At 52.0% G+C, this 143,884-nt stretch overlaps 3 protein-coding genes across 5 annotated transcripts; all 3 read right to left on the bottom strand.

Annotated features, from left to right (window-relative positions):
- Window positions 1–18,299: 18,299 nt before the first annotated feature.
- LOC119098811 (uncharacterized) lies at window positions 18,300–28,444 on the bottom strand. The gene is made up of 3 exons (XM_037221858.1): window positions 28,284–28,444; window positions 19,383–19,539; window positions 18,300–18,987 (listed from the first exon to the last, which is right to left on the bottom strand). Exons 1-3 carry the CDS (start codon window positions 28,436–28,438, stop codon window positions 18,337–18,339), a joined length of 963 nt encoding a protein of 320 aa, XP_037077753.1. The 5' UTR covers window positions 28,439–28,444; the 3' UTR covers window positions 18,300–18,336.
- Window positions 28,445–35,027: 6,583 nt separating this feature from the next.
- LOC119099332 (protein FAM107B) lies at window positions 35,028–54,219 on the bottom strand. 3 transcript variants are annotated; one of them, XM_037222463.1, is made up of 4 exons: window positions 51,539–51,814; window positions 37,685–37,871; window positions 36,040–36,196; window positions 35,028–35,351 (listed from the first exon to the last, which is right to left on the bottom strand). In XM_037222463.1, exons 1-4 carry the CDS (start codon window positions 51,711–51,713, stop codon window positions 35,259–35,261), a joined length of 612 nt encoding a protein of 203 aa, XP_037078358.1. In that variant the 5' UTR covers window positions 51,714–51,814; the 3' UTR covers window positions 35,028–35,258. The 3 variants fall into 3 exon arrangements, with proteins under 3 accessions (XP_037078358.1, XP_037078359.1, XP_037078360.1); XM_037222464.1 differs by lacking the exon at window positions 51,539–51,814 and adding an exon at window positions 54,123–54,219 and having other exon boundaries at window positions 35,029–35,351; XM_037222465.1 differs by lacking the exon at window positions 51,539–51,814 and adding an exon at window positions 40,525–40,684 and having other exon boundaries at window positions 35,029–35,351.
- A 23,007-nt stretch (window positions 54,220–77,226) lies between these two features.
- On the bottom strand, window positions 77,227–136,920 carry LOC119098798 (dedicator of cytokinesis protein 3). Its single transcript, XM_037221840.1, has 35 exons — window positions 136,763–136,920; window positions 126,568–126,748; window positions 117,064–117,160; window positions 115,763–115,911; window positions 103,500–103,584; window positions 100,931–100,966; window positions 100,366–100,517; window positions 98,990–99,074; window positions 97,153–97,453; window positions 95,818–95,950; window positions 94,464–94,578; window positions 93,915–94,080; window positions 92,133–92,263; window positions 90,840–90,981; window positions 90,056–90,246; window positions 89,558–89,658; window positions 88,671–88,917; window positions 88,091–88,277; window positions 87,696–87,820; window positions 86,966–87,241; window positions 86,483–86,605; window positions 86,154–86,313; window positions 85,680–85,828; window positions 85,259–85,344; window positions 84,707–84,869; window positions 83,859–84,296; window positions 83,371–83,512; window positions 82,828–82,994; window positions 82,064–82,282; window positions 81,480–81,611; window positions 81,029–81,249; window positions 80,445–80,693; window positions 79,921–80,057; window positions 79,434–79,528; window positions 77,227–78,991 (listed from the first exon to the last, which is right to left on the bottom strand). Exons 1-35 carry the CDS (start codon window positions 136,806–136,808, stop codon window positions 78,653–78,655), a joined length of 5,766 nt encoding a protein of 1,921 aa, XP_037077735.1. The 5' UTR covers window positions 136,809–136,920; the 3' UTR covers window positions 77,227–78,652.
- Between the last annotated feature and the right edge of the window lie 6,964 nt (window positions 136,921–143,884).

The following is a 143,884-nucleotide window of genomic DNA, read 5'->3' as shown; positions in this document are numbered from 1 at the left end:
TTGCATTCAAAACATTTCATTTGCACTGTTCTAGCGGTTCCACCTCGTCCTTGGTTCAGCGGAATTCTCTTCCCCCTCGTTGAATAGCCTGCCATACGTTAGTGCTAGCAAATAATTGGCATGAATGGCTTTGTGTTGGTTTTGTGAACAGTTCTTGGTTTTTGGAACCCCTCGTTAAGCGGCTCTTCTTGCGTGTTTCCTGATCCCATCATCCAATGCAAGGCGATCCAGTCGATTGGAGAATTTTCCCCATGATCTTCGCGTCAAGCATGGCTGCGGAGGGTATGACGCGCGGTACAGCCAGCTTGACACGGGTCGCGGTGACTCACTCCGACCGGTTACCCGCAGCCAGTTTGGCCAGTTGCCACCTGACCTTTCTTCGGCAGTCCCGCAAGACACCGCACCAGCCCCGGCGCCCTGCACCCAGTGCCTTCGTATCGGGACTTCAGCACGATCGCACCAGATCTCAGGACCAAGAGCATCACGCCCGTAACACTGATCTCGCTGCGGTGCAGTCTCTGCTCCCATGTTGACGTGGTCCGGAATCCTTGTGGATCCCAGTGGTGTGCTTATATTGTATCCAATTAGCTTTAGCTCCGTTCAGGTAGGGCACAGCGCGTCATGAAGTCCTTAACGTTGGGTCGAGACGCTCCGTCCACTGGCGTTCACAACAGAGCTCTGCTGGGATGCGCTACAGCCGCCGCTCCTTAGTTCTTGCTGATCTGCTGCACCTCCATCTCCTCTTCCATTGCCGTGTCACTTCTCCCGCACCGTTGTGGCTAGGAATGTACAACAGAAATAGACATCTCGGAAGGACATATAATAACAAATGCTGCATTTACCTCGTCCAGAAACGTTTGTTATGTCGCCTTATTTGTCTGATACCACCCGTCGTAAACTTTAAGTTACTTGAAGGCGCTTGAGTAGATGGTCTGCGGCGTAGCCGCGCCAAAGCCTTGTATAGCTTTGCAAAGTTCAGCAGTCAATGTTTTGGTGTAAAGAATAAATATATAGGTATCGTAAGGTCGCTAGCCTATAGTTCGTCAAACTCAGGCTATGGCTGTCAGTGAAGTGCAATTCCTATGAAATCTTTGAATATGATTCGACAACGGAGTGTCACACGAAGTCACCCAACTTTGAAATGGTGTCCTGGACAGTTGGCAACCTATATGACGGTCAGGCTGAGATCAAATTCATACCGCTGTAGTACTGGAAAACTTGATGTATATTGCAGTGTTTACGCTCATCTCGAATTCCTGAGCACCAACGTTAACGTCAACAGATTTAATAAGACGTCAACAGATTCCGTGAAGAGGGCGCTCTACGCTTGAGGATATTGGGAAAGCGTTAAATATGACGAAGCAGACTCACTTCTAACTATTGGTATGCTTATAAGTGCAAAATACTGTACTAGAGAACACAATCTCACTATCAACGAGCGCCCGGGTGGCCGTTTGAATACCCTTCGCTTTGGTGTGGCCAGTTTGACACCCCTGAGATCTCAAAAACTAAGATAGCTCGAGACACCAAATCTGTAGGGTGGGTTGGTCTATACGTGAGCTCACTTGTGTTAAAATCTGAGGTAACCTTATAACCTTTGGGTAAAATAAGGTCAAACAAGGTCAAACTTGAGTTTGGGTCCTCATGCAACCGCTGTGAAGCTAGATACCTGTTCTAAGCGACAGATAATTGGTGTTTAGCTAAGGCCAGTAACCTTGTTTAACCTTTATAAATTCGGTGACCAAATTTCTTCGAGATTGCTGCAATTTTCATTTGAATAAGTGTCATCATTGCGCTGAGTGGTATGTGACCAAAACAAAACGCTGAGCCAGGTCATTTTAGATCAGTGAAATGCTCTGATATTTAACAAGTCTGTTGCATATGTTTGTTGCGGTTCCTGCCATGAATAGATTCGAACACAGCACCAGACACTAGTGCATAAACAAATATGTCGAGAAAAAAAGCAGGCTAGTTTTGGCCTCGGTCTTACCCTCGTATCTGAGCCTAAGTCAATGGAATTGATTGTTATTCTAAATTCAATCGGTGCATTGCTTGCGAAACTTTCTCAGATATGTAAGGCCTCGTATAGCACGCCCTTATTGCATCACATTGGCCGCTTCCCTAGAAATGGCCCCGCTGACAGCGATGACCTGACTTTGACCTGTTACAGGTCAGCAGTCTTATCAAGCATATCCAATCTTGTTGTGCGCCGAAAGATCCGCTGTTCAATTTTCTCCAGCTGTGCAAAGTTTGGCGTGGCTACGCCTCACCGTTTGAAAATTATTCTGGACAAACTTTCGGCGGTATAGTTTGACCCCCCCCCCCCCCGAGCACGTGTTAAGTAAATATACTGCTCAATACGTCAGTATCTGATTGCGTCATGGAACATTTGTATGACGTCAGAGTGACTGCCAAACTAGGCGTGCGAAATCGCCACTGCAGAGGACGGGCTGACTCCCTCGTAATACTTAACCTTGTCGAGAGATGTCGTGCTCATCGATGCGTTGTTTGCAGAACCCAAAAGAGCGTTGTGCGCGCGCATTTTGCCCTATTTCGTCATTTTCTTGCATATTTGTTCGTGATCTGTTTTACATTGCTTCCTTGAACTCACATGCTTGGTTATGGCGATATTCTGAAGTTATTCTTTTCATAGTCTTTTCCATTATAACTCACACCCCTGGTATGATGGTGCATTCCTGTAAACTGCTGCCCAAACCACCGCCCAAAAATCGCGCTGACGTACACCAGACACAACAAAATTGGATGCTAATTATTTCCTTGACCTTGAGCACTACATCGCCAATCAGGTGGCAGTATTCGAGAGATGTTTTTGTAGCGTCTGTATGCTTGAGTGGCCTTCAAATACTCTGCAAGAAAAGGTGTGCACAAGTTTGCGGGCGCCAAGCTCAGAAGCTAGAGAGCTTAAATCCTCGCCCTGATTTGTTTTTGTTTTTAAAGCACTGACTGATAGGGGGGGGGGGATCATGCCCCCTGGCGTTCATAAAAAATGAAAAAAGAGCTTTGCAAAATACACCAGAGGGTTTGCCAATAAAATTGGTACCAGTCATTATGTTGTTTTAATAATTGACCAATTATGGCCGGTTCCAGCGCAACTGTAGCATAAAATAACATCTTTCAGCTTTACATCATACATATGAAAGCATGCCTTGTGCCGGCAGAATCATGAGCAGGGGTGTTTCTTGTTCACTGATGAGTGCAATGGTGCATATGTCTATGTGTTGTGACCATATAGTTATAATATATGGCTTCGTTAATGTAAACATGTCGGCCCACCGAAGCTCGTTCCGCGGCATCGTCGGCTGCCGCCCACCGTCCGTTCCCGCCGTAGATCGTCGTGTAGCGTTCCTCAAAATCGCCTCTGATCCGGAACCAGAAAATCAAGGGTGCGTTTCTTTTGCGTCGAAATACGTGTAATGAATGCCCCATAGGCTACTAGAAAATTGAGCGCGATTACACAACATGCCGGAGAGATTTTCTAAAAAAAACTTAGGGGGTTGCATCAGCAAGTTTTCGAACGGAACAACCATCGACCCAACCAGGACGACGATTTGTCTAAAAAAAAAAAATGGCAGGGTTGTGAGCTGCACTGGCGGATCTTCAAAATGGCTATCTCAGCTCAATGCCCATACTAATGTAGAACGCATCATTGTGTTTGACTTCATTAAGGTCGGGGGAGGGCACTGATCTACGGCGATCTCGATCAACCATTTTCTTTAAGACCAGGGCGCCCAGTGTTAGTGCTTGGCGCAGAATTTAAGTTCAGCTATACAAACGTGGCCTTCTCTCTAATCTTGACATAAACAAGACCTTTGGTATTTTTGCTTCCTAAATATAAAATATGGGCACTGACCTGATATGAACACCACTGACCATTTCCTGGTGAGGGGTGACTAGGTAAACACAGGTTGATTGTAAGGGTACTGCAGATACCGGTCTGGAGTCTGACCCCGTCTAACCTTATTTGATTCGAGGTTTACGACATAGTGACCTCAGCATTTAACATCAATGAGTCCACACACACTCCGACACACTTTCTGAATTCGTGTATGTAGCTCTGTTAGTTTTTGAGATCTTGGAAGGCAACTTGATACTCCATCCGAGCGCGTTGCATTCAACTGGCCGCGCGGACGCGCGTTTGTAAATTTTGTCATGCTCTTCTGTGCGCTGTTTTTCAGCAATAATGCAAGTCACTAGAATTTATTTCCCCACTGAACAACAGATCTGTCATTTTGTGCGACCCCCGTTCTGGAGATTCAACGGTATTTAGCCTTTTCAACCTGAATTTCATGATTTTGTAGCTATCGACGCATTGTTGACAGAACAGACCTTATCTAAAAAACTAATGGTTCCCGGAAACGATATTAGCTGTTAGTATGGCACATGACGACTGACTTTTTTACTGATGAAGTAGACACCAACAGCGCAGGGCAGTTCTGAATAATGCACGTGCCGTCTCCGTGGTCTACGGAAAAGATGCTGGACTCATAATCCAGCGGCACTGGATACAAATCCCAGAACGGGCGCATTGTTTGGCCGGACTGAAATGGAAAGGTCCGCTGGCAACTGACCAATAAGGATCAACCCTGGCCCGAGGCTGTTTCACTGCGGTGTTGTGCGGCACGAAAAACCCTCCTCATTCCTACCGGGCCACAGGGCAGAGGCAAAGTTCCCGACTGAACTGGGCGGCACGCTTCGGGCGGTGGGTTCCGGCTACACGCAACAGGCTACGCAATTGCAATACAAAATGCGAGAGCACTTACTTTGAGCATTGAGCCAGAGTGGAGCGTGGTGTGACCGAGCGGGTGGGTCAGTGGGGGGACGGCGGTGTGACCGAGCGAATGGGCCAGTGGGCGGTGGACGATGTGACCGAGCGGGCGGGTTGGTCGGCGGTGAACGATGAGACCCAAATGGTGGTCTCAGATTCGGCGGACACGTGCAGCCAGGCCGGGTCTCTCTGCCCCGCCAGCCGGACCCCACCTGTATTCGTCCCTTTACGGTCACGTGAGAGCAGGCTGCGTTCATCACCGAAACGCTGATGCGATTCATGTTGAGCGTCAGGCCAAGCCGTTGTATGCCGAAAATTATCGTTCTTGCCTGGTAGCTTGCAAGTGGACCTCATGGCACCAGGTGCCACCGAACACCATAACACCTTGAAGGATTTAAAGAATTGCGTGGTACAATCCTCGGCTCATGAACCTATCATGAGGCTCGTCACATACCATGCTGGGTCTCCAAACAGCCAGAAGATGCTTACTCATCGGCAACATCTTAAAATGTGAGCTCGAACGTATCTGCAGAACTTTTGATGTACCAGTCTCGCAAAATGATCGATGACTACCATGAAACTATCATCCAAATTGTTTAGTACGATTCTGAAATTTTTGACGGGTTGTGGAAGGATTTCATAATCTTTGCACTACAATCAAAGGTCTAGAATATGATGTCGGAAAAAAGATAACGGGCCAAATCAGTAATCTGAAGAATTTAAGCGGGCAATATTGCAGACCAGATCCTAGGGGAGATGTAAACGAAGTCGTGTCAGTGGCTTTTTCCAGCCTCATATTGTATGGCAAATCTGTAGAAAAGTCACCACGTGGTCTGAATTTGACGGGGCTGCACCAGCCAGGATCAACAGCCGGGATCACCAGCCGGAATCAACAGCCGGGATCACCAGCCGGGATCAACAGACTGGCGTGGCCTGATCGATTGCTAGGCTGCTCAGTGGTCCTTCCCATTAGCTCTAGTCGTCACGGAAGTCATCGACGGCGCACGCGGAGATGCGTCCGGAAAAATGATCTTCCGTTGGGTGGCGCGGTCGGGTTCCTCGCGGGCACGACATGCTCTGTGTCACAGGAGGATCAGCAACAGCTTCCGGAGAACGCGAGATGAGAGCCTGAACGTAAGCGGAGGTCTGGAAGGTGCCCAACACGATTTTCACCTTAACATGCGCCGGCCGGCGGTCGGAGACGACGACGCCCGGGCGGGGGAAGTTGACTGCCTCATGGGATCTCCAATTTTCGGGTGTCGTACAAGAAAAACAAAGATGCTGTCGTAGAGGTCTCGTCAAATCAAGAAGAATACACACCAAATTGTTTGCCTCATGTCAAATGTGATGCTACCTAGAGATCACGAAAAGAAAAAGGTTGTTCTGACAAATGCATTTAAAAGATATATTAATACCTCAATACAGATATTAAGGGCACAGAAGAAAGCATTGAGGCTGTGGAAATTCAATCCGAATATTTTTTTTCCTACAAAGATCAGGACAGAGGTCATTATTCAACATTGGTCTACCAATAGCCTGCAAGAACAAGACTTTTTGTTTTCTTTCAAATTGTAGTTCTGGTAAATTTTATTTTATTTGGTGAAGCTATGGAACAAAACTATTCTAGACACAAACATAGCGGTTGAGTCTGACCTAGGGGTCAGCTGAGGTCACCTTAGGTCAAATTTATAACCCACCTGAATTAAAAACTGAAGCTCTAACTGGTTATAGGTGACCAGTGCATTACTTTTCTTTGGCCAGAAGCAGTGTGTTGTACAAATATACATAAACAAACACAACAGCAGCACTCTATACAACAATACGAACAAATTAGCGCGATTTATGAAAAATAGCAAAAATTGACCTCACCTCAGGTCACTGCCTCCCCCGTTGAAACCCAAACCCGAAGCATACAAACTGCAGGCTCAATCCAGGTCTACTGTTGTAACACGTTTAAAGCAGTGGAAAATAGCGAATAAGAAAGTTATCCGTGGTCAAAGCTTTTTATAGAAGTTGTCCTTTGTCCTGACCTAGGTCACTGAACTCTGTAGATACAAACCTCGAAATCACACAAAAGATGCCAAATTCATCGTTGAACAGGTACTGGAAACTTGGTTTTGCTGTAAGCGGAGTTAGAGCTGTGCTCGAAAAACCGTAAGGGGAAGTCAACTTCTCTTCCGCCCGCGCGCGGGATGAATTAGCTTGTCTTGGCCCTTTTCCAGAAGGATTTCTTGGTAACCCTGTGTGCCGCCAACGCTGGCCACTTTTCGCTGAGTGGCGCTGCGATGGGATGTCAGGCGAGACGAAACTGACAAGTAGGACAGCGTTGGAACAGTTGACATTCCGCACCGAGTCCCATGGTGTAGCCTAAGTGCGAGACGGTAGGGAGCGCTGCCTCTTGGCAGATGAAAACTTGATTTTTAGTCAGTTGTGGCCGCTACTCGCAGGGAACTACTATCAAACACACTACTCTCTGCCACCTTGGCAATACTAACCAAATGAGGTTCATCGCCGGTTGTTTGTTGTATCAAGATGTGCGTAATTTTGGTTAATGGCCATTCGTTTTCAGTTCCATCCCACCTTGGATCGCATCGTAACGCTATCCGGCAGCAAACTGCCAGTGTGGGGCGGTATTACTCCTGGCATGGGAAGGTCGGAGACCGCACTCCTCCCGTAGGATCTCGAGAACTACCAAGCATATTTAGAAGAAAAAATTGCATTTGATCTCTCTAGATCAGTTCTACGCTCATCTTAAGAGAAAGCTGTTTATTAAATCATGAGCAGTAGGCAAGCAAAGGACCGAAAACAGGACAATGCCGTTTTTTACCCGGCACAGCTGGCAAATTTTATGAACCGATTTCAGCACAACCATGGTGAACTGATAGAGACAGTAATCTTCAAATCGATTAATGATGGTGACCCGTCCAAAATGAAAATTGCGTGGGCACCTCCGACATGTGTAAAACGGGGCGATAACATAATTTGTCATGATATGTTTTAGCTGGACGCATGCGGAGTAAATGAGACGGTGATTTGCCTTGCTATCAATTAGTGCTCAACCCGTCGTGCTCGTAATGCCATCGCCGTCCAACTGGCGGCCGCGGCCAGGTGTTTAACAAAATGATAGCATAGGTGAAACTAAGGTAACTATTGGGGTGGTGACATAACTGGGCTGGGGGGGGGGGGGGGAGCTTTTGCTATTGCCAGTCACAACGCTGCTATGTGCCGGAACTTAACTATACCACCTATTCATCATGCGTGAACATGTGGTGTAGGCGTATTCATTTTTCTAAAGGACGCATGGTAATGATGCCTGATTGGAACGTGGTAAACACCGCGGACGTCAGCTGACAGTTCGCTGTTGGTGACCTTGGTCTCGTACTGTATTCCCGCTCACCTTGGCATTCCTGGACTAGTCCCTTACATCCAGTTCTTTGGATGTTGTTTTCTGCACAAAAGGGAGCAATGGACAACAGCATGACGTTTTAGGCTTTCATGTTCACGTATGTAAGATAGTGGCATTAGCCTTATTCCTCGGAGAAAAACCAGGAGAATGGAAATATACTTGGGTTGATATTTCGGCAATATGCCTTTAACGAAACAATAGCAGAAGCGAATTCAAAATTGCCTGCCGATGGTCCTACTTGATAATTCAGTTTTTTAACAGCAAGCCACAGTTTTTACAGGACATCAACATTCAGGGCATCAAACAAAGAGCAACTGCCAGCCATTGCTTCGATTCAGTGCCTATCTTAGAATTAGAATGAGCGAACATACGTGTACATGCAAACGGACTCAAGCTGATAGGCATCACGCATCACGCTTCATTCAAACAAGCAAGCGAGTTGAAGTAAACAAGCATCACACATCGCGCATCAATTATACATGTAAGCGATTTCAATTGAACAGGTATCGCATAACATGTGTTAGGCATCACTTACACATGTAAACGATTTTAAGCTAGCACACATCACACATCACGTTCGCATGATCGGCCATGATGAGCCCTGTATGTTAAGATATGGTCGCTAACTTTTTATAAGAACAGAGTCACTTATTTTCCTGTCTGGGTGGTCCCGTGCTCGGTAGATGACTCAGTTCTAAAAAGAACATAGGGTCCATACTTACCTCGATTTCAGCCTGGGCGTGTTTTGCCTAAAAAATTGTCATCAAAAGTGGTATTGTCTGTTTTGTTTATAGCGTCTCGCAGGTGTTCATTATGTCTCAAACGAATAGGGCGCATGGACTCCCCGACAAAGGCTATGTTCCTCCTATGTTTCTCACACACTTTACACTTAATTTTATAAACCACGTTTTTGCGTGCAAACCCTTGAAACCCAAAACTACATAAATTGAATTTGTTGCCACCCGGACACTTAGACTTTGAGTTGGAAGATTTGACCAGATCCTTTTTAAGCTTCTCGTCGTTTTTCCAAGCTATTTGCACGCGCAGTTTTGATTTTTTAACAATGTGTTTGATGTTTTAAAGTAGATGCTCATCGGGAGCATTAAGAATCCAACTTCCGATAGGACGTGTTCTGCCTCCTATCACCCATCTCACACGCGCTCTAGACTTTTTTTTTTACTTCTTCCAACATTTTACCTAAAAGTTGCGGAGAATATCCGTTGCCCAACAGTAAAGCCCATATTTTGTTTATGCTCTTTCTTTCCTTTTAACTACTTGATGAACTGTTTAAAGCCCTATGGAACATGTTACGAATTATATTTTGTTTAATGGGAGTTGGATGCGCAGATTCGCAGCCCAGAATGATACCGGAGTTGGTGGACTTGACAAAGAGCTCCTCTTCTAACGTTGTGCGGTTATTCCTCCTTTTCACCGTAACTAGTGTTCAAATATGGAACCCCTTTTGGCCCCCTGCATGCTCCATGATAAGAGCTAGATTTGGATGTTGGTTGTTCATGAGCTCTAAAACTCCTCAAGGGCATGCTGTCCGTGCGTCCATAGCCCAGCACATTCATGGCTTATGATAATTTTGAACCGAATAGTAGCCATCAGATTGTGTTAGCTGAAACTCCGAAGAACCCGGAAAAGTTAGGTAAAACTCAACTACGCATGGAATTATGAATTGCCTGCGGGAAGAAAAGCATAGTCCCACGGTTTACTGAAGACGCGCTGAAGCTTGTAATACATATGTTCCCCAAAAATACTAAGATATTAACTCGTTCTGCTGACTTGACTAAGATTTTATTGAATGACGCAAACATAGAAACTCTTCGAAAGAAGCACTTTTTAGAACGACAATGCTCACGTTTATTTGGATTAATCTCATCTTTCCTGGAGAACGGAAGGTACGCTTACATATGTGCGACGTGTGAACGAATTTTTGAAATTACTGTTCGCGAGAATAAACCAAGACTGGTTGACAAAGTTGCCCAACTTCGAGCTAAGCGCCAGGTGAATCACTGCTATGGAGAACTGGCTGACAGTCAAGCAAGTCAAAGGAGAGTAAATGATCTGTCGTCCGTAGAATTTAATACCGCAGCACTTAATCTTCTAGCCAAAGGTCCGAACATTGCGCAAAGGCACCCACCATCCAAAGACATCTTACTTCAAGTAGAAAAAGTAGTTGAACGTTTTGCATACGGAAAACGGTGGGAGGACTACATCTTGAAATTGCGTAATGGCAGCAACACAACTAGCATTGCAACTGCACCGGGCCAAGATCGACCAGCTGAAATAGACGACGCATCCCATCGGAACCGGCGAGCACACGTTGTGGTCTCGGTGGGGAAGACGCAGAGGGTCGTAACGAAGATCAGCCTCATCGACACCGCATCCCAAATCTGTCGTTCAGATTTCCAGACATCGGTAAGAACTTTGCGGAACTTTCCAGTACTGAAGTAGAAGTGAGCCTACACAAATTGAAGGAGGACGTACAGCGCACGTTCAAAAAACATAAAGTAGGCAAACTTGATGTCACCGCGGATCAGGGGAGCTTTATCAGGGACCAAGGATCAGGACCAGGACCAGGACCAGGACTGGGACCAGGGATCAGGGGCAAGAATGATGATATGTTTAACAGAGCAATATGTCTAGGTGTCTTGTAATCTTAGACAGGCTAACTTATGTTAACAAAGCTAAGGCTATATTTAACGACAGCGACAGCTATGAAAAACTGAATAGAAAGCCAGTTCCTCATGTAAAGGCTAAAACAAAAAGAACACTAAAGAGCACAGTTAGCGGAAAACTTTCGGATAAAAGCATCAAATATTTTACACTTAGACACAGTAGAACGCCTGCATTCTATGGGCTGCCTAAAGATCACAAACTCGCTGTGCTCTTTAGACCTGTCCTGTCTGCGTGCAGTGGTACTATAGAACAAATTTCGTGCCTTTTAGAGAACATGCTCAACCAACTCTTGAGGTTCGTTCTCACTCATCTGTGGGGCACCAGAGACTTTGTAAAAAAAGGCTTCTAATCATTCATAGGCAGGAAAGTTACCACAAGGCAGAATTTTATTTCGTTTAGATGTTGTCACTTTATATGGCAACATACCAGTCAACGAGGCTATCGCTGCCGTGAAAGCTAAGGTAGACAAACATTTACATGAAATTGATGCTTTCGGTCTATCAAAAGAGGATATCTGAGGCCTTTTAGAACAGTGTCTACACGATAATGTTTTCTCGTTCGGAAATGACTCCTACCGACAAAAATTGGGAATAGCAATCACGAGCCCATGCGCTCCTCCTCTGGCGATAATATTTTCAGACCAATTTGAAGCGATGGTCCTGGCTGCCAGCCCATTAAAACCAACTTTCTTAGCTAGAAACATCGATGATTATGCTGGGGTATGGACGCACGGACAGCTTGCAAAACTCGTTTACACGTCGCACATATGTAAGCGTACCTTCTGTACTCCAGGAAAGATGAGATTGATCTAAATAATCGTGAGCGTTGTCGTTCTGAAAATACATTCTTTCGAAAGATTTCTATACTTGCCTAGTTCATTAAACCCTTAGCAAAGTTAGCAAAACGAGTTAATACCTTAGCATTCTTGGAGACAAAAAGCGGCTTCTCTTACGACGATGGCATTGCAATTTCAATTGTTACGAAATGCTGTGGGGACACAGTGGAGCCGATGAACGCACACGTTCCGGGGGAGGACAGTCCCGTGTTGAAGACAACTTGAAAGAACACTATTTAAATTGTTATGAGATTCTAAGAGAGACAAAATAAAGACATTGATCTCGTGCGGTGCCACAACATGTAAATGAGAATGAAGCAGTTGAAACAATGCATTTAATGCATTTAGCAATATGCTGAAGTGCCACGGTCTCTGGGGTTTTATCCCCGACAGAGCTGTCTACGAGTTTGCTTCGCACCGTACCCTGGCAAAACTTGACCTTCCATTGTTAGGTCGACGTTCTGGCCAGCTGCTGACCAGTGCTGGCGATGCCCACCACAGAGTCGATCATGTCAGTTAGGCGAATATCTTTATCGTAGGGCTTGTCCGCGACGCCCAGGAAGCACTGGCTTACATTCCAGCATGTTTTACGGAGGCAGCAGATCCCGTATTACCTTGAACACACTGCTGCAGCAGCGGCTCGCTGAAACGTATCTGAACAGTTATCTGGCCGAGAAAGGCCGACCGTGTTCGTTCATGAGGATATTAGCGTCTGTCTGAGAAGTCTAGGGGACGTTACGTGGTAGTCATTATTCATCGGTGCAGGATCCGGCTGTAAAGGTTAACTCGTAGATAATGTTTTCGCAAGTTTTCGTTAGCGCAGATAGAGGGCGTTCCCGGAGAGACGGTAACAGCTAACCAAGTTGAATTCTATACTTTTAGGAAAACGTGTTCTATGACTGATGAAAGGCATAGCCCCCGTGCTTCCCCTTCCCTTCTGGCTGGGTCACCGCACATAATCATTATGCACACCTCGTGGTGTGTAACTTTTGAATAAAGTGAAAGCAAATATATATATGGGTTCTCTTGTGCGACTTGCATGGCTTTGTAACTGGGAAACGTGAGTCAGGGCCCTATACTTACGACAAATCAGTGACTACCAGTATTTGAAAGTGCAATGTTCTCGAAGGAACCAACGTAAACCAGGAACCACGAACCAGTTCCATAGTCTACTGAGGAATCAGTAAAAACCGGGATTCGGTTTAAAAAATCGTAGGCAGCCAGGATGCAGGGTTTCTTTTACCGGAAGAACCAGCGGTATCCTGGATCCAGGGTTTTGTGATATCATGAGACCCAGAGGGATAGTTCATTGTTTGAAAGTTTTAGTTGCTAGCGCCATCTATATTTGTTTGGCGCGGCATCTGTCATACGGCCTAACAACTACTGCCCAAACCCGCCAGCTGGTCTCCCTGGTCTTACCCAAGCCAAGACGCGGCGTTCCCTAAACGATACGAATGCGGAAAAGGCGTGTTTTTTATAAAAAGTCCCTGCAACTTGAGCCAGAGGCTCGGCTGGCATAGAAGATGAACTATGATAATTGGCAGTACGTTACCGGAGCTATGCATACCTGCGGCCACACAGCGCTGTAAAGGGGCGCCTGTGTGCTCACCTGTCGCTACACAGCGCTGTACAGAGGTGCCTGTGTGCTCACCTGCCGCTACACAGCGCTGTGCAGGGGTGCCTGTGTGCTCACCTGCCGCCACACAGCGCTAAACAGGGGTGCCTGAGCGATTGCTTTTCTCTTTCTTTTATAGGCGGGGTTGACACGCATCGTCACACCCCATTTATTACTCTTCAAAGCCACCTGACCTCTCCACTTCTTTCTCTCCGTATTTCTGCACCAATGCTCCCATGCACCGACCGTTCGGCCGCTGGTGCACCCATCCACCGGCCGTCGCCACCCATGCTATAGGCGCCCATGCCGGCGCACCCGTGCGCCGGTCTTCGGCACGCACAGCGTCTTCTGTTACGATCACGATATCAACTAAGAAGCAATGATGCCGGAAATTTTCGAAGGCCTGAGGTACCTACAAGTGCCTACATTTGAGTTGTCTTGAAGTTGATCTTGAGCTGAAAGCCATGGAATATTTGCCAACTGTATAATGCATCCAACTCAGGCAGAAGCTCTGCCTTCTGCCTGAGTTGGATACACTGTACTGAGGGATGACTAAGATTAAAACCATGTGGCAAATCATAGAATCACTGAAGAACAGCACATTCAAAGTAAAACCATTAAGATACACAGATTGTCTTTGTAAAGTCAAGCCTAAAATCACTGCATGGGCTCGCGTTGTCATGACATCAAGTTAGTGTTCGTGGTGAATGCTTGACCATAAAAATATAATGGCATGATTTCAGGGGCCAATACAGAGATGACGGCTCTCGGATCCACTTAACCCTGAGACCATCCCAGGGTCATAGAGCACTAATGGTTTCATTGAATCGCCCCTTTTCGTTTCATTTCTGTCAAGATTAGCAGCAGTTCAGAATGTCAGTGACTGCACTTATGAAGCCTAAATGGATGAGATCCAGTGTGATTCAAGTAGCATTGTCATTGGTGCCCACGTAGGACGCCGAGCGGATATATTACATAGATAAACACAAACAAATCAGTCATTCCGTTGTAGCGATGCCGACAGTAGCATGGTCACGTTACATATTCCTGGCCTGTTAAAACCACAAACTGACACGCCTAAGCGTGCATGCTCTATCTAGATGCTATCAGAACCTTCCCAGGACTGCTATATACGGTTGCACATTCGCCGTAGCTACGCAGGTGTCATCTTCCCCGACACAGAATGGTCCGATGAGAACAAACGCAGACATCGTCACCCATGCGGTGCACAGCAGAAGGTGCAAGTCTTTGCATTTTTGGGGGGCGACCGATATCATTCTGTGGTGCCGCAGGTTGGACGGCGCCGTAATTGACATATGCTGCCCGCTTTCAACATAACTGATTCTGGAATTAAGTTGTTCACAGAGGACACCATAAAATATTTGTTTAACAAACATGAGATAAGATGTTCTCTTATAAAGAGCATTGATAGAAAGGGCAACGACATTAATGACTTTAGGGGAGCCTGTGATACCCATTACTTAACACGCGCCCAGATGGCCGGTTGAATATCCTCCGCTCGGGTGGTGGCTCACTTTGGCCCCCTTTACCCTCCTTTGGCCAAGAAAGGTTGATCTTGGTCATCTTAGGTCATTGACCTATTCTGATCTCTTTAGGAAGTTCATATAAGATGGCTGATGGGGTCACTATTTTAGAGACTATGGCTTCGTCTAACATTCCGTCGTTGCATCAGATTGAACGACTGTCCAGAAACTGCCTTCGTTGACATCCACGGGCTGGCTTTAACCTGGCATAGGTCAGCGATCTTGTAATATAATCTAAATTTGCATTCCAAAAAAATATACATTCATTGTTTTACAGTCATGCAAAGCTTGGTGTGGCTACACCGAGCTGTTTTTAAAATTTTGTAAAACCTTCGGGGTCGAATTGCCCGCACCCCCATCCCCCCGCCCCCCCCCCCCCCTATTCCCACCGCGCCCGAGCGTGTGTTTCATTGCCCGCACCCCCATCCCCCACCACGCCCGAGCGTGTGCTAACCTTGCTCCGATTCGTTGGCACTCGTTATCCGACTAAGCCGTCATCTTCGAGCTTTAATGACAGTTAAGCTTAGTTGCCGTCGTTGTGAACTGTGAATTGTGAATATTTTTGACGCAAGCATGTGGTGCACATTACTTACCCATGATCGTTACGTAAGTTGTTGAGTACATTTGCAAGAGCATTGTGCACACAGACAGACAGTATTCACAGCCTTATCATTCGGAGAAAAACTAGGAGAATGGAGATACTGATGCGTTGATATTTCAGCAACATGTATTTATCGAAACGAATAGCAGAAGTCACTTCTGCTTGATGTTTTCTTAATGTGTGGATCTAACGACACGGTGATTGTCTGCTTGGAGCATTGCCCCCTTAAGACGTGCTCGGGTAGGGTCAAATTGACCGCCCCCCCCCCTGCAGGTTTTTCTAAAACTATCTCCAAGCAGCGCTGCGGAGCCGCACTAAACTTTCTCTAGCTATAGACGATTTAATAGTGGATCTTTTGGTGTAACCAAATGTGATGTACCTTGTGAGGCTGCTGGTCTATGGCAGGTTAAAGTCAGGCCGTGGCTGTCGGAGAAGGCGATTTCTAGGGAATCATTCAATTTGTTGTGACAACGCTTTGCCGGACCTAGCCATGCCTCTCTGAAAATTTTGCTTAAGCAATAAAACAACTGAATTTATGAAATTAAAAATGAATTGACCTGGAGTCAGGTATAAATGTTAGACCAAGGCTAAAGCTAATCTGTTTTTTTACTAGAGGGCTTGTTGTTTTCAGCAGTTCCTGGCGCTCATTTCGAATTAATTAACGTCAGGGACCGCCACACACATGCACCATGTACTTCTCAAAGGTCAGAGCAGGTCACTGACCTACAATGCTTAGGTCAACATTTTTTTTTAGGAACAGAGATTACGCTTAGCGTAATCCCGGACGCTTATCCAAATGCCAAAATAGAAAGAGCACCTTAAGTTTTTGATCACCTTAACCTGTTTAACGTAAGAAGGCCACTGACCTCGAATGAAAACCAGAGAACGTTTGCTTAGAGCATTTATCATCTAGGTTCAAGGCGGCTGCATGAGGAGGTCTGGGGCTCTTTGGACACCAATCAGGAGTTTGACATTGTTTGGCTTTATTTGACCAAAAGCTCATGATCTAAGAATGCCAACTTGTGACACACGTAAATCTACATATAGGCTAGTCCACCCCGTGAATTGGATGTATCTGGCGTTCTTGATTTTTGGGATGTCAGGGGGGTCAAGTTAACCCCTACCCAAGCAAACGATAATTAGTCGGCCACCCGAGAGCGTGTTAAGACGAAACGGTGAATAAGCTCCGATTTGGTTTGTTGGAAAAATTTGACTGCTGCTTGTTTTTTAACACAGAGTCCCTTCATCTCGATTGTCAACCCCATTTTAATCCAGCAAAACCTCGGCACTAATGGACATTTCGGATATATGTATCGTGGCACGTGCAATGTACGCGAATTAATATTGAGGAAAATGGACAGCATATCTTCAAACTACACCTGTAAAGCAGAAAGGTGTTCTATTTTAAGGGAACAACCAGAACTCTCCGGACAGTAACAGTTAGAATATGTCCACACCGCACAATTACGTCCACACCGCACAATACGTCCACACCGCACAATACGTCCACACCGCACAATACGTCCACACCGCACGCTAAACTGGCCATGACGCTTGACTGTTTCGGTTTGGCACGAGCCTGACAAAATAAATTGGGAACAAAAGCCGGAGATTTCTCACAAAACAGGGCGATTTTCTGGGCGGCTTTGCGACAAGTACTACAGCATCCGCATTTTTCAGTGAATGTTTACAGTTTAATGACTGTGTGATCGTTTTACACACCGGCGGTGCGGTGCTTTAATTTCCCCGGTAGCTGTGGCTCCCAAATCGTGTATTGATGGCATGGGTTACATTCGCAACGCAGCGCGAATAGTTTCTAGCGATTGTTAACAAATGTCTTATTCTAACGTTATACTTTGGATACACATTACACAGATGTGGCGTTACAATTTATCTTATGAGGACAAGAACTATATCTGGCAGGTAACCATCCGTAGGTCCCTCATTACTGCCAATTTATGGGGATGTAGTGGGTCTAGGGTCATATCATTGAAAAGGACTGCGTCTGTTTTCTCAAAAACCTCTGTAGAAATAGATGTTGGCCTTTTCAACACGAGCACAAACGCTGAGACACAGAAAACAGCAAGGATGGGACCCATATCAGGTCAAAGGCCCAAATACCAATCTAAATATGAGTTGCCGCCCACCGGTCCAAAATTTATGGGGTCAAGCGCCTCTCTCGTCCCCTGTTCCTACGCCCAAAGTGCTGCGCTCTCGTGTTTTCATTCGCCCTGTCATTTCCCACGCCCAACACAATGAAAGGCTGATCAGAACTTAGCAAGCGTTTCATTGTGGTATTCACCAAACATGAAGGCTTCAAGAACGCCCTTGCAATGTTGAGTCGGCGAAATACAAAAACATTGGGACAAAAGTATCACCAATATTTTCCTTGAGATTTCAGTCAACAGGCACAGCTACAATCACATTCACCTTATCGTGCATCGTTACTCTCCAATGACAACACAATACAAATTGTCTTGCGGATGTCTGATGACAGCCGGATGGAGACCCGCTAGGTGCCAACGGTCGTGTTGACCACTTCCCACGAAAAGTATGATCATACTGGGCACTCATACAGGGCACTCAGTGCCATGCACGCCGTCAACGGACGGTAAGCACTGAAAGGTTCATGGTTAAAATACTCAACGGTGGTCTGCACCCCTGACCTGATTGCATTGTGCGACGGAAAGATTGAACTCCATATGCTCATTGAGCTAAGAACCATCTGCCTGAAGATAATTGTGGACTTACAAAACTTGTATCTTTGCCCCCGCACTACACGGTACTGCTGTACGATGGTTCCGATGCGTACAACCCCCCCCCCCCCCCCCCAGCAAAATTTTTTTCTCCATCACTGCACTATCTCAACTCCGAAGACCCCTGAGTGTCAGCGCTGATGTCGCCAATGTCGGCTGGGCCCGCTCTCCAGCGTTCAGAAAAACCACCTCCATGACCGAGGTCAGCGGCTCGGCCAGTCCCGGCACCGTCATGTTCACCGCCCCGTGCGAGTCCAGCTGCTCGAACGCGAACGGACGGAATCCGAGCTCCTGCAGCCGCAGTAGCTGCCCATAACGCCGTCGGAAGAGAGCAAACGCGCGCGCCTCGTCAGAGAGCGCCTCGGAGAAGCTCAGGCGCAGCGCCAGCTGCTGCACGCGCCGCAGCGCCTCTGGCCGGCACAGCACCAGCTCCTCAGCGCCGGGCGCCGTGACCGAGAGGAAGGCGATCGGCTCGTGCAAGTGGCCGAGCGAGGTGCGCAGCTCGTCCAGCGTGACGTGCTCCGTCAACGCCGCCTGGTGGATGGTGCCCGGTCCGTCCGCCGCCTCGGCCTCGGTCGCAGCTGCGTCGAAGCTGTGCACGCTGCAGCCATAGCGCTCGAGAGCCGCCTCCAGGGAGCTGTCGCCGCCAGCGCGCAGCGAGTACACCAGGCAGTCGAGCCCGGTCAGCGCGAACTCTGGGTCCAGGCAGGCCATCTCGCCGCCCTCCAAGTTGAGCACCATGCCGTGCAGCTTTAGTGACTGGAAAACGGATCAACGCACGACCGTCAAATGTAGAATGCATGTCGCTGGAAATACCACATGCCGTTCACAGCACCTATACGTACACGTGTAAGAGGGCGAAGGATTCAAAAACTTATCCGTCCTGTTATAGCTTAAGTCATTGCTCAGACATATTTCAGGCACCAGCTGGTCTTCATTCGAACGAGAGCTATATCGACATCCCCACCACTGAACCTCCCCAACACCAGCCCTCGTCGGACGGCGACATTTTTGTTCTTGAGTGGGCACAAAATGTTCTCGACACCACCGCGCCCTTAAACCCCCAACTACCACCGCCAGACGGCCAGCTCGGCCCTACCACCCTTAGTGAGCCCTGCTACCCCTGGGTCCAACTCCAGCGGGTCAGTCCTCACCGGCGTGCCGCCGAACCTGAGCAGCCTGCGGCAGGCGGCGCCGCTCGGCCGGCTGAGGTAGCGGAACAGTCGAGCTGCCATCTGGCGGTCGTCCTCAGGCATCTCGGGCAAGGTGGTGACTGCGCGCGGCCTGGTCGGATGCCGCCTGCTCCAGCGACTGCACGCGAGATGGGGCGTCAGAAGCCTGTCTTATCTGATCTTTGTGTGTGTGTGCGAAGAGGAGGGATGTAAGCCAGGGGTCTACACCCATGTAGTTATTCCAGAAAACAGCAGCCGATGGGACCGGTCAACCCCATCTTTGCACCTTGAGCCTGCATGTGTCAAATGACCACGACGATACACAAGTCACGCGTAAGCCTAAGAAATCGTACAAATCTTCCATCAGCTTCAGAGCTCTTTAGCACCAAGGGTGAATCCAAGAGGACAGAGGGACCATGGTCCATTCCCAAGGTCCTGAAACCGTGATTTGCCCCCCCCCCCCCAAAAGCAATCAAACGTGTCTTGTTGAGTATGATTAATTGCGCATTTTTTCTGTTTTGATACTATTGAGGCAGTTAAATGTGGTATATTTTCGCTTTATTTGTGGTACATTCGCAAAGAAAAAGTCATGTAATCCACCCAGCCTACCGGTCCATCCCCGCACACAGCCATTCCGTACGCAGCAAGCGACCAAGCCCAAGCCACCATCCCGGGGTAGTGTCTTACGGATATATATATATATATATATATATATATATATATATATATATATATATATATATTGGTATGAGGGCTACTATGCATTCCAAAGGACATTCTACAAGTTTGCTACGGTTTGCCCCCGACCCCCCCCAAAAAAAACCTTTGGCTCCCCAGAAAACAAAGTCTAGACCGCCTCTTTCCAGCAAACTTAGTAAATGGTCGCTTGGCTTTGCTCTAGCTTGTAGCCAGCAACACAGGGTGTAGTGTGTTCTTACAGTTTATAATCTTGCTTCAACGAAGGTCAATATTTAAATCAGCTCGTCGGATATGCGTTTTCTGCTGGTCGGGTTCAAATGCGACGCGGAATCATTGCTTGGATATATATATATATATATATATATATATATATATATATATATATATATACCAGTTACACGGACTTGTGCAAAACAAGCAGGCGCCATCAGCTATTTTGGCTCGTCACCTGAGCTGACCTGAGATGACCTCTGATGATGACACGGACTCGTGTAGCGTGATTGACTTTGGCTGGTAAGCAAGCAAATCAGTCAGTGAAGACATGAAAACAATCCAAATGGAAAATAAGCGGAAACTGGTGTCAATTACATCAGGCAAAAGTCGTGGTGAAGACTTCCAACGATAATCATCAGTATTTTAATATAGGAACAATGTGTGTGTGTCCGCCATTTCTTTGGGATCACCTAGATGCCAAGCGGTCAGGAATTTTTCAATGAAACTTTAACACGACCGAGGCCCGCTGGCGGGGCTTGACAGTCGCGTAAAAATTCTACATTTCGAAAAATGAGCGCGTGCTGAGCGATAGAAAAGAGCAAAAATGCTGTAAGCTTAACACGGGTGGCGCCAATTTCGTAACAGTCCGACACGCTTTGTTTCCCAGAGCATCTCTATAACCAAGGATCACAGCGACATGAAATTTGCCCAGTGCGACAGAGCATTGAATGGGCGTTTGCACTGTCATGATTTTTTTGCGCCACGTGACACGTGACACGTGCATACGTGGCAAAAATATGAAATCGACCGTTTTTGACGTTTTTTTACGTTTACCGTGATATCTCGGTACGCAAAGCAGGTAAAGCCCTAAATTTTGTTTCCCAACATTTACAGTTGAAGCGGCTTCACTTTTAGTTGTATCGCGAGTCTGTGCAATGTACCTTTGCGCTGTAAATTGCAATGCGATTTGCAACCGGCCGAGGTTTTAAAGCGGGCGCCGAATACAAGCCGCTACCGTCAGAACTATGCTTGACTTAGCATTGAAAACTACATCAGCGTGTTGGCCGATTCATCCTGTCTCTTATGCATCCTTTTGTTGATCACATTTTGAAAAAGTGTCGCTCGCAAATGAGCCTAGACTAAGGAGTTGCATGACAACTTTTTGGCCGCGACGACGGCAGGTGGTTTTCCCAGCTCCCGGCGCACGCCGTGGGCGTTAAAGGTCGAAATGGCCGTTCGCGCAGCAGGCTTTCAACTTTGTTCATGTGCCAGGCTTCCTATAAAATGAGAATTATCGCGTGCATTCAGGCTTTCCGGCTCAAGGCCCTAGAACAGAAGGTATAGCCGTCCGGCCAAATTCCGCTGCTTTGACTGATGACGTCACAAGTGCACTGGGGATGTGATGGTCAACGGTGGATTCATGCCTACCGTAGTTTGCTTGTTTTTTTTTTAACGGTTCTAAGACTAAAAGACCTTCAATATTTTTGTTTGGATTACAACAAGACTATTTCTTCTCCGAACGGGCCAAAATTTCCGCTTCAAGGGTTTGAATCATTAATTGGCTGGCGCCCCAGCCCAGCGCCTCGGGCTGGAACTGACCTCTTTGTGACATCAACAAGTTTATTCCATAGCCTAGCGTGATAATTTGGTTTATTCATGCGACCTGTCGTTCAACATATTTCCACATCCACTTTGCTCGCGTAATGCAGCTTAAACAACTAATTTGCTTAGTCAGTTGATATTCAAGACGTAGAATGGATGCCAAGATGAGGTTACACGAGGTCAACGGAACATGCAGTAAGTTTGTCATGTCATCAATGTTTCCGGATTGCTTATCCCACAGGAATCCAATATAATCACGTTTGATCTTGCATCAGGCCATCTAAGTGCCCGAAGAGATAAAAACCTGTCGTTTGTCACAACCTTCTCGGACTTTTCACAGGTATTCAATAGATATGGGCAGGTTAGGGGAATTGATTTCGAACTTGCTATGTAAGTATCTTACACTCTGCTGATGTCTTGTTTAAATTGCAGATTCCATCATTTTCAAGGGGGCAAGACTTTCAACTTGCCGGAAGTCGAGGAGAGCAAACTTTTGGTAACAACTAGACAGTGTCCAGTGCGTAAGTCACCTTTCTTAATGCATGATTGGAACGCTCTAACATGATTTCATCAATATCGAGAGCAGCCACACAATGTCATTATTCTTAACATCAACATCAGTTGGGCATTAGTAAAAGACCTAGTCAGAGTATCCCTTTTGTAACCAGCATGCACAGTTCTCACTATTGGTGGCTTGTGACTCAGGTGCTTATCCAACATCTCTGCACTGCAACGCAGTCTTCTGACAGTTTTTCTCACTGTAGGACTGCAGACGCCCCTCTTTCCATGCCTCCCTCTCAGACACAGGAGTAGGACCGTTCAAAAAGTGGGGGCTAAGCTCGAGGCGTACTTCAGGATTTTTTTCTTCTGGAAAGCAAGCCTGATGACCGAGGGGGGTAGGTAGAGATGTAGGGGTGAGGGGGTGATGATGTAGAGATGTGTCATCGCTCTTTACTCAAATGTATTGCCTGCTATTCTTGACATGCACCTAAAGCTGTTTCCCACTGGTACACACTCTTGCCTATTCGACCCATATATGTTATTCGGCAACTAAGGCTATCCAGTCTCCCAATTCGTCCATTTCGGCGTTATCTTCCCTGGGGAGGCGACATTCCACGAGCGGGTAGACATTTTGGGTCCCTGAAAAGGCGTCGCCCTCCACAGGGCGTCGGTCCAACAGCTAATACTGAGCTATGGTCAACGGCTGGACGAAAATGATGACGCTTCTAAAAGAAGTATCTTGGAACACTTCATGACAGGAAATCTTACACTTAGAAAGCAGTCTGGGCGCATTTTTCACGTGTGCGATTTTTAGACTGATGATAGGAACGGATTAGCCCCCTTAAAACATCGCGAAGCGGGCTGGAATCTGATGGTTGAACTGGAAGAGTGAAGGTAGAATCTGTATTTTTCGTGTTTCTTTTAGTATTTATCTGTCGATAAGTGAGATAAACACGGCACCCGTCGTCTGGTGGCACTCGCAGTGGCCGAAGCCGTTCGGTTTTACGAAAGCTGCAACCTAGGCCATCGCCGTCCTTGCTCTCGAGGTTGCGGGCGGGCGCGCTCAAACCTTTTGACGTGGTTCGTTTCGCTAATCCATTCTGAAAAATGGACGTTCTTAGGCAAACATGGGATGGCCTTGTCTGTTTTCTAAACTCATTTCGACCCACACTATTCAGCAATAATGAAAATCCTGCTCTACTCAACAATAATGAGGCCCCTTATTTCTTTGCGGGCAAGGGACTCCTTGAGTAGAACACCAGGGGCACATTACCGTTTCCGGTCAAGGGCTGAAAGGCCATTCCGTTCCATCGCGAAGTGTTTTCTAGCTGTCATTCTGGCGACACGGGGCGGGATCTCCTGGTCGATCCGGAGGCCATTAGAAGGATATGTCGTATCACGTTGTTCCCCTCTCTGACACGGGAGGCCTCTGACCGACGCAGTTAGCCCCGGATCAGCACAGGAGCCTTCGTTAACGCAACAACATCCGTGATCGCCGCAGATGGTCCAATAATTGTCATATAGACTCCAGTTTCATGCTTTTTCTGTATTCCTCAGAGATATTGAGGACTGCCTGAACGTAGATTGCAGTTGAAATGGGGACTCAAATTTGTATTAACATGGCTAATCCATGTTCGTCTTAAAATGTTCAAGATTCCGCCAGAATTAATTTCAGATAAAAAAACACGTAATATGGTTATGAACATGCGTCCTCACAAGTCATGGCAACAGCAGCCTCGGCACCCGGCGTTGCAGTCTCCATAGGCCGCGCGGCGTTGGCCTTGCGGCTGTGATACTTAGTGATGGTCAATGAGCAAATGAAAAAGAGATATTGCGTCTTGAGGAAGATGGCTGGTGAACTAGGCAAATCCACATGTGTGTTTAATGTGGCGCAAAAGTAAGCTAAAGTAAGCTAGTAAGTAAGTAAGTAAAGTAAGTAAGTAACTAAGAAGTAAGTAAAGTAAGCTAAACACAACCTTAGTCTGAAAAGTGGGGGGCCAGTCAACACGGCTGACCCCCCCCCCACGTTGAAAAGTGGGAAGGCCATGGCCCCCTGCCCCTTCCCCTGTTCCTACACCCATGCTCCTAGGCACCTGCCTCTGACAGTTTCATCGCAGTCCCTGGCAGATCTAAGCAAAAAAAAAAGTTGTGGGCTATAGCTCTCATTAGCTTTCAAGGGAAGAACTAGCCTTTATGATATCTTTGATGTAATTGGGCTCATACAGCAGGTTGTTACGCTTGGACTTCATGGCATGTAATGGAACAGCTGCAAAAATTTCATATCTGATCAGTTTCATGGAAATTATTTCTCTTTCATCACATAATGCTGCTTAGGTGCGCATACATACATGAAGAAGATGTGATGATAACATATTGATGGGATCGAGTCCGCAACAGCCATGATATGTAATTAGATGTGGTTGCAACCCAACCTTATCCATAAGTATTACCAGCATTGTAAGATTCGCTAGCTGTCATTAATGTCGTGCTAATATTTCATGCCTCCAAATGCTTTCAAACAGGAAAAATAATGCTTCCCAAAAATAGAGGCTACTTATCTGAGCAGTGTCAGGATGCATTAAAGTAATGCATAAGCTTTACAAGATAATAACAATAATATGGTGCATTTTGTACCACCAGGTTCATACATATCTTTGCAAAAACAGGCATAAAAACACAACACACACACAAGTGTAGTGCAAGACAGCAGGCAAGGCACTCAAAAGTCGCTGAACCTAGCGGCCCAATGCCACCTTATACTAGAATCATGAAAAGAGAAAATCCTGCGCATTTAACATTACCAACAGGTTCACATTGCTACCGTACACACGAACAGCATTGTGCGCAACACACTTCTTGAGCTTTCGCGCACAATACACACAAAAGTGAAATTCAAAACACATAATTAAGTCAAACAAGCACAGCCCAATGCCCCACAAAATATTAATCAGGTGAGCTGAGCAAAAGCAAACGGCAGACAGCGACGCGAGTCAAGGTTGGTGAGATTATGTTGTCTCTTCCGCGCCACGCAGTTGGCACTTATCCAACATGAACCTATGACGATACACAGGAATGGCAAGGGACTGGTCCGGCTGTGAGCCGGCGGACGGGTCCTCCGTGGGAGCAATCTCGACTGTCCCACGATGGTCGGCGGCGCGCTGTATGGGACAATCGCCATGTCCGCCACGCGCGTACAGGCGTGGATTTGGTTTCGCAACATGCACAAATGACGCGGTAACACTTTCAGTCGCATCGCGAGGTTGTGCAACGCACCGTCGCGCTGCAACTTGCAGGATATATTGTAAGATGATGTTTTAAAAATCGGCGCCGAATATACAAACCACTCCCGTCAACACTATTCATGATCTGGTGTTGAGAACTACGACAGCGTGCTGGCCGATTCATTTTCTCTCTATCCCATCCAATTGTTGATCACATTTTGACATATGTCGCTCACAAATGAGCCTAGGTTAATGCTGCGACGGAATGACTTCGTCCAGCTTCTTGACCGACGCTGAAGGTTGCTTGAAGGTTAAACGGCCGTCTAATTACATGACCGACTGCCATAGTTCGTTGCCTCCGACCGATTATGCCATCTCGCACCAATATCTCGACAACGGTGGGTCGAAGCGACAAGGGAATGGTGGTGTGCCATGCGAAATGGTACGGTCACACGTATACGTGACACTGGCTCACAGATGGATTTTGCTCTCTTCCACTGGTTTGCACGTTTTGTGCCACACTCGGCATCCATGACACGAACACTCGGGAATGACGCGCTTTGATGGTGAATGGAAGGACTGAGATGATAACGTGTGGTGACACGTGCCACATGTGTTGGACCCCACGTGTTAAACTATGGATTTACACGTTTTTGCTCTTTGAGGGGCCTACACATTTGTGTGATATCTCAGAAACCAGGGAAGTACATATGTACGTCGTCGCACAGTACGTGTTTAAGTGCGTACAGTACGTGCAGTACTTAAGTACGCCGAGACTGGCATGCTCCGATAGGCGATTTAACGGATAATCACTCAAACGTGTACGATGTGATATTGCACGTGTTATGTGACAAATGCAAATAATCTGTGAAGATACATTGCGCCGATTTCGTCCATTTTTGCGTTTTACGCGAGATTTCCGCTCTTATGGCTCGTAGTAACACGAGTTTGGCATGCTGCGATGGGCCGTTGAACGGGAAATCCCACGGTGCCACAAGTGCGGGTTGGCGCGTTACACATGTCGGGCACACGCGAGCCAGGAAGACGGCTTTTGCTCTTTTCCGCGGGTTTACACGCTTCGTGCCACATCTCGGCACCCAGGGCATGGAGCCACTGGAGAGCGGCATGCATTGATGAGAAATCGAACAGACGATAACGTTGCATGCACTGTGATGTCGCATGCGCTACGTGTAACGTGTGCACGAGCCAGCAAGATAGACTTGGCCGTTACCGGCCGTTTTTCACATTTTGCGCCACATCTCGGCAACCAGGGCTTCTAAAACCGTGATGATGGATGGCTTTTACTTGGGATGATGAATTTTGCTCTTTTCCACAGTTCTACACGTTTTGTGCCACCTCTCTGCACCCAGGGCACGGACGCATTCAGAAGTAGCATGCATTGATGGGGAATCGAACGAGCAATCACGTGGTGTGGATTAAAGCGTCACGTGTGTGCGAACCAGGACAATTGATTTGGCCGCTACCGACCATTTTTCACTGTTCGATACAATGCAATGCTGTTCAGCACAACGGCAGTACGTGCTGCCATCATTCAAAAGGCTGACAGTTGGTAGAAGGGGCAAAATCACCGGCCATGTCCCGCAATCACTCTCCGGTCCCATAGAAAAGGTTTGCCCGTGTTGCAGAGAGCGCAGGCGAAATGCGTTCTCCCCTGCCGGCAGCCGCCAGGGGCCGCCGCCGCCGCGCGCGTCATGTGGCCAAGTCTTTTTCACGTTTTGACCCATATATCGGTAACCACGGCGCCTAGAACCGTGATTTAAACTGCTAAAGATAGATAATTAAATTTTCTACGTTCTAGTACTCAGCGTAGCAAAGCAAACATGCAAGCACTTGTGTCATAACTAAAATTATTTCCCGCTAAAACGTGTCACCTTTATCCCCTATCAGGTCATACAGATTTTGTGGGCGTACCTAGCGCATTTTTCTGTCTTGTCAGAAAAGTTACCCAGTGTTTTTTGGTTAAAAATTATTTATATTTCTTTGAGATTTGTTGTACCGTACATGGGCAAAATGAAAAACTGGATTTGACGGGGTCAGAAATATTATAAAAACAGTAAAGCCGACAGAACGACAATATTGTGCTAGCGTAACCGAAACGACTACCAGTCACAGCCTTCTGTAAAGCATGATTAGTCCAAGGGATACTAGTTTCCCTCCCCCATGAGGCCAAGGGAAAAAATTCATACAATTTGATGAATCGCCTACGTTTGACTCTGTGAGATCCACCGAACATTCGGAAAACAGTTATTTTTTAACATAAACGTGGCCAAACACGCTCCGTTAGTTATATGCTCATGGACTCAAAAGGACTGTGGCCAAAGCATAAACAGACAGGATACGATAATGAATATTGGATCGGTGTACATGTGGTGCCATGCACAGACCGCGAACACTGCATGTCGTCATCGGCATTGTAGTACTGGGATCCTGATGCTTCGGGATTATCATTGCTGCCGCTAAAATTTTAAAATTCTAACATTTTTCAAAACATGCGACATGTCATGCGTGCATGACGTATAATGGAACTACAGGAAGCAGGGCAGACCGTCAAATGTTAGCAGCAGACTCGACTCGGCCCAGCCAGCCAGCAGACACGGCGAGCCGCGTCACCCGGCTGCCTCCGTACCTCCACAGTTCGCCGTCGAAGCTACCGAGCTGCGACATCAACACCAGCACCACGGTGATGGCCGACAGGCTGAGCAGCATCGCCGCCAGGTACAGCAGGCAGTGTTTTTGCGTGCTCCTCTTCGACACCTTGCCCGTGGCGGCCGGCTCCGCCATGGTGGACGCGCTGGTGACGGTGGCCGCCGCTCCTGGCGCCGGCCGGGCTGTGCGCGAGGAGCGCCGGTACTGGCGCCAGGCGGGGCCCGGCCGGCGCACCGGCTGGCCGAGGTCACCGACCCGGCCGAGCGCTACGTGAAGGTCGGACACGCCGATGACCGGAAGAGAACAGGGAAGAGCGCAGGAGGGCGAGAGTGGTGGCAGAGCAGAAGGAAAGTGACAAAAATCATTTTAATATGTGGTAAAGTGTACCGTCGTTGTTGATTAGAGTTTTAGGGCGCGCCGACTACTGTCGTCATTTTGCGCCCTGGTAAAGTGTACCGTTATTTCAGTAACACATAGTCAAAATTTTCGAGAGGACATCTGAAATAGGAAAAATGTGCTGCAAAAAAACCGAAGGATGTCGTTTGGCATGATGGTACGTGACAATCACACCTTGCAATGTCCTGGAAACGATTAAAACGCTACGTGAGGTAACATTCTCTCCACCCCTTTCTGAACCAATCGAGTGCATTGCCAGAACGAGCTAGCGCTCAGCTGTATGCAAAGCTAATGCTGGCGGATGGGATATGTTCTATAGGTATAAACATATTGAGTTTGCCCAGGCCGTGCGATCCTTTATACAAATGAAAGAAATAGCAAGAAGTGTAAGTTATAAACAAAATCGCCGAATATATCAAATGTTGAAAACAAACTTAAATTTAACGTCATGCTGTAGTGTGGAATAAACAAAAGTGCCTTTGTGTAATTCGCTCGAGAACAGAATCACGAAATCCATCAGCAAATGAACAGGGCATACAAGAAATCAAAATCGACAGTCGACATGTATTTTCGCATCAGCAGATTATGGCCATAGTGGAAATAAAATGTGATCAGGCCCATCTGATCCAACTTACATATTATAAGAGACTGTCTGGCTGACTGGAACCAGCGCAGCAGCCCGGCCCACCATAGGAGCCAAAGAATTCAGTCTTACCAATCATGGCGCGACGCCCGGTCTCACTAGAGTCATGGTGCGACGCCCGGTCTCACTAGTCATGGCGCGACGCCCAGTCTCACTAGAGTCATGGCGCAAAGTCCGGTCTCACTAGAGTCATGGCGCGACGCCCAGCCTCACTAGAGTCATAGCGCGACGCCCAGCCTCACTAGAGTCATGGTGCGACGCCCAGCCTCATTAGAGTCATAGCGCGACGCCCGGTCTCACTAGAGTCATGGCGCGACGCCCAGCCTCACTGGAGTCATGGCGCGACGCCCAGCCTCACTAGAGTCATAGCGCGACGCCCGGTCTCACTAGAGTCATGGCGCGACGCACGGTCTCACTAGAGTCATAGCGCGACGCCCAGCCTCACTAGAGTCATGGCGCGACGCCCAGCCTCACTAGAGTCATGGCGCGATGCCCGGTCTCGCTAGAGTCATGGCGCGACGCCCAGCCTCACTAGTCATGGCGCGACGCCCGGTCTCGCTAGAGTCATAGCGCGACGCCCAGCCTCACTAGAGTCATAGCGCGACGCACGCTCTCACTAGAGTCGTATGGTGGCGGTGGACCCCATCAAAGGTAGTGGAGCACTGTGCTGTGCTTTTTGACCGCTTAGTGGTCTCCTGTCATGGTGTTAACATGTCCTGTGAATGGTATTGTGGTGTGTGCACTCGTGTAAATCGTAACGCTGGTGAATTTCGTCCTTCGGGATTTACGTCAGAGGTACAGGGAGTTTTCTGTGCTGCGCTGTAGCATCCAGCTACTATAGTTTTTACTGGCTCCAGCGAGGGGGCTGGTCTCTCTAGAACCAGCGTAGTGACTGGCCTTACTACGCGGATTCGTAGGTATTAGCATCCTACAGTGCCAACGCAGCCCTCTACCTCACCAGAGCCGGCGTAGCCGCAGACTCCACCTACAACTTCGTGATGGTGGGCATCACGAAGTTGTACACACCCACGTGGGCGGTGGACGGCCATTGTCAGTGCAGTGGCTCTTGCCCCCTCCCCCAAAACCACGCTCAGCCGCGAACCTTACCACATCCATTGCAGCGGCCAGTCTGCAGAAAGGCCCTCGTGTGGTCCCTTAATGATGTCAATAGCAAAGGGTTTTTGACAAGCTGTTTTCCTGTGTGGGGGCTCACGGATTGTTTTCGGCGTGACTCCTGGAAACGCTCGTTAAGAGAACCTGGACTCCTTGAGCAGTGTCATGTTTTCTATGACTCCATTATGACCACTGGACGGTATCATAGGAGTCCCAACTGAGAGCTTCTCGGGAGTCATGAGAGGATTCGATGCGTGCTTTTTGAAGAGTCAAAAACAAAACAAGAAACTGTGGGCTCAAAGAAACTGCGGGCTCAGAGGGATTGCACGACGTGCTCTGAACGTTTGACACGAACTCAGGGGTGTAAGCCGTACTCCCGGTTTTAAAACATACTCCTTTAATATGACCTCGATGATTGTGACGCGTTATTGAAGGTAGATGCTGTAAAAAATGGGGAGAAATTGTTCTCATGTAACAAAAATAGTCCTGGATGCCGAGTTGATGGTTGCGGGTTCACGCCGCAAAAAAATGCGGGAGAAATTGTTATCGGTGTGATGCCCTGAACCTCACAGAGCTGTGAGCAATGTCAAATGAGGGAATATGAAATTAATGTGCAATAAAACGATCATATGATGATGCACATAATCAGGAGAACATCGGGTAAGAGGGAGCGGCTGCTACGGACGCAATGCTACATGATTGTCGTGTCCGCCGCTTAGCAACGTGCTGGTGCCGTAAATTCATAACGCTACCATAACGTCCAGCATACTTTGATACGATAGTGGTGCTACATGCGTAGTGACACCTCAGCATGGCGACACCTACGATTTGAGCTTTAGCAGTTGATTGCGTGCAAAACTCATACGTAACGCCGGAAATACGCCGCGGGGTATGCGAGGGTATTGTGCTTACCGTGCGACCTTCTGCAGAGTTCGAATCTGGATAACTTGCACAACATAACGAGAATAAGGGTCTGGACCCTGCCCTCACCCTTACCCCCGTAAGAGTAAGGACCCTGGTCTTACAGTAGCCCTGTTTACGCGCCTGGTAAAGGCCACTGGTCAAACACCTAAAACATGATAATGTCGCCGGCCAGGCTCCGACATGTTTCAAACTCGTCACGCTAATCGGTGAAGAAAATAACTACTAGTTTATTATTTCCACGCTAGGTGGCATGCAGCCTTTGCATATGTCAGCGGCGGCACATGGCTCACGTGCTATTTCTTCGTTAGCGAATGCAGCGACATTGGGCATCACGGAAGACATGAGGTGAGAGTTATAAACGGATCCTGGGGGGGGGGGGGGGGGGGGGGCGCGGGGCCATGGCGCCCCAAAAACTCTGAGAGTATGTTTTGGCCCACGAAAACATTCCCGGAACTTCATAAAAGTTTCGTCTACCTATCGTCTGTTTTAACTTTGATGGTGCGGTATCAAACATTTCTTTCCGTTTCGGAAAACAACTTCATGAACAAATGTTGGCAGCGATTTGAAAATCAAAACAAAACGCATGTTGACGCGGCTTAGTCACACTCGGCGTGAACATCGTGTTTGATAAGTGCACTGGACCTCGGATCCCACACCAGTCAGCTGGCGACGAACGGTTGCCTCCCCCCCCCCAAAAAAAACAACTCCAGGCTAGATCCGCCCCTGGTGAGAGTGTCAGAAAAACGCAGAGTTTCATGTTGCTCACCATAGCAATCATACCACGGCATCAGGGACCTAGGAAAAGACAACTTAAGTATGATAAAAATATTTTACTTATGCTCGGTTGAGACTCATGATTGTTTCTGTTGGGGGGGGGGGGGCATCCTGTTAGGACCGTAGGCTTACAGTAGCCCTGTTTACGCGCTTGATAAAGGCCACTGGTCGTGCATCTAAAACATGATAACTGAATAAGCAAACTTAAAATCCTGGAATCGTTACCTGTACATGATCGCTGATTCACACCCTGGTACTAAACAGACAGCATTCTCCCTTCTCTCCTCATTCACGCTTCATCCTGCATTTTCGCGATTCTCTGCTTATTTAGTGTAATCTGCATGCACCAGCCATGAGTAAGCTGACACATGAGCAAGTGACCCCTGGCGGGGGCCCGTCCAATCGCATGTACATGCGCTGAGGAGGGGTATCTTGGCGTATCAGGTCTCGGTGGAGAACTGCCAGGTGTTTGTAGCCTTGCCCTACCAGGCATCATTATGCACTCTCCTGCACCCCGTAGCACTGAAATGGCCACCAAATGACCGAAACAAGTCAAATTAAAAACGAAACCAAAAGCAGGCAAACGAACTAAACCCATGCCCTATCCCTTTGAAGTAACATTGCAAACAGCTAATGTGGGTAATGATCCTGGCGCTGACAAAGTTATAGCGTGCGGTTAGAACGACACGAACCCGGCCACCCGCGGCGGGTGAATCCGAATACATGCGACCCAATCATCAGGAATTTCATAACCGACGACTTTGATGCATTTGCTTTCCTTTAAGGTCTGTCATTTGTAAGCCCAGGGGCCAAACATGCAATGACCTTTTAATCCCTCCAACTAGCCAAAGACATTGGAAAGAAAGAAATGAAATTCCACTCACTGTCATGGAGTTATGAACTGGCTTTCATGGAAGATGGTGACCTGGTCTGATCGCCCCTTTCTTCGTTCCTATGAGTATGTCTGGTCAACTTACCTCGTTTAAAAGTAGCGATAAAGGCATGCTCATAGGGATTAGTCGGTTCCTATTGTTCGGTCGCTTAGAGTTGCCCGTCTTCCCATTCACCCAGGCGTGACGGGATTGGTTCAAAGTGTTCGAGCTGCTTTAACCCTGGCTTCTTGCCCTTGACTAGAATGACCTGTGGCTGATGGCCGCGGCCCCAGCTTAAGGGTGATGACGTCAGTGGACAGGACGGACCGTGCCAGGCATTGCGACACATTAAACTTTCGCCACCAGGTTCAGCCATTGACCTCGAATTTTGCGATCGGATGGTAGAGTAAAGTCTCACGCAACAAGCGCTCTTTAGCGTGGGCTTCAGCCCAATAAATCAGCCGTTCTAAAAGTAAGGACATATTTTCTTAATCGCGTAACTGTTCAACGTTTGATTGAACGGAGATTGAAACCTACTTCCGTTCTGGTTATTTGGTTTTGAGCAAATCGTACGGCTTGTTGACTCTTTACCGTGATCAGCCGGTAAAATACGCACATTGCTCTGTATGGACGTTATCCAAAACCCTGTTTCATATGATCGAGCGGCTTCGATTTTGTTCTGCCTTCGCATCAGGCTGCCTTTGGCGGCGCAGTCTGCTCGGGCCCGGTGCTTGGACGCTGGCGCCACCTATACTTCATGCGACCTGCCAGCCTGACCTGCAGCAAGGGCTTACGGCGTAATACTGCGTTTATGGGGAGTCAGCGCAGTTTTTGATTGTTCAGTCGTAAGCGCGGCTTTTTCGCTTCTAAGAAATCTGGCCATGTAGCTTAGGACCTGTAGCTGATACCGTTCTCTGCATCGCAGTTTGAGAGGCTCGCATTGCTGCATTGTAGTTCTTGATCTGATGAGGCCTGTGTCTGTGTCCTCCACAGTTAATCCAAACAAGCAGGGGTAGTGTACTTCCTTGGAGCTTGAGGACGTCCTTTATTGTTCATACACGCTTTGTACGCGTGTTACACAACACAACAGTTAAGACAGCGTGCTACACATTCAATGCATATATCAGAAACCATTTTCACCAGCTAGTGCAAACGCAGAGCGGTTCAAATTCAAGGGTACTCTGCCATTCGACCGAGAACACCAACACATCAATAAGGAGGCTCGACATCGCCACTCATAAAAATATCACCATTTAGCTCATCCAAGCAGTGGGCGGCACATCACACGAGCATCAAAACACTTCGCGAGCTGTGCTGGAACGGCCAGTGATACTCATTCATCGACCAGTTAAAGCTGGGAGATTGCTCACGCCGAGATGGGAAGTCCCGTTGTGTGTACGGTGCAACTGTCGTTTCCGCGTGCATCACGCGGCGCTGGGGGTCGCGGATGGCTGACCTTGACCTGGGCCCGTCGGCATGACCCTGACGTCATACCACCGACACGACGGCGTACCGCCAGGTCGGGGCGCGGCTGGAAACCACCAGGGTGTTCCACATCACCCTAACAGCCTCGACTATCGGACCACATCTCCGCACACACCAGTCACGCATCATGTCGGAAGTCCTTCACTTCTTGGCCATGACGCCCGGTCCCGAACGTGACACCTCACGGCCGCCTTCTAGCGTCCGGCGGTGTTCTCTGACACCGGGAACGTGGGCCTCACTCGCTGGTGCCCCCCGTCTGAGAGCCCAAGGTCCGAGGCCGGGTCACGCGTCCGTCCCGGGTCGAGGCGGACGGCTCCGCTCCCCCGGGTCACACACCGCGAGCGGGCGGTGGCCGCCGCGCGGCCCTCGAGCCGCACCTGGCGTCCATCCCGGGTCGAGTGGACAGCTCCGCTCCCCCGGGTCACACACCGCGAGCCGACGGTGGCCGCCGCGCGGCCCTCGAGCCTCGCCTGGCGTCCGTCCCGGGTCGAGGGGACGGCTCCGCTCCCCGGGTCACACACCGCGAGCGGGCGGTGGCCGCCGCGCGGCCCTCGAGCCGCACCTGGCGTCCGTCCCGGGTCGAGGTGGACAGCTCCGCTCCCCCGGGTCACACACCGCGAGCCGACGGTGGCCGCCGCGCGGCCCTCGAGCCGCACCTGGCGTCCGTCCCGGGTCGAGGCGGACGGCTCCGCTCCCCTGGGTCACACACCGCGAGCGGCCCTCGAGCCGCACCTGGCGTCCGTCCGCCTCACGACAGCGTGTTGATGTTGGCACGCACCTTGGCGTGGACCTTGAGGAACTCCGGCGTGCCGTCCAGCTTCGGCTGCGCCTCCTCCGCCATCTGACAACCAGGCACGGCCGTCTCTTAACGGACGCAGCATCGCGCACAGATCGAGCAGGACTCGCGCCGGAGGCTGCAGTCGGGCAGCAGCAGTTCTGAATGGCCCGTGGCCGGGTTTGGAATGCCAGTTGTGAATTTAAGACGCCTGTCCGCGAATGTGATGCAACGGACGGTTCATCACGGCGCCGGACGACGCAAGGTGACCTGGCGCCCGTCTCCTGCATTATGCATTTCTGCTGAGATGCACGGTCTATCAGTGCGATGACTGGCCGTCTCGGATCGATGAAGCGGCCAAATCTATGCAGAACTGCTCATACACTGTTGGATAGAGGATGGCACCAAGCTCTCGATAGGCTACACGATGGTCATCCATGCAAGCTTCCTCTAATATTTTAACATACGGCAGCGAGAACTATGGCGTGGAACGACCTGCAACCTACAATACATGGAAAGTGAAAACTGAACACCGCAGTCGTGCACCATCATTGCGACATGACTGAAACAACAGCAAGCGTTTGCATTGCGAGCCATTACCGCGCGACCTTCCAGGCCAGCACTTGTCCGAACAGCAGTCAGAAGAAGGGGTGACATGCCTACATCCCGACGCCAAACACCAAAACCCGGCCCGGACCCGTCCAAGACCGTACCAACTGGGCCACAGTCCCGGCTGAGATGACCTTCAGCTGACCTTGGGCTCGACGCTCAGCAGCCGCTCATCCAGGGCGCGTTCAAAGCTGCTCTTGTTGTTCTGCGTCTGGAGAAGCGCCTCGCGCCGCTGTTGCTGCTCGCGGTGCCGCTCCATCGCCCGCTGCAGCTCGCTCTTCTGACCGAGCACGTTCTTCCCGCTGCGAGGGACAGCACAGTCACCGATCGGCCGGCGCCGACGGCGGCACGAGCCTCCGCCGAACGCAACAGCCGCCCAGAGCGCGCCTAACCAATCATGATTTGCCACAAGAGACGTGCACTAGACGTGACGCCGGTTCGCAGGTGGTTCTCAGGATTGCGGTAGGCCACGTGCAGTGCCGTTCAGAGTACTGCATCCATCCCCGCTGGACTCCCGCGCGGCGGTCGGAGACTCTCGCCAGGTCAATATTGACCGCGTCTGGTGTGGGCGCCGTTGGCAGGCTCCCCGGGCGGATAATGAGTGATGGACGCGTCAACGGGGGATGTTTGGTCGGCAACGTGATAGGGGTACAGCGCCCGGCGATGCCCCGGGAGAGGGGTAACAACGGTACCCGTGCTACAGCGGTACAGCAGTACCCGCCGGGCACCACACCCCGACGTTCGGCAAAGACGCACGCCGGACGGAGCGAACCAATGCGCCTGACGCGCCCTCGGGCTGCGGGAGCGCTCGGGAGTCGCGGCGATCAAGCTGCACGGTTAGTGCCGCCTGTCATATGAACTGTTCAGCACAAATGTGGCCCGGACAAATGTCTAAACCATATGCAATCACTAAGACCACGAGGAGCTATGTCTTATCAGTTTGGCATGTGTGGTATTTGCAAGTCTGCCAACAATGATAGGGACTCATCAGCGATAGCGCACTCTGTATTGACAAAGTGCATATTTCACAGTGGTTGCCAGGGTAGCTTTCAACTGCCTTTTTAAGCACACGAAGGCGACAAACGTTACAGTTGAGAACACCCCTCTGTCGACAACTTTCGAGGCGAAATGGCGAGTAAACAAAAAGTGCATCGAGCGCGCTGAATTTGTCACCCTGCCGCCGCAGCCTTTGTACCGCTTCAATCTCCCCGGCGTCTCCCGCTTCCTTTCAGAGGTTTCATCACGAGCGGCTGGAGCCCTCTTATCGAGACCTGGCCGTCAGCCGAGAGTGGTTCCGCTGGCTTCCGTCAGCACATCCTTGCGCTAGTCCGTGAGATTTTAGAGAAGTCCGCGACCTCAGCGGCCAGAACAAGGAACGAGGCGCGGGGAACGTAAGGGGCGGTGGTGGTTTACGCAGGCAAATGTCGGAGCAGCTGACAGTCGATTTGTACTGAGTGATGTGTACTACACAGAGCCCTTCTAGAGCACAGTGCCTAGAGTCCCGAATCCCGGGCACCTTCCTCACCCCTGTTCCGCCCCCGGTCCAATTTTTCCTTCGCAAGCGGCTTCTCACCTTCCCATCCCGTCCCGTCCCGTCCCGTCCCGTCCCGTCCCGTCCCGTCCCGTTCCGTTCCGTTCCGTTCCGTTCCGTTCCGTTCCGTTCCGTTCGTTCCGCCCCGTCCCGTTCCGTTCCGTTCCGTTCCGTTCCGTTCCGTTCCGTTCCGTTCCCGTTCCGCTCCGTTCCGTTCCGTTCCGTTCCGTTCCGTCCCGTTCCGGTCCGGTCGGCTTACGTTCTCTGGTTGAAGAGGAGCTCGCGGTGCAGCTGACGCCGATCGGCGCTGTCCCGGCACGGGTTGGCCAGCTTGCGCGGCAGGATGAGCCCGTCGGGCGAGGTGGGCAAGCGGCAGTTGGCGCGGCCCTGCCGGTTCTCCTCCTCCGAGTCTGAGTAGTCCGGCTCCGGGATCACCGCCGACAGGCCTGGGGACGGCGCCGGGCGTCAGATCACCGGGGCAACGGCAGCGCACAGGACGCCGGGCGTCAGCTCACCGGGGCTACGGCAGCGCACAGGACGCCGGACGTAAGCTCACTGAAGCTACGGCAGCGCACAGGACGCCGGCGTCAGCTCACCGGGGCTACGGCAGCGCACAGGACGCCGGGCGTCAGCTCACTGGGGCAACGGCAGCGCACAGGACGGCGAACACGCCAGCATGGCAGGGCATTATCATCATGGCAGCGGAGATGCGTCGAATGCCGCGGTAGAAAATCGTGGGGACATTGCAACGCTAGTGAACGACACAATGCATGATGAGGATGGCACACAATGGCGAAGAAGCGGCAGCCGGACGGCAAGAGTGCAACGAGAAAAAGATAACATAAAAGACAAAAAACAGCAATCAGGGTGGCGGTTGCCAGGTAGGACCACGATTAGCCGCGCCCCGGACAGCGAGCGCTCCTCTCGGGGAAACAGCGTGGTATCGGAGCGACAAGGTAACACAAGTGTGCCGGGGAAGATCAAGTACTAGAGATCAGGTGTGAAACAGTTGGTACCACAGTTTGATTTGCAACGAATATAACGTTTTCTGCGACATAGGAATTACGATCCGTGAAATATTGAAGAAGGGAATGGCACATATCGTTCCTGGAGAATTAGGCGCAGTCGTCGTTGCCATACCTTAGGAAGCATGCGCACAAGCGAACAGGCCGCAGTAAACGCGTTCTCCGTTTGATGTGAGCTGACAGATTAATGCTTATCCCAAAGGCCACCGTAATCTGCCTGCATCGGACAGGTAGACTCGTCTCCATGTGTATATACGTGTTTCCAGGGTGCTTCGCGTTACGGCGTCTGTCAACAGTCGGACCTTATTCAGCCACCACCGCACTGCTCACTGCCGCGTCCGTCCGTCGTATTCGTGTTGCGAGAGAGATGTGTATTTCGCGTTTTGTTCTCAGGATTAGCATTGGGCGCACGGTCCATGTGAATCCAGCTTCGATGTGACAGCGGGCTACATTGGATTATATTCCAGAGCCGGCCCTAGAGCCAGACAGTGTGCACTGTAAAGTTTTAAAGCTTGTGACGAACGTTAAGAATACGCAATTTCATGACAATCAGACGTGTAAACAGTAATTTGCCATCCCAAAATACCGCATTTTGGCAGTTAGGAGAACAGTGCTTGCCCTCACTCCTTGTTTATATCAAGGACGTTGTTGATATCGACAAAGGCAGTTCGATCAACACCTGTCCCTGACACTGCATAAGAATGATCGTATCAATCAACAAGGCTTAATCGATAAGACAAGAGCATCCCACAGTCTCGACTCATGAAATGATAAGTCGATCCGATGTCAAGTGAATGCGCCGGTGAAATGTGCTGATTCTTTCTGATGCGAATGCGAAGCTAGTCGGTCAAGCAATTTCATGACATTCGATCATTGCCACATGAAAATAACTCTCCTGGATGACAACACGGAAAGATACCACCAGATATGATCAAAGCCTTCCGTTGCTTATATCTCCGGCACCCGTCAAAGGTCTGGTCCTGCATAACCGAGCTGGTTCTGGCTCTTTAACTAGCGCCCCCGGGTATGCACGCACCAGCGAGAGAACCACCGGGGAGGGGAGGGGAAGGAGGGGAGCCGCCGGCTTCCTCCGCAGTCTGCAGTCGGCCACCGCACTACATCAGGTGTGAAAAATGACTAAGAAGCACCACAGGGGGAGGGGGAAGGGAGGGGGAGCCGCCGGTCAGCTTCGCAGTCTTGAGTCGGCCGCCGCACTACATCAGGTGTGAGGGGTGACTGGAAAGACCTGGCGCCACCAAGCGTGACCCAGGGGCTTTACAGACCCGCTGCTATCCAAGCGCGACATTACGAGTGTCACACGGTTTAGTCACACTGTGCGCCGGAGAATCAGCTCATTTCGTCGAGCGTGGTAGCGACGGCTAGAATATTTAATCAGGCGACAATTCAGCGGCTTCTGGACGAGACGCTCGGTGAGACCGGGGTCTTCAGACAGACCAGTGGCGGGGCACTGCTCTCGTGACCTCCAGACTGGCCTCGCTATACGTTTGCGTCTTTGGTTCTTCAGCTTTGACCGGCCGGATGAATTGAAGCAGCAATAGTCGTCAATAAGCCAGGTCGATCACAATGTAATCGAAACATGAGTCTGAACCCTCAATTCGTCATTGATAACATAAGCTGAGTTAGACGAGCCCTTCTTTCCCTTTCCCTTCTATTCAAGTGTTGACGTTTCTTTACCTTTGACCTGCCGTAGGTCAGCAAACTTACAAGGTATATCTAAGTTATTATTACTAACCAATCCGCTTGTACGAAATCCGCTAATCCCACAATTAAATTGTCTTTAGCTATGCAACATTTGGCGCGGCTGCGCCGCGCTGTTCAGAAACTACTCTGGAAAAACCTTCAAGCGGGCCAATTTGACCCCCACCCGAGCACGTGTTAAGACACGACCTTACTGCACGTAGATATTCATACTTAAAGATAAATAAGCAGCATGCAAAGTCACTAACCGATCGTAGCAAGCACATCATACCTACAATCATCCAATTGACGCGAGCGAAAGTGCTCGCAGTCACCAGAGGCATCGCCGATCGATCAGCGCACGACGAAAGCTCACCGCGCCGCTGTGACGTCATCGGTCACAAGACCGCCGGCCGCGCGGGCCCACGGAGCTTCCCTCCGGCCTGATTCCGGCTACCGATGCTAATACCACCGACGAAAGTGAAACGCAGCCGCCCACGGATCATCGGCGGCGGCGGCGCGCGCACCCGCCGTCATCGCGACACGGAGAAGGCTCTGTGGCTCTGTACTCCCCACTCCCCCCGTGCGTCCTCCCAAGCGTGTGGCGCGATAAGATAGCCGCGGCGCTGACGTCTCGGCTCCATTCTGCGGCGCGATATCGCGGTTTCGGCGGCGAGGTCCGCGTGTTGCGCTTGGTTTGTCGAGCTACGGAACGGACCCAAAGTCATCAATGGTGGCCAATATTGCTATCACGTGATAGTCATCAGCAGTGACTTCGCGTTAAGAATGCACGTGCTCAGGATCAGGTCAATCGGCAGTTTGATAGCGTATCTCGAACTGAGAACTGAGAACAATATAACAACTAACACGAACGCTTAATCAGAGCAACTAATTCCGCGAATCAGTCTAGGCCTTGGCAAGTCAGCTGAGCTGTCCTTCAGCCATGGCAGCAGACAGGGACACGGAACTCCCCACGTAGCTAGCGGGACACGGAAGCGGCAGCCACCGAGCAGTTGCAAGGTGTACTCTCAGGCGTCCTGCGCACCGAGACAAGGCCACGGCGCGGCGTCCCAGCCCAAACACTGCATCTGACGCACTCGGCGCCGACCGGTAGCTCGCCCGACAAGTGACGTGTGGCACGCGTGCGTTGCATCACGTTACGTGCCTTCCTAGCCGTCACCGAGATTAGTGAAACGGCTGCAAGTGCAGCTCACAAGCCGGTGGCTGTCGGCGGACCGACAGCGCGTGCGGCCGGCGACCAACAGATGACTCGGTGAGTCGACGCCGCCTCCTCTCCGCTGGAACCCTCGCAGCGTTGGGAGCCCTGCTGCGATGGGAGCCCCGCAGGGCTGGAACCCTCTCAGCGCTGGGAGCCCTGCTGCGCTGGGAGCCCCGCAGGGCTGGAACCCTCGCAGCGCTGGGAGCCCTGCCGCGCTGGGAGCCTCGCAGCGCTGGAACCCTCGCAGCGCTGGGAGCCCTGCCGCGCTGGAAGCATCGCAGCGCTGGGAGCCCTGCTGCGCTGGGAGCTCTGCTCCGTTACCCTCCACACCGTGGCGCTCGGTCCCCCGCTGTGCTGGGTTGCTGCACTATGTTGAGTCCTCCAAGGCGCTGGGTCCTTCAAGACGCTGGGTCCCGCGCTGTGTTGGGTCCTTGCGCTGCGCTACGCCCCCCGCGACGCTAGTCCCCCCATGGCGCTAAGTCCTCCGCGACGCTAGGTCCCCCATGGCGCTAGGTCCTCCGCGACGCTAGGTCCCCATGGCGCTAGGTGCTCCGCGGTGCTAGGTCCCCCGCGGCGCTGAGACTCTCGACTGGTGGCCTACGGTGCGCAGTGGTTCGGGAAATGCCCTGCACGTGGTCGGCGGCGTGACCGGCGGTCGTTAGCGTACGTCAGTGACAGGACCGGAGCCCGTCCTGCGCCGGACCGGTGACAGCCGGCCGGCAGCCCGCCAGTCAATGGGAGATGCTTGTTATCGTCGGCTGCCGGTGACGGCCGAAAACCAGCAGTCCCGCCGGCCATCAGGATGACTTTTGCGCATTTACGTTTACCGCCAACTGTCGTTTACGATTCGCTGAGCTCTTTATCTTCATGACCAGACCTCCAATGGACATGGTGCAGCTGGTGGTTAGTAATGAGATGATGCGTGATGCCCGAACCTAAACGCCAAACACAGCTTTTTGACTCCACGTCAACCAAAAATGACTCGGCAATGGCAATCGGTCTGGGCGGAAAAACATAACGGCGTGATATTTGCCGTCCATGGGCGAGCAAGACCATGATTCTATGCAACTGTCTTGTTGCGCAAAACCCTTCCCAAGGTTACGTTCAGCCTCCCACCCCCCCCGCTCTTATGTCGTCCTTGCCATCCAATCAGCGCCAAGACGTCACGTAAGTCTTCCCTCTGTCCATCCCTGCCACATTCCGCGTGGAGGTCAGATGGACAACGAGGGGCTTCCTCTTCCTCTCTCCCTCTCTCCCAAGAAAACTGCGACGTCACTTGTATGCACGCAATTCTCGACTTTGCCGAGCTCATTCGCTGAAATACCGTCACCGTCCAGTTATTCTGCCGCCGCGCCGACGGCACGCGCTCCACTTCTGAGAGCTCTGCAAACAGCCCGATTACTGACCCAAATCCAGTGAGCGCGTCCCACAAACTCGAACGATACGCGACGTCGTTGAGGGAGGGAAAGGCGGAACGAACGCCCAGAATACGAGAGGAAACGCTCTGCTCTAGCCAAACAAAGCGGCGTCCGACGTTGCGACAAAAGCGCGGTAGTAATTCGTCGAGTCTCCGCGTCCGAGTTCGCCTCCACAGCGCGTGACCTTGAACTGAACTTGAACTGGCGCTGGGAGACAGGGGCCGGCGTCCCCAGCACACCGCCGGCCCGGGCGGATCAATAGGCAAGGTCGGCGACACCGCTCACGCAGAGTGCGTGTGCGGGCCGCCGGCCGCGACCTTGCCCCGTCCTCAGCCGCGGCGCTACGTGAGCGTAGCTCGCGCCCGTGTCAGAGAGCAGACGAAGAAATCGAACGGCAAACAGCCCACCAGCTCGCGTGCGTGCACATATCAGGTGATGCGTTAGCGAGCCGGCGATTTGCTTGAGGAACTCGGCAGATTACTTCGAAGGAAGATCTCGACCCTGGGTCCCATTTTCTTCTGGTCACGCGGACGTCCCGCTCTCGAAGGCCGTCCACGAGTAGGACCAGCTCAGTAATATGCAGCCGCCATCCCATCTGTTTAAAGGGAATGTTCCACATTTGTATGGCGTTTTGAATTGAAATAGCCATCTTGAGGACCTTTTGATGCAGTTCACAGGCATGTCCTTTTTAAAACCCAAAACAATCTGGTTACTGCGTTCCGCAAAATCCGCAGTCCGCAAAAGTCCGAACACGTTTATTTGGAGCCTATTTCAAAGTTGTCTCGGCTTTAATCCCGTCATATAAACGTCATGCGATCGTGGTCATACTACAGGCTGTTTTCTGCTTATGGTCAAAACCGCTTGGCCGCTGGTACATTCGCAAAAGCGATGATGCGGCACGTATGATACAATGCGTGGAAGATGATTGGCTGTTAGCAAGATTTTGCTGCTGAGTGCGTGTCGCACACGTAAGCGTGAGTACTTTCGGGTTGTGCGGCACTCATCGTAAACGGGTCATTTTTGACTATTTCTAGGCCGCAGGTCAATGTTATAAAAAAGAACGCCACTGTCTGCAAATAAAGCGCGGCACTCAAACAACTGGCAGTCTCCTAGAGTTATAAAAAAGGGGACATGACAGTAAATCCGTCTTTTTTCCCCTGCTGGCGTGTTTTTCTTCTTCTGCTGACGTATCTCTTACAGACAGCTCGGTTGGCGCCTTGTGTACCGGAGCACATAAACTTGCACGGGTTTATGAGTTAGCAAGGCATTATGAAGTTAGGGAAGCATTACAGTAATTTTAGATACATATTTCACTAAATATTTCACACGTATTACACCAAAAATTTAAATCTTGAACGAACAAATTGTGTTCTGCAAGAACACCCTCTTGGGCCACGTTACAGCAACCCCAGTTGGGATTTTGTTTTGAAGGGAGGTGATGGTGAAATGCGGTGTTTTGACCGAAAATCTGCGCGGAGATTGCGAGAAAACCTGTAATCTGGTAGTTCCGCGAGCTGTGCAAGTGTGAGATCACACTTATTTGACAAAAGAGTGTAAATTGGGGGCTTGAAATGTGTATAATCACTGGTGGTGTGCGCCAATGGCTTGTATTAATCTTGATGTGATGGGGAGTGTGCGTGCGAGGCTTGCACTTCTGAAAGAGAACATTGTTTTGGTATTCCTTAAGTCTACTGACTCCCAATAAAATGTGATAAATTGATACCTGCCTCTACCTTTATGTTTGTGTTTGAACATGACGAAGGAATGCTGGCAAACTAAGAGAAGTACCAGTACTTATGTTGCAGGGGTGTACAAAGGCAAGCTGGTACTTCATGATGACCTTGTCAGCATTTTGAACCCATTGAGGTATCACAGTATGTAAGTAATCCATTGCGTGTCATTATATCAGCAATTCATTTTGGCAGTAACGGCTGGTGCGTGCAGCTTATTAATGTCCATGCTCAGTATCGGCTCACATTATATGGCTTTGCAAAAATGTCTTTCCCTAAAGAATTCTGGAAAATATAGAGCTGTATTATTACTGATGAACGTAGTACTGCCTTCACAAATTGTGTATGCAGGCGAGCATGGCTTGTGAGTCATCATTGTCATAGTTACTGCGACTGGCGTGGGATGCTGGGTGCTGAGAAAGGTGGAGCAGTATTGCTGTTGGTGTCTTGGATAGCAATTAATAATAGTTTTATCATAAACCTCGTGCGCACTGGCAGCTTCATCACTTCCTTGTATTGTGCCCATCCAACCATAACTACGTGCACTTGTCATGTGTCCAGCCTTGTGCATGGTCAGCATGTTTGCAGTGTCGTTTCACCACATGTAAAATTTTCCTACTATTTTTAGTAAAGAAGCCTGATGACCGCAGCAAGTTACATGGCTGTGGAAGTGGAAAATGTGTTTGTATCTATCTCACCTACGTTTTGTGGATTCCCAAAACAGGCTGAGCAAGTCATGCAAGTTTTGGTTGTCTGCTTTGCTGAAAGTGATTTGTATATTGTGTCATGTGTTTTTGGTCAGTCATATGTCAGATGGGGAGTCAAAACAATAGAGGACACATGACCCATCTTTTTGTGATGGCATTTATTAAGAAAACAGCATGGATTTCAATACAGAACCATATCATTGTTCACTATGTCATGCCATAGTACAGCACTGAGGTAGTGCCACAGCTGTTGCCCCATGCCATGATACAATGTACCACATTGGTTAACTACTCTATGTCAAGCCTATGAGACAGCAGCTTATAATTTATGAATGACTGATAACAAATGATTTAACAATGCCAAACGACTATCAACAGCAAGAGTGTCATTGCACCACGATGGTTATATCGGGCTAACTGTTAATTGCACAAATTATCCTAGGCAAAAAAAAACATTATTGGTGGACCAATCTTACCATCTTTACCACAGCAGTAGCAATGCTCCGGCAATCAATTCATAGCAACGTTACAAATTTATTGATGTCCGCATGACACCACATTTCCAGCCACAAAAATCAAGAAAGTAACTTCTGTGCACATCACATGACATTAATGTCAAGAATACAGCATGCAGGCAATAATGAGTCGACAATAAAGTATTGACAAAATCATCAACAGCGTAGCAGCAACAGCACCAGCACAGCACATCGTGCCTTAATATTAATAATCTGCCATAAAGGCTGACGATCGTTACGTTGCGTATGTCAAACAGCCCACCAAACTTTTCCTTACGGCCAGCACCAAGACAAAAAATCCACACAGAAACCACCCACTAATCCACCGCCCAACACAGCCCCCGCGAGCGGAATGGTCGGTTAGCGTCGGCTTTCGCGTGTTTCGAGGTATTCTTTAGGCTTGGCTGCCAGATGCTGCCAGGTATTGCTGTCGTAACAAAACTATTTCATGACGCCATTAAGCAATGACGTAATGGGGCGCATTTTTACCAGCTTTGAAATTTAGCTACTTAGCCTCGTTTTTGAACCTTGAAAACTTACCAATAGTTACAAGAAAGCTTTTCCAATCATATCTGATGCCTACCTCAATTTCTTCAAATGTGGAACATTCCCTTTAGCTTCCTTACTGGTTCGGTGAATACAGGCTGGGCGCCGGGCTCTTCAAAACCATCAACTTCAGAATTCTGCACCTTGCCGTCCGGCCATTTGTAAACCATTTCTCAAATAGAATGTTTCACAGTTGGAAATATTGAAGTAAGCATGAGACATGATGAAACAAGCTTAATTATAATTGTTAGGATAGTTTTTGAAATGGAAAGGACTGCTTTAAACAGTACCGTTCTCTCTTTGGTAAATGTACCTTTCAATGCGCTATGGTAAGATTACGTTATCATACCTTGCACAATGTTGATTAAGGGCCAATTGGCGTCGGTCGCATATGGAAATCGCGCTCACGAACACTAGCTATGATTGAATGATGTTATTATGACGTCATGAATACCAAGGTGACTGAAACACTCACCCGATATACCTTTCCCCGTTTTCGCGGGCGTTTAGCTTAGGAACTAGAGGGGCTTAGGCTTTGAGAAGGGCAGGATTGTGAATAATACTAAAAGGTCTTCAAGATCGATATTTCAGTTCAAAACGTCATACAAATATGGAACACCCTCCTTAACACGCCCGGGTGGGTGGTTTTCCGGAATGGTTTCCCAACAGTGCGGCGTAACCGCTCCAAATTTTGCATGGCTGTAGACAATTGAATAGTGCATCGTCTGGTATCAAACATTCAGATGTATCTGGTAAGGTCGCTGGTCTATGGCAGGTCAAAGTCAGGCCATGGTTTGAGCGAAGGCAATTTCTTAGGAATCGGTTAATCTGATCCAACAGCAGAGTGTTAGATGAAGCCATACATCTCTAAGATACCTTCGTAGTCAACACAACAATTGAATGAACAAACTAAATTGATCTAGAGTCAGGTATGAAGGTCAGTCCAAGGTCAACACCAACCTGGTTTATTACTCTAGGGCTTGCTATAGAGGTAGTTACTGGTGCTCATTTCAAATTTATTGATAACAAGAATCGTATTATGAACCTTCCATGGACTTCGTAAACGTGAGAATAGGTCACCGCCCTAAAATGCGCCAGATCAACATGCTGTTTTTACGAACATACTGTCTAACGCAATCTTTGTTGCTTATTTAAATGCAAAACTCAATGCAGTCTTGCACGTTTTTGGTCACCAAGACCTTCAAAACGTCAAGCAAGGTCACTGACCTTAAACGAGCATGTTGCATTTTGCTTAGACAGTTATCTAGGTTCAAAGGGACGTTTGCAGGCCAATCTGGAATTTGACTTTGTTCGACCTTACCTGACCCTACCATATTTTAGGATACGTACATACACGCATTTTGCTAAAGGTTTCCGCCGTATCCCAACTGGATTGCATTGGGTGTGTGGTAATACCGTTTTTTAGTGCAAAACAAGGATATAGTTCCCTTTTCGGCAGGAGGACCTCTAACCCTCCAGTTTTAAGCGTCAAGTGGATGAAATCCAGGAGGGAAAACCTCACCATCAAGCTTATTTTGTGGGTTGGTTTAAATATTGTTTCCTGTTCAACCCGCCAACTATGTTGCGAAACTGCACCCGCCGCTAAATAATACATTATATAAACAACATCGAAATTACTAACCTATGAAACTATTCTTGGGCATAGCTCACGGTTACCTTTTGTCAAATACAACTATCTTTAAAAGGACCCGTAATCCATGGTTTCGTGGGCTGATTCGAGGACGGGAAGGGGGATAATTTTGTTCTTTAGCAGCCCCTGCGGACTGTAACACCTTTGTCAGCGCCCGGATGCGTGACATGGGAAAACAACTGGTAAAAATTTAAGATGCCCAATATTGACTACCTTGTTCCTTTACTACCATGCTAACTGTATTATATATCTTGCTAAATAGCTAACGAGGAGAAACACTACTTGGTCTAATTAAGTGTTGCCCCCGGTTTTTCGGCGTTATTAACTTGGAATTTTCATACTGCCAGTTACCAACTTTCAATAAGATAAGGGGTGCGATTATACATCATCCAGGAAACATTGCTAATATTGACTAATTAACCAATGTTTGTTTGATAGCATCGTTCAACTAGTATCTCTTGATTCGCCAAAGGTCGACAATGGTCAGCATAAAAACATTACATGAAGCATCCCGTTTAAAAGAATTTCGTCTGCTCAAAAAACCTGTTTGGCGTAAAGAAGTACAAAGTTTTGGTCACTTTCATGATCCATTCCATATGCATGTTTTTCTTAGAGTTTTCTGCCAGCGCCGAAATTTTTCTGAGCAGTGTTGGCTTGTAGGCCAAAAGCGTGGGCCTTATGTGGGGAGAGTAAATGGTGGTGCTGTTCTGTGTTTTTGTCTGTGATGTTAGAGGCAAGGGTGAGTCTAAAAGACAATAATATTTAGTTTTTCTGGACTGGTTGGAGCACCACTCCCTACAGTCAGAATTGGGTGTTCTTTCCTGGTAAAATAGAGCTGAACACTACTTAGATTCGCCCAATTTAGACATGCTTGCTTATTAAGCCGGTGTAATTCTCTGGTCGGCAATACCTTATTTCCTTTGACTGCAATGCATCCATCTTATGCGTCCCCGAAATGCCGTCTCAGGATGACATAAAACTAGTGTGCTTGAATAGCTCTAGACAATCGTCAATCTAAAACCGATTCAGATCAGAAAACACAACACAGGATAGAACTGAGCCAGCCATAAAAGAGCGGCGCAGTTCCAGCGCCCTCTCGTTAGTCCGGCCGTTGCCTGCGTCGGCGTCCCGAGATAGCGCATTGGCTGCTGTACTCAAAGCCGGGCTTCCTTCCGTCCACATTGGCTGGCAGAGTGGTCGGACAGCTTCGCAAGACGGTCCGCAGAAGCGTTTCAAACGTCCGGACTCCAGACAATGGGGCCATTTCGGAACTGGTCACTGTCTCATCGTTGGTTATGGCACCGATAGCGCACGAGCACGAGGCCTGTCCCCTGGTATAGAGAGGACAGGGGTTCAACATCATCACATATCTCGGAGTCCAGCCATCGCCTTCAGAATCGCTTGTTACCCTGGCCGCAAACAGATCACCCGTGGTGATACTCATTGGGTGCGTACCGATAATGAGACTGTTGCTCGCCATGGAATTGGCCAGGGGCTTGAGCTGCCACGAGTGGCACGCCTATGGTTGTCAGCTCCGAGCGCTATTGAATGCTCGAATCATTAGAAATATTGCACCGGCATAAGCTCATCGATTTATCTCCCCCAAAACAAGGAGAAACACGACCTCCCAAAGACAACTTAACAGCCTCAGTTAATTCGCACAGTGGAGATACTGGCACTTGGGTGTTTTTGTTTCAACCTTAACGTTATGACATAGAACTTCGTCAAAATCGATGGCGCAATTCTTACGCTTTCCCTCCCACAGAGTCGACTAAAAGTCAAAACATTTCGTTAGTATTGCATAGGAAGGGAGCTCTTGACGAAAGGAAAGACGTCACATGAACCAGGAGAATGTTATGTATTTTGACGTAATGAACTATCTTACATCCGCTTAAACGATAAAAGGAACAGATCGCAACTACCAGAAACCTCAGCCTGTTCCATGCAATAAGATTTATCTCTCTGATATGCCTCACATCACTAAGGAAACCGAGAGCTCTAATATGCATCACATTATTAAGGAAACCGAGAGCTCTGACATGCCTCACGTCACTAAAGAAACCGAGAGCTCTCATATGTCTCACGTCACGAAAGAAACCGCGCGCTGTGATACGCCTCACGTCTCAAGACGCCACCGCCTTCATTGCGGCGTGAGTGCGCGCCAGCGGGCGACGCTGGCAGTGACGGAGCCGCCGCGCCGCCTCTTGCATAGTTACGTAATTACATAGTTCGGTTCGATCACTCAACGAGTTTTTCAGTCAGCCTGCTGTGGCCTCCCTGCTCCGCCAATACGGCTGAGCCATGGGATAAAGGAGCCAGCACGGGCGGCTGCGGAGGCGTTTACATAGAAGGGGGATTGAGTCCACGTTCTCTGCCACCACCATGCACGTGGGGATGAGATGAGAGCAGATAACGTGCAGATAGGATCTTTATCAGCCGGGTGATGCTGTGTACCTCGCCATTTAAGCCATGAAAGCTGTGGTTGCCATCGGCATAACTCTATCCGCAAGATTAGAATGTAATCGGCAACAGGTTGTGTGAGATAAGAACAGGTGGACATCGTCGGATTAAGCTCAGCAAACGAGAGGAACGTTAATGTCTGTTTAGCCCATCTAACAGTGGGCTAAAAAAGCAGATGTAAATCATGCTCTCTGAGTAAGGCGCTGTTTGCAGCAAAATATTTGTTTTGCGCGCAAATGGTCGAGGTAGATCTTGGGAATGACTAGTGGCATCGGTACAAAATATTTGCTTTTTGATGTAGGTACATCGACGATATTTTACCACCGAGCACGACGCGGCTGGGACAGAAACATTCTGAGAAGACTTGAGAAGTCCTCTCATTTACCATTGTAAAGGTTTTCAAAGGGATGAGATGACATCGTATACCGAAACTCATCGACCGACATCGTATACCGAAAAGGATTTCAAATGGTTCTCACGTTTTGAATTTCAGGTTTCAAACAAAAAAACGCCTTTGTGTGTCTTCATGTTAAGTGCCATGCAGATAGACTAATAAAAGATAAAGCATGAGCAATGCATATGCCTCTTACCAGTGGGCCGATAAACCTGCAAAAACAGTGAGCAAGGAAAGCCGTGTGTATTCTGAGGCGATGACGTCATGAGAAGCATCCCTGACGCGTTTGCCCGCATACAGTTGAACAATTGAGACCAGACGACATGCTACACAACGCATGGTTGGCATGACCATTTCCGTGCAGCATTTCCCTCTACAAGTGGCGTGGCGCCGGCTCACTAGCACGCCACGCGCCAGTCAGGTGGCCTGGGAAAAGACGCTGGACTCGTGATCTGGTGACGCTGAACAAGAATGCCTAAAGAGTCGCATTGGTCACCTCAAACAGCATGAAAAGTCAGCTTGCGGCCTGGGTCGGGGCGGCTGTGCTGTGGCGCTGTACGTCGCGAGTCGGAGGCAAAATTACCCCATGAACTTGTTTGTTCGACGTTGAGTAATGGTTTCAGGACACGTGCAGTAAGACCTGCCTATGATCGTGCGCCGAACACAGCCCAACCGATGATCATTCAACATTCAACACCACCCAACATTCACTCCACACCAAATCTGCCAAAATCCAAGGACCTTCCTTACCGCCATTCTCCGCGCCTTCCTGACAACCGGTGTCGTCGCTTTGTCCCTGTTCTTCCGAGTCGCGCTCGGCCAGTGGCGAGCCTTCGCTCTTCCTGCTGAGAAGCTCCTGCAGCAGACCCTTCCTGTCCTCCATGGTCCGCGGGCCGTCCTCTTCTGTGACCTCCGCCCTCTCCATCGCGCTCGCCGGCGGTGACTGGGGCCACGCTCCTGCCCCCGCCGCGCTCAAAGCTCGCTGCGCGCGCACAGGTCGCCGCGGCGTCCCACCAGGACCCCAGGTCCAGCCCGCCCGACCGCCCGCCCCGCCGGCGCCGACGCCAGCCGCCCTCGCCAGCAGCGCACACCCGCCACCCTGGCGCACGCACCTGTCGACGTCCACCGACTGTGATGGGAGGGCCCGCGGGACGACGGCGTCGACCACGGCAGGCGTGACTGCCTTCCTCCCCGCAGCCCAGGCGCCACTGAGAGGCGCACGGCATTCGCGGCCGCCGTCTGATCGAGATAAGGCCGTCTGCAACAGACCGTCCCCTGCCGACGGCCGCTGAAAACACGCCGAGGGGGCGACGACCATCCCATCGATTCGGTGACGTCATCGGCGGTTCCCCTCGCCGTCGGCTCCCCAGCGTGCCCCGCGGCGCCAGTTGGGGCGGTGGCGGCGCCGCCCGACCCATGACGTCATCCGTGTTAAACGTCCGCCCATGTCCGATGGCATAGGCCGAGGCGGGGTCAGTCAGACAATGTGAAGAACTTATTCGGCATGAACCGCACAACATCATAATGCCCAGTTTTGCCAATACCTTGCAACACGTTTGGCATAGTAGCCCGTATCATCCTCCAGAGGCGCGAGCTCCGCACGGAAAGAGCGGGAACCTTGTCAAGGTTTTTGGGACAGAGACGCCTTTTCAACAACTCTGAACCAATTTTATACCATGCAACGACATAGTGCCAGTGCTCAAATTTTGCGTGATTTTTTTTTGCTGTTGGGTGAGCCCATGTATAGAGGTTCCGTGCACCCACACGCGCCATTGGGTGAGCCCATGTAAAGGGGTTCCGGACACCTATACACGCCGCCACGGGTGGGCCCCCGGAACTCATGTCCATGTTTAGCCAACGCGCTTACCGACTGGCGCCTTGCATGACATGACATATATGGTCGTTTAGGGGGGCGGAATACCGATTATTGTCACCGGCACGCCTTCAGAATTCATGCGATATGCATACTGAGTTTGTTTGATCCACGTGAGGAGGAAACGGAGACAGCGTGCCCATTTTAGGGTTTAGGCGGCGAGCCGGACGGCTGAAGTCGCGACGTCGGGCCGCTCCAGACAGGTGACGCGTGCCAGCCAGGCTGATGGAACGTTCTCCGGCATAGTCCACCGAACACGCTGATGGAACGTTCTCCGGCAAAGTCGACCGAACAGGCTGACGGAGCGTTCTCCGGCATGGTCTACCGAGCAGGCTGATGGAACGGACTGTTTTACAGCGAGTTGACCGAACAGGCTGATGGAACTGACTGCCCTACAGCAAGTCGACAGACCTGTCTGCTGGAACGGGCTGTTCTACAGCGAGTCAACAAACCAGGCTGATGGAACGGGCTGCTCAACAGCGAGTCAACAGACCAGGCTGCTGGAACGGACTGTCTTATAGCGAGTCGACAGACAAGGCTGTTGGAATGGGCTGCCCTACAGCGAGTCGACAGACCACGCTGCTGGAACGGACTGTCCTAGGACGAATCAGACTATCGGCGCCTAGACCACTGATACACCACTGACCACAGACAGCTGCTGGAACGCACTGTGCTCCAGTCATCGCCGTTCGGCGATAAACCGCTAATAACCGAATTGACCATGTTAACGGTTTGGTGAATATCGACGATCAAAGTTTGTCTACATTGCATTGTATTTTCCCTCAAATAAACTGGTGTGTTCTAACTGGCCTTTCTGACGTTCAGATACCTGATCTTTCTTTCCTCTCCTTTCTCATTGCCTTTCTCAGGACATTATTGCCTTTACGTAATCTTCACCATCACAGAGAAGCATGCATCTTTGCTACGAGATCAGTCGGCTGGGTCTAACGAAAAACCACCAATATGGAGTTAGTTGAAATAGTCTCGATGTCGTCGCAGACCTGTCCAAGCTTCCACACAGGGCTCACGGAAGCTCATCAATAGCTAAACGCCTGCCGGCAATTGGGCCGTTGGATGGGCAGAGACGGATCGTCCGCATAATCAAGCAGATAGTGCGCCAGTAGCTTGTAAGGACTATGGTCAGCAGGGGCATTTGCGTCGTACCTCTAGCGTAAAACCATCTTTTATCGACTGCCGGTGAGCTACGCTCAGCGGCATCAATTGGCGTTAATAAAAAAACGGATTGCCCTTGAAATTCATAATGTTGATGGTGTTTTTGGGATGACCTTAACAGGAAAGTTAAGTGCTGTGCAATGTTCCCGTGCACCGTTCCAAATCCATCAGCACAGCGGAGCATGGCGTTCCCACAAAAGGCGACAGTTCAGCGGTCACAAGCCGTCGTTGCGACTGGGTGCCGGTGAACTTTCCCTCCCACGTCGCCCCGTGCTGCGGCTCACTTACGTGTCTGGCCGGCAAGCGCGCTCATGGCACCTGTGTAAGAGCACCGCCGCTCGGCCGACCTCACCGCACACCGCCTCCCACCGAACTGCCCGCCTCGCGCTGCGTCCGCGGCGGGCCGCAAGGCCGCACCGCCCGCGGCACTTTCACTCACTATGCTCCTCAACGCCTGGACGGTCTTGATCTGTCGGGCCGGCGCGGTCGCGCGGGAGATGATGACTTCCCCTCCGCGCCCGGACAATTGACGCCGATCATGAGGTAATCGACAGTGGGGGCTCGGCCGTACTGTCCGCGTCGCCGCGTCCCCCACAGCCTGCTAATGGCGCGCGCGACAACGCACCGGCCGCTACGCCGACACCGTGTTGAAACGGCACGCCTTACGTCACGACGGCAGATGGTGGACGGCGGCGCGTCTCGACGCTGTCGCCCCACGGTCGGCGCGTGAGGTCGCGGCCGTGCCGCACTGGACGGCCGTGACGCGGGGTCGGCGTGAGTGGCGCGAAGGAGTAACGTCACGGGCGTCGTGTCAGGTTCAGAGCGGGCTGGACTGATGACAAATGGAGCTGGCCTCGGTCGATTATTTCGACCGTTGTTCGGCAGATCGTCACGGGCTCTTATGAGCCGCCTCATCTGGCTACGACTCGTCACAACGCCAGCAGGCTGGGAAGCTCAGACTTGGCTGGGCCAGCGGGCGTCCAACGAAGTGGCAGGCGCCTGCGAGGGACCGCCGGGGACCACTCTCGGACCAGACGTTAACGAGAGGTTAACACCGTTCACCTGGTGCGACAGTCGGCCACGGGTTGTCACCTGTCGCGGTCTGACTGCCTCTTGTCGGCTGGTGACCTCTTGTGGACGCCCCTTTCCCAACTCCACTTGTACGCGACAGCTCGGCGCGGCCATAATAGCCCTGGCCTTAGGTGCAGCGGAGCGTCATCTGACGCCGGCCCTTAGTCGAGGTCACGAAGAGGTGTGGTAAGAAATATGATGCAGGGTTTGCCATTGAATGTCAAGGCGCCAACACGGGAAGGTGCATGTAGTGAGTTGTGTTGGGAAATGGAGTTGAACATGGTGGAAATGTGAACTGTCGCACCACACGGTTCATGAACAGCGAGGAGATGTGATTCCCATTTCCTATTATTCTACGACGCAAGCGCAAAAGAACTAATGGTCCATTTCAATTACGTTGGACATAAGGGTGAAACTCGGACATTGACGGGGTTCCCGGGAAGTTCTATTCAGCCGAAATGGCATCCACGCGTAGACACATTTTAAAAATGGGAGAGAAAGACGAAACAGCCATGTCGAGCAGAAAACATGCATGCATGTGTTGCTGCATGTGATCTGACTCGTCTCGTTATTTTGTCATGCATTCTCCTTGCCTTTTGTTGATGATTTTCACCGCGCATTTTCAAACAGAAACATCGTGAGGTTTCTGACGTTATCTGGTTAATGCACGTACCTTGCTTCTGGTAGAAATGTATGCGGGGCGAGTCTGGGTTGGTCCGCATGGTGACTTTCTGAAACAAATACCAACCGTGATCAAAATTTCTCTCAGGCAGACCTTCTTCTTTCAACACAACTAACTGGCACTGCTATGCATAGCATTCCTCATGCCCCGAGCGGTAAATGTGAACGAATGTTGCAATTGCACGGTTAAACGCAAGCGCACCGTTCCCAGGCGCCGAGTTGCAGGCCGAGTTAACAGCGACGGCCCCACCTAACCCTCGGAAGTTTCGCCGGCACCGTGGCCTCACCCCCTACTGCAGCCGATCCCAGCCGCAGCACCGAGACCACGCCGCGGCCATCCGACGCCGGTGGTGTCGGCACGCCGTCGGGCTATTCAGGCGACGCCGGTGGTGTCGGCACGCCGCCGGGCTATTCAGGCGACGCCGGTGGCTCGCCCGCCGTCCCGGGCGACCTCAGAGCCGCGGTACGAGAACACGCCGAGCCGGAGGCTAACAGACACGCCGCGACACTCGACTGCGCCGCCGGCAGCGGGGCCCAGGTCACACCGGTCCGGCCCGGAGCCCGCCGTCGCAGACGCCCCACGCTCAGGCGGAGACCGGCGAGCGCTCCATCAAAGCCTGAGACAGACGGGCGCTCCCCAGCCAGGCTGAGAGGGACTGACAGACGCCCGCACAAGCCAGCGGTCGACAGGCGCTGTTCTCGCACTGAGATCGACTGCTGAGTGCGGCATAATAAAAATAAATGGTGAGCTTGAGGCGAGGGGGACAGGTCTCTCCAAAACATGTGCATTTTGTCACCGCTCTCGGTGCCTTTTTTGGGTAGATTGTTTGGTAGCTTTAAGCCCAGACAAACACTCGAGGATGAAGGTCCCTCCAAAGAGGTACAAGGCTTTTTCTCGTCGCCGCTTCTCCCCTAGACTGACACAGAGGCGCCTCTCGCTCAGACTGAGACCGACAGGCACTCCTCGCTCAGACTGACACCGAGAGGCGCTCGTCACTCGTACTGAGCCCGACTGGCGCGCGCCTGACACCGCCCGAGGCTGAGCCCAGCTGACAAGCGCGCTCCCAGTGGTCCCTGGCCAATTATGTGAAGTAGAAAGCAACAGTACCGGCTAACGAGTGGCATTCAGAGCCGTTACGTCACGCGCAGACCACTCGAGCTGATCAGCTGGTCACCACTGCCCGCGCATGCGCATTCGCGCTATTCGTCCGGATGGCACGGGAATGGCTCAGCAATAACTGGGAGGGGGAGGGGGAATTCCACGCAGAACGTTACAACGCCATCGGCTGCGCCGTCACGGCACGGTGCGCGTGACACGTTCTGGAGCGGTGCCACACCATCTCGCCGGAGCTGGGGGGCGGGGGTAAATGACCGGGTCGCAGACGGAAGTCGGGCGGCGGCACCACACGGCCGGTGGCGCAACGGAGACGAATGGTGGTGTTTGTTTGCCCCCTGCGGCTACCATGGGGAGCGGCAGTGTCGTCACCTGCCTTGAGCCAGCTGACCCCCGCTGGGCAGGGTCGTTTGATGCTATTCTCGAACAGCTGGGTCTCTGAGAGTGAAGGGCAGTTCGGAGCGTGACGTGGATTGTGGTAGCTTGAAGAATAACAAAATGTCTCCACACCAGGCGCTTAGCCTGTTACTCGTCCGAAATGTGACAACACACCTTCTCGCGCCTCTAGTTTCCAGAGCTGAAGGTGCCTTTTACTCGACCACGGGTGTCGGCGGTTACGGCGGCGAAATATGTAGGAGTGTGATGAAAGGTCATACACTTTGGTTTGCATTTTCACCTATCAACATCATCGAAATGGTACAGATATTCTTTGCATTAGCCTATAAAAATATTGTTTTAAATATGATTGCGTACATGTCATGCACTCATAGCACGTACCGGCTGTCGTGGGGCTGTAACAATTTGATGGCATAGTTCAAGGGACGGAGAAGGGGAGGAGGTGGAAAAACCTGTCACTCCTTTGGTCGTCTGCCTCTCTCTCCTCCTTCAATTTTTGCCCATTGCAAGCTTATCTCACATCATCTTAACCTTGCCAAGTTTCTCCTGCACGGCTGCAAAGGAGCAGAGCTCGCTCATTGCCAATATTTTTATATTTATAGTTTGGCAAACATGTGCTGGTGTTACCCGCAGATTGATACCGCATCCGCATCTGTGTTTTTCTAGTTGGCACTTTCACGGATAAGCACTACCCTATCACATCACAGGGTCTTGCCGGCCTGCTGTGATGAAGTGGCCTGCTCCGGCTCCCTGATGTCAGGCAGGACCGCCGAGCCAGGGTCATTCTGTTGCGGTGATACGCCGGCATAATCCACCAGCCGAGCCAGGTGGGGGAGGGGGGGGGGACTGAAGAGCTGGACCCGGCATCCATCTGCCCATGCAAAAGTGCTTTGAATACATGCATGCTTTTGTGAATAAACGAACACATACCTTGTGGTCTTTTTCATATGCACATGTTTTCGGTTAAAATAAGAGGGATCAACGTACCGCGGCTGCTCATTTCCTTGCGTTTCGCCTGGTGGCAAAGCCAGCTTCACGTAGCTTTTGTCTAACTTCAGCCGGAAGTAAATTCTTCCACCCTTGTCGGATGTGACTTCAGGTCCGTCGGGAGCAAAATAAAGATCGGTGCAAGGCCGTACATGGGGAGAGGCGTAGCGTCAACAATAGCGTCTTTGACAACGCAAGATAACTGAGTGGTGAAGCGACAAATTATTGTCGGGTTGCCCCTATGCTGAAAACATGGGCATGTCTACTGACAGTATACGCATTAGTTATCAAGCACATGCACCAGCTTTTTTCATTTTTTAGTGTGTACGTCCTCTCCAGGTTGCAGGTGTTGTGTCAACTGGTAGAATAACGAAGAACTATAGGTAGTCTTGGGATGTGGGTAGAGAGATAGCAGGCTGACAATCACCTTGCACATGAGGTTTGGGTCAACATGTAAGCCCCGTTAACGTGACGGCCCGATTGTCTCCGATATTTTACAGGCGACAGGCTAGAGATGGATTTACCGACCCTTTGTCATCGCTTCTTTGCTTAGATAATTTCGTTGGCTGCGGGTCGCGAGGTCCTCCAGTACTGGTCGTTGGCTGCGGGTCGCGGGGTCCTCCAGTACTGGTCGTTGGCTGCGGGTCGCGGGGTTCTCCAGTACTGGTCGTTGGCTGCGGGGCGCGAGGTTCTGCAGTACTGGTCGTTGGCTGCAGGACGCGGGGTTCTGCAGTACTGGTCGTTGGCTGCGGGTCGCGGGGTCCTCCAGTACTGGTTGTTGGCTGCGGGGCGCGGGGTTCTGCAGTACTGGTCGTTGGCTGCGGGTCGCGGGGTCCTCCAGTACTGGTTGTTGGCTGCGGGGCGCGAGGTTCTGCAGTACTGGTCGTTGGCTGCGGGTCGCGGGGTCTTCCAGTACTGGTCGTTGGCTGCGGGCGCGAGGTCCTCCAGCACTGGTCGTTGGCTGCGGGGCGCGAGGTCCTCCAGCACTGGTCGTTGGCTGCGGGTCGCGGGGTCTTCCAGTACTGGTCGTTGGCTGCGGGTCGCGGGGTCTTCCAGTACTGGTCGTTGGCTGCGGGCGCGAGGTCCTCCAGCACTGGTCGTACTGTCCTCCGCACGGAGGACACCTCTTCCCCGTTGCTTGAAATCTCAACATCCAGCCGCGCCTCACAATCAGCTCCAGTCCAAGCCCATAACTGGAGATGCATCCGTAATCCAGATAACTTACAGATCCAGATAACATACACCATGTCATGTGTGTATAGTTATGGCCATTAATGTACGTGTGCGTGTCACGGGCGTCATTACTGATGGTGTGATAAAATGATGGTGTTGCATCGACCGGGTTCGCCTCACCAAGTATGCACATGACGCCATTAGCTAGGAACAGAGCTGTCTCAGTTTTCGACTAGTGGGCTTAAGTGGGTGCGTAAAATCGTCGCCAGCTCGGCGGTGATATTTTGAAAAACAACTTTTGTGTCGCTCCAGACTAAGGCCCAGTCAGGGTCAGCACCCATTCTTGCACTGCGGTCAGTAAACCCCGCAATTACCGGTTTGCCCACGTTCAGAAATGGTCACTGCACGTGCAACGCTGATGAGGACTGGTTCGTGGACAGGGGCCAACCGATGAAATCAGCGCTTCTCACAGAATGCAAAATTATTAATGGTCGTAATGAACTGTGCGACGTCAGTAAAGATACGTGTGATATTACTTTTAGTAAACGTGACAATGCGATGCCTTCATCAAAGGGAGTGTTCCACATTTGTATGGGGTTTTGAACTGAAATAGCGATTCTGAAGATCCTTCGGTGTGGTCCATAGCCCTACTCTTCTGAAGACTTGCCCCCTTTTCGTTTTTGAGCGACACGCCCCCGAAGATGTGCAGACAGGCTTGTAGGGGAAACTATCTCAAGGTCATCCAGAAATACATGGCACCATAAAAACGTCCTTTAAATTCTGTTTTTGCATTGACCATGCGGCGATGAAGGTAAAAGAAATGTCGATTCGTTCATATTTGGCTTTCGTGAGCATGATTTCCAGACATAGCGGCAGTAAAATGGCTCTCGATCAATGTTGTTCAAGGTACAATGACGTAATGAAACAAAGACGTATTGAGAAGCACATGTACTAAACGGAAAATTGTGGTGTCTAGAACAGCCTTTTCCACTTTAAAGTATGCCGAAAGTTATGAGTTAGCTGACTGCATCACATGTATGCTTGCTTCAATATCTTCATATGTGGAGCATTCTTTTTAAAACACAAATTGCAGGATGGAGTCGCCTCCACTCAGTGAGTCCCTAAGATTCGTTTCAATTCAGTGAGTCCGTAAGATAACATGCAACGAGCTGTTCGCCACGCTTACGTCTGCGTTACCACGGCTTCCACTCAGTCTGGCAGAGATCATCAAACCTAAAGGTACCAAACGCGCGCTGAGTGTCGTCCCAGGCCTCAGGCAGCTGTCAGTCTGACGTCATCACGGAGGGCATGGCCAGGAGATGAAGTCGACCGACATCTGCATCACAGCCGACAACACTAGGTGGAATTGTGTCATCCTTGCTCACCCAGGTATAGCGAGATATTATATTTCTGTAACTGCTGCCAATATTACGAAAATATTGAGTGATGTAACAGGTGTCCCTCTTCCATATAAAGGCAACGTTGTTGATCGTAGCAAGTACATCGGCTCTGTCTGGCGCGGGACTCAACGCAAAATTTGTCAAAATGCCTAATCTTTATAGATTACATGTGGGGTGTGCTTAAGCTTTGCAAATTCCTAAACCTAGGAGAATCAGTAGAGGCGGATGCAAATGAATTTTCACTAAAATTCAGTTGCGTCCGCTTCTACCGACACCCTGTACCGAGGCTGTTATCTTGACGCTCGTCCTCGTTTCCGACATAGGCTCGGAGACCGGATGTTGACCAGCGCGCGGGAGCCATCAAAGACGGCACGAGGCGCGGCTTTTGGCCCCGGCTCGCCGCGGACGTAAGTCAGCTGATCGTAAATCGATTGGCGTCGCACACCCGCCCGTGCCGTCGCCGCCGCTCCTTATATGGTCACAGAGAGGCACCGCCTGGACACCTGCTGCTGCCATCGCTGGCGCGGCTGGCGCGTGCGCTGCCATGTCAGCCGAATGCAAAGAGACGGGTGGGAGGGAGAGACAAGGAGATCAGGCGGGAGCGCATGGTGATGATGTTGTTTAGGGCTGTTTGTCTGTGCAATACGCTTTAGTTGATTGCAGGAAGCAAATATTTCCATCACTCAACTTGGAACTTAAACTGGTTGACGAGTGCAAATGTTTTACTACCTGACGAATGAGCGAACTAGATAGACACACATTACTTGTATGTGAAATGCGTGAAAAACGTTTGAGCTTTGCGGTCAGATTTCTTTGTAATTTAAGACACTGAAAAAAATGCATCGACTTGAACCACATAAGGCATAACAAAACGCTTTCTTGCCAAAACTATGTCAAATCCAGCAGCACAAAACCTGAAAGTCACGCATATTACGCTTGTTATCTCGATGTAGGGGACCGAAACACTCCATGCTTCGATGCAGCACCAACTGCCAAGTGTCATACGCCACTAATATAGCCACTTGAGTGACGTTCTTCGGTGCCATCGAGGCCTGAAGATGAAGATGACGTGCTTATGGCATTCGTCAGCAAAAGCCTCTCGCCACCTTGGCTACTTGCCACACACATCCACCCGGTCTCCGCGTTAGTTTGATGTCCTCTTGTGTTGGCCATCGAAGTTATCTGAGTGTGACGTTGCGATGCTGGAAATACCAAACTTGTGCTGGTTTCCATTCAGATGGAATCGATAATAAATCCGGATCAAAGCGAAGGGAGCCGAATCTCAACACAACTCAAACCAGCTGCTGAAAACTGGAATCTAATCCGAAACTGGCTTCACCACGGTTGGAGTTGTCAAATCTGATTCCGTATCCTGATCCGGATACGGAATCGGGATACGTTATGTCGCATTGTATGTGTGGAAGTCATTGATATGGGTGTAGTAACGCAAGGCAAACACGATGCATTTATATGAAATAGCACAAACACAGATGTCTTGCATAACATATTAAAACTTAATGTTTTGGTGCATAGATGATAATTTATTGGTCGACAAAATACTAAGAAAAGCGTAAACCTTTCTCCTTTTTAAATCATGAAACCTTGTGGTCTCGAGAAATCCGTGCTTCCATTTCGACATCATGTATTTCCAACAACTGAGCATAGTTCACAAGATTTCTACGTTGCATGTAATGTTGGCACATACCATCAGTCCACCTTGTGCTGTGGCAAGCGCATGACTTCAACTCCGCCCACCCTACCCCCATCCACAGCCCCGAGAATGTGGCTATCTATTTTGGGAATCGGTTTTTTCAAAGTGAATTCGAATCAATTCCGAACATGTCGCAGACCGTGTAAATCTAATGTGAATCCGCTTTAACTAAGCGGCCAATAGAGCCAAGTCTGAGGCAGATTAAGGCCGAGCCACAATCGACTCCGGAATCGGATCCGATTCCAACGGAATCAAGCAAAAGTCCAATAAAGGCAATGAGTCACTTTCGTCGACATCTCTTTCTGCATTCGTAATCTAGTGCTGATCAGTGCATGCCGCTAGCAGATCACGGAGCTCGAGCCTGCTATGTCCAGTGTGACTCAGCCTTGGTAGTCCCCAGGCAGGGCAGGTGACTCGGAGCTCGGGCATCCCGGTGCCCGGCGGATGCCCTGCACTCCTGCAGCCTGGCACGGCATGCGGTCCCCACTGCTGCCGGCGGCCCGGGCGGCGGCCGGGGTGATTCAGCGGTATCTCCGGGCGAAAGGTCATGCCGTTTCACCCGGTGTGAACAGAAAACTGCACCGCACGTGATCATTGTGGGTACGTGGCCCACAGCGCGCAGACTAATCGAGCCGTAACGACTGGTGCAAACCCCTCGTGAGAACCGCGGCGGGTTCGGAGGGCGACCTGAGGTCAGCTCGGGTCAGCCTGGCCCCGGTGCCGAGGCGACCGGGGCTGGTCTCCGCTCCCAATTTCACCAGGCTGGTGACCGGGCAGGCACGCTCGGTGGAAACGTCCCATCACGCCGGAGCGCCAATTGCACGAGGGCGATGAACCGCGCTGCTTGGGATGGGGCTCGGCAGGCGAAGAAAAAGCGGCCAACCGATCACGACCTTTGTGCGCCACGCGTTGTGTCTCTCCGGGTGACTGCGCTTTCACCTTGACTTTTCGCTCGCGGCTGGTGAAACAGCGGCAAACAAGGTGGAACACACAATTCTAAACGAAACGACAAGCGGCAAAAGTACACGAAACGAACATCACAAAGAAAACAGACTGTTTCGCTTTCAGATCATCACATTCTGTGCAGTCACGTTAAGATTAGCAACAAGCGAGCAGCCAGCTGTGGCCTGCTCACCCCTGGACGCGTCTCAGGCAGCACGCAGCGGCGTAGAATCGTACGCTGCACCGCGTCCGGGGGACGAGCCTGCGGCATGCCCCGGGCGGCTCGGGACATAGCGCAGTGTGATCAGAAGTCGGGTCACGCACCGTCCCAGTTCCTCGAGCCGTTTTCAATCAATCGCTATGCCGAGTCAGGCGTCCTGTCTTTAGCTGCAGCGACTCGTTAGTCGCCCGCCGCTGCCGACTCGGATGTGTAACAACGGGTCGGCGGTCAGCACTATTGGCGGACAATGCAACGACGGTGAATGGTATAGGGCTGCGCAAATTAGATGAATTATACGGACAGCATTCGGAATTAATCACTTGGATAAGGCTGCAAGACCCCGATCGCCACTGGTAGGCAGCATGGCCACTATTTACGTGCTCCGATCCATCAGGCGACTATTCTGGCGCTCGAGCCGACTGCGGCGACTGTTCTGGCGCTCGAGCCGACCGCGGCGACTATTCTGGCGCTCGAGCCGACCGCGGCGACTATTCTGGCGCTCGAGCCGACCGCGGCGACTATTCTGGCGCTCGAGCCGACCGCGGCGATTATTCTGGCGCTCGGGCCGACCGCGGCGACTATTCTGGCGCTCGAGCCGACCGCGGCGACTGTTCTGGCGCTCGAGCCGACCGCGGCGACTAGTCTGGCGCTCGAGCCGACCGCGCGGCGCACCAGCTGGTCCGGTGACAGCACTTGGTGCGGATTTGGTAGCATGGCGGGCGGGCCAAGGTTGCCAGATGACCCAGCGGTGCCGGACAGAGGGCGTGACGACTGCTGGGGAGCGAAGCCGACTCTGGTGGCGACATGGCTGCTGCTGCGGCGCGTAATTTATGGTCTAGAGCCCACGGTTTGATGGCACGTGCTGAGGCGAATTCCTAAATTGTTCTGATTCGAAGTCGGTCTCGTCAAAGGTTCCGGAACGTTTGTGACGATCATTGCTTAGAATGGGATAATTATTTCACCGTCTTCATATTGGTCACTCTGGCCGGGACAGCTGGTATATCCTAAATTGAAGTTGTTCACTGCATCAGCGAGGAACATTATTGACATAGATAAGACAGTGGTAATAGCCTTATTCCTCGGAGAGAAACCCGAAGAACGGAGGTATAGTTGGGTTAATATTTCGGCAACGTGCCTTTGTCAAAACGATGACAGAAGTGCATTCAAAAATGGCAATTTTGAATGCACTTCTGCTATCGTTTCGATATAAGCATGCTGCCGAAATATGAACCCAACTATATCTCCATTCTCCGGGTTGTTCTCCGAGGAATAAGGCTATTACTCCTGTCTGATTCTAAGCTGAACTTCACGCAACCGCCACCTTCCGTTCATACTTCAATTCAATTACAATGTGCAACATACCGGTGAGCGACATTTGCCCGACTCTTTCGTGTCTAAACAGCTAGTTAGAAAGAGGCCCCAAAGGGTAATGCGCTCTTCATGCTGCAGCCCGTTCGCACGCCTCACCTGATCGCACTTTACATGCGTCCCATTTGAGCACTATTCGCCTGTCGTGGATCCGATCGAAGTGATCAGAAAGTCTCCCTATTGCTTGCGGCGGGATTTTCCTACCTCTGAAACCGCCCCGCCCCCGCACCCGCATTTACAACTGTGGAACGTTTTGTCTTTATTGTGAGCGTATCTATGAGGTGCCATCTCAGACTTTGCAACACATCGCACGGCACGGCCACGAGGCAAACTGCAAACCATGCCACATCTTTACACCATTTACTCGTGCCTTGACAATGCGCGCCATTGTGCGCTTTGGAAACACAAAACACGGTCCCACAGACGGCAGACAGTGCAGTGTTGGTCCCCAATTGAAAGGCAGGCACATCGGTGCAGGCGATCTGGTGAAGACGAGAGCGTCAGTTGGGTGGCAGAGCTGGCGGGAGCGGGGGCGGGGGTAACAGCACCACTGACCACACCCTGCCCCGGGGACGAACCCTCCTTTGGGGGGAGGGGGTGCGGCGGGGGCGGGGCTGCGCGGGTGCTGATCTGTAATCCTGGACTGGTCTGGGCGTGCCGCCCGGAGCTCGACCCTGAAGATCATGCTCTGACTGAGCGGATGGGGCGCCATCACGACAGCGGATAAGTCTCTAAGGGACCTGAGCTGCGTTCCGCAGCTTGGTCTCGTTAGAATTGAATTGCAATCGATCTGAAATGCATATGAACGCCACCAAAACAATCAAGAAAATGGAAGGAATTAAGTAAAAGAAAATGAAGTACAAAAGAATGAAGATGGAAGAACAAGGATAGAAAATCACTTTGAACTAAAAGATGTTCCTCGTGGATCGAAGATAAACCAGTAAGACTAGTCTCTCCACGTGAGCCCAGGGTGGTCACGTGACCAAACCTGTTTCCAGGTTTGTCCTGTTTCCTGGCCATGAAACCTGTTCCGCGTATTTTCTCAATGAGTTCCGTACAAAATTCAGTCATGTGATGGTCATGTGATCACCGAGGTGATCATACTTCAAATTGCACAACATTTTGAAGAAGACACACGAGACCGCAAAACGTGTAGACTTAGTTCTCCTGCGGGCTTCTGGACGAGCCAAAAGACACCGTGCCTAGCCTGCGTGCACTGCCACGCGCCATAACCGTGGCTGTGGTGCTAGGTCGGGCACCCGCCTCACGAGCACGCGCCTCTGCTGGCGCCGCTGGGCCACCCGTGCGGGAGCCGTGCGCGGCGCGCCTTCCCACGGGCGCAGCGCACTCGCCGCCTCGCTGTGGCGGCTTCTCGCACCTGCAGGGCGCGTTAGCTGGGAAACTGTTGTCCGACCGCTGAGTACTTCGGCATACGTGGGAGGGCGTTGAGTGGCGACCGTGCGGGTCAGCTCATAGCTGTGCATCGTCGTGCATTGTAAATGATGCAGTTGTTGTGACGTATGCAACAGTATGATGCATCCTGCGCCGATCGTCTGCAGCGTTCTGACAACTTGAAAAACCTGCTCCTGGTCACAAAGGACTTGCCTTCACAGCCTGCGCGCACGATTCATTCTTCACGCCATGGCTCCGTGGTCCGGAACATCACATCTTTCCACCTGGTTGGATGTAGCGTAGTCACTGAGGACAGCGCTGCAAACAACCAATTTGCGCGAGCACGGCTTTCGCGAGACGAGGTCACTCACCGGCGTACGCCGGCGCGCCCAACCGTTCAGCGCCGTCCGAAAACGGCGAGTCGAATTGACGTTCTTCAGTTGGCCACGCCTGCCAGGCTGGTGCTGCCCAGCTGAGCATGGGATTCGACTCAACAACCAAGTGGGTCTGAGCCTGACTCGGAACTTTCGTGTTCCGAACCGGTTTGACGGTCCTCCCGACGGCATCCGACGTTCCGTCCAGTTTTCCCGTTCGTTCCGTTCCGTTCCGTCCCGTCATCTGACTCTGGATGCCGGATGTACATTCCTTGATGTATCCACTCAATTCCTTCAGGATTCATAGCTTGTAAATTCAATTAAAAATGACTGAAACTCGTCTTCATCTTCTCAACAACTGGGTGTACACCGTTGCGTCGCGTATGACTGAACACTTGCTACAGAAGAGGATCGGAGACGAAACCTACTACACGGGCGACCTCTATACCGGACTAGCAATATGGTGCCGCCACCAAACGGCAGTCATGCGTCGGTCATTCGAGTGCAGGTGAATTCGTTCGGACATGTATGACGCTGAGGGGAAACCCACTGCAGCAGATTCGGACAACTTTGTCTTGTCAACTGAAGACAGTGAAAATATGTTTTTTAGTGTTGTTTTTTACTTGCATTACTTCGATTTTTCATGGGCACGTTAGGTGGGGTGTCACGTTGTATGCTTTCATATATTTGCCGCCGTTTTATTTGTTGGTGCGTGGAGTGAACTGCATTTGGACTTCATGACGTCAAACATTAACGTTAGGTCCCAAATTTTCCGTTGGAAATGCCATTCCTGATGTTAGTTACAATTGAGAGGACTCTGTCAAGTTGGTAGGGCTGATCTGCGAATTTGGGCTGATCCCCACGTACTCTGCGCCGCCCGAAAACTCTTCTCCGCAGATAGTGGCAGCTCGCATTTGTAAGACTTAGTTGCATATCCAGGTGGGCAACTAGGATTTGATTGTATAACCAGGACCGTCCAGGTGTTTATGTATCCAGGATTTTTGTTGTATATCCAGGTGCACAGCCATGCAGGGGCTTGTAGTGCTATCCCGATCCAGAGTAAAAAACCTACATAAGGCTCCCTGACAAAGAGGGGCATGGGGCTTCGTGACGTCCCCACCCCCTCCACCTTGGTGGTGTCTGTGTAAATCGGCGACGGTGCGTAAAATATGTCGCCTTTAAGAATTGGCTACGCCACGCGTTCGACTGAAGCGCAACGGCTGCTACGCGCTGGCAGGGCGTCGGCAAGTTATCAGGAGGCTTTGATAGCCCCCATCAAACCTGGTGAAACGTTTTGTTCCATGGCGCGCCCATGTAAGTATCATGCTTGGTTCTGCAACTTTAGGACATCGCTCCCACGTCCCCATGTGGCCGAGCCAACGTACGCCTCTGGCTGCGTGTCGCGGCCATTGCTCGTGAGCTTTGTCACCGGCAGCGACGCCTGGCTTAATGCAGCCTCATTATAACCCTTGGTGTAATCCAGGGGAGTAGCCGAGGCTCTTGGGATCACGCTTTCCCCTTCCCCTGAATGGGGTGGGTCTGCTAGGGCCAAGGGCGCCAGTACGTTTGGGCTGTTTAAGACACCTATTTGCCTTGTAAAACATTAATACAGATTACATTGGAGAGCAAGATGAGATTCAGAGTCTCAAGACATTAGCAAACCTAAATACAGGGCTCCAATGCGTTGAGAAAGTGGAGTCCATTGGCTGAAAGGGCCTCCTACGCCCTAATATTTGGTTTCCTCCTTGCCAAAATCCTGGCTAAGGCACTGGTAACACGCGCTCGGGTGGGAGGTCAAATTGACGCCCTGGACGGTTTTTCCAGAATGGTTTCCGAACGGCACAGCGTTGCCGTTTTGCACAGCTATAGAAAATTGAATTGCAAATCGTTTGACATCAAAGATTTAGATGTACGCTGGACGGTCGCTGACCTATGGCAGGTCAAAGTTAGGCCATGGTTTCAGCGAAGGCAATTTCTAGCGACTTGTTCAATCTGATACAATAACGGAGTGTTTGATAAAGCCCCACATCTCTGAGATGCCTTCTTAAGCACCACAAATATTAAATGAGCAAATTCCGTTGATCCAAGGCTAGGTATAAAGGTCAGACCAGTGTCACAACCAACCTGGTTTATTACTCTCGGGCTTGTTGCATGGGACAGTTTGTGGTGCTCATTTCGAATTTATTGACAGCAGGAACCAAATTATACATCTTTCATTGACTTCTTAGAGGTTATAAAAGGTCATTGACCTGAGATGACCCGGGTCGACATTTTGTTCTAGGAGCATGCTGCCTAGCGTAATCTTTGTCGCTTATTCTAATGCAAAACTCAGAGCAGTCCTGTATGATTTTGATCACCATGACCTTCAAAAGCTCAAACAAGGTCACTGACCTCAAATGGGCTTTTGAAATTTTGCTCATATTGCTTATAAACAGTTGCCTAGATTCTGGGGTACTTTTGAGACCGACCTGGAATTTGACCTTGTTTGACCTAACTGGACCCGAAGGTCATGACCTAGGAAGCTCAAACTATGAAAGAAGTGAGTTCATGTATAGGGCAAGATACCCTGTAAAATTGGTGCCTCTAGCTTTCTTAGTTCTCGAGATCGCAGGGGTTCAAATTGGCTCCCACCCGAGCGGAGGGTGTCTAGCCGGCCACCCGGGTGCGTGTTAAAATCCCAATATCAGTTGTCTGTGGGGCCGTTTCAAAACAGCCCCGGCGGCGATCATGCCTCGGTTATGCCATGTCAGGGTGGAACGACGCAAGTCCAGTGAATGCTAACTGTTTGTGAAAAAGGCGGCATCGAGTTTTAACATGCTCGTCCCAACAGTTTACGCACCTAGCAACGGTGTCATGTGAAAGCAGCGCGGTCATTTGGGATATCCATGGTACTAATGCAACGGCGAGAGTAAGTCATCCAGGCACATTGTGAGGAGGAAGATATCGTAATATTGTAGCCCTCTGTCGTCGCAAATCGCTATAACAGCGCGACCAAATTAACATGTCTCCGACACATTACTCAGAGCGAGCCCGCACGGAGACAGCGGCACTCGATGTGCGGACAAAACACCGGGTGAGATTTCTCTGGTTCCACGCGCGTCAGCCCTGAGCCCACCGGTCGCCACACAGCACCAGAACATTAACCCAGCGGCGCCCGCGGCGCACCGACGTGGCTTTCCATCAGTAACAAAACATCGTTCCACGACAGGCAAAACACCGCTCTGGCTCTGCGAGCACGAGGATGGATGCAGCGAGGTAGACACGACTGAAATGTTGCCGGAGTTCGTTCCTGTTTGGATGTCATTTTGTATGATTAAAACACGAATAGTCGAACTCGTTAAGAAGTCGCTGCGATACGAACCCGATTGTCCAGTGCCAGTTGCACCCGCGGTCGGACGAACAATTTATGTATCGATCCGATTTACACGAAGTGAGACCTCCCGAAGTCATGGCGGGGTATGAAGCTAACAGTCAAATGTAACTTATTCCCCCACATACCGCAAGCCAACGAGGAAACTACTGATCGGGGGACGCCGGGCTATGGCGTAGAGTCCCGGGTCAATCTACGATCGGCGCGAGAAAGTGCGTCGCCAGAGACCACACCAGTTACGTGGGTAATCAATCAGTTATCAATCACGTGGGCCGCAAGATAGGCTCAGCAATTACAATTCCGACCACGAGCAGCAGCGGCCGATGCACCAGCCGCTTCAGTCACGCGCTCACCATCCAGCGCCCCGTCGCAGACGCACGTGGCGTCCCTCTCCGTGACCACGCAGGGCTGCGGGAGCGGGGCACCCTCCGCAGCCGGTTGCGCGCGGCCCGCCGCGGCGGCGGCAGACGGGCGGCGCACCATACGGCAAGCGTGACACACCACTCGGCGCCTCGCTTCACGGCTCGTTCCTCGGCGGCAGCGCGCGTCGTTCCCATGGTGACGGCTGCCGCGAGCGCCAACCGGCCGCAGGGCCCGAAAAAGCGCGCGCGCGCTGGACCAGCCCAAGGCGTGAATGAGAACAAGCCGGTGCTGGGCGCCGGAAGTTCACGGGGCACCGCCGCGGTGAGGTCACGTGGTCTAGAGGCGGCCGAGGGGTCCGGTGAGCCGGACGGTGTTTGGTCGGTCGGCCCACCAACCGGCGCTGCGTGGTGACGTCACAGCGCGGACGCCAGTCGGCATTGGTCACGGACGTCATGGGAAACTGAATAATGCTGGTCTGCGGGCCGTCAGGTGAACAGTCGATAGCTCTTGTAAGGCAGCGTAAGTCGGGGCATAGCCAGGGGATGTAAGTGCATGCTTTCCAAGGATTGACTAGTGAATGCTGGTGCTGATAGTGGAGAGATGGGTGAACTGCCAACTACGAAACAAAAACGGTCTCCATATATTTCAGAACTTCGGACATTTCGCCCGCATCTGCTCGAAATCCTCTACCTGTAGCTGAATTGCATCGGTAAATCCGTATACAACTGTATGTGTCCTGTGGACAAATCTGCTTGGTGACAAGGCACCCTTAGACCTGGCGCTAAATAACGGTCGTCGTTGAATTTGTCGTGCGATTAAAAACGCAATCTTTTGAGGTGACGCCTGCCTTATATGGGTCGGCCGTCAAACGGTGCGTGGGGATATTCAGGCCAGATAAAGCGAGCACCGCGTCTACCATCAGCAGCGACAGTTATGCCTCCTTCACACCTCACAAGCTCCATTGTTCGCCAGGGCCTCTGCGGGCTGTGCGCTTATTAATTGCTCCCGGAGCCGCAGTGCAGAGGCGGGGAACGTGAGGACTACTTAGCGTCATCGGGTGTGATCACGACTCCCGTCACGCCCCGCAGGGCGTCGCCAAGCGCGTGCGGAACTGGAACCTCCAGCCTCCCCGCTGAGCGCGAAACGAGGGCGTCGCGGAGCGACGGTCGCGCCGCAGGACCGTTCCGCGCCAATTTTGCGCGCGCCGCGAGCAATGGCGCTTTAAGTGCCTGGTGGCGGGGTGTCGGAGTCGCGTTCATTGGCTTGGCGTCATTCGACACGTTTGTGGATAGTGAGCCGTCGGCTAGAGCATTGCGTCCATTTTGAAGGTAATTGACGATGAACTTAGGATGCAATCCCAATTTAAATCACTTTTTAAGGTGTGACGCAACCGCAATTGGTGTTTACGGTTCGGTTTTCCCATGAATGCTCGTGGAGCAGCCATAAATCTTAAAAACGTGAGAAATTAACTGTTCTGTCTCGCGATTTGTGCGTTTTGGGACCAGTTGGCCCGGGGACTGCTGTGTGGGCTCCTGGCACCGTCCTCTCACGGTCGACAGGCTGCACGCTCTTGGATGGACAAAGTGGATGCATGGTGTATCAAGAGTAGCCAAACCAGCTATCTGGAGCGCCCATCAGTGTTCGCCCATCTCGCTTCATGGAGCTGTCACCGGGTCGGGGAGTTTAACAAAACTACTCAACACTAGAGATGCATTTTTGAATTGTCGGGATGCAAATAATAGACGCGCTAGACGCGCTTAGAACCGTTAAGACTTCTACAAATGGAAAGAAAAGCCTTTTTAGAAAGGAGTATGTTTATATATGATATATGCCAGCATCCTACAATGTGCGATACGAGCGTGTGAGGATTATGACCACCCAAAAAATAACCAAATGATGAATGCATGCCATTCTACGGCAAAATCCAGCCTAGCGTACGTTTTTCCGCCCAGTTTGTGATTGTTACGTGCGTCTTCGTGGCCAACATGCAGTTCGGATCGGCAGAGGCACGAGTCCGGGCCTGGGACCCATTTCAGCCTCTTCGGGCTTATCTCATGTTCCAGGACCGTTGAAGTGAGAGTCCTCGTCTCGGTTACTTTTGTTCGCCATCAGTTTGATATGAAGCAGGGAAAATGTTGGTACCATACATTCAGCAAGACAATTTCGAACCATATCGTGGCAACGAAATGGGAAATGTGATGCGCACAATTTTAGTGTTTTAATTACGTCAAGCATGACGATCAGACAGACTCTACTTTTTGCTGTTCTGAGTACGCCACTGACGGTTTCAGAAATTGCTATCTAGCTGAAAGTTAGTCCGGGCCTCCAGTTTCTGTTTAATACATACCGAGTCAAAAACAGTCCATTGAAATCTGAGGTATTGATATCAGTTCGACTGGAGACCTGCGTCAGTCTAAAACAAAATTCGCCGTAGAAATATGTGGGCAACATTGAGTTGGAGGTACCTGGAAATTGCGTGGATTGTTTTGTAGTGTGATGTAAATTTATGATGGGGCAATTACCCACATATATCAACTTGCGCTAAATGCTTTATAAAAGACGTTATCATCGAAGAAAAGTATTTTTCTTGTTTGCACTTCATACCTGGTCATTATCGTCAAAAGTTCAATATGCCACGGCGTCCTCAAGCCGAATGATTATTCACAGCTTCACGGCAGCTTTTGGCCAAGAGGCGGTTGGCGGAAGTTGTCCACGTGATGCCGCGCGTCACCACTTGAATAAATAAAGCGTCTGTGATCCAAGCATGTGTTGCATAATGCACCTTGTTGCTTTTAACATATTTAGGAATACATAGCAAACGCGTCATATTCATGAAGCGATTCTTATAACGCGCTCGGGTGAGGGTCAAACTGACCCCCCCCCCCCCCCACCCTCCCGCGAAGGCCTTTCCAGAGCGGTTTTGAACAGTGCGGCGCAGCCGCGCCAAATTTTGCATAGCTGTAGACAAATGAATAGCCGATCGTTTAGTGTTAAAAACGTAGATTCACCTTGTAAGGTCCCTGACCTGCGGTAGGTCAAATGCAGGCCACAGATTCTGCTAAGTCGATTTCTAGGGAATCGTTTCATCTGATGCAACAACGGGGTATCAGACGAGACTATACATCTGTGTGACACTTTCTTAGACGACACAACCATTGAATGAGCAAATTCAATTGACCTAAAGTCACTTTTGAAGGTTAGACCAAGATCAAAGCCAATCTGTTTTAGTACTTCAGGGCTTGTTGTATGAAATGGCCTCTGGTTCTCATTTCGAAGTTATTGATAACAGAAACCGCATTATGAATATTCCATGTACTTCTGAAAGGTCAGAATATGTCATTGACCTAAACTGACCCAGGTCAGCACTTTGTTTTCGGGAAAATCCCGCCTAGTGTAATCTTTGTCGCTAATTCAAATGCAAAACTCAAAGCAGTCTTGTGTGTTTTGGTCACCATGACCTTCGAAAAGTCAAAAAAGGCCACTGACCTTAAATGATCATGTGATATTTTGCTTAGAACAGGAATCTAGGTCCTGGGTTCGCTTTGGAGACCAGCGTGGGGATTAACCTTGTTTGATCTTGCTTTACCCGAAGGTCATGACCTAGGAACCTCAAACTTTGACCTGAGTGACTTCAGGTACAGGCCAATACACCCTGTAAATCTGATGTATCCAGCTCTCTTTCTGATGTATGTAAATCTGATGTATCCAGCTCTAGTTCCTGATATCTCAGGGGGGTCAAACTGACTCCCACCCGACCGAAGGATATCCAGCCGACCACCCGGGCGCGTGTTTACAAGCGTTTGGTGGTGTCACAGCGATATGAATGGGTAACAGATAGACGCGTTCAAGCTCACAGCACCCTTTCACAGCAAATTTAAACAGCGGCATGCTGTTTTGTTAAGGGCTTATAAAGCAAAACGGCATACCAATGTTTTGTGTTTTGTTGTAATCCCACCATCAGATTATATATATCCATGATGTTTTCAAAACCTGCCACTAGTAAAAGACACGCACACAGCGCGTTTATTGTCCAGAGATAAAACATGTGTATGCACTACGATAAGCAACTATGTTGATCGGAGGAGCTGCTACAGTAATGTATTTTGAGCTTAGTTCTAAAACAATACAGTCACGTGGTGTTCTTTCCGACTTATGCCCTCATGCATATGGGAAGTAATGACATTTCAGGGACGTAACCAGCCGGACCGTCATACACCGAGTGCTTACCTGTGCGTTCGTGTCCCAAAATAGCCGGTAGCTACCTCCACCGCCGTCAGTCCGGGTCGGCCCGGTCTCCGGTCCTCTGTCTCCGGGCTGAAGCAGGCACTGCTCTCACCGGTGACTCGTGGCCGAGTGGACGCAGAGTGCGAGGACGGCGCGTGGCACCGCGTGGCCGCTGGACCGTGACCGGGCGGCGCGCGCACGGCAGCGAGCCCGCTCAGCGGAATCAGGCCTGAGTCGGACCCGCCGAACTGCGCGGCGAGGGGCAGTTGCACTTCGCGCGTTGCAAGTCTGCCCTTAGGTGAGATGCGTGTGAGTAATGAAATGTTCAAGAGATGTTTGCTTAGGCACAACAAGGCAAAGTTATTTGTTCAGATAGAAGGAGAGGGTCGAAGAAAGAAGTGAGAGACAAAGAAAAGGATAAAGAGAGAGAGAGAGAGAGAGAGAGAGAGAGAGAGAGAGAGAGAGAGAGAGAGAGAGAGAGAGAGAGAGAGAGGAGAGAGAGAGAGAGAGAGAGAGAGAGAGAGAGAGGAGAGAGAGAGAGAGAGAGAGAGAAGAGAGAGAGAGAGAGAGAGAGAGGAGAGAGAGAGAGAGAGAGAGAGAGAGAGAGAGAGAGAGAGAGAGAGAGAGAGAGCGAGAGACAGAGAGACAGGGACAGAGAGACAGAGAGAAAGAGAGAGCAGACATGCACTCTTAGTGATCGAACTAGGGCACTACGTCCCACTGCGAGATATCTCCTTTCATGATCTGACCCACTCCCTCCGAACTCGCAAAGCTCAAAGCGCTGACGCATGTTGAAAGATACGAAAAGCAGATAGAAATTGGCGTTAACAGACCAAGTTGAAAGAAGACAAGAACGTATCTGAAACGCTATTATAACCTGCACTGCTAGCGGCTCGTCGCGTGTTCCATAGACGCCACAAGCCCCGTATCACCGTCCCGTGCCCAGTCTTGCTCACTACAAGCTCTTCCGCAAGTCGCACTTGGGACGGCGAACGCGGGTGCCGGATTAGCCTCTGATTCACAGAGTCCTGCAAGCAGGGGGATCACTCGCGCCACTTACCGAGGCACCGGCACCTCCATACTTCGGGACGGTAGCGAGCCCTGAGCTGATCCGCGAGCCCCTTGCGTTTCTCCCCATTGCGGCGGGCGACAGTGAACCCTAGCATTCGGTCGTCGCTGACAAAATAACGCCAGTGACGATCGCTTCCCATCCGGAGGTCTGAGATCTGGGTGGGCTGTTACGCAGCTGGGTGACCGGCCCGTCCCCCGGCTCCACCTTCCACCGCCCGGCGGTCGCTTGATGCGGCGGACAACAGCGCTACGCCGCCGTCGCCGTTTACCAGCACGCTGCTACACGTCTGAGACCGGCCGGTGGACAGCGGCTCGACACGCCCTCCTGCGGCAGACTCTCCAGCTGGTAACCGCAGCTCTGCGCTGACAGGCAAGTGCTCAGCTGGCTCTGCGCGGGGCCGAGCCGGGCGACAAGGACGGAGCCCCAGTCGAACGCCGTAGACAAGCCCCCAGCCGACAAGACGCGTGGCCGCTCCGGGCCGCCGGCTCTGCGCATAGCAGCGCACTCTGCGCTCTTGTCCTGGTTGGGCTTGCTGAGGGGGTCTCTGACTCGCGCCGACCGCCGGTGATCCCGCGCGGCTCACGCTACCTTACGACTCTGGTTGGGCTCGGACAGGGTTGGGCGGCCCAGAGGCGACCGTCTTGGTCTCGATAAACCGCGTGGTATCTGGCCGGACCCGGTGCCTGGCCAGCCACTCACACAGGACGCTCGTGCGACCTCCAACGTGCAGAAATTGTCGTTATTCGGGCATTGCTTCGCGTATTGCTGACACGACGGACACTGATGTGGCCGGAGCACAGTGGGAGGAGACGGCAGAGAGGCGAGGGTGAAGGAGCCAACTCGGAATACATTCGAAGATAGTCGATTCGGACACCTCGTACCACCAGGGGTTGTCTCATATCGTCAGCCCCACGCCCACTCCCCCCAAACCCACTGGTAATATTGATCAAATAATAAGGAGATGAAATAAAAAGCCGTAGATTGCGACGTCTTCGGAAGCCAGTGCTAACGCAGCAGTTCCGGCTGAGGCCGGGTCGTGGGGGTGCGATTGCCATGACGGATTGTTTTATTCCCTCAGTGCAAAATGCAAGTTCTTCATGAGCTGATGGTGGAGGGAGGGTGTCGACCCTGGCTCAGTTGACCTTCGTCATCTGTGACGTCTTCATGGGGAGGGAAGAAGGACTCGGAGCGAGGACACATAAAAGAGGGGAGAATGTCCCCACCTGCCCGAGCTCCCGGAGACAGCTCACGACGGGGCATACGGTACGGATGCAAACGGGGCACGCCAGCGCCAGCAGCCGACTGGCCAGTCTGGTGTCATGGGAGACCGGCTGGAGCGTTCAATCGTGCTGGCGTGCCACGACATACGGTAGTCACAATACATTCCGAGCGATCCTAGTCACAAAATCTGCTTAACAAATGTTTTGGTCTCATACCAGTAAAACCCCGGCAAATCACGTCGAAGGAGGTGGATTCTTTATTGTGGCCACTCCAGTAAGAAATCAGGTGGAAAAGAATCGCAGAAATAGCCATTTCGATCAAATTAGCTGAATTGATCAAAAACAGGTTGACAAACTGGTCTTATGACCGCAGTTGGATACACCTGGACCATGAATGTAAGTGCGTGCGCAAATCAATTCAGAACCCAAAGGGTTAAATCGGCTTTGTGATGTTTCCTCTGGGCTGTACGATCTTACGAGCACGGGCAAAAGCCTAAAAGCTAGCTTGGGCCGAAAATATATAGTTTCTTGCTTACCCGGCATAATGCAATATGCACTGCTGTGCTTGCTGTTATAATCCAGAAATGTATCATTACTACTGTAACATCCCGCTCATGCGCAGGATGTACCTTTAAGAGCCGCGGAATTTAAGACAGGTGCTAAGCAATCGCCATGGAAGTGTTAGATGAACACGGACTCACACAAAGTGTCATTATTGTTTGTGCTTTGCTGGTACTCAAGTGACTATGGTGGACGTGTAACGCCAGGCTAAACGCCAGCTATTTTGGCATTTACTGCTCATGCTCTCTGAAATGTTTCAGCACATTCCACAACGCAGGCGTTCGTGAAAAAGGCTGTCCATGCAGCGGAAGTCGGTACCATAACCACCTTAAATCTAAAACCATACCTCAACGGGAAACCAGACCAAAATGTGAAACAAATACCACTAGCAATCTACTGCATTTCCTTGGATAATGTCAGCGATACAATGAGCAAACACGAGCGCAAATATGACACGCGCGACTAGGAGGACACGCTGGGAGCACTGCGGCGCAGCGGACTTTGCCGAGTGAGAGACGGCGCGGCGGGCCGTGCCGAGCGAGAGACGGCTCCCACGAGCAGCGAGACACCCACTCACATATGCAGCTGGCAGATCACAGAGAACAGCTCGGGTGGGATCACGCACAGTACATAGCAACGCATCGCGCGTGCGGAAAGCTTCCCCCGCTTCCGAAAAGGGACGTTCTGCGTTGGACGTTTGCAGTGGCCACTGACTAGCACATCAGCATCAATGAACGAGCTCGTAAGAAAACAAAGACCACAGCAAGCCGCGGTGCCGCGGTGGAGAGCTTGCGTCAAAATGAGCCACATCAGCACTCCTGAAGTTTCCAACGCTCGTCCGCATGCCAAAAAGCAACATCAACCAAGGTCGCGTCCGAGCGAAGCAGATAAGCTCGCACCATCCAACAATAGCACCTTGGATGTGGTGATGGGGCCGTCCCACCCTAACCAGCCCCGCAAAAAAACATATTTTGACCTACCCAGTATAGCTCGTTGGCGTAAGCACAACCGGACCGAGTCCAACGGTCCGCAACCGGTTCAAACCGCCTATTACCAGTCCAACCCAAGCCAGCGTAGGCGCTCCACAACCAGTGCGGCCCGATCCGGACCATCAGGTCAGCTGGTCAGGTCAGGTCAGGTCTTCAGTGATGGCCCGATCCGGACAATCAGGTCAGGTGGTCAGGCTTCCGTTTCCCTCTCACCGGCGGCGGCCACCCGGCGGCAGATCCTGCCCGGCGTCACCACCAGCTTGTAGTTGGCCTCGTCGGCGAAGCGACGCAGCTTGTCCGGCTGCAGGATCTTGTAGCTGGCCGAGTCCGAGTCGTCGAAGCCCAGCGACAGCCGGAGCGGGCTCTCATGGTCGGGCGGCGGCGGCGCCTCGAAGTCGGGCGGCTCGAGCAGGTCGCCGGACGGGTCGACGCCGCCCTGCCAGCCGGCGAGCCGGGGAGGCAGCGGCGGTGGCGTGGGCGGACAGCTGACCGCCGCCGAGTCACCCGACAGGATGGCCGGCGCCGACACCTGCCCGCGTGTGCGGCGCTGTCATTGCCGGCATCGTCATCGCCACCGTCACCGATACCATCATCATACCAATCATCATTATATGCCGTCATCATCATAGTCATCACCATCATGATGATGCTTTACTGTCAGCAGCATGGCTAGTGCGCCATATGATCAAAGCTTCGGGTCATGGACCGTGTTGCCCACAAACATCCATCAAGAGTTTGCAAGAAACTTGCAACATATCAACATTTGGAAGAAGCATCGCATACTACCACAGTCAGCCAGGGTTATACGTGGTGCGTATCCGTGCGTTAAAAAAGCGCATGGTGCAGATCAGCTTCCAGCGCATGCGTCAATGCCGCCGACCTATCTGCATGCCATAGTGTGGCGGCAGAGCTGTATGCCTGGCCAGCGGCCTGCCAGACTGGCAGGCCGGCCTCTCGTGTTGTGTGCGTACCTTCTTGGTGAGCCGGGCGGGCAGGCTGGGCCGGTGCTCCGGGCCGCCGCCGTACACCACGGACGAGACGGACGAGGTGTGCCGCTTCTCTGGGGCTGGCCGGTGGGGATCGGTTAGGGTGATGCCACGTCTCGCTAATTCCAATACAGCTGGTCGTGGCTTGAGTGTGAATAAGCCGTGCCATTTTCTAACACTCGGATCCAAAGCAGAGCTGAATGTATATTGCAACACCTGAGCGATGTTCCCGTGTACCAAAACAGCGACAAAAGACTGTCAGATGTTTGCGACATCAGAAGCAGCAGCAGTCAATTCATGGCCGTCAGTCAATCAAAAAATTAATGGAGTGGAGCACTGAAGTCCTTAAATTCATTTTCATTCGGAGAGAGGAGACAACCTGTCTGAGCACAATGAGCATTGGTGAGCATGATGGACATCCGAATACTAGTGCACAGGCGAGTGCCCGCTTCTCACAGTGGGACAAACTCACGCTTGGGCGGCAGCGGAGGCAGAGAAGTGTCGATGATGGAGACGTGCGACTGACGGCTGGCCGGCCGGGAGCAGCCATCCGCGAACGCTCGAGGCTCGGAGAACCGTTTCGGGGGACGCTCCGGAGGCTCCTCGTCACTGTGAGAGCGGCACAGGCACAGATGAGTGCGGACTCCGAGCTGATTGCAGGCTTGTTAGGCCTCAAGGCGCCAGTGCCAGCGAGGCGCCAACATATCACACCGTCAAACAGCACCAATGTCATGCACCACAGTCAAGAAAACGGTATGAAACAACCACGAAAACGGCATACTATAAGCTATTTAAGTTCTTATCAATACTAGTAGCTATGCAGTTCGCTCTTAAACGAATCGCACACTGCGTATCAACTCCTTGTTGCCTCATTTGTGTCGGTGATCTACGACACCCCCTGCGACAGGTTCCCCATTGCCCTCTACCGTGCATCCCTTCGGCGCGTTAACCGTTCGTTTGTTCGTTGGCTGCGCCCTCCGGCCCCGCGCTGCTCACCCCTTGCCGACGGTGAGCAGGATGTAGTCGTGGCGGCGCGAGCCCCCGCTCGCGCGCGAGCTGATCGAGCCGCGGCCGCCCAGATCGGCCAGATCGCCCCACTCGGACGGCCGCGAGTAGCCCTCTACCTCGTCCTCGTCCTCGTCCGGCAGCGGACCGAACACTGAGCAGGACGAGGTGGAAGAGCGGCTGCTGCGACACGAGCCGCTGGCAGGGCGCCGCTCGGTCGGCACTGGCGGCAGCGGCGTGCTGGGGAGGGGGGGGGGACTTTACTAATGGGTGGGTAACTGCAACACTGCCCATGAAAATATCAGGAATAAATGAAAGAGAAAGGCGCTAATTACCCTCAAGGACGCAACCCAACAAACAATAGCTTATACGTATGCTGATATGCGTCGATTTGCTGAGCGAGGTCAGTTAGAGTCTGAACCTGGCAACAGACTTTGGAACGCGCCAACTTGTGCTTCCCATGCAGCACACCCGAATAACCCACCTGGCTGTGGTGTCCCAAATCATGCCCGACGTACTGTGCTGGCCCGGGGAACCACACCCACACTGCTACAATGACCCGGAGCCCCGCCCACCTGAGTATGCTGGCCTTGGAGTCAGCCCCGACGCTGCGGCGCCGGCTGCCCTGGCGGCTGAAGCGTCCTGCGCCGGGCGAGTCGTCGCCGCCCGCCAGACAGGAGGCGGCCGCGCCCTGGCGAAGCTCGCGCAGACACTGGCGCAGCCGCCGGTGCAGCGGCTGCACGTTGGCCGGCGCCAGTTGGCCGTGCAGCGTCAGGCCGTGCTCCAGGATCGATAGCTGTCGGGGGTGCACGTGGGTCAGACTGGGGACGGCTGCCGGGGTGTGCACAGGTCGGACTGTAGAACAGCTGTCAGGGTGTAAACGAGGGAAAGCTGCCGAGGTGCGTCTATACGAAAGAGATGGTGCACGTGTGTTGTGCCGTAATCCGTGAATACAAGTAACACCTTTAACAACATCAGTCTATGGAGACGGGGCTATCGCGATTCCTAGCTCATTGCAACCGTTACCTGTTCCTGGATAAGACCCTTCAACTGGGGCACGTGCGGCGCCATGTCTGGGTTCTGCGCCGGAAACTCAGCCGTGAAGAATGCGTCCTTAAAGTTGGCGATGCCGCCATTGACGGCTGCGTCGATGATACCCTGGTGAGGCCGAGCAACTGTGCTGTCATCGATGCATGCGCAAGTTATGTACAACATCCGCTAGCGATGCGATGTATTCAAGCCAGAAAGCTTGCTTGGATTTTTCCGGCCGCTCTTGATTCCTTCCTCTGAACAATATTCCAAATTGTATATACACTTCAATAAAGAGGCGTGTGTCCAGTAGCATGCGCTGGTGCCAATTTTACGTCCATTCAGAGTATGTCGCCGCTTTGAGTTGCTTCGTAAGAGCAAATCTAAAACTGATGTCGCACAGTGCTCACCGCGTTTCAGGTCCGCCGGGCGGTCAAAACGATTGAGCACTCGTTCCCTCACCTTCGATCCTTCGAAATACCCCACCTTTCCCAATGGTGGCATCACCAGATCACGGCGACGCCGGAGACCTAGCGAGCAGCCTCCCTGTCGTCGGGTGACCCGTGACCCCTGGCGCTGACCTGCAGCCGCATGCTGAGTGGACTGATGTTGACATCGGCGGCCGGCGGCGTGTACTGGGCGATTAGTTGCCGCAGCTGCCGGTTGGCGGCGCTGACCGTCTCGCAGCCGTGCCGGATGGGCGAGATGAGCTCCCGGCGCGCGGACACGACTGGGAACCAGCGCAAGATGCCCGGCAGCGGCGCCTCGATCTCCAGCGTGGTCCGCTCCAGCCACAGGCTCTGTCGGAGGGTAGACAACGTGCGGAAGTGTGGTCCAATGTAGCTCAAGATGGAGTGAAGAAAGCAGTTTAGTACAGCTTTACATGGTGTGATTTAGTTATGGCGACATCGTTGAGCGCGAAGGAATAACATGTGGGGAAAGGCAGGAGGCAGCACGACAGTGCAATATACTGAGGTCATTTGATCCTAGACGAAGGTTGGTATTGCACGTGCACCTGAACACGCCAGTGAAGTATGGTACTGTTTACGAAGCTTTCCAAGTGAAAATCATTGCTTCCCGAATTGCAGGCACGTGAAAGTGAAACTTCTGAGCTGTTTGTGGACTGTGGAATGACTGTGGAATCGCTCTTGAATGACGGCAAGCCATACGTGGTACGTAATACTTCAAACCACGCACCATGCTACTCACATAGAGACGATGTGTTTTTAGCAGCGAACAGGCAAAAATCGAAGCGCAGTGTTTCCGATACCACCAAGCCACCTCCTTGAGCCCGTCAGCCCCCAATTCAGCCGGGGCGGACCACCGGCACCGTCGTCCCTCTGACCTTGAACTCGTTCTCCTTGTCGACAACGCCGCGGTGCACGGGTCGGTCGAACTGGAACGTGTCGATGCCATTGACCAGGTAAAAGGCGCGGATCCGCGCCGGCACCTCAACCCCCGGCAGACTCGACACGTCGCGAGCCACGGGCCGCACGTGGCAGATCTGGATAACTGACGTTCAAAGTCAAGGGCCATCACCGAGAGAGAATTGGGCGGCAGGGCTTCAGGGCAAGTGGTGAGCAAATGTTCTGCGTGTTTCAGGATGCGCCGCTTGGTTTGCATTTGTAATCGCTATCATTGATTTCACTTGGCGAAACAAATTTCTGAAACTGATGTTGATTTGGGCGCAGGTCGTGTCAGTGCGTGCATGTATGTGCATGTATGTGCATGTGTGTGACAGCTCACACGTCTACAGACGGAATTTGGTGACACGGATGAGTTGAGCTAGATAACCAAATGCAAGCCTTGACTAGCACCAGCAACAGTGTCATCAACACCCATGAGCTGGCCAACGCGGCGCTGCGCCACAGCCGCGACTCAAGGATACACTGGGCGGGCGAGTTCATGAGGTTGTCGTCAGGCGGCGCTAGTGTAGTCATCAGCTGAGCAGTCGGGAACTCTGTCTGCAGCCGCTGAGTGAAGGCGCCGATCCGCTCGTACTCCAGACCTCGGTACACGAACACCTTGTTCTGCGGACGAAGTCAAAGCAGGCATTGGTTGCATCGGTGATCTTTGCGAATGCATTGAATCAGAGATGTTTGGTCATAGGTAATCATAGATGCATGATCATAGATGATCATTGGATCATCCGTTAGAGCATGCAAGGCTTGTCATTTCCATACACAAATTGTGGGGCCCCATAGTATATGCTGGAAATGAAACAAATTCTGCCAATGAAAAAACGCGTATTTAAGCATCTTAAATATCAGCAACATACAGTCAGATATATACTGTCCTTTGATAATTCATTTAAAGCGAAAAAAATTACATGACGGGGTCGACCTTACTCAGTCCTACCCCAGCACAAGCACTTACCCTCACAAAGAGCGGGAACCGCTGGCCGTAGAAGCCGACCCTGAAGTACTCGGGTTCGGGCCGCAGCTGCGTCAGGATCTGATCGTAGAACCTCGCCATGCTCTTCAGCACCTCGCTCAGCTTGCCGTAATCGAACACCCTGTTCTCGTACTGTTCGGCCAGCTCCTTCAGCAGCGGGATGCCGGCCTCCCAGCACTTGCCGCGGTCCAGGTAGTCGACCATCTGGTTGAGCAGCTGCTCCTTGCGCTGCCACTCGCACTGGACCGGGTAGCGCAGGTCGGCGTGCAGCACGCGGGTCGTCCACTCCAGCTGGTCGGCGTGCAGGCGCAGTGTCAGCGCTGCCTCCACGTAGTTCTCGGCCGATACGTGCAGGTCGTGCAGCTTGTAGATGTAGCGCTGGTACATCTCGGCCCGGTTCACCTCGCTCTTGTAGAAGTTCTGCGTCGGCGGTACAGTGAGACACGGTGGTCAGCGGGGCCCGGAGCGGGGGGCGTCTCATGCTTCAACCGGGAAGGCATAGAGTAACCAGGACGAGGCTCGATATTGCTGCCTTAACTTTTCAGCTTTGCATATGAGAGATCAAAATTAATGAGCTTTGAGCGCTTGGAAATCGGATGTAAGGCTTCTTCTGGAGCCGGAAATCGGCTCCAGAAAATGTCAATGAAGTGAATTTAGCTGCTAAGCCAGCAATATTTGAGCGCAGGTCTACTGTGATACGTTCGGCCCGAAGCATGATTCGAATATGAACATAGCACATCTGTTGGCAAGCCAGCGCGGGTGAGGCCTGTGGCTGGTAGTGAGCATTGTCGGCCTCTGCGCTGTCCCCCGGCCCCGGGCCGGCGACTCACCAGCAGGTTGACAGTGCAGCTGATGCGTTTGTCGCGGTTCTCCTCTCCGTCCATGACTTGGCGGTAGTCCAGCAGGCGCTCCAGCAGGCGCGTCACCGAACTGACGAACGCCACGCCCGCCTCGTGCCATGACGGGGCGCGCCGCTCCACCTCCATCATCAGGCTGGTAGGGAGCACGGAGAGGAAGGTCAGACGGAGGCGTTGGGAGTTCACTGACCCGCTCAGCAAATTTGAACTATGACTTAAACCGCATTTTTCTCAGTGGTAAAGGACATGGTCATGTTTACCAGCTCAAAAGGGAGATGCTGGCAATTGGATTGAATATTGATTAAACCGTTGATTTCAATGATTCACTGATGCATTCATTTATTGGTTCTTCCACTAGTTGATCAAGTATGGCAACGATTGGCATAATTCATATTGGTCTGTACCCGTTTGATCAACTAATTCATTCATTCAGTATCTCGACCATGTACGGCTTGATCAGGCCATTGCGTGTTTGATTCGTGCAATGTGTTGATTTACTGTAGCTCTATCCACAGCAGCACTAACATGGTCTGGAAGAGGCGTCGGTACTCGTCGTCGCCTTTGTCCTCGCTGACCAAAATATCCAGCTTGTCAATCAGCTCCATCTCAACCTGGAAATCCACGCATGTGGACACGACAGGGACCGTTAATACACCCATCAAAGCATGCACGAGTACGGCCAGCGGTCATACCCGAGCATTCCCCGACATAACGCCGTGAAGTCAGGGATAGAATTCATTATTTTCAGCAAAACAGCTGTATAGCCATCACTAAACCAGCCGGCGCTTTTTGCGCATCTGGCAAACGTGCACCTGAGTAAAGTTCTGAAAACCAATGATATGGCGAGCTTCCAACACACATCACCTTGCGGCGTGTACATCCGCAGGGCTCTGCACGCATAATCAGCCAATGTACGCCCCACTTCCCGTCCGGTGCCGCGGCTGACCTGTCTGAAGCTGCCGCGCGTGACCTGCTCGACCTCGATCAGGTCGTAGAAGACGGGCAGGGTGGCGGTGCGCAGCTCCAGCGCCGGGATCAGCGTCAGCTCCAGCAGCGGCCCCACCAGCGCCGGCACGAACTGGCTCTTATGCTCGCCTGCGGGCGGCGCCGGTCTCGCTCGACAGTGCACGGTGATGGACGGCGTGGGGCCCGGCGGCCAGGTCAAGCGAGTCCACGCCAGGCTGATGCAGAATGCCGCCCGATACAAAATTATTGACCTGACACTGATATTCCCACACAAATGTTCGTAGAGGTACGTAATGACTCCTCGTCGTGGTACATATACATCACATATTGCATAAATACGTCCGCCTCATCTTTTAAGCCTAAAACAGTGACGCAGGATGGTAGGAGTACACAGCAGTGTTCGCCGACACCTTAAAACATCGGTAACTCAAGAGGCGATAATCAACACACGTACCAAGAAGGCCCCACATTGCAAGCAGCTCAAACCCCATGAGCAGTCGCATGTCCTGATACTTCTGCAGCAGCTTATCACGCTTGACCTCGGAAAATGACTCCAACTGGAGCTCAGGCTGGGTCACAAAGGTCACCGACAGGGTGAGGTAGCTGTGCCACAGCTGCAAAGGAATTACAATCAGTCAAACAAGGTTCAATAACACGATAAGGGACGGTAAAATAAGTCTCACTTCCAGAGAAGGCCACCGTGTTCAGATCTCACTGCTGGCAACTAAAAAAGCCAATGAGTGATAAAATGCATCAGCCTCAAGGGTCTGCAGTGGAACGCACCAGCTGATTGAACCTGTTGCCGGCCAGGAAACGGTCTCGAAGTGCAATGGAGAGCTCGCCCAACGTCGTCAGGATCAGCTTATTCACCGTCATCTTCATGACGCACCAATCCTGCGGGTACATCTGAAAAAGCACACAGCCAGTCTTCAATCTGCCGGCCAGAGAAGAGCAACTCGGGGCAGAGTCATGCATTCTGTATCGTCTCTACAAGCGTAACTTTGGCACGAGGCAGGTGATAAATTCCGGCGATCCGTTGGCTTGCTTCAAAACAGTTATTTGAAGGATATTGATTTCGAGGAATACCACGTCATGAAAGGAGAACTAAGCCGCTGGCGAGCAAATAGCAAAGTTCAGCAAACCTCTTTGGTGGCGAAACTTGAAAACAGGACGACGGGTTTTAGGGGGCGATGATTTTTAAGGATGTCCCCATGAACGCCTATCTGCTTGATGACGAAACCCAGACGAATTCGTCCTCGTTCCCACCTGTTCTGTGATCAGCTCCCTGAACAGCGCCATCAGCCGGAGCAGAAACTGCGCCAGCTGATCGTCGTCCGCCATCTCGTCCCAGAGATGGCGGTGGTGTTGGTGGGTCATAAGTCGTAGCAGTGTGGCCAGTGCTGCCACCAGGCGGCCGCACTGGCCCCCGCCGGTCCGCCGCGGGGCAGACTCTAGCGAGAGCACTGAGCGTACCAGCGTGTCCACCAGGTACGCCGAGACGATCTCCACGTCCCGGGAGAGGTCCAGGCCGGGGTCATCACTCTGTAACACGGGGCACGCGTCCATGCACGGAGATAATCTCCACGTCCCGGGAGGGATCCAGGGCGGGGTCATCACTCTGTAACACGGGGCACGCGTCCATGCACAGAGATAATCTCCACGCCCCGGGAAAGGTCCGGGGCGGAGAAACCTCCTTGTAACACGACGCGTTGGCAGTCGTTACGCGATAGGCACGTGAAGTGGTTCTTCATCGCACCTCACCACGATTAACGGAAGTATTGACCATCCACCACATACACGGCACTAGCTAAATGCACCTGTGCAGCCACATCTGTGACCTTTAACCGTACCCCATGCATGTCATGCCTCGTGACCAGAGTATGACAACATCCCTTGACTTCAAGCTCTGGGCTTCACGTCGTCAGACGCGCTTAGAGTGACGTCACCCCTCCGGACAGACGCTGGAGCCGCGGCGGCCGCGTGCCGCGTGCCGCACCTGCAGCTGGTGGAGCAGGTCGAGGACGTCTCCCAGCAGATCAGTGCTCAACCGAACCTCCTGCCGGTGGCTGATGTGGTACTGCAGGTGCTTACACATCGTCTGCAGCAGCAGGCGGCGGGACTCTGCCGCAGGTGGAGCAGAAGTCCTACAGTGGGTGGGTGATGCTAACACCGCCAAGGCTCCTCGCACGGTCATCGAACGGGCAATCTGTTTCCGTTCATGTGTGAGAACTGAACCCGCAATTAGTACAATCGTGAACTTTCTCAGTACCCCGATTGGATACCTGAATAAACACAGCCCCGTAACGTACTTTGATTGCCCTTTTATTGCCGGGATTAGTGCACGCACTCCTCCATCACCCTACGTCGGATTAACCTCCCATGTCCACCGACCTCCGTCGAGGAACAGTGGCGAGCCGGCCGCCGCCTGCATGGCTTTCAGCTTGGCTTGCGTCACGGCGGGCGGCGGGTCGCGTGGCAGCGCCTCCAGCAGCAGCGAGAGCCGGCAGGCTAGCTCGGCGTCCGGCAGGATGGCCCGCAGCTGCTCGCAGACGGCCGGCACCGACGACAGCAGCGCCACCTGCGGCGCCGGACCGGTCAGGGCGCGTGGTGTTTGCCAGACCGTGGCCGCGGAGCGTTTCAGTTTAGAGGTTGGCGGAAAAAACCCAAAGCACAAGGTCTAAGGAGCGTGTCAGAAATACACAGCGCAAAAGGAAGAAAATGCAGGCTGGATGCAGGATTCTGATAGTCCGCGAGCTCTCAGTGGCGGCGAGACGAAAATCGGGTGAATTCGAACGGGCTAGCAGTGAACGGACGTGGTATTCACATGCCGTAAAAAATCAAGCGAACTGATGACTGAGGTTGGCGTAAGCTCCTCCGCATAAAGGGAGCGGCGATCCAGCTTTGTCCCCGCCCCCTCCCGTCACCGGCACACCCGCAACGCCCTCGGCAGTGCAGCGCCCTCGGGACCCACCTGCGTGCCGACGGTGGCCTCGGCGCCCGTGCTGGCCAGCGTCCTGTTGAACACGTTGAACAGCTCGGCCAGGTCGGCCCTGAAGCCGTCCTCACTATCGCCGACGCTCTGCCGGCCGAACAGAAGCCGGGAGCGCGCCACAAACTGGAACACCAGTTCCAGCGTGCCGAAACACTTGAGCAGCGGCTGCTGGCGCTCGCTGGTCGTCACCTGCTCGGCGTAGTGGCGCACGCAGCTCACCAGTCCCCTGCAACGGTCGAGGCGACACCGTACAGACGGACACCGGAAAACGGACACCGGGCGCGTGTTGTCGCACGGACTGGTCAACCATACTATGCGCATCGCCCTGGTAGATAGGTTACCGTAAACGTTCCTGGAAAACAGCTTGGATTGTGGAACATGAGGGGTTACTCGAAACGTTGAACAACACCAAGAGCGTCAATACGGTGGTGTAGTGGTGTGAGTCGTTCCATTGGTGGATGAGCACGATAAGCTTGTCTAACGGGCCAAGCCGCTGTCTTGATGAGCATCGTTCGCAGTCTTTGAACGTTTGTATCCACCTGATGCAGTGCAATCAATCGGGACACCGGTGCTGTCGGCATCACACCGGATCCAAGAGACCATTATAAGGAGTGTTTCATTGGCGCTACTGTGACAGCATCCAGGTAACACAAAGCAGGCGACGTGAACAACGACGGACGTTGTAAGAACCGATGCAGGGAAGTGGATGAGTCGTCGTACGATGACAGCGTTAGCGATCGCCGAACATCAGAGAACAGAGAACCGAACATGCTCCGACGTATGCTCCGTTTGTGGTTCCCACCCAACACGAGTGTCATTATTTGGCCAAGCTGGCGGCACGTTAGGCGCAAGAAGGCAGTCCTCACTTGTACACCAGCGCGGCGGCGAAATGTCCGTTGATGTAAGCGTCGAGCACAGGTCGGAAGTGTTCGAACCTGCTGTCTCGGAGATGGCTGAAGATGCTGACCTGAAACAACGTGCAGTGCTCCGTTGAACTGGCTTTTAAAGCAGCTGAACATGGCAGACCACGCCGCAGGATCGGACGTACCGACCAGCGATGGCGACGAGTTCCAGCTGACTCTACAAAGGTGGTGTTTAAATGTTCGCTGGGAGTGCACAGTGTAAAGGTCCGTTATAACCAGTCGCGCAGACGCATTTTAGCTCAGAACATGTACTGTACGCCTTTCTCCAGCGGAACAACGCAGGCCTTACATTAAACCTGATGTGCCAGCTTCCGAAATTCCTTTGATGTCCTTAAATAGATAAGCACACCAACCACCACATCACAAATAACCTAACCAGATCTCAACCTCAGAGGGCGTGAGGTTCAACTCCGAATGGCACTTCTCAAGCAAACAACGCACCAGCACTTGAAACACAAGCCCAGAGTGTTGCGTGGAGTTTCCGTCGTCGGCCGAGAACATGGCGAACAGCGAGTCCAGGACATCTTGCAGGAACTTCATGACCTCCTCGCCCTTCAGCTTCATGATACGTGTCAGTGTGTCCACGATCTTGTCGGGGTTTTGCTTCCATTTCAACAATGAAAGCAGGTCACCTGTAAAGGCAGTTTTTTACATGGTCAGATAACTGCATATTTTGTTTTGCTTAATGCCATATGCAGGACACTAACAAATTGTTAAGTGGTGCATGCATATTGGCTCATTGGTAATTGGCGGAATTATTTGTTCATTGAGATATGCATGTATTGTTTTGGAGGATATGTGGTACGTTCATTATCACACGTCGGAAATGGGAACAACAACATGATAAACGTATTTTCAAGTACAAAGCAAAGGGATATCAGAAAATTGACAAAGCATGAAAATTGGGTAAAGTTTACTTAATTCAAACCACTGCAGTTCACCACTGTTACCACCACGCGCATGTTAATGACTGTTGTATTCAGCTGAAATGAAGTGTTCCCAACGTCCAGCATCAGTCGACAGTCCCACCGAAGACCGCTACATCAGACGACAGTTCCACCGAAGACCGCTACATCAGACGACAGTCCCACCGAAGACCGCTACATCAGATAACAGCCCCACCGAGTGACCGCTGCTCTAAGTGTTCATCGCTAATCACACGCTGCACTCTCCTAGCTCGTGCCCCAATACCGCCGCCGGCCCGTCCCGCCGCTCCGGCGCTCACCGTTCTGCGTCAGTTTGGTGGAGCAGAGCAGAGTGCGCACCCAGGCCCACTCACGACCCGATCGGCTGAAGTGGTGGTTCCCCCCGGCTGGCTCGCGCACTTGCGCAGCGTGCCACGGCAGGCCAAGGTACGACGCCGGGTTCTGAAAACAGGGCACGATGTGACGGCGGCCGCCTGCAGCCACGCTCTCCGCGACCATAACTCGAACTTCCGCGCACTAGCAATTGACGCGCTGGCTGCTCTTGATCGAGAGTGGCTGCACCAGACTGTCGCGAGGGTGGCTGCACCCGACTGTCGCGAGGGCGGCTGCGCCAGATTGTCGCGAGGGTGGCTGCGCCAGATTGTCGCGAGGGTGGTTGCACCAGATTGTCGCGAGGGTGGCTGCACCAGACTGTCGCGAGGGTGGTTCCACCAGACTGTCAACAGGGCGGCTGCAACAGACTGTCGCGAGGGTGGCTGCACGAGACTGTCGCCGGGGTGGCTGCATCAGGCTGTCGCCAGGGCGGCTGCACTAGACTGTCGCGAGGGTGGCTGCACCAGACTGTCGCGAGGGCGGCCGCGCCAGATTGTCGCGAGGGTGGCTGCACCAGACTGTCAACAGGGCGGCTGCGCCAGATTGTCGCGAGGGTGGCTGCACGAGACTGTCGCCGGGGTGGCTGCATCAGGCTGTCGCCAGGGCGGCTGCACTAGACTGTCGCGAGGGTGGCTGCACCAGGCTGTCACGAAGCGCACTTCCGAGTTTCCCTTTTCGCAAACCCAAGCGCGCTGCAGATGCGCAGGCGCCTGAAGAGTCCAGGCGCGACCGACATTGGTCCACATCGGGCCAGCGTGCACCGCTGCCGGGCGTCACTGTTGTACGCCTATCGAACGCTACATGCGCGCTGCTGCGCAGGCAGCGGTGTTTGGCATTCAGAAGCGCGACAGCGGACGGCACTTGACGACGCGATGGCACGCGCGCTGAATCAGAGAGAGGAGCGACGGACGGCGAGGGCAAGGACCGCGAGCAGGAAACAGCGGCGCGGCGGATTTTACGGCGCCGTGGAATGCAGTGGCCTGGCCGCCACACATGTACCAGGCGCCACACATGTACCAGACACCACACATGCACCAGGCGCCACACATCCACCAGATATCGTTGAAGTGGGACAAGAGGGCAGTTCGTTTACGTTATGCGTCTCTGTTGGCATTACACGAACACCCGGCTGCGGTGTGATGATCATGAATCTATCACCCGGGCCAGCGCGTTGCCCGTGGCTGTGCCCGAGGTCTTCGCCCAGTGGCAAGCCGACGTACCAGCAGCTTGTTTCTGTCCTCGCACTTGTAGACGCAGAGTTCGCGAGGACCGTCCCCAATGGTGGCTCCCTCCTGGTCCATCAGGCAGGCGAACGAGAAGGCGAACAGCTTTCTCTCCGCCCTATCCTTGGCTGCAGGAGCGACACGTTAGTGGTGAGCACGTGAACGCCAGCGAGGGCAGGAGAGAACGAAGCGCAGAGCAATGTGTGCCCGCAGAGAGCTCCGTCAAATTCAGCACAACATGACCTTACAGAATCTGATGGATGTAGACATTTGATAAGAGGGGTGGAGCTGTTGGACGCGTTTTACTAATCTGACAGATGACTGAAAGATAGAGGCGTCATGAATTGTTTGTTAGGTCAAACAGGAGGAAAACAATAGTTTTCATGACATTTTTCAGCACTGTCTAGCGACAATCCTCCAGAAAACATCACGTAAACGATTCATGCCCATGTGGGTACTCTCAAATGCATCAAAAGCCTAAAATATTCAGACATTACGGAGTCCCGCTGGCCAAGGATCCCCTATGTTTGACTGGTCCACGCTCCGAACCAAACAACAATGCGAAAATAAGAGCGCGCTGCGTGGGCGCAGACCACACACAGCAACCCTCCCCCTCCCCTCCCCGTTGACCCCGGAGGTAGTCGGCGAGCGTGACGCAACGTAGCCACCCTCGGCGCAGGTGCCGCCGGTTAAGCACGCCCCGCCTCAGTCGGCGGCGGGCGACGGCGCAGCACCACGGGCCGGGTGACCCTGCGGCCCTGCGAGCGTCGGGCGACAGACGCACGCTGGCCGAGAGCAGATAACGGAGCGGACCCCAAGCGGCCAGGTGCGGCTCAACACGCGGGGTTGATAGCGCGCGGCTGTCAACCCGTCCGAGGCAATAACAGCCTGTCGTCGGGTGGGGGCCGCGCTGGGCGCAGCGTCTCATGTTGTTCCTCCCCCCTCCCCGCCCGGTGGTGGCGGAGAGTACCCTGAGAAGGCGATGTGGGGGCACAAGCTGCGGACCGTGCCTCGATGAGCCGCCCATTGTCAGAACATTGTCACCCGAGCGTGCCGTGAATGAAGGTTGAGTGCAATGCGAGCGTCACGTGTATGGGGCCACGCGCACCTGGTGCATTGCGCAACGGTCTGAACAAGCCCCTTCTTACGTTATCGTTCGCGTCCTGCGGGCGGCTGTGAAGGAGTGTGTTGTGCTTGCCACGTGTTCGGGGTGCCTCTGACTGTCTTGTATGTCAGCTGGCACGTATCACTGTTTGCTGTCGCGATGGGTGGCCGGCCCGGGACGCGCGGCCCCCGCGCGGAGCCGACTGAGCGCGCGTGCAGCTCCCAGCAGGTTCCGATGGCGTGGATTGCCCATCTGTGCGGTCGGCATCGATGGGCACCACAGGAGTGCAGCGGGCGCTGGGAACAGATGGATGGGATGGATGGAAGGAAGAGAAACTGGGAGAAAGAGTTATTGAGAAACCGAGAGCGAAAAAGAGGCCGAATGGTTAGGTAGCTGGGCGAGGAGAATGATGGAGGGTGAGAAAGATTGGCGAGGGTGCTTGACAGTTTTGGGCTTAATGAATGAATGTTAAGAGGTTTTTATAGCTTTGGCAATTGTTCATCAAAAATAACACCGCGGACGTAAACGGGTTTCCATCATCTGGTAATTAGATCGCTTTCCTCCACACCGATGTCCTCTGTGCGTTTACCTGACCGGTAACCCACCCAACAGCTGTCCTCTCCCTGCCTCCCCATCAAGCCAGCTCTATTGTCGGCAGCTCTACGGTGCCTCACCGCTGGAGCAGTGGCTGTACTCGAGGCGCACGTGCGCGCCGCTGAAGCTCTCTATGGGTACGGCCAGTCGCAGCGTCTCGCCCCAGCGTGGTGCGTTGTTGTGGTACAACACGGTGGAAGTGAAGGTGCGGCTGCCGGCCTGGCCGCTGGCCGACACGATACAGTCCTGCCGCAGGGGATACCAGACGTCACACGACGGCCGCTGGCAGCACATGTCGCCAGGACGTGTCGCTACAGTGTGGGATATATTACATTTGCAGCTGCAGCAGGCGCACCGTATTTTGGCTCAATAAATGTCAGCTTTTAAGCACCAAAGGTGGCATGGAGCCTAATAAACACAAGACCCCGAAGAAGGCCTACAGTTTTCGCCAAAAATAGTTCGGAAAACACTCGATGAACTGCGTCAGCACTATTTCCAACGATGAGCGACCACATTCCAAGACGATGACGTCTCTGATCCCGCGGACATGGCGTGCCCGCAGTCGGACCACCGGCCACGTCCCACGCTTCCCACACGTCGAGCTCCGCCGGCACGCGCCCCACTCTCACCTCCAACACCCTGCCGTCGCTGCGCACGACCGACACGCACACCTCGATGTTCTTGCCGGTGGACTTGCCGCCCCGCTCGAACTCGCCTCGGTCCAGCGTCAGATAGAGGTCGTTCCTGCAGCGGCAGGCGGTTATTAGACCAGACCCAGAGCGGAAAGCGGGCGGTTATCAGAGCGGTCAGCGGGCGGTCACCAGAACGGCCAGCGGGCGGTCACCAGAACGGCCAGCGGGCGGTTATCAGAGCGGCCAGCGGTTCGGCTCATGTGGAGTGCTGATTATGCTCTGCGGCCGCGCCGCCGAGGCGGCCGCTGGCTGTGGTCGCGGGTTCTACAGCTCGATACCGTCGGAGAGAAGTGCAACCGGACTGCGGCGACGGCGCGGCTCTGCGCCGATAGCCCCGCAAAGCGTGCCGCTCCCGCCGCGCGGACACGCACGGGCGCGGCGCGCTGCAGCACTCGCCGGAAATGCCGCGATCGACGCCAAGACTGCGGCGAAGCCGGCGCGGCGGTGGGCGGGCGACGGTCGTGATGGAGAGATAGGAGATCGCCTGCTTGCGCCTCTCGCCCCCCCCCCCCCCCCGCGGTGGAACGGCACCGCGGTGCCAGACTGGATTATGGGACGCCTCTGGCGCCGACCGGATACAAGTGCCGGCGACTCACGTGAGCGGCAGACCCCCCGCCGCACCGCTGCCATATATGGCCCTGTGTACGGTCTGGTACACATCCAGGGTGGACACCACCGAGCCGCTGCATGCAACATCTGGCGGCCGTTCGTCCGTCGGTGTGGACATATAAGTCGCGATTTCGCAAGGTTTTGAGGCAGACCGCGCAAAGCAATCTAACAAAATACAGTTATGAACCTTACCGCTTAATGTTGAGGACAAATGTAGACTCGTCCACTTCCAACGGCAGTTAGATATCGATCGAAACTTTCGCAGCGCAAGCCTAGCCATTCACAAAATTATACAGCAAAATTAGGGCTGGTAAAATAAAGGTCATGTCCTGCGGCCGCATACAATACAACACTCAAGCTGCGTTCTTGTTCGTAACAACCGTCATGCAAGCCGACGTGATGACACCATTAAAAATGCAATGTGAAATAGGTCAGTTTTCGCGCAGGAAACAGTCATTTACAGACCGTAACCCCAATGCTGGGCGAACCGACCCCCTTCTTGAAACCAATTTTGTCTGTTCCTGCTTTTAAAAACGCCCAGTTCTTGCAACGACCGTCATGATCAATACATGCTATCTCCGAAGACAGCTGTTCCACAAAACGCGTGTTGACGTCTTCTGAGAGTGGCGGCTGGTCACCTCCGTGACCTGAGTTTAGCAACGGCGGGCCTTCCGTCACTGACCTGATGTCACCCGGCATGATGATGTCTGGGAAGCCGAGCTTTCTAGCGATGGCAGCGTGCTTGAGCAGCAGCGGGTGGTCGCGCATCACCTGAGCTTGGCTGCCGTTGAGCAAACGAAGCGACAGAAGCACCCCTGGCGGCCAAAAATTTAAACAACGTTAGTAATAGCAAGTGTGTGCTACGATAGCATGTAAAACAGCACTGCTCAGATTGCAGGAATGCTGTTCTTTGCCTGTTTTTTTATATAAATGATGCATTAAAAGAGGAGAAATGGCAAACCTGTGCATGCAAACTGATAGAGCGAGGCATCCATCGGTAATTTCTGACTCTTTCGGACCATAGCCTTGATGGGCTCTTCGCAAGCATCACCATAAGCTTGATGTTAGCACATGAAATTATTGGCGGACCCCCATCAACAAAAGGGACGCAAAGTGGCAGCTCTGCATTGGATAGTTCGTTAGTTAACAACTGCATAAATGCACTGCGGGCCTAATAACTCGCAATATGCCTGCATTTATGCGAGCTTCAACCAAGTACATCACGACAGACCACTTGCTTAAGCGCCACCGCTACGTGACCTCCCGGCACCGTTGTGTTGTGTCTGTCGCATTTACTCGTTTGCCCACGCTCAGGATAGCAGAGCGTCAGGCCCAGCCCAGTCGCGACGGCACTTGCATTCAAGACATGTGAATTAATAACAACCGGTTCTGGAAAGACCAGCTAACAAGCCTCCGGTGCAGCGGACGTGAAGAGCTGTCACAAGGTGTTGGCGTCCGGATGTTCCGCATCACGCTATCACACGGGTGGCTCAGGCCCAAGCCCCAGCGGGCGCCGAATGCAGCCAGCCTGTCCCTAGACGAGCACGTGCAATGCTACCGGCCACCACTGGCGTGACATTTCCCGCCTAGGGCCGGTGGAATAAAGAATAGTAGACGCCAATCGAATGATAAATTAACACCTACATAACGTTTACAAGAACGCGCAACATATTCAAAAATGGGAATTCGTCAAAGCAGGCCACCTAGGTGTGACACAGGTGCAAGGTTCCTTAAAGCCCGCCAGTTGGGACGATCGCGCCGCTACAACCCATTGACACCGCCAGTAATCCACCTGCTTCTCATCCTACCCCCACAATCCTTGTGATCAAGGCCACACCACTCCCATCATCACTCACCCATCTCCTCATTATCCCCTCTATTACCTTCGTATCACTCCCCTTCTCGTTCTGCCCTAGCTCTGACACCTTGTCATGAGGCTAACTTCGTCATCAACTTCACTCTCATCATTCTCATCATCATCCCCCCCCCCCCCCACCTCACCATCCTCCCCACTCACCATAGTTGGCGGAAGCGGAGAGCGGGCTGCATCTGCTCGCCTGCCGGATGATCATCTCGTGCAGCTGGCTGAAGTCGCGCTCCTCGGTCTGCTGCAGGCGCAGCGAGAGCTCGCGCTCGGCGTCGGCCGCCGCCGGCCGGCTGGCCAGCACGTCGTGCACGTTCAGCACGGCGCAGCCCAGCGGCCGGCGGAAGCGCTGCGAAGCGCCGCGCTTCGAAGACTCGGAGGGAAGCATGCGGCCCAGTCGGAGCGCGTGCAGCACCAGGTACAGCTGCGGCGCGCTCTCGATGTCGCCCAGGTCCTGCGGCGGGGGGAGATCGGACGGGTGACGCCTGCAGAGCGGAAGCGGGAGCAGCGTACCGTGTCGAGAGGGTCTGACGTGATGGTGGAGAGGTCAAACAGCGCGAGCGGAGCCGGCGCCGGGCCGTCGACATTGACAACTGGGATTCAGTCTTGGTGTCCTGGATCACAATCCCAGCACATGGTGAACTGTGACGATACAATGTGCCTGGTGGCAAGTCGGTGCTGTTAAGGCAGCACAGGTCTCATGATTTTGGTCATGAGTCAGATTTGCACCACGAGACTGCCCAACGCCAAAGCAAAACAATGACACGAATTGTTTAAGCAAACCGTTTGCTGCGTGAGGTGCAGTGCATAGAGCTGCTAAAAGAACATTGCATCGACCAGCCATCGACACCTGGGGGTTAACAATCTTCTGCGCAAACCAGGCCGTACTTGAAAAATAGGAAGTGCAAGGTACCGCGGACAGTTATTTAAAATTGCCTGATCTAATAGCATCACGCGATAGAAACAAAACCTATCAGGACCACACATCTTTGGTCAGCACGTCGTTCGAATGGTCTTGTGGATGCCGAATCCTGTCACATGCGTGAGAGCACACTGAAGTGTTGGAAACATCGGTCGCGGACGCGCCTTTATTCAAGCGATCGAAAAGCTCCAAGATATGCATCTTGGCTATCCGTAATGGCGAAAGCATGCTACCGTTCCTTTTAAACTGACGTCTGCTGAATATAAAGCGGCCCGGCGCGCCAAATCGGTGCCACCACGGGACACACTGGCATCGGGTCGGCCCAGCACCGTCATGGCGTTCCAATGAGTCACCAGCATGAGCAGAGGATGCTAAACAATGCCATGAAGAGCGTAGCAAGGACGCAAATCATTTGGAACTTCACGTTACTTGGGTTATGCACGTTTCGGTTTGAAATATGGCGGCTTATATGAGGAGGCATTTTGCAGCCATGGCATCGGAGTGCACAACGTCAAAACATCAAAATACTTCACGAAAATAATGGCACGTGTAGACTTGCCAACTCAGATTTTTTTCACTACACGGTAAAGTTGATTCGAAGCCCAAAAGTGAGCAAAAAAACGTTGCTTTCTCAAAGAGCATTGAGTGCTCCGTTGATTACTGATAACTGACGCCCACCATTAACACAGCCCACACTAGACCCAAAACAAAGATTAGTTCATCACACAGTCCACGTGACTTTCAGGATACTTCGCCAATTAACAAGATTTCGTGTTGATTTAAAGCCGTAGTGGCTTTGAATTTTTCTATGCGCGTAATTTTTTGGGTGGAACTCGTTTGAAAGCTACGATCGTTCGTTGGCTTCACGAATAAGCCGAGGTAAATTTGTCTTTTGGGGTCTTCAGGAAAAGAAACGGCACGTGTACAAGTGCCGAAATGAAATTGGAAGAAATTGAAACTGGAAGCACAGGAAAAAAACGCTTCTTAAGTCGTGGGAAATTGGCAGCTAGCGCATGGATTGGATGAAGAACATAAAAACTCTCAGGCACAACACGCCACAGTCCTCACCGTGAACACGACGGATGTGTTGTTTTGCGGCTTGTTGTAGAAGTTGGACTGACCTTCCCTCGATATGAGGACTAGGAACCTCTCACTGGGAACAGACGGGCGCAGGCTTCACAGATCCAACACAACTGGACTTCACAGATCCAACACAACTGGACTCATTCAGACCTTCCAACATCTGGGTGATGGGTCAGTAGCAGCGTCACAGCAGATCAGCACGACTCATGGTAATGGATCACGTTTGTGTAGGACGAACGTGTGCTATGGAGTAACTGTACGGTGAACTATTTTTCAAAGCGCGTTACTACCAAGCCAAGGCTCATTCTCTGACACGAATATGAATGGGGATGTGAATGAGGCTAAATTAGACGAGATGTTCGTAGATCAGATATCCGGCATCCCTTAGATTCTGGCGTATATACAAGACATTTGCGATGACGCGATGGACCCTTTACCGGAGTTGAACATTTGAACATAGAATATTTGAGTATAAACATGACCTTTGGTACGGATTGATCTGCAACTGCGCAAAAAATATTATAGTGTGAAAGGAGCGGCCCATAAGTAGCAGGACACTCCCAGACGACGTAGTCTCCTGTAAAACCACCACCTAGCCAGCACAGCGCCGCGCGCAAGGTTCCTTTATCACAAATTGGGCGGGATTGCCACATAAAGATGAGTGTAAATTACCTACGCTATATCAAGACTAATTGAATTCCATTCGGAAGCACTAGCTTAAGCCAGACAAGGGGAAAACTAGGCTCTGCACCCAAACTTTTGCTATGCAAACCAACGAGCCAGATCACTTCACAATTAAGTTAACAATGGGGCACGCATTTGGATGACAAAAGCCGCATCTTAGCACTTCCAACGACATCACACTAGCATCAGTTCAAAGTTCTTATGGTGAGGTGGTAATCTTAAACATACCAGGAGGTACTGGTTAAAAGACGTAGTAGTGTTAAATAGCGATTATATTGGCAGTACTCAATATGTCAAGCTCCGCTCATCCTCAAGAATCGATGTGCACGTAGGCCGTACATTCTTCGCACATTCTGTGCTCTTCGTAATCGAATGCACCAAGAGCACAGCGCATGAAGCTAGATTCTTGTGGATGAGCACAGCTCGAAATTTTGAGTGCCGTCAAAATTATCGTTATTTAGCAATGCAGCATCCTTTAATCAATACTTCCTCGAATATTAAAGGTCGTTAGCTCATCATAAAAGCTTTGAATTCGTAAAGCCGAGAAACCAGGAGCTGAAGGTTTTTCTTTTTTATATCAAGATATAACAGCATCCCGGGCAGTTACCTCGGTATACGTGGTTATCACGACATCCCTGTGTTATCAACCGGAATGGTAGCAGGGAATGCGGCCATACCTGACAAACTTGGCTTTGTCGGCGTCGTACAGGGAGAAATACAGCTCTACATCGTCACCCGTGACGTAGCCGAACTCTCGCAGCGACGCATACAGGTTATGGCTGTGAGCCGTTGGTCGGCTTGTCTTCCTTTTGCGGAGAGTACCACGTACCTGTGGGCAGACGGATCTCGCTGCAGCGCGGGGAATGGGATGAATGGACAGTCCGTGATCATCCTCGTCTACACGACTGCTGTCTCCTTGCACATTGCGGATAAAATTATCACAAGCAAGGGAGCGACCAGGGCCACTGAGTGAAGCAGTGATCGTTCGAACGAGGTGCACGGAGCTTCAGGCAGGATTCAGACGAGGACGAAAGCGACGAATCTGGCAATCAAAAGCGTTGTATTCCGCACTAGAGTGCATCTGGGGCATCATATGGTAACCTTGTTCGAGAACAACAGCAACGAACTGCCCCTTGGACTTCATATTTTTGGCGATTGTATATGTTGTATAATCCACCGAACACGTGCTATTCGGACCATTCAAATCCGCGCTAGAAAATGGCATATTTCTAGATTGCTTACCGACATTCCTTGAGACGTTTCCAGACTCTGAGAGTGCTGAAGTAAAGGAACAGAATGACGTTAGGTGATGGTTGCCAGAATGCAAGCCTGAAAACATTTACCTGTATAGACTACTTCTGGTATAGACTGCAGGACATTAATAATGCATAAACAAATCTAACGCGAACACCATAGTTCGGCATGTAAACAGGTCACAAGGCACGTTTTCGGAGTTCAAGCAAATCGTTTTTAAAGATGTGTTTGTTTGCTTTGCGTAGTTCCAGACAGACTAAACTGCTCGAGAAACGCAGCTCACCCCTCCCGCGCCCCTACCTCCGCGTGTCAATAGGAAAATCCGACCAGCCAGAACCCGTCAGCCCGCACTAAAACCGAGCCCGGGCCCGGCCATGGGCAGGACCTCTTCACATGAACACCCCATCTTCCGCTGTCAGGCTGAAACGCCTCAAACAAATAAATTGAAATCTTGCGCTGCACCGTCGGTTCAGTGCGGCAGCGTGGCGGGATGCGCGTTACGTGATGCGCGTCGGGTTCTGGCTAATGCAGTAGAAGGGGACCTGACGTTGACCGACAGTCTAGCTTGCATGCCCACAGGGCGTTCGTCAGACCGCGGCCGACCCGGGAATTGGGGCTGTACCTGGAGCTGGGCTGTGCTGGATTGAGATTGGACTGGGCTGGGGCTGAGGCTGGGCAGGCCCATGCACTCAAACCGCCATCAAGGCACTGCCGTTTGATCCCCACCTCACAGCCCACTCCTTCGCCGCGCCGGGAGGGGCCCCGTGTCTCAAACTCAGGATCGTCTCCACTGGCCCAGGCCGCCCCTGCGCCGGCCGGGGTCGTGAGCCTGACCGGACCGAGACACGCCGAGATCGCGCCAGGCACCGGACTGGGGCGGCCGCTCACGGGCGCCAGCGCTCGCCCGCAGCTGCACAAGAGGCCGTATTATTGCAGCGGAACGGAGCAATCGGGACGTCCCGCACCACCCGCCGTTGGTGGCTGCGGATACCACTTTGCGTTCGCTGCAGATATCTGCAGGCAGATCGCTTGCAGACCGCTCAGACGATTTAAGAAGATGTAATTTCCGGACAAGGTAAGGCTGGTGAATACATATATCAGGGTTGATGTACATATCAGATGACGGTTGGGGTAAGCGCTACATGTGGTTTTCCTTGAAAAGCAGCGATAACACGTCAAACGAACTCTGTAACCCAAATACCATTGCGGATAGGCGAACCGGTGTTGCGTGTCAAATTAGGGGTCGAAACCCTTCAATTAATCAAAATGGACACGATCTGATAGAGCCCAAGGTTACGTGTGCTATCTACCTCACACACTTGCGAGTTCGGAATGTGGTGTCCGACATCACATAGTGTATTTATTCTGAAACACCCTACCAGTCGCTACCAGTTCCCATTACCCAGTATCAGTATCGGTATTTATCATCAGGCCATCCAACTGGTCAACGGTTTATCATGTTCTCGTGCCACAATGACGGAGGAAATGGCACGGAAGAGGTTGCAACCGCCCAAACACGCAAATATTGAACATAGACACCGACACCGATCAAGAGACGCCCACACCACGTGACGTCTCCGGTGATTTCTGAACGCCGCCATGAACCGTCGCACGATGCGTAGATCGGCTCGGGAAAGGGTACTTCAGTCGCTCACGGCTGGAGCTGCTGAGCCGCACGCCGCTAATATACTCCTGGACGGACGCCGGGAGTGTCGCTCAAACGCGGCACGAATCAAATCAATCCAATGGGCGTATGCTACAGTACACGAACCGAGCAGGTCAAAGTTCAGTACTCAACAAAACCGGCCGCCCGTCAGCCATAGTTTCCAACCCACTGATTGAGACGGAGAAGCAGGCCAGCCCAGTGCCAGTAGGGACTTCGCTAAGCCGCACGCAGTGAGGGGTCCCAGTCGGATGCCATTGCCCTATCAGACGCATCACTGTCAATATATCAGACGCACCACTGCCATGAAGCATTACTGGCATCACAAGCACAGCCAATCAAGAAAAATGGGGTGACAATTAGGGGTGATCTCTGATCTCTGATGTGATCAGAGGTCACACTGAAGTAACAACTCTGGACAGGTTTAAACTCACTGGTGTGTGTGCTGTGGAGCATGCCTAAATTTGCCCGCAGTTTCCGTTTTCGTCGGCAGTCATTAAGAGCTGGATAAATACAGTAAAAACATTAAAATTACAAATATGACATTTACCAAAGAAAAATGCAATCAGCGTAAAAGCAAAAGTCTTGTGCTTTGTGCATAAAACTTTAGCCATCATGATAGTACTGTGGTGAAGTAAATCCATTAAATGCTCTTGCAGTGATGTCTGTTGACAACCTGCATCACTTTTCTGCATTTAACGGCTTCCGACTGAGGTCAAACAAGACTCCACCAGACAACAGCCAGCTTTCGCTGCGCTAGCAATTCACGCCGTGCGAAGAACAGAACAGCTGCACAGGACCGACCACAGAACTAAAGCCGAGCCCCTGCCCGAGACCGGTCAGCCCTCACAGAACGCGCATACCGCAGGTCAGTCGGGTCGCGTGAGCACTCACCACGCGGTGCAGAGCCACCACAGAGATGGCCTCCGGGTCCACCATGCACCCGTCCAGCCGGGGCACCAGGTCCAGACCCAGCCGCCTGCGAAGGACACGCACGAAGTCAGCCGGGCCGGCGCACAAAAACCCGCCGAAAAACAAACACCGGTGAGTCTTCCTCACACGAGGGAAAGTGTGCCGCCAAAACAGAGCGATGGGCCACGGCGCAGACCGATGTCAGGGTGCCGGGTACTACCGCACTTCGAGAGAGATGTCATTCTCAGGTCAAGCTGGGCTCCGAGGCGGTTGTCACGTGGTTGAGGATGGAGCAGGGCAGGCCGATGAGGCACGGGGCGGATCATGACTGGGTAGTCCACAAAATGGGGCGGGACACGCGACACAATGGCGGCAGACCAAAGCGGGACAAAACAGGATGGGCCATAATCACAATGCAGATCATAGCGAGATAAGACGGGACAGGAAGTAACGGGGCAGACCATAGCAGGACAAGGCGAGGCAGGTAGCAACAGGGCAGACCATAGCAGGACAAGACGGGGCAGGTAGCAACACGGCAGATCATAGCAGGACAAGACGAGGCAGGTAGTAACAGGGCAGACCATAACGGGACAAGGCGAGGCAGGTAGTAACAGGGGAGACCATAGCAGGACAAGATGAGGCAGTTAGTAACGGGGCAGATCATAGCGGGACAAGACAGGGCAGGTAATAACAGGGCAGACCATGGCGAGACAGGACAGAGCATCTCGATACAGGACATGGCAAGACAAAACAATAAGGGCCAGTCTATCTGGGATTCCGTGTTTTCCTGGGACCAACTACAATAACCTGCTGGATCTGATCCTCTTTGTGCCAACAGCATGCTATTGGAAGCAGCCAATGACCCGAGAAGCATCTGACAGGTTTGGAATGTGCAGCCACAGGGATAATGAGTGCAGCACAATATGTCCTGGCGCTGCCCGAGATACGTGGTAACCCACGAGATGCGGCTGAGATGCGGTTATAGGGACTTAACCGCCTAACCGACAGGTAGGCACGATAACAGGACAAGCGTGTTAAATATGCTACGCATTCAGAATTGGAGGTCAGAATCGTGGGGAGTCGAGGTACTTAAAGGCACGCCGGTAGGCCTAATGCACTAGCGCATGCTGCCGTGACCAACGTCCTCAAGGTGTACATTAGCCCCAGGGAGAAATCCCAAGTCGTCTTTTCAGATAATCTCACATGCAAGGCATTGATGTTTATACCTAGATCGAAGCTTAATGCATATATCTAGTCAATCTCAAGTTCACACCACCTCACGTAAAAATACCGACAGTCGGAAGACTCACAACTCAAACTTGGCATTTGTTGGCGTAATCCGAACCCTGTCATCTTCATTAAGTTGTTGATGGAACTTGTTTCTCGAGCGCTGGACACATTAAGGCGAATTTGGAGAATGCAGCCCATGCACTGTGTATACCATTTCCAGGCAGGCAGGCACAGCAAACTGTTGGAGGACGTAAAGCATTCAGGAGTGGTACTCCATGGCGGGAATCCTTTCGGACGATTTTCGTTTAAAGGTTATTAAGCAATCCTTTTCAAAGGGTGCGAATGCAATTCAAAAACCTTCATGGTCAATATGGTTATAGACCGGTTGTTATACAGTTAGCACATGTTTCGTATCGTAGGAAAAGGTTTGTTAAGTAAAAGCTAATCCGCATATTTATATTTGAAATTTGTAGATTACTGGCAACTGTGCATTCATTTCACTGATGCAGCAGCGGAAACGACCAAAAGATGAACTAATGCTCATGACAAACACATGGCGGGAAGTGGATATACGCCTACAAGAAATACCTTAATGAATTCATATTTACGCATCGCTGTCTCAAACTGGAATTCGTTGCCTCCGTCCTCAGTTGCATGATCATTTTTTTGTTAGAGCTACCACGTAGGTACAGACACATCGATCTTCTGAACGCCATGTCACAGACCATGCCACCCGGCCGCGATAACTACATCAGTCATTTATCACGTCCATCATGAGCGTTGTGCCGCGCAGCCCATTCATCTCAATATGGAAGGCAATCGACGCAACGCTCAGCTTAACATCACTTGCATTATAAAACGCTAACACGACGCGTTGTTATTGACTGAAATGCAATAAAGTACGAAAGAATTACGCGCATTCCCACATGAATCACGTCTCCAACCAACCGTTCACAGCGCGTGTTCCGCAGCCTGCGCTTTAGCCGACATGTACGGTCGCTACACGATGAGTGGCCACGGCGGGGGGGGGGGGTTGAGGGTGGGGAGGGTGTCCTCTCCGCCACCGCAGCGGAAGCTCAGGACACAAAAACGGACAGCTGGCCGGTGCCGCTGCTCTCCGTCAAACCGTCCCGCCTCGGGAGGGTCGCACTTCCTGCCCCCAGGCCGCGGCCTCCGCCGTGCCAGCACTTCTTGCGCGGCTTCCGGCCAGCTGATGCTTTTTCTCGCTTCCCGAAAACGTGTACCATGTCGGGAAGAGACACAAACCTGATTTGTGCGTCTCAATCGCAAACCCGGCGTGTGTTTTGTTAGGGTTTTTACGTGGTATAATTGAGTGGCTTGCATCTAGCAAGTTGCTTGGACATGAATGAGCTCGTCATTCGGGTAAGTGCCTTTGCAAGCTTGTTTGTTTCCTTTACCATCCCTAGTGAAAATCTGCAATAATTGTCAGCCGTAAATGCACTCGCCCGGGGCACCAAGGGCACCAAGGGCACCAAGGGCACCAATGGCACCAGGCACCGTTGTCATGACAGAGGCACGTCACAATCTCCAATGATAAACATTGACTTGCATGTCGCTTTTAAACATTATTTGAATTGATGTAAGCCGAAACCACGCCTCGCCTCACCCCGCGGCGTGTGTGGCACACAAACGACGCCTCGCCTCACCCCGCAGTGTGTGGCGCACAAACGAAGCCTCGCCTCACCCCGCGGCGTGTGTGGCACTCAAACCACGCCTCGCCTCACCCCGCGGCGTGTGTGGCACACAAACCACGCCTCGCCTCACCCCGCGGCGTGTGTGGCACACAAACCACGCCTCGCCTCACCCCGCGACGTGTGTGGCGCACAAACCACGCCTCGCCTCACCCCGCGACGTGTGTGGCACACAAACCACGCCTCGCCTCACCCCGCAGTGTGTGGCGCACAAACCACGCCTCGCCTCACCCCGCGGCGTGTGTGGCACACGAACGATGTAATAACGGCAAGCACTGTCGTTCTCTGTTGAATCGCCACTTCAAGTCAATACAGGTTATATGAATTTAGTACAATACATTTCTGGATGACCACGCTTCACGAAACGCGGGAAAGAGGAACACGTATCACGGGGGACCACTTATATCTATGACATGAGACCCCTATCTAAAATTCCCAGACATAAAACCAATTACGCTAACAGCTTGCTGCTTGCCTGGGTTTGAAAGTTCACGCGCTTCTTACTTTGTTGTTATTCCGGGTTTCATTTCCTGAACCTGAGGTACCGTGCATATGCAAAGTGTAAAACGTTAACATAAAACTGAGGCACGAATAACAGACCCTGGGTCCAGCCAAGCGACAGAAATATTCGCACGAGCCTGAAAAGATTTCTACAGACCATAAATAAATAAATGCGCTTACGACCTACTTCATCGCCACAAAAGTCTCCTGCTTTGGTTGCTGCCGACGGCCATCTTTCCTATTTCCGCTTTGATCTCGTTCGCTACGCACATTCAGATCTGAGTAGGTTGCTTGGCGTTCGCAAATATTTCAAATGTTTTTTTTTTCTCTTGACTTCTTAGTTTTGTATTGGATGCGCATGTTGCGGCATACTCCCCTGAGTTATTGGCATCTTCCGCTTACTGAGCTACTGGTATCCTCCGCTTACTGAGCTATCTCTTCCTGTTGTGATAACTTTCCAAGGTGGGACACAAATGCCAGCTGGTGGTACTTGTACGAGATGATTACTATGTAGTGGCACATGCGTTATTGCAGCATTTTAGTCCAGAGCGTTGCGGCCGAACGCAACGAACAAAAGTTGCAGCATTTCAGATGCTCACAAGCTCATGGAGTTAAAAGCTGCTTTTAGGATCAAAATCTGCTACCCGTTACAGCAAACATAACGCCACAAAAGCTCGTGGTATAAGGGAACCCAAGAAACCTAAATCACACACATCACCACTTACATGCAAGAGCATACATATCCATTACCATAAGATCAAAATCTGAGTCCCACTATACTTCGAACACCTATCCAGGTCGCTACATTGGGGCTTCCTGCACAACATCTACCTGGTAGCGGGACGCCCACCACACCATCCGGAGAGGCACTTCGTCGGAAGTCGTCCGCCGCGCCACCGACCCGTCCCACCATTAGCGAACGCTCCCAGAGGAGCCCGTCGAAGGGAACGACGACGCGTCGTTACGACATTGCCGTCCAGCGACGCCGGTGGGACGGTCGGTCCCTGGGCGCCCGTTGGCGTGGTGTCACAGTCAGCGGAACGAGACGTGACGGACGGCGCGCTGGCCCGTGAGCTCCTGGGCTCAGAGCGTGATGGACAACGGCTCGCCGCCGCTCCCAGAAGGGCTCCGCCCGTTGGTGGGAAGGCTCCACCCACTGGCGTGAGTGGCCGCGGGCGGCCAGCGGCGGCGCGGCGCGCTGCCTGGCTGCTCCGGAGGCTCGCTTCAGAACCGATACAGTCTTGTCGCGGGTCGAGGCTTGGGAGATCATGGCCGCTGTTTCTCAGCTCACCATGTCAAACGCGTGGGACGGGCATCCTTAAGAAGCCTTCCTTGCACACTATTCCGCCCCGAAGTCAGCATTCACCTGGTCAAAACCGTACTCTGCCGGAGCCGACATAGGTGTGTAGCCCTCCCCGCCCGGCGAGCGGAGCAGGCCAGACAGCTCGCTCATCTCCTGCTCCCCGTGCCGCCCGCGTCCGGACTCGGGACAAGGCCTGCCTCTGTCGGCGCGAGCCGCGCACGCCTCTGTCGCCACATCTTCCAGCCATCTGCGCGACAGGGCCGGCCCGGCTCGGCCGGAAGCGGAGCCCCGCGCACGGTGAGCGTCGGGCTCCACTGCCGAACGCGGGATCCCGTCTCTAGGACGGATTGGAGATGGAGGGCACGTGGATGAATAGGGATCCGGTGGAAGGACAGGAGAGGCTGTATGAGGTGAAGAATGCCTTCCTGGTGTTTTGTTTTGGTGTGGTGTTGTTTGAACGTGTTTTCCGTCTCGAGGTGTGAGCCTGATACAGCTCCAGAGGAACATATTCGGACTCTATGTCAGAACGCTTGGGATCGATTTTCATTCTGCCTCGCGCAGCACAAAACGGAAGTCGACCACGATTTGACTCGGTGACACATTGCTTGATTTCGGAATGCATTATTTTAAAGCCGATTCTAGCAACAAGAGTTTAGGATGTTCTCTAAAGTGTCTCACTGAATCAAATAAATGCCTGAATAGAGTATACATTTAATGTCGAAACATCAGCCAAAGAAATATTCTATTTTTTGCGCGCATGAGTGATGTGAAAATAATATCATTGGTCAATCCATAATTAAGACAAACATGGTAAGCTCACTTATGACTTTGGCGCGCATGTATTGCTTGAAGGGAGCGGACCCACTTTAACTCGAATTACTCTAAATGATTTCATTGGTGACCCTGACTGAACCGCCAACACAAGAATGGAAAAACCTGCACTGGTATGTCCAGTGCACCGGATTGGAGAGTCGAAGAAGAGCATCTTCAGGAAAACTGTACTGACCACTAAATAATGCTTCATGTTAATGGCATGCACACACTCTCTCCGTCCTTAGCAATATCACAGTATCACCTGGAATACCACACACGCATTCATAACTGTGCGTTATAACGTATGCGTTGCACAGAAATACGCATGATTTATGCTGCGTCACGTGATTGCTGGTTCAGTGCGTGATCTATGATTAAATGATTCAAAGTCAACGGCGTGTATAGCATGTCAACGTCGATCACGCATGGGTTGCAATACAAGAACATGGGTACTGACATGTGGGAGCATGCCTTGGAAGGCAAAGAACGGCGAGATTCGAAAGAAGTCATCGACCCGCTCGGTAGCATCTTAACAGCCGCCATAAATGCCAAGAGCATTTTACCGCAGTGCATTCTAATTGTTTTATGGCCAGAAACGCCGACGCGGAAGCACTTACTGAAACTAATGCGGCCAACCATTGCTGTGAAGCTGGACACGAATCCATGACCCGTGGCTAGATCTCGATAACCGCAGTCTCCTTGTAAGCGGGGCAACCACGCAGTATACCGCAGCACCGTTCAGCAGCACAGGGTTCCATGGGCAGGGCTCCGCGGGTGGGGCCATCACGCGCCTCAGCCTAAGCGTGAGATCGGCGTGACAGATTACGATGCTGATGATCACGGCGGTTACGCTGTCGTGGACTAATTGAGGGAGCTCCGAAGCGGGTGCAGTTATACTGAGTGGACCCACCGCGCGAACACTCCCTTATGGCTCTCTTTCAGCTGACTGCCATGAGGCCAGTGGCCTGACGGCTGCTGCCATCGGAGCCGGACGATCCGATGCCAGTCGCCGGTACCTGAAGGGTAGCTTTGGGCGTCTGGAAGCATGAAATCAGCATATATGCGTGTTTGATCCATTGGTGGCATCGAAACCCATGTATATCATGAGACCCATGAAATCATAGCACATGTATGGTTCAACTCAGCAAACGTTTGATTTTGTTCAGCAATGCACAGTGTTTCTGAGGCATACGTCGCCCAGAAAACACAGCAAACGGACTGAGCTAAGAGCGCTCTTCCCACTTTCCCTGCCCTCTTTCTGTCCCCTGCACTCACACCATTGCTCTCCATCTGCCTGGCGCCACCCCTGCTTCGACAGGTGTCGTGACTGACTGAGGAGGCGTGCAGGCGGAGGCACTCAGCAATCCAGGTGCGCAGCCATTGCTGGACTCTGCTGCACCGTCGCTGTGACGTGAGCACCCGCCCACCCATTCCAAGGTGTGATGTCAGCGCTGGGTGGGGCCGGTTGGAGCGTGTTCATTGGAGGAAAGTCGGAAGACGGTCGTGGAAAGAGCCGCAACAACAACAGAACAACAGGAACAGAAGAACAGAGAACATGATAACGGACACGGAACAGGACAACAGGGAGCAGGTCCGCGGTGTCGGGACGTGACCGACGGAACAAGAGAGCAGAGAAGAACTAAACAGGAGCAGAAGCGGAAAAGGATCGGAAATGGGAGAGGGGAACAAAACGGGAGAGCAGTAAGTGGAACTGAACAGGAACAGGAGTAGAAACAGAACGGAAGCAGGAGAGAAGAACAGACAGGAGAGCAGAGGGTGGAACGAAACAGGAGCAGGAGTAGGAACGGATCGGAAACAGGAGAGGAGAACGGAGTGGGAGAACAAAGAGCAGAGCCGCGGTGTCGGGTCGTGACCAAAACCTTTAGGCGCAGTGGTGACGTGTGCTTGTATAATGGAAAAAACGAGGCATTGTTTATCCGGATATCAGTGCAGGCACCTCCAGTCTGCATCTATACCTGCTTGTCGACACCCTGTCACCAGCCGAAGGGATTACGGCTCAAGTTACAAAGTATGGGTGGTGCTTTGTATCTGTTTGGGAAGGTTTTGCCACAAAAGTTGTTTCACGGCTTGATGTGGGGTTCAAACCACCTTGACATTATAAAATAAACAACAGCAAAAGTCAAGGCATTTTCTCACATGCTTGCACGTAATTCGCATTCATGTTAGTAAACTGCGAACTTGAGAGCATCCATGTGCCTATTTCACTTTGCCAGCGCTGGTACATAATTGCGTACATCTGCGTGCATGCATATTCTAAAAGTCAATCTGCACTGCCATCTGCAGCGAGTGCTTCTTGACGCATGATTAGTCATGTCGCACCACGCCTGAACCGCCCATTCGGCGACAGCCGCGAGCTGGCAGCAAACCAAACAGGACGTGAGTAGCTGTGTCGGAACCCAAGCAGCATGACTGATGCTCCACCCGCCTCCGATGCTATGTGACGAATTGAGACGCCTTTCCACCGGTGAACACTACGGCCAGCTTCGTTTCACCAGCGCCAAACACCAGCGATCGAGACCGCCGTGGTGGGCGTGGCGACTAATTTGTGACTCGTTTCTTCGAGCCACCGAATGAATGGTGAGGCGGAGGTCAACAGCTGACAACAACAGCAACGTCAAACAACAGTGGGTGGGACGGTGCAGGGGGTATAGCTCAGCGTGTATTTGGTTCTACCACTGAAGAACGCACAATAACCACTGGCGTCATTTACGTTCCGATCTCGCTGCTCAGCTGCAGGGGTGGACCTGACCACGACCAACAGTGAGCTGTGACCCTCCTTGTCACTGCGACGCGGCCGTTTCACCCGCGTGCTGGGATTTGCACCGTCCAAATGGAACGAGAGCTCACGCCGCTGCGAACTCCTACTGCCAGCCATCTCATACAATGCGGTGAGTGGATATTACATACCAAGTGCCGGACACCGAACGCCCTGATTCAGTCTCTGTGGAGGGCGCTGCTCAGCCTTACTGGGCTCTTGTCAGCCCACTCATCGGCTGCGGCAGCCCAACAGACGCCCGCAGAAGCATGCGATGGCATGCCAGGCCCGGCAAAGGCCGTCTGGCAGAGGCATAGGTATAGCTGCCGCATGGTTGGCTGAAAGCATGGGTGCGCTGGGATCTGGCGCTGACTGGACTGCGGCCCGGATTTCTGGCGCGACACTCGGAATGGTGGAGCATTAGTCAGACGTAAGGTGTCCCGATGAGACACTGGCCTATTCCCGCCAGCTCGCCCGGGAAATGTGTTCACCTTATCACGCACCTGGCAGTGCTCGTGCCGTGCCAACGCATCCCCTGCCGTGTGACGGGGACATCCGCAGATGCCCTACACTCGAACACCTTCATCCATGCCGTGGACGAGCCATTCAGAAGCCCAGCTAGGTCTGCGCCGCGAGATCGCTTATACACGGGACGCGGCGGTGTCCATCCGCTGACCCAGGGCCTCAGCCAGCCCCTCCGCTTCCCGGGCCTTTCAGCCCGACGGCAGCCGTGGCGGCGGGCCGCCTCGTCCATCACAGGCGCCGGCGCGGCCCCTCCCCGATCAAGGGAGCGATAGCGCGGCGCCCGAGCGACGGCGGGAGCGGCCGAGGCGGCGGTCCGCTCGCGGCGGAAGTCAAGACGCGATGAGCTGTTCCGCGGAGAGGCGGCTGGCCAGCAGGCGCGGCCCCTCGCAGCACTGTCGCGCCGACGGGGCGGGCTAACAACAGCTGACAGATTATCTCGTGATGGTCGGCTCCACCTGTCAGGCAGTTCATCAGCAGCAGCTGCCTGGAGCGGAGCGTGACCCCGGCGCCGTACGAGGGTCGCCGCGAAGATGAAGACGCCGGCCGTCTTCACGGTCTTGCGATCCGGTACGGAGGCGTGACATTCCGAGTCGTGCGCGCCCGGGTGTGACGCGGCAGAACGTGCGCACGAGCTTCGGCGGCCAGCTGCTGGCCTTGGTGTCCGCGGGCGACGGGAAGCCACAGCAGGTGCGTGAAGACCATCCAGCACGCCGGAGTGCATCGTGATAGCTATATCAGCTGCGTAAAATTTCTTCGCAAGTGGGAACATAACGCAGTCTGGGGCACAGCTTCGGGGATTGGACTGCTCCAAAAGGACGTTGAACATTGTTACACCTGATATGTGTGCGATATTTCTGCCAGCTGTTGGCACCTAATGCAGCGTTATCTCTGAAATTGTTTTGGCCTCAAAATGGGTCCTATTTGAAGTGAATATTACACACTGGGGCTGCCCTCGATGGTGGCGTTTAGGCCACAGCGTACCAACCGATGCAGCCGGAAAAAAACAGGTAGAAGGGGCAGTAATTTGATTGAGCTACCTAAAGGCCGTTTCGGAACATGACTTTTTTCCTAAAAGCTCTTTTTCTTTTCTCGTCCTAAAAATAAAAACGCAATTTTTCGGGGGTACGCCGATTATTTTTCAAGCTCACTGATATTACGCTATTCCATCTATCAGCTTGACATACCGGATTCGGCACAGTTTTAATTGCCTTTGCAGGACATGCGTCCGCTTATGCGTAACATTAAGTCTGGACATGGATGTTGCTAAGCAAAGATACCTATGATCCCCATGACCTCATTTCTCACGTTCCGAAAATTTAATCTCTGCCGGCGGTGTGCCATTATCAGAGAGCAGCGACGTCCGGCAGCGGCCGTCGTCCCGTTGCATGGCCACCCGTCTGACCCTCCCTCACCCCGCCAGAGCTCTGCAGGAGCGGACCGCCGCTCGGAGGGTGGGGTGCCAGAGGAAGGCACGGCGGAGCGCGGCAGGCGGCGCCGTGGCCGCGGCTGGCACGCGCCGTCCCCGCCCCGCCCCGCCCCCGCGGCCGCGACTTGTGCAACGCCGCTCGGACGCTGACTCCGTCGTCGGCGGCCGCGCCAGATGGCCGGCCTGCGGCGGCCGCACGCCCGGCACTGAGTGGAGATCGAGGGGCCGGGCGGGACGGAGGGGAGGTCGGATGTACGGAGAAGGGACACGGGCTCTCGTCAGATGCCCCGCCAGCAGCGGGAGCACGTCCGAGAGTGCGACGGAGTGCGCCACAAAGAAACGGCGCCGGTCCGGGTCATCCAAGAATCATGACGCAGACAGCCGTGTCTCTACAAGGACCCAACACCGCCTTATCACAACCTCAACTCTCATTGTGTTCATAATTTGTTTGTACAAATCACAATTGGTCCTCTCCATCACACTCTCCACCCCCTCACGTCAACTAGCGATGGCAATGAGTTGTTATAGGAGTGTGCATGCCCTAATGTATGCCCCTTTTATTCGGCCACTCACTCCGAGTTCCCATGTGCATTGTATGTTAGTCGTCATTTGTTGATATTACCATTTATTCATCTTTCTGTCATTCGTGACTAAGAACAACTTTCCTAGCTAAATTAGCATGCAAAAAACAAATGATTAGTTATGTTTTTGAGGCATGGAAACTGGTCTTGCCGGTGATAGCGTCACTCTTTGTGTTTTCGGTGCCAAAACACAAATAAAAGCCTTCGAAAGTCCCCTTCAATGTAGTCTGCAAGAGCCAAGGTTAACCGATTCACAAAGAGAGCACATCCTGCATGAATCAGCCGCCGCTGGTCTTCCGGGCGACATTAGGTGCGGTTATACCGGGCAAAACCAAGGACATTGCCAGCCGCCAGACGAGCAAACCAGCAAGGATCTTCCTGATGTAGACAGATTCACAACAAACGTTTGGTTACCCACCAGGACGTCCAGAGGGCCCATTCGTCAAGGAACCCATGCGATTTAGTATCACGTTACACAAATATCGGAGCTTACCATCCTCATCCATTTCGATGGGTCGAGTGGGGTCGACTGTTGTGAACGAACCTTACCGCCTTAGACTCGCAAACTTTAATGCCCAGGTAGGAGCGTTTCAGATTTGACGCGAGAGTAAGCCGTACGCATGACACTGGTGAGTTAACGGCAGGAGACAGTACCTGCACAGTACGACAGACCAATCCCGCCCCGAGTTAACGGCAGGTGACAATACCTACGCAGTACGACAGACCATTCCCGTCCCGAATTTAAGCGAGTCCCAATGACCGTTTCAGGACCACTATTGGCCGTGCCTTCGCCTACCAACGCCGCATGGACCAGCCTGCCGTGCTTCATTTGCGTAGGACAAGCAAGCCTCTGGTGACCTTCAAAGCGTCATCAGGGTCATCACGCGTCATCAGGGTCACATATGCCGCTGCCGCAGGAGGGGTTCGGTCGCCGCGTGACACCAGCAGCCAGCGGGGAAGCACAGCGCGACGGCGGCATCAGCGCCGCCAGCAGCGGTGACGTCAGGCGGCAGAGCCGGCCCGGCAGTGCAGGTGGGAGGGGGCACGCTCGTCAGTCCGCCGTGAGGTAGACACGTCCGATCGTGTTCCATGGACGCGGTTATGTGATTCACCTGTGGTGGTCCGTCAATGATTGACCATAGGGGTTCGGCTGGCAGGGGCGGCCGTATTGTGAGAATGTGTCTCGTAAGACATCAACTGAAATTTTTGTTGAGCTGGAGTTAATAAAATGGGTGAGAAAAGCCACGGTTTTCGCGACAAGCCGTGCTTAGTATGGCCCATGCTTTCGAAACTACCTCCGCAAAACGTCACCGGGAATTTCTTGAAAAAACAGCTTTACAGACGATGGCTCTCGCGGCGCCACCACGAGCCCACTAACCTGTTGCCCCAGTCCACCTTGGCCGTGACCTTGACCCGCAGCTCACGCGTCTGGTCCTGGGTTAGCGTGCCCGTGATCAGCTGGCGCCGCCAGTCGAGCAGCTCGTGCATCACCTTCCAGAGCGCGGACACCTCCAGCGTTTCCCGGCCCTGAAACAACGACATACATTCCGTCTGCTGACGTCCACTTGGCGGCGCCGGCCTCTGACGTCACCGGCTCTTGCGGAGATCCTCCGCAGTCTCACGGCGGCGAACGCCAAGGAAGCAATACAGCCGGTGTGGGTGTTGATCCCTTGACTTCTTGATGACAATGGAGGGTCTCGACCAATCTAATGGGGTGTATCCGAGGGACAAACAAGCCTCACCATGCACCGGGTGGGCCACGACGCACGCTGGCTGTGAAGGCATGCCGGGTGTGTGGTTTGTGTGTAGCGTACAAATGCCCCCACTGCGTGAGAAAACACGTGGTTTTCTGCAGGTGCAAAGCTCAGAGACGTGCTCGTGTCAGGTGATTGCGCTGGTAATCGCTGTGGCGGAAACCGACAACGTCAAGCCACAGCCCGAGCGATTAAGGACAGTGTTCCACACGGGCGTCACGAACAGGCTGTCGGCAGCCGCAATGGTATGTTATTCTACGTCATACAAGGTTGCTTACATAATGAGCCAATTGCGGCCCAAAAACAGTGTCAATTCCCATTCTGTCTTGTTCTATTTCCGGGTTGTGTACGGAGTGTTTGTGAACTTCCGCATTACCCACGCATGAACGGCTCCGGAACGGTGTCGAACATTTGATACTTGCTCTCTCGTCCACAATGTCCGAAACGTAAGCTCGCGGAGGCAAAAGCGACACAGTGCTTACCTTTTGCCCGCCAGAAATCCCAGCCCGTTTAGGCAGCGATTGCCAAAAGGGGAGAACGGTGTCCACCAGTTGCCTGGCGCCCAACTGGTCGCACTGGATGATCACACCCTCTCCCCATGCTGAGTCCAAGACATCCGGAGACGAGGCAGATTGAGGCAGACGACAGGCAAACGACGATGACTCAGCAATCCCCCATCTAGCACGATTCACATGCAATGGCGGGGTCTAGTGCTTCTGCATTATGCGCAATAAATATATTTGGTACTACGTCCTCCGTAACAAACCTTTTGTTCACAGGTTGGGCCACAGCCGCGCCATAGCTCCCTACCGACCATACCGGTCTGGCACATCTATCAGGGTCGGCAGGCCGGAGGCGGCAGCCGTACCGCGGTACAGCGGTGCCGTAGTACAGTGGTACATGGTATGTCCGCGAGTGTACTCACAATGTAGAGCTGCTTCCAGCGGTCGCTCCATTCCCGCAGAACCTGGGTGACCTCCGTCACCACGGCCTCCTCCACGGGCACAATGCGCTCCTGGGGCCTGCAACGCGAGACGGAGACAGGGGTCAGCCGACCAGAAAGAGGGTTGGCAGCAGCTCGCGGGCAGCGGCTGATTCGTCACGCGCCTGGCTTAAAGGTGCTCCGATTTGCCGATGTCAAAAGTAAGTAGTCCTATGAACAGCAATGCTGGTCGGTTCGAGTCGAGACACGAAATGCGGTGAAAGGATCTCAAGGACCAGCAGCGGGGAGATTTTCAAAGTTCGATAAAATGTATCAATCTGGTGTACTGTACATGTCCCGATATCGTGACAGACATGAATGGTTAAGGGAAGCTACAGCAGAGAGGGTTTCCCAGCACTTTCGTCATCACAGCGCTTTGTCATCAATGACCACTGCATGTGATCATTGTCAACAGACTGAGCGCATGGTCAATGCACCCTCCATGTTCGTTCAGACCAGCTCTGCCGGGCGTGGAAGGTGAATCAATGCTCACACACTCGCCACGCTGTGGAGCGAACATGCCTGCACCGGGCTGTAATGACGTAGAGGCTCCACCGTGCTCCAACTAGTTAGTTGCATGGCAACGTCTCAGCTCCTTCAAGACAATGATAATCCTATTGTGAACGCACCGGGATGTTACTAACAATCCTCGCTCGCGCACTGCGGCCATAAGAAACCTCCGCGATGAAAACGTCCCTCGCTGTTTAGCGTTGAGCGCTGCACACAGACGTATAGAAACCTACAACGCTATTTAGAAGAAGATTCCAGATCCAAAAGGATTCCTTCCTGCATTTTCAAAGGATTCATCAAACTGATAAAACTGATGGTTCCAAAAGGATTTTTCGACAAAATTTTGGAACACCAAGATTTTGAATATCTTTCAGGAAAATTTGGAGACTAATCCTGGGTCTCAGAAAGAATTTTCTCAAAATATATAAAAGCATCCTGGATCATGAACGATCTAAAACCACACACAGTGGCCCAATCTGATCATCCATTTGTAAGGCCTGCAATATAGCAACAGGTTTTTGGCTTCGCGTAAAGCTAAGTTCATTGGGCTTTTGTGCGGCAGCAGATAAATAGCCCACGTAGTTTTTAAGTAAAATAGCTCACGTGTTTTACGTAGTTTGACATTGCCCCTGGTAGCGAATGGGGAAGCAGACAGTCTAAAATGGCGTCCCCTGCCCCCCCCCCCCCCCATTTGGTTCTTTTTGGGACGTTCCTATCCCCCCCCCCCCCCAGCGTGACCTGAGGCAGCCGGCTAGTCAACAGTGGACATCTCCTGACCGGTTCAGCAAGCCTGCGTCTGCCGACCCGTGTGGCCTAACTCGCGGCGACCGGCTCGGGCGGCGACGGCGGCGGCGGCGGCGGGCGGGCGGGCGGCACACGTCTCGCCGGAAAGTGAAAGCCGTCAGACGAGACGGGTTCGGGTCAGAGGAGAGCCCGGCCGCCGGCCTGCAGACCGGTGCGGGGACCGGCACCGGGAGACGGGGGCCGCCAGCCGCAGGGCATACCACCCACCGAACGAGAGCGAGGGAGCCAACTGACACCACAGAAAGGTTGCTGTGGGGCAGGCTGTAATGAGCGAGCCGCGGTGCAGCAAAACCCCGTATCTGTGGAGCAGGTTGTAATGAGCGAGCCGCGGGGCAGCCAATGCCCCGCATCTGTGGAGAGGGCTGTAATGAGAGAGCCGCGGGGCAGCAAAAGCCCCGCATCTGTGGAGCAGGTTGTTATGAGCAAGCCGCGGGGCAGCAAAAGCCCCCATCTGTGGACCAGGTTGTAATGAGAGAGCCGCGGGGCAGCAAAAGCCCCGCATCTGTGGAGCAGGTTGTTATGAGCGAGCCGCGGGGCAGCAAAAGCCCCGCATCTGTGGAGCAGGCTGTAATGAGCGAGCCGCGGGGCAGCAAAAGCCCCGTATCTGTGGAGCAGGTTGTTATAAGCGAGCCGCGGGGCAGCAAAAGCCCCGCATCTGTGGAGCAGGTTGTTATGAGCGAGCCGCGGGGCAGCAAAAGCCCCCATCTGTGGACCAGGTTGTAATGAGAGAGCCGCGGGGCAGCAAAAGCCCCGCATCTGTGGAGCAGGTTGTTATGAGCGAGTCGCGGGGCAGCAAAAGCCCCGCATCTGTGGAGCAGGTTGTTATAAGCGAGTCGCGGGGCAGCAAAAGCCCCGCATCTGGGGAGCAGGTTGTTATAAGCGGGTCGCGGGGCAGCAAAAGCCCCGCATCTGTGGAGCAGGCTGTTATAAGCGAGCCGCGGGGCAGCAAAAGCCCCGCATCTGCATGCATGCACGAGCGGACTTACATTGCTTTGCTGCCCTTCTGCCTTCTTCGCGATGCTTGCGGTGAAGTCTCATCCAACCATTTTCCCTATCTGATGCATGCCTTAGAAATCCAGCCACCCTCCCCTCCGCCTACGTACCGCGCGCCTGGTAGCAATCCTTGCTGTCATAAAGCACTCTGAGCTGTCAGACCACGCCATTCATCGGGCACGCTTGGCGGCGAGAGCAATCTCGGTGGCAGCAGATCCGGCTGGCGTAAACGTCATCTGCCGTCACCATCACCCTGCCGCCGTCCCCCTCCCCCTCCCCCCTCCCCCCGCCCTGCCTCCTCGACCGCAGCATCCGGTGACTTCGGCACGTGTCGGCCCCGTCGGGGGGGAGGGATGACTCGCTGATCAAAGCTCAGCCGACGAGAGGCGAAGGGTGTCACCTGACGAACGGGGTGCAAGCTGGGTGCAGCCGACGAGAGGTGAGGGGTGTCACCTGATGAATGGGGTGCAAAGCTGTGCGAAAACCGTATGAGCGAGCTGATGGATCATCTCGTCGCCACTACGCATGAAACGAGACTTATGGCCTCGGGGTGCGGCGTCCCTCTTTTATTGTGGGCAAACTGTAGCTTCACTTAAACTTCTTTAAGTTAAGCACAAGCAAAGGGTGTTTATACACAACACTGTCCGAGAAAAACGGCGAAGATGTTATTCCAACGTGACGTTGGACGAAAAACCACGCTTCCGCTTCAAGGCAGGATGCAATAACTCACGACAGCAGAAAGAGGTTGGCGACAACGTAATACCAACACATAGCTGCAATCCGCGGCTCACGCTGCCACACGTAGACTTGAGATAGCTTAGATGGGACATGAAAAAGGACGTGACGATGTGACTGATCACGTGAATGATAAATGACACGAAAGAATATGGTTGGCTGGAAAAATATGTCAGTATAGTCCGTACCCTTTCTCGTTATTTTTATAAACCATGGCGTGCTGTAATCGACGCAGAGTAGCATTCTGCATGCAGCAGAAGGTACAGAATACTGTAGTTATTGAGCCAGTAAGACTTCTTTTGCCGCGTGGGATTAGCCATGTACTAACAGATGGTGACTGTGACAAAAGTGATAGAGGACAAATGCAATACTTTGGATAAATATTGGTCACAATCAAGTGGACTAAGCTCCCATGTAGTTTTTATGGCCAGATGTGTTTCGGCTTAGGCCACATTGGGTTGTGTTTAAGACCAGTTTTGGAAAAGGCGGCATTGCTTGCCGACCTGTTCATACTGCACCCATGAGCCAGATGGTGTCGAGATCGCCTGATGTTTGGTAGGTGGCCCCGTTTGCTTGCAACGAACAGCTGGTTTCCCATACATGCATCATCTCGTTGTCAAGATCTGCTATCGACCCTTCAAAACACCCTAAAACGGACGGATGCGTGGTTCACCCACAACTTCGCGTGATTGCCCGCCCCTCACCGGCCATTAAGGTTGTCCGTTATCGCCGAAGGCTTCCTAGTCTCCAGTCATTGCGACGTCTGGCCGACGAGATCTGGACCATTTACCGATCTGCGGTCTTCAGCTTTCGGCAGTATGAAACTTTTACCTCACTCGTGTTGATCAAATCGGTGTGGGAGGAAATGCGTGCTGTCGATTTTGCAACATTGCAGAAGTACGCCCACAGACCTGCACTTCAGGCAGTACAATACCACAGACCTGCACTTCAGGTAATATTATATTACAGCACAACTTGCTGCCTCTGCTCCCTGTCGCTGAAAGCCCCATGGCGGTATGGCTATACGGTTGTGGATTCATGGTTCCAGTGGTTGTAAATATATAAGCCAACAATATGTCGACTGGCCGGGCCGGGCTGGCCGGTGAAGTTGCGAGATTTCCCGTTACTTGACGCCTACGCTCGCTCTGCCGCTGCCCGACTCGTCACTAGAGGCTAACCTTGGGCACTGCCAGCAGCAGGGCAACATTCTTTGCTCCTGCTGCCGACGAATGGTTACGTCAGGAAGTGATTGTTAAATGCATACACGAACGGGCTTTGCAGTGCTGACGGTCTGAAAACCAATTTCGGCTGACCGGAGGCTAAACATTCTGCATCTGGGCTGAGCTTATACGCCACGAGCTTCAACGTGATTTGACTTGCAACAAACCCCATAATGCCAAAGCAAAATAACCAACGTTTAGAATTTACTCCATTTTATTCACATAAACGCTTTTACGGTGTCATAGATTCAAGCTTGAGATAGTCTCGCCTCATCTAATATCTTGGGTGTATTAGGTTTGACTCTCCTTGGCGCCTGTACCACTGGGACCTTTCGCGCTAGCTGGAGCTGGACCAACCGTCATGTGTCAGTGAATGACCACTTTGCACGTGGTAGGCGGCGTCTACTTTCTTCCGTGTGCCTATTCTTCAGCGTGGGCATGAGAGGGCATCGGTTAAGTGGAGGACGGGGTGCAGCGGGACAAAGGTGGTCTTTGACACGACACCCACGGACGAAGCTGGTAGGTGCAGGGGGAATGACACAGACCGCTCCAAACCGAAGCAAAAATAGCTGACGGAACGTCACGTTGGCAAACGCAAAGCGCCAAATAATGACAAAAAACACGAGGATTGTGTTATAAGTCGCGGTTGTGGGTAAAGCAAACGCGCCACAAAATGGGCCCGTCAGCCCAGATCTCGGCCGGGTTGTCTGTTTGGTATTCGAGCCCTTGGCGGACACCACTGTCACAGTTGGCAGGGGATCGGAACCTGACCGGCCGTCATAACGACAGCAGCCATCGGCCTGACATAAGCGCGTGATAGCTATATATTTAGTTCCAGGCTCATCTTTGTCTTGGTCTTCTATGCATTGCGGTCGAAAATATATCATTGCAACTTTTACAATATGCCGTCATAAAAATGTCAAAAATGAATTTTTCTCAGAAAAAAGCCAAAATTAACTGAAAATCCTATGGGAGACTCAAGTGATCGTGTTGAGGAAGTGTCAATAGTTGAGAGAAAAAAGAAAAAAGGAAATTAATATGCTACGATGCCACTGACTGGGCAACCTTGTCAGTAAATTCATGTCAATGATTGCAGTAATGAATGGGGTTAAGAAGACCAGCAATCATAAGCCAACCCTAATGCCCGCTGTGCGAAACACATATGATGAATCGGTCAGGTAAGGTAAGACAGCCTTGGTGTACGAGAGAAATACTCAAACCATGAATAATTGGGCGGAGCCATAATTAGCTCCGGCCTGTCCAATCAGCATGGCCGATCGCTCGGCGCGCGGCGCCTAATGACGAAGTTATCCGCCGTTTGTACGCATGGTACTCCGTACGAACTAGTACGACGTCCTCGGTGAACGGAATCACGGCCGAGCCGTCAGCCCCGCGTCATGTCTCAGTCAGCCGGAACAGGCTCAGAGCCGGCGCCCAACAGCAATCCACCGTCAGCGCTCCCGCAGTGCTCCGGCGGCGCAGCGCACACGCTGTTTGCATACAGTGTACGTCAGCACGCGGGCGCCTGGCAAACGGGTCTGGAGCGCCCCGCTGAGTCACGGACGCTTCCGTCCGGCCGTCGCGGGACGACCTGTTTCTGACGCACTGTGATAATGCGCCGCTGCGGGAGCGCCGGAGGCCGACCGGGTCGTGGTCGACTCATTTTTCGACGAAACGTGACATGCGCCGTCTTCCCTCGTGTGGCATGACGCTCCTGTGAGTTCTGACTCGCTTGGTATGCTATTTAAGTGGTAAAAAAGGACGCGATTGTGAATGTATGCAGCATACACTAAACACATAACTGACGTGGTGACCACGGGGCGTTGAAGCACTGGGTGCCTGCACCCCCATCCCCTTTCCTGAGTTACGATGCACAAGCTTGGTAGCATTTCGTGGATACTTGAAGAGCATTTTGGCGCGTGAGAAACCGGACAAAACAGTCCCCATCCTGTGTGAGTGCCAGTTGACACCAAAAAGCCTTTTGACATATCACACAACCATCAAAGCGCTGTTGCTTCTCTTTCTGCAACCAGGAAGGCAAACATTGTGAGCACAGTAACAAAAAACCCGTTCAACAACGCAGCCATGAGCCAGGCCGGAGACAATGATCAAACAAAAGTGCGATAGCTCCTGCGATGCCTGTTCACCGTCCATTCGCTCGGTCCGTGCATAGGTCCGGGTAACCAGATGCCTGTTCACCGTCCATTCGCTCTGCCCGTGCATAGGTCCGGGAAACCAGATGCTTGTTCACTGTCCATTCGCTCGGTAAGTGCATAGGTCCGGGTAACCAGATGTGTCTGGCGGCTGTGACGCCAACTCACACTGGCAGTTCACCAGGGACAGGCCTGGGGCGCAGCGGGTGTGGTTCTCAAACGTCAGGCACTAGCCACGGGACGACAGCCGATGCTTAGCAGCAGCTCCGGATAGCATCGAGTGCCCTTGGCTGCACCTGTGTCGGAAACTAATTGACTGGATGTCGCTCCGTTCAGCCGCACAAACGGATGTACATGTGCGTGCATGCACCAACGCACGCATGCGCGCAAGCACGCACACAAACGCACTCACGTACAAATCCTCGACCAAAAATATGTGACCACGACCAGTTGGACCTGCTTGACCAAGGTTATTAGATCAATACAATACAGATATAATTGGTTCAAGGTTATCTGCACGATCTTGTAAACGCTAATTGGGCATCTATTGTTGCGTGTTTACAACCGATGAATGAGCTCAGTAGAAACGGGTTCTGGCAAGGCTGCGTCAGTGAGCTGAAATGACTTGATAAATGATGACTGTTGAGAAGACAGCTGCAGGCCATGTGGCTCGCAGCGAGTTAGGAAATCACCTTGTCGTTTAGGATGATGCCTGGCATCAACTCTCACCACAGACCACAGACCTTCAGTCACAGCGCAACGAGATGGCCTCAGCTATACTTTGTCGGATCAGCCGATGTATTTGGAAAGCGCTGAGGGAGATGGGATATTTGGAAAACGGCTTTTTTCCGTCATGTGCTAAGCTGTGGTATTTACAGTTCCTCATCTGGGATGACGTGTTACATTAACTCTTACTATCGACCCTCGTTCATCACATCACTACAGAAAATGTTGATAGTGACACTTAGTCGAATCAATGAATAAAGTCAAACCGATGTGAAAAGATAAAGGTATTTTAAAAGAGCCATGTCTTTGTAATGTGACTAAGCCAGGTGCTCAGTTCGAAAGGACACCGCCGCAGTTCGCATGTTTTGTGCGAGGAATAGTGAGTCAACCTCAGAGCTTTAAGCCGGTCATCTCTACCCAGCGAGCGGCCTCGGGATGACACCGCTGGCAGTACTTGCTCACCACTCAGCCGACCCGCCGTCGGTATCAACGGCCGACCGGCCGCTGCCAGCCTCAGGGTCCTGGAATTGCCGACTTTGGGTGTAAAGTAATGCCCTAAAAGGAGGAATTCTTCACTCCTCTTCCGTATATTTAATGTGAGTTTTTCACTCCCACCTGATATGGTTTAAGCACACATATCAAACCCACGTTTCTTTTAGAAGATAGATTTTAATGTGTCATCCAAAACCGAGCTCACTTGAAACCATCAGGCATACACAAGGCTACACAGAACCTGGACACCCATAGCTATATCCTGCCTTACCTACATCTAAAGCACACTTATGTATGCATAGAGCATGACACCAGGTACTTTCGAGCCCAAGAGCCTCAGCGACTCCAGCCGCTTGCGTATATCAAGTTTGGTTTGTTTACGAAATGCATCACAATCTTCAGCTGTGTGCCAAATGAGAGGTTTGTTTTTCTCGGTCTCATGCGAGTGTGATACGATTTCATTTTTCCTTCCTAACCGATCGTCTTTAAAGACACACCTATGGCTTAAAATGTTGACATTTTCTCTGCAAAATCTTCCAACTGCAAACTTGCATATATTTATACGTAAATTAATTAATTCGCCAGCCGTCCAAACATGTTTGATATGCACCCAAGAGTGAACAATTGGTAGGGAATGAAGGAGACAATTTGAAGCGCAGAACTTATTTTTACGGCCATTTTGCCCCGTTAAACCTCAAGTTAGCCGTTTCTTTGGCTCATGGCTGGGCTCAATAATGATAAATCTAAGCCATTTCAGTTTCACCTGCTCATTACGTTATATTATCCTGCAGTACATAGCCTTGGGACAGACCTGGCGCAGCTAATGCGGAAGTGTTTGGTAGCGAAATGAGTCTTAAGCTCGTAGGCTGGAGGGCTTGGTTGCTATTTGTATTCTGTGGATGGGTTGGATAACCATCTGTCAACAAACCATGCGAGAGATATTAACTTTTCGTGTGGGGGAGCAGAAGGAAGCCTGCCCCTAAAAATCCTGTAAGTTTCTCCTGTGGACCAACTAGTGCCTAACCTTACCTGCTTTCACTACATGATACTATATTTTTAGCACAAGAATATTCCAAGCTGCCTGGCAATTACGATATGAGAAATAGGTTGGGTGAGTTGAGATGATCTCAGGCATATGGGCTACTCTAAGTTGGATTAAGTTGGTTAATTGCATGGCAAGTGACTGTAGGAATTTTGCAAGAATCCGTGACTCACAAATGTTGCTGTGATACAAATAACTTAGACAAGATGAGATAAGGTCAGGTTCTTTAGGTTAGGCTCTGTTAGGACATTTTCATGGAAATAAGCATTGGTATTTCACAAGAAACAGTGACATGATATTTATATTTCATCACCCTATCTTTACAGAAGCCAGAGGTATGGCTGTAGTGTTTGATTGGGTGATGCGTTGAAGGGCAGGATTCCAAGGCTTTTTTAATGCCTTATGCTTGTTGAACTTTTGGTTGTTGGTTTTGTTGCTGAATTCATTTGTTTTGTTTTTATTAAAAAGCCCTGTGGAAGGGAAAAGCAAAGTGCAACATCAAAACATTAGTGTTGCATAGTTTTGATGCTCATTACACTATTATGAAATTTTTATTCCTTAATTTAGTCTGTTTCACTGGCATGACCTAGGATGTTAAAAACATGTTTGCCGTGTCACTGGCCAGCCCACCTCAGCGGCCGGATTCTTAACCACCAACTCGACCCGCTATCGGCATCACCGACCGACTAGGCACCGCCAGCCGAGCCAAGCGATCGGATTCCTCTGCATGGACCGGGTGAGAGCGGACTCCATCCCGGCATTCATCACTCACCCGTCGCCATCGACCAGGCATGGCTTCAGGCGTATGTAGGAGGCTGGGAAGATGCCGCGCTGCGTCTTGTTGCGGACGGTGTGGCCCCTGAGCCAGCCGTCACACTCCTCCAGGATGTGGACCGTCTCGCCGACGGAGAGCGGCAGGCCATGACGGACGCCGCCGCCCCAGCCGTACACCGCTGGAACACAAGAGGTGACGGGTCACGGCGGTGTCAGGTCAGATGAACCCCAGCCGTACACCGCTGGAACACGAGAGGTGACGGGTCACGGCGGTGTCAGGTCAGATGAACCCCAGCCGTACACCGCTGGAACACGAGAGGTGACGGGTCACGGCGGTGTCAGGTCAGATGAACCCCAGCCGTACACCGCTGGAACACGAGAGGTGACGGGTCACGGCGGTGTCAGGTCAGTTGAACCCCAGCCGTACACCGCTGGAACACGAGCGGCGACGGGTCACGGCGGTGGCAGGTCAGATGAACCCCAGCCGTACACCGCTGGAACACGAGCGGCAACGAGTCACGGCGGCGTCAGGTCAGATGAACTCCAGCCGTACGCCGCTGGAACACGAGCGGCGACGGGTCACGGCGGTGGCAGGTCAGATGAACCCCAGCCGTACACCGCTGGAACACGAGCGGCGACGGGTCACGGCGGTGGCAGGTCAGATGAACCCCAGCCGTACACCGCTGGAACACGAGCGGCAACGAGTCACGGCGGCGTCAGGTCAGATGAACTCCAGCCGTACACCGCTGGAACACGAGCGGCAACGAGTCACGGCGGCGTCAGGTCAGATGAACCCCAGCCGTACACCGCTGGAACACGAGCGGCGACGGGTCACGGCGGTACCAGGTCACGTAAGTCCGTGACGGCCGTCGTCTTTCCAGCCGTCCATAGCACTGTGACACGCGTGACAAAGTCGCGTGGCAAAGAAATTCTCTCGTATAGACGCATTGTGGACTCATCTCCTGGGGCTTAGCGGAAACGTGTCCAATTATACGCACGAGCTCCAAGCAGGCATACACAACATCTCTACCTAACTATGACCACGACAGCAACAAACATACAAGTAAGTGTGATAAAAATTAAAAGACGTATAAGGAGCTGAGACAGTTTTTGACTGTCAAAGAAAGTCTCAAGTCGGATCGCGCTCTCGGCCTTACTAGGCTAAGTGTTATGCAGGCCTCATGTTCCATGTCACTGAGCATGCCGGCTCAAACAACACGGACACTAACAGCCATACTAACAATCATCCATGACTCATAAACGCAACGATGTTATTTTACGCCCACTCCTATTTCCCCTAAGGTCAATGGCCAGCACTACCATCCATCGCAGCCGACTTGCATCTGTCTCATGTTGCCATGCGCGGCTGACTGGAGGTCACACGAAACCCGACCTGTGACACATCACCGTCGAACGTTTTGAAAGAGGCGCCGACAGCCTCCGTGCGCCCCTCCAAACACACACATAAACAGACCCCCGCCCAGACGCACGCGTCTGTTATGAGCACGGCAGCAGGCAACAAGCGCGGAGCTGGTCAACTTCCGGTGGCGCAGAGCGCTAGTGGGATCGCACAAAGCCGCCTGGCAGCCGGCCAAGCCTGGCTGTACGGGACCAGATGTGTCTCCAACGTGGAAAAAGCCTGTCATCCAATATAATAGCGCGGCAGTTACTTCTTCAGCGACGTGGAAATGTCGTTGCAGGCGGGAGGAATGAATGACTAAGAACATTTTTAAGTAGACATTGTATGCATTATTGTTGGAGCAACCATGTACTTCCACGTCAAGTAGGGGTGTACTAGTTACGAGCGAAACTGTGGGTTTCAGAATTAAAGAACTGTATGCTACTGGTCTGCGAACACCTGGCGGACACTGGCCCACGACACTCAAAGCTCGTCCCGCAGCGCGCGAGCCGCGGCGGTCGGAGCGCTCCGTCCCAGCACCGTGCCGTGGACCACGTGCGGTGCGTGGGCCGCCGCCCGCCGCCGCCGCCCGCTGAAATAAACCGCCGCGTATACACAGGGGCGGCGCGTTTACAAGCCGTGACTGTCGGCTTTGGGGACTTCCGACGGAATGTGAAAGGAATGTTTGCTAGCAGATGGGGTGGAGGGCACACTCTTCACATAGCTTGGCGAAATGACAGGACAGCGTGTAGATGGCGCAGGCGCATTAGAAGGCGCCGGACGTCTTTTCTAGCCTATTGCACTGCTTGAGGTGAATCACAGGCACACTCTAGGGGCACTCTCCACTCGGATAATCCCACAATCCAGGGTAAACATGGTAACGAAGAAAGTAGAGACCACCTTCACAACTCATAGGCAGCTCGGCGCCGAAAAGTGAATAATTTAAGCATACAAAGCACGCGTGGACACGGCACCGAAATGTGCAGGGTCCACCTGCGCAGCTCAGGCGTTGGCACTGCTCCGGAGAGTGCAGCGTCGGTGATCTCTCCCGGTGTCCACCGTGGAGTCACGTACGGGGCGGGGCGCGCACCTGCAGTGCGACTCTTCCCTGTGTGCAGCACGCAGCAGCCTCCACTCCAGGCAGGTAGATTGGCGGTGAAAGTCCGCGTGGCGGCGTCAGCAGTGGAAGCGGCCCCACGCAGCGGCGGTCTCTGCGGAACTCCGCTTGACCGGCCTGATCCAGTGATCCCGCTCCACTGATCCAGGCCTGCCGATCCCACGCGAGGCCAAAGGCGCGCCGAACGCGGCTCGGTCTCAGCCGAGGCCGTGGCCACGCCCGACCGACGAGGGACAGTGGCGCCGGAATTTGGGACTTCCGCAGCGCACACCGGACTCGGAAACGGGATCCGGAGATAGCATCTCGTCTGGACAATCGGCGTGCCGCGATCGATCCCACCGGCCGATTGTTTGACTTCAAGGGAGCGCTTCGCTGAAGTGCGTGGGAGCGACGTCTGTCGCGTAAGCCTACGGATTCTGGAGGGGCGTATGGTCGCCATTTTTCCGGGACATGTAACATGAGCTCTGTAGTCAAGACTGGGAACATTTAGTTAAAGCGGTTTGAGCCCCCCCCCCCCCCCTCTTTCTTTTCGCACGTACGACTAGACGCATCACAGCTGTTCCTGGCATTCGCGTTGTTCCAACGATATTCATTAACAGCACCTTTTGTACTCTGAAGGCATCTGCGCACGTCAGTCTGAGTTTCATAAATGTGGTCATATCTGCACGTTTTGGCCTCACGGAAGGTGAGCGCTAGTTTCTCTCAGATATAAGGTACTTCTCCGGGGTGGTATGCACGGTTCTGCTGCGCGGGCGCGGACGTCATCTGTCTGTCACACAAACCACTGAGTCGCCTGTGCCTGCCGTGCCTATGCCTGTGCCTGTGCCTACGCTGGTGCTGGTGCCCGTGCTGGTGCCTGTGCCTGTGTCGGTGCTGGTGTTGGTACTGGTGTTGGTGAGAGAGAGAGAGAGAGAGAGAGAGAGAGAGAGAGAGAGAGAGAGAGACGGTTTTTTTTAGAAAAGCATGGCTTTGAGTATCAACTCATATAGCATATGTGCACAATATGCATATGAAGTAGGATACTACTTAGTTGATAATATATATGTGTGAATGAAAGCGGTTATATGCGGAATACCTTATTTGCCTAGTCACACACCACAGCGAAACGTTTGGAGTGTGCTTGCGCTCCGGGTATTTCTGCCGGAGATCGCCACTCGCTGCTTCGGAAACAGATCTCTGTGCATGGGGACGCTTGCATCTGCTCTCCTGGCTTTAGGCACTTTTCTCTTATGTCAGTGAAGGTTTCCAAGCCCAAGCGTTGCAAGATATGCAAGTACTTTTCCGAACGGCCGAAGATAATTTTCAAGGCTTTCTGGTGCCGTTGCCTGTGTCTGTGCCTGTGTCTGTGCCTGTGCCTTTGTCTGTACCTGTGTCTGTGTCTGTGCTTGTGCCTGTGCCTGTGCCTGTGCCTGTGCTTGTGCTTGTGCTTGTGCTTGTGCTTGTGCTTGTGCTTGTGCCTGTGCCTGTGCATGTGCCTGTGCCTGTACCTGTGCCTGTGCCTGTGCCTGTGCCCGTGTCTGTGCCTGTGCCTGTGTATATGCCCGTGTCTGTGTCTGTGTCCGTGCCTGTGCCTGTGCCTGTGTCTGCACCTGCGCCTGTGCCTGTGCTTTTGCCTGCGTCTGTACCTGTGCCTGTGGCTATGACTGCCGCGTCCTCAAACTCGCCTCTATAGAGGCAAGATGTATTAGTTGTTTTTATATTCGACAGCTGTATACATCTACCGAGGGCGGTCAGCGTAAACCATGGCCAGCACGCCCGTGGCATGTCGTGTTTCTACACTCATCGAGTGTGGCCCTCTAATCAGATGAGGCGGCAAACACCGGAAGGTCGTGCGAGGAGTTAGGCAGTGTTTCCGTCGCGGTGACGCCAGAGTTCCCACGACGATCGGTGAGCCAGCGCGGATGACCGTCACACCGTTACTCGTCGGTCCGGGACGGCCACGGTCCCGATAAACAGGTCTGGGGTCGTGCAGCGCGTGTGGTCCGACCCCGAGCCAGCAGTCAACACCAGCTTGATGCCATGCGCGCGTTATCTGCCCGCGCTCGGCCAACACGCGGGTGCGTGCGTGCTCACAAAAACACGGCATTTGCGCGTGGCTACGCATGCACGCACGGCAGCGACCGTCTCCACAAGACCGCTCACGCAGTGTGTGCGTGTGTATGTGTGTATGTGTCAGGGTGGAATTTATCCCGGCGGGCGCCGCTCAGTCTGTGTATTTATTAATACGCGGCGGGTGCGCGCGTCGCCTGTTTGTTATTGGCCGCAGGGGTGCGGCACACATGTGGCCCGGGTCGCATGGTGGGCCGACACCCCGCTGACGGGGTCAGCACGCTCCACTTCCGCGGCGCCGACCGGGGTGACTCGCCCAGACGTCGCCGCCGACGCCGCGCCGTCACCAGCGACGCCGAGCTGTCCACAGTCACCGTACACCGGCGCCGCGTGAGGGACTTTGAGCATGCCGCGGTCGACGTCTTCGCATCGTCATTAACGTCACAACGTCTGCGGTGAGCGTGCACGACTGACGCCGGCGTACACAGTCCGTCGTCAGCAGCAGAAGGCTGTCATGAAGAGGGCGCCCTGGCTAGCGTCATCCGGGGAGGAGCGCCATTGGCCGTCACTCCTCCGCCGCCGGCTGCGGCTGATGGTGCGACCGTCGTCATCCCACGCCACATGCCGTGGCAGCGGCCAGTAAAGGGCGCTCCAGTCCACCGGCTGGAGTGGCGCCGCGGCGAGCAGCTCAGCTGCCGGTGTGGTCATCGCAGACTTCAGTTGCTCACCGGAGGATGGGTATATATGTATGTGGAGGGAAGTTGGCATCGAGTGAAAAGCTATTGGCATTGAAGTGAAATGGACAAGTTCTACAAGTTCCCTCTAGAGCGGTGAAAAATTCGGGCACTAAAAGTTGTTTAACCCCAACGCCTGCGGGATGCGGGGATATTGCAGCTTTTCCCATGTTTGTTTTCGGTTGACCTCATCGTAACGTTATCACGTTAAGTGTTGCTGTTTGTCTTGTATCGTCGCTGTGAGCGATTCCATATTTGATTGTTGCAAAACATGCAGTCATGATCGAAAAAGCACTATTTTCTCTCGTGTCTTGTGTTTGGGCCCATATCTTTCAGAATTGGTACAGAATTAGGAGGAAAAGTTCGAAAAAATGACAGAAGTGTAGATAATTAGATGGCACAACTGTCAACGCCTTTATCTCAAAGATGTATTTTTTGCGTTTGTTGGGCACAATCCTCAGAACTAATTCAAATTTTTTTTAAAGACTAAGCTAGTTTCACAAATAGGTAGATTTAGGTGGTGGGAGGTTGGGTGGATTAACTTTTTCTATGGACATGGCTTGGTAAAAATAGCATTTCAAAATGTCGGCTGATGTCACCGCTTCTTTCTGCACAATCAGCTGACGCAATGCTGTTCATCTCTAACTAGTCGACTCAGATTGTTTATTTATAGCATCTAACGGGTAACGATAGAAACCTTTGTGTTAGTAAACAATGCCGTTGCATTATTAGACCGCTCCGTAACTAGAATACGTAAGCTTCTCTGAAATGGATGACGAACAGAGTACTTTGTACAGTAGTATCAAGCGATGACATTGGTAAAGTACTAATTTTATTCGACAAAAACCGAAGACTCCCCACCTTTCGCTGTCCATACTTACCAAGATAACGTTTTTATGAGAGGTGTTGTAGCAGTGCCGTTGCAGTGCCTTCCAGCAGTGCCCTAACTTATTTGCAGCTGACATAAATGTAAAAGGCTCCATCCCGTCGCAGGAAACAAACCCGTATGATCCTTCCAAGACAGTCAAATAGACAGACTGGACCATGATACCGCGGGCACGTAACGTCACACCTCTACAGTTGTAGCAATGACATTCTTCCCTAGCAATCGCGCTGGTGCCATGTGTTTTTCTATTGACGTCGCAGTGCTTCAGCCACAATGCGGCACTGAGCACACTCAAGGCCGGTAGTAACAAGCACCAGGCCTACAAGATCCTGGTCGTGAGACAAGCGCTTTACCACTGGCTTATACAGCGATTGTTCATTTCGAGTATGGAATCTTATCGCAGTCAGCCAGTATGTGTAATGCGCATACGCGGTCTTACGTCAAAACGGAGCAGCGCGGCAAGGGAGTGCCCGTCAGGTCGTGAAGGTCACAGCCCGGATATTCACCAATGAGATAGTCTGGACTGATCATGGCAGCGCACTGAAGTAGCTGATTTGACGCAATAAAACCGCCTGCACACGCCATTAAATGAGGTTGAAACATGGGATGCGACTCGTCAAGTGCTACAGAGCCCTGGCATGTTTCAGCGAAGTAATCCCGCCGGTGACTTCGGTCGTTAAATGAAGGAATCGCCTGCAGAGATACCGCTGCGATTCCCTGGCATTTGATAGCCGAACAGAGAGAAGCTTCCGATGATCGCACTCAGCCCACAGCCGCATCCAACAGCGCGGGCTGACCTCGCGGGAAACAAACGACGCCCTGCTATCCGGTATGTGTGCGTGCGTGCGTGCGTGCGTGCGTGCGTGCGTGCGTGCGTGCGTGCGTGCGTGCGTGCGTGCATGCATGTGTGTGTGTGTGCATGTGTATGTGTGTGTGTGTGATTGAAGACAGCGAACCTGATGTGTGGCTAAGGGTCGGATAGAGCACGCTGGACCTTAGTCCAGCGTGGGCTTCCGCCGCAAGTCTTCTCATTTCTCACAGGATCTTGTCCCCCGGGTAAGGGCCGCATAGATGACGGCCGCATTTCCCTGAAAGACTAAAAAGCTGCTCAATAAATAGGCTCCAAATGCCCGTGTTATCCTGCAATGGCCGGATACGGGCTAATGCGCCCTGTTTCATACGTGTCAATAAGCCTAAAGTTTGAAGAATAGTCAGATGCCCTTCGTCTGACATATTATGTGAGCTGTGGACAGTGCTGATGCACCTGAGTGATACCTCGACTGCTACAACTGGACCTGGCTGTGCACAGGGCTCATGTACCTGGGCAGCCCATCAACTGCTGATATTAAGCCATCAGTTATCACACTGAGCCTGTGCGACAATGTATAACCCTGGGCACAGACCGTCCCGAAATTCAGCAGCGTAAGGCAACTTATTGTCTGAACCAGGAGGTAACCACACCGCAGACGGACCATGCATGGACAAATCGCTTTTCATTAATCCCACTTCAGCCGTATGGCCGCTAGGCTAAGTGCATTAGCTGCGCCAAGCGCATTAGCCGCGTGTTTGTTGCGCCCCAGCCGCGCGCAGCGGACTGGATCCGGGCGTGGATGCCGGACCGTAAGAGACCGCTTCCTGCCCGCACCGGCGCTCGCACCCCGCTTCCTGCCGGGCCTGGCTCCCCTCGCACGCGCCGCGCCACGCCGCCGTCGGTACAACATCGGTCTGCGACGCCAGTGTGCGCGGCGGCGGCACAACAGCCGCCCCCGGCGCCGCCGCCACACAATGCGGACAGTCGCGCGGACGCCTCGGTGTTCGGCGGACCGCTACTGCCTGGTGGGCAGGACTGGCGGGGGCGGTGCGCCGCTGCCGCGTCATTCTCGCCGCCGACGACAGGTGGAGAGGACAGGTGATAGAGGCTCGGTGACTCTCAGAAGGCGCGGCGCCGGCGTCAGCGGCGTGACGTGCAGCGGAGAGGTCATGCTGATGCTGGTGTTGGTGTGTGACCAATGTTCCATGAGCCCGGGAAGACGCACAGACACATCATCATGTATCCGCGCCAGAATGCTGACATTTCGGAATAAAGCAGACTAATCGGATAGCCTTAACTTAGCCAGGGACTTTAATGGTTCCCTTCTCGACGTGCATGCACACGATGGACGTTTTTTGGGAGAGGGTGTTGCATTCATTTTCCCACCGCCGTAAGTCTTCCCATTTCCCCGAAAGCGTCTTGACTGCATCGGAAGTACAGCTTACTTAGGACGGCAAGACCCAGCAGGGCATAGAATACTAAGCGATCATCGGGTGAGGGAAACAAGCATCGTGGTGGAGCGAAATACCTTTACGATGACTGAATCACCGAAACAGTTACCAGCGTCAAATCACGTTAAACAAGTGGGTTGGACGGCATAGTCTCTTCTCTCCAGTTTGCTGCCGCGAGACCGCGCCATTTCAGAGCTGCGAGCTTCTTGCGCCCGCGCGTACCTGCTAGTAAGTTGGCACGGGGTTTGCCGAACTAGTCGTGATAGAATTGCATGTGTTACAACCGAGGCACCGGTACTGAGACGAATGGGTACACCACGCGAACGCGAGAGGCGCGTGCGGGGAGATGGGAGCCCTATGCCCGCTGCATAAGGAGCGAGAGCGGGCCTGAGGCGTCCGAGTTAAACACAACCCTGGGATATTGGGCTTGAAAGTCGAACAGCTGGCAAAAAAAGATGCTTCAAAAACCAGCAAAATAAGTTGTGAAATCCAATGCATCGAAAACAAATAATAATTCGAGAAGTCAAATCAACCCTCTTTGGTGACTAGCTGAGGCATCATTAAACAAACGAGTGCGCTGGTCCGGTGGTAGCGCCCGCTGGTTCTCAGGTGGTGGGTTCTCAGGTTCTCAGGTGGTCTGTCCTTGCTTGGGCACTGCCACAAATACCGTTTGTGACGACGTGCTCCACATCCCTTTTGAATCATCAGAAGAACGTCACTAAGTTTTGGTCTTTAACTAACTCAGATCGGCTTACCCATTCATTCATTCTCACCATCGCGCTCTTTAAGTGTGGTTGTGTACGTGCATCTAATCAGAAGCCACGTACCTGCATACATTATCTTGAAACAGTGCCGAGAAAAACCGGAAAAACTGAGTATGCTATGTTTTACGCATGCCTCGAATGTGTTGCAGCCATTTACGGTTGCATTTCATGCCGTCGTCAGTTTTCAACATCCGGCTGGTTTTGAATCCAACTAGGTCCTCCAAAGGCGACTTCTTGTAACACAAATATGTCTCCTATCTCGTAAAGAGGAGTTTTTCACTTGAGCTTGAAAGCAATGAACGATTAATACGCGATAATTGATGTAGTAGTCGTTTTTATATGACGCAATCATGCAACAAACACTGATTACAGGAACATGTGCACGATGATGCACTAAAACAAACAAAACTGCATCCATAATTTTGATAATTCATCATTGAACCGGTTGATCTGGAGAAACTACACATTCATATATCCATTTGGCCCTGAACGACACATGGAGACGACTGAATTCTGCTTGCTGATATGAATGGCTTTGAATGAATGGCTTTGGATAACTGAATGGCTTTGAACTAAACAGGACCAGCCTATATGGATCATCAAACCGAATGCATTAATTGAATTGATATATTTATATTGATGGTTCTAGCACAGGAAGGTGAAATTATCGTGTGTAACAAATACACTAGGTGGGTTCTGGGGCGGGAACGTTTGGATCTGAGCATAAACACCACTGCCCAGCATACAAATGGACATTATACTACAACTAGACAATACTACAACCAGGAAATAACCTACAAATCATGGGATATGTAATTTTTAACCGTTTTTTGTCTGGATTCGCGGCTATCATTCGCATCACTTTTATGCTATTTCATCAATAAAATTACATCCCCAGCAACCAGACCCTCAACCCTCATGCCTCAGCAAGACCCCTTTTCTCATCCGCCACCGCAAGCACGGCAAAGACCTGCTAACGTACCGACTCCCAGCCTGCCGTCCTCCCTCTTCTTCCACATGGTGACCATCCACGCCACTACGAGAGCGCACACAACCGCATGTCAGTGCTGCAGCCGCGCGCGTCACACCGCGCTCCTCTCGTCAGCGCGACCGCACGCGCGTCACACAGCACCTCCGCGGCCGGAGTCCGGCGCTCGACTGGCGGGCGCTGCTGCGCCGGTGGCTGAGCCTCCGCCGCTGCCGCCGCCACCGCACGGCCCGGCCGGACCCAGGCCGCCGCCGGCCCTGGTGCTGGTGATGGTGATGGCGGGGCTGCTGATGCCAGCGCCGCCAGCAGTGCCACAGACGTGGGGTGAGTGGGAACCTATGTGAGGTTGCTATGGCTGTGGGTGTACATTGTCGTGTCTTGAGAGGGATTTTGTACTGATGGTAAAAACAATTTCGAGCTCAGATCCTTCAAAAGGGAACACTTGCGTTCGGAACACGTTGGTGTTTCCTTTGGACATGTGTCTTCCAAACTATCGAATTGCACCGAACAGCCGGAGACTCATCTTCTCCTGCCTGATGCAGTGATGGAGAGACAATAACTAGCAGTTAAGTTATGTTTAGCATGAGGGTTACGCTACACTGGGCGTTCCATATGTTGTCCACGCGGAGGTAACACTGTTGTGCTTAGTATATGTGTTTACACGTAGAACAAACAGTAGCTGTGAATAGGACAACTGAAGGCTTATGAAAAAAGCGTGTCGCAAGGCATGCTCCAGTAGACCGGGAAAAAGGCAGCCACCGCAAAGGTTTCTGGAAGGGCTTTATTACCGCTTCTCAAGCATGCACATCACGGACCATTCCTGTTTTTAATCTACATGTTGCACGAACGAGGGCGCGTCAGGAATATAATTCATTTCTCAGAATGGGATGTCCAGCTGATAACTTGGTGTCATGTGGATAGAAACACAGATACTGGGATAAAACCACTTTGCTTTTGTCAGACTTTGTCAGTCAGATTTTGACCGCGCTGCACAGCTCGAAGAAGCCTTAAAATAGAGTGCAGATTGTTTCATGAAGGCTGAACCTTAAACGCGTCTTGAACGGTGGGAGTCTAGCAGTGCAAAAAAAAAATTCCTGGAACTTTCATTGCGTGCTTTCACAACTGCGCCAATTTAGAATTACGGTCAGCGAGTGCAGCCAGCTGGATCAGCTTAAGAGCTCTTCTACCTATTTTTGGAAGCATGACGACTGTTTATCAGATGAGACGGAAGCAAGGTGATGGGCAATGAAAAACGATCACGGTTAGCAATATCAAAGCTTTTCAGAAATGCACCATTCCAGCGCAAATGCCATTTATCACCAAGCGCTGCAGTTGAGTGGCCACTACGAGTTCGAAATTCGAAAAAGTTTCTACAAATTCCAATGGTATCCTCTTCAGAATAGCCGTGAGGGAGCTGTTAAATGCTTCGGTTCGTGACCAAACTGTTTTCCACAGATCGAAAAGCACTGAGGCGAAATGTTGCGCTACAGGCACGAGCTAATACAAAAAGGACATCCCAGCAGAAGAAAGCAGGGAGAGTTGCAATCGTTTTTGCTTTGAGCTTTCTCCTGCTAGAACTAGTGAGGATGTGACTAAGATTCATATATTCTCAAGCAAGCATCTCAGATTGGTCTAGCTAGGTCAGAAGCCCTCAAACACACATTTACACTGATTGCTATGGTTCTCAAGGATACGCAAAAACATATGTGTGTCGCGCTGATCCCAAGACGCCTGCACATATGCGGCCGGAATTGCACTGACAGGTAGCGAGAGCTGCTGTGCGTCAACTGAGTGCCCCAAGACTGCCGTCCATGGCAAAACTTGGAATAAATAACCCCAATATTTCTGAGACATGATGTAACTCACCACAGACTACCCTCCCCTTATTTGGTAAAAAGTGCGTTCATGAATAATTTGTATGAGCAAAAGTTCGCCAGACCAAAATTTCGCATGGAAAATCTATACGAATTGACGTTGGCCAATGGTCATAAGCAAATGCATTTACGTAGAGGTCCGAACCGAATAAAGTTCGCTTGACAAAAGTACGGACACAAAATTCGTAACCATCGAGCATACACCGACAAGTTTGCATGTATGTTACTCTTATGTGAAGTGCTCCAGGACACATCGAATGCCCGGGTTCCAAATTGTGCGCCGTCTGCTGTCAGGTTTGGCACTTACATCTTATCTCCACAGGGTGATCTAACGTAATGAATTTGTGTAATTTATAAATCTATTCGGGTAGCGTAAAAGTGATAGCTTCCGGCTTTGCTTGGTCGGGGGCGAATAAGGTCCTGATCGAAGCGGGTGTGGTGGGTGCATCTTTCTCCTCTGAACTCCGTTTTAGTATGCATAAACAATCGTAAGCCGGATGTGCTTTGCGCGTCTGGCTGCCGTATTCTACATGCGAGATTGCTCCTACCGCAGCCGTTACCTGGTGTCGGTCAGCAGGCGTCACGCAAGCGTGGTAGTGTTAACAGAGGTCCGTCACGGTGAGGAATAAATGAGACGACAACGTTGGGTGATCTGCGATTGCTTAAAGTTTTTTTTTTTAACTCCCGTTCCTTCATTACAGAGATATTTTGCAATATTTCCACTGGCTTGCGTTTATTGCTTTGCGCTGGAAGGCATTCGACTTCATGCCACGAAGAGTTAGGCTTGTCATAGTGTTTTACCTAAGCAGTGCAATTGTCGCTCTATACCGCCATCTCGCATCCCAACGTTCCCGGCCGACGGGACGTGGTGGCCCAGCAATGGCCATTCATACAACGCCCGGAACCAAAGATCTGCATTCTAACTTACATCCAGGGGTGGTAAAACCTGCCGACTTGGTGGATAAGGTCGGCGACAAACATGCATCTATGCACGCGTAGCTTGGTGCCAAAAAAGTTTTTGGATAACAAATTTTGGTGACGGCCTAGACGAAAAAATACAGCACACTGCGCAAAACGTAACATGAGGTCTCCATACATAGATATTATGCTTCCATGGTGCTATATTTTGTCACACATCACAAGCAAATGTTTCTGTAAAGGCTCTTTACCGTACTCTACGGCACCCTGGTATCTTTTATAGGTTTCATTCCAACCCGGCGTCAAGAAAACCCGATGATTTTTAGTGGGTCGGCCGACCCGGATTATAGGTCGGCGACAAATCAGTGTATTTCCTATTGCCCGGCCGGTCACCCGGTTTACTGTTTGTGACAGCCGACTCTCAGTGTCCCAAACTAGACAATATAAAGTACTGAAAAATATCTAGATAGGGGATTCATCTGGCCGTAAGGGCGTGCTTCAATTGATGCGATGCGACTGATATGAGGTGGGCGGTGACTTTCAGTGCCGTGCAACTTCGCAAATGGCATTCGCATTGCAGGGTCACGAATACCTTCCTAGGGCTTAATTCTTGGCCTTGTTTTCTTCGTTGGCTGTGCCGTGATTCAGCATTCTGTCCTCAGCGACGAGAGGCATTGACAGTTCAGGGTAAGTCGGCGGTATGATGCGATCAAGGTAGAAGTTGATCTGTGATCATCCAAAATGCCTTTTCAAGACAGCGAAGAGGCTGTTGACGCACTAAAGCAGTCACAAGCGACCAGCCTTCTTCCCGTTAAACCGTGGATTTGATGTTGAAGCCTGATGACATCCCTCATGAAGGGGAATAACAGGAGGTGATCATTGTTCTAAAATACTAATTTATGCCATTTTCGCGCTTGTCCTGATTGAGAGTGGTTACCAGTCACGTAGATCTTCAGATCAGGGGTGTTCCTTTTTATCATTCTGTTCAGGACTGCATCTCTCTCCCTAAGTTTGTGAAGAAGTGTGCTAATCTGGGAGACATCCATATTTTGCATAATTACATTGTACATGACATACATCGCATAACTTTTCACTGCTCCCTAACCTATCTTCAAAAACTATGCCCTCACTTGAAATGAAACTACTTCATCCATGTTTTGATAGCTTTTATACAAATATTCACAGCCCAACTTGTTGTTAACATGAATCTTGGTTGCTAAAAATTTATGGGATACCCAATAATGTAGGCGATGAGAAGACAATGAAAGTGAGGAGCGGAGTGGTATAGGAAATGTAGGCAATGAGGAGGGGTGAGGCACAGGTTTTATTGCCGTCTCCCCCTTCACCAAGAGCTTTACTTCAAATAGCAGGTGGTTTTATGGTATTGCGGTCCAACTGTCCTATGAGGTTAGCGAGAGGTTGGCATTTGGTTGTCTCTGAGGACAATGTTGGCTATTTACTGATGATAGCACCCACCCCGGAAACAGGAGAGCTCTGGACGTCATTCATTCTGCAGTGCTCACTCATGTGCATATGGCCTTTGCACTTATGAGCAGGGGATTGCATGGATGCAAATAGGGTATTTTTCATTACTGTTTTTGCTGACATTGAATTGTAAAGTTATCCTGATGGATCCATTAGCATAATCACTGCATACATTTAAGTACCGGCTGCGAAGGCAGACGGCCTTCCTTGCATGCAGCCTACATGGGTAGTAGAAATCAGTATAGTTTGTGTGGTGGTGGCATAGTGACAGGAGTACCATTTGTGCAAGATCTGTGCAAGACTGCACAATATGCCGCATTGGTGTCGTCAAAAAACAGCAGGGATGTGTCACATCGCCCACCCCCTCCTGTCAGGGCGAGTAACTTGTTCAGAAAGAGCTATCGGCCTGATGTGAAGTTACTGACAAATTTCGATATTATTTACTTGTTGGGGCACGGCGAAAGGCGCCCACCATTCAAAACATGTCGCGCCAGGATTGGAGCATGCCAAAGGTATGGTGGATAGTTTTGTGACGGTTGAGGTGGGGCTCGAAGCGCAAGCGTAATTTTCGTAAGCGGGCATGGTCTTGTGGAGGCCCCCATATTTGACGTCATTTCCAGTGCCGCTTACTACTGGTTTATAATCTGACATGCATTTTGCTACCCTGATTATAGAGGCCCTTCGTTGTTGTTTGTTTGCGGTCAAGGAAAGGAAATCCAGCCGTGGATCGAGTTTAAAGGTGAGGCCCCGGTAAGTCCCGAGGGTGAAAAAAAGCTCCCGTTGTGACTGGGCTATCTCATCAGTCTAGGGCAAGTCTGCTGCTTTCCAAGCAGCAGCTTTTGGACAAGCAGACATTTGATCAAGGGCAGTGTATGACTGAACGTTTCGGTTATATGCATGATATTGAAAATTGCAGTGGTGAAAGAGACTCGGTGATAGGCTGACTACTGATGACGCTAGTGGACATGTACTTCATGACCATTTTTTCATATGGTGTTGCATTACGCTACTGGCGACAACTTTTTCTCCAAAACTTTGGTCGGCGACAGAAAGTACGCTTTTACCACCCTTGCTTGCATCACAAATCTGTAAACGATCTTTTGCGTAGGTAATTTGCCATACTTTATACATGACAACTATTCGCTGACGGACACTTGCGCAGGAACTTATGAACCTATAAACTTTTCACTTTTTCCACGTGAATTTTTGCGCGTACGAACATTTTTGTAACGCAACTTTTCCCGACGAACAGTTTACCATACGAACTTGCTCCTACACAAACTTCTCACTTCCCGGACTTTGACTTTACGAGCTTTATACCGAACTTACAGCCCGCGTTCTTAATATTGAAAAACCTCAGCCATACAAACTTTACTCCACGAACAATTCCCATGGGAACCTTTCTACACCTACCTTTGTCAGCAATCCGCCGCAGCGGGCACCAGGCGAAGCGCCGAGCGCCACCTACGGAGCGCGATGGTAGCGCCCCTGACGGTGATAGTCCGCAGCGCGCCGGCAGCAGTCGGCCGCGAGAGGACGCTTGTGGAAGCCGGCCCGACGCCGTCAGAGCGACGGCGGTGCTCAGCTGAGGATGCCATGTGCGCCGACACAGCAAATGGCACTCGGAGAGTAACTCAGACGGCAGCCGTCTAGTCAGACAGAAGACGGTGGCCCACAAATCAGACGAGAAATAGGTCTACCGCGGTGCCTCTCGGCCCGGCGCAGGCGGCAGCTGTCTAGTCAGGCAGAGGAAAGTAACGCACAACTCAGGCAGGTGATAGGCCTGCAGCCTCGCGTCTCGGTCCGGCGCCTTGGCGGGGGTTTGGACTGAGGCAAGAGGCTGTCATGGTGTCTTTTGGCTGAGCTAACTGCTTGCATAGCACATCATTTTTGACACTAGCTACCAGCTAGGATTATCGGAAAGATGGCTTTGCCTGGAATACGGTTTTTGAGGGATTTTACTTGTTTGTGTGTATTGTGTGTGTTAGCATTTGGGTACATTTTCATTCATTGGTAGGTAAGCAACTAGAATTCAGAACGCAAACGTCCACGTGAACATGATGCATGCATATGCATGTACACATATAGCGGTGAAAAGAGCAACTGATTTGCCCAATAGAACAGACCATATCACAGCTTAATATCCCAGGTAAACGGAACTGAAAGCATAGCATTGGTCTGTGCTCGTTCACACGTGCTGCGTGAGCATGTGTAGAACACATGTCGAAACGTTGATGTTCCGCTGTATAAGCAAATTGAGCCATAAGATGCGGCCAAATGTAGTAGCTTTAATTAGGATGATTTTTAGCAGGTGCCAGAAATATACTACAAAGTGTACTATGTCAGTGGTGATGTCACAGATCACCGGTGACACAGTGCTTTTCCAATGCCCCTCTGATCAGTGCTTTTCACAGATTGTTCAGCCAAGATTCACTCCACATACTGCACAGTATAAAATACCAAATAAGTAGGCTTATTACTAGTCGTAATGGCCGTGACTGGCCGTAGCATCTTGCGACGACCGTGGTTAGTTTGTTACGCGGCGTTTTGAAGCGTCGTGTCATTTGAGACAAATGGGCCCGAGTGCTCGGCACACGGTAATACGTTGAATTCAGTGCAAAGCTGCGGACTGCTGTTGGCTGTGTTCATGTGAGAAGCTGACCAGCCAGAGCGTAACGTAACAAATCGTCAGCTTTTTAATGCAATAGCGTTAAGAAGCCCTGCCGACCTAGGATTGTTGTTTGTGGATGCTTGAGCTGTAGCTCCAGAGGTAACGGAGGACGTTGGAGCGACATATGGGGACGACAGGCATGAGATAAAACGCTTTTTATTTTCATTA

The sequence above is a fragment of the Pollicipes pollicipes genome, unplaced genomic scaffold, assembly GCF_011947565.3.
Source record: "Pollicipes pollicipes isolate AB1234 unplaced genomic scaffold, Ppol_2.1 Scaffold_4740;HRSCAF=5597_pilon_pilon_pilon, whole genome shotgun sequence".
Lineage (NCBI taxonomy): Eukaryota > Metazoa > Arthropoda > Thecostraca > Pollicipedomorpha > Pollicipedidae > Pollicipes > Pollicipes pollicipes.
The sequence above is the reverse complement of the archived record's forward strand: the minus strand, read 5'-3'. Positions and strand labels throughout refer to the sequence as shown.

Bases quoted from the DNA above. Each gene is read 5' to 3' on its own strand.
- LOC119099332 (XM_037222463.1), bottom strand. From the start codon at position 51,713: ATGGAGAGGGCGGAGGTCACAGAAGAGGACGGCCCGCGGACCATGGAG. The intron at 37,872-51,538 runs GTAAGGAAGGTC...CGCCGTCCCCAG, and splicing joins GGAAGGCGCGGAGAATGGCG to GCCTGTCGGCGGTGATCCCG. The intron at 36,197-37,684 runs GTAAGCCGACCG...TGTCCCTCGCAG, and splicing joins CTCCTCTTCAACCAGAGAAC to CGGGAAGAACGTGCTCGGTC.
- LOC119098798 (XM_037221840.1), bottom strand. From the start codon at position 136,808: ATGGTCACCATGTGGAAGAAGAGGGAGGACGGCAGGCTGGGAGTCG. The intron at 115,912-117,063 runs GTGAGTACACTC...TCGTTGTTTCAG, and splicing joins GCTGGAAGCAGCTCTACATT to GGCCGGGAAACGCTGGAGGT. The intron at 86,606-86,965 runs GTGGGAACGAGG...GTGCTTTTTCAG, and splicing joins GGGAGCTGATCACAGAACAG to ATGTACCCGCAGGATTGGTG.
- LOC119098811 (XM_037221858.1), bottom strand. From the start codon at position 28,438: ATGGCGGAGCCGGCCGCCACGGGCAAGGTGTCGAAGAGGAGCACGCAA. The intron at 19,540-28,283 runs GTACGGAGGCAG...TCTCGCGTGCAG, and splicing joins TTCGACGGCGAACTGTGGAG to TCGCTGGAGCAGGCGGCATC. The intron at 18,988-19,382 runs GTGAGGACTGAC...TCCGTTTTCCAG, and splicing joins TCAGGTTCGGCGGCACGCCG to TCACTAAAGCTGCACGGCAT.